This window comes from Planococcus citri, chromosome 2, assembly GCF_950023065.1.
Source record: "Planococcus citri chromosome 2, ihPlaCitr1.1, whole genome shotgun sequence".
Lineage (NCBI taxonomy): Eukaryota > Metazoa > Arthropoda > Insecta > Hemiptera > Pseudococcidae > Planococcus > Planococcus citri.
In genome coordinates this window covers 57,531,538-57,645,937 of record NC_088678.1, presented here as the reverse complement: position 1 = coordinate 57,645,937, position 114,400 = coordinate 57,531,538, and the positions used below count along the sequence as shown (strand labels likewise).

Here is a 114,400-nt window from a genome sequence, read left to right as displayed (position 1 = left end):
AAAGCGAGACAGCCAGCGAAAAAGACGGAAATGCGAGGCTGAATGCATACCCCGTAGGGGCTAAACAAGTGTGCGCGAAAACGGGAGTTCGGGGGCATATTGGAATAAGGTAGTTTTCCAACGTACGGGTAAGTTTGAGGGATGCTTTTGATGCAAGAGTCGAATACTAATAAAGAAAAACACAACCTTACAGAAAACATCCATCTTACTTTTCCTTATTTGATAATACCGCGAATTCGCTTTTATATCATATTCAAATTGGCGAGGTTTTTAGTTTTTTTTTCTCGAGCGTGGCGCGTTGAAACGGTAACGAGAAAATGAAAAATTCAGTTAGTTAAAAAAATTTACCGGTGTAAAGTTTATTTGCTACTTATTGTTATGGTTTACCTTTTACCTACCTGAAAGTGATTCGTAATTTGTTGAAGCGTTTTAAAAAGAAAATTGGCGATGGTTTATTGGAAATGCGAGTGGTTGCACGAGTGAAGGTCAAAGTTGTATGACTTTTGATTTGAAGGCTAATTTTTACATTTGTATTAGAAAAGTAAAAAGCACTAAAAAGTACTTTTCTTTCTTTTTTTTTTTTTTGAGAAAAGGATTTTTGGCGTGGCTTAAATTATTGAAGTCTTATTTTCTTGCTAAAAATAGTAAAAAGTCTCGGTTTTGGTTATTCAACAAAAATTACTAAAAAGTAGGTACCTAATTGCTAAAAAAAGCTCTTGTTTTTTTCCTAAAAATGATGAAAATTTCCAAAAATTGCCCAAAAAGTCTCGCATTTTTACCTTACGAAAAATTACTGAAAGATCGTCGATTCTTTGCAAAAATGTCAAAAAACCATTTTTTTTCAAAAATTGCTCTATAGTCTCACTTTTTTGCCAGAAAACGTTAAAATTCACGTTTGGGTCCAATAATTTCCAATCTCTCTTTTTTATTATTTTTTGTGATTTTTTTTTCTGGACTAAAATGTTTTACTGAAGTCTTGTAACTTTTTTGGGTTGCTTTTTCAAACTTTTCTGTTTGAGTGCTAAAGCCCTGATTTATGCAATCTTGAAGAATCACGGTCAAAATTTGGTCGATATTTTTGTCGAAGAATGGAAGAATAAAGAGATAAAATTTTTGTGAGTTCACTTTCTTCCTTTTGTATATTGTTTCGTTGTTACTGAATCCTAAACCCATTTAAAACGAATTGCCAATCAATATCTTATTTAAAAAATGAAAAAAGTTGAGTAGAAAATTTTTAAAATTTTATTTAAAAATAAAACAACAAAAGTACAGTTCTTACACGTACAAGAGGTCGAATCAACAATAATTGAACGTAATAATATACGTAAAAGATGAAGAAAAAAAAAATCAAATAAAAAATCGAAATAATATTATCTAGTTTGATTTTAATCGGTATAAAGATGTGCGAGTTCGTACGAAAATATGGAATCCTCACAATCAGTATTTCAACTATCTACATTATTTTTTAACATCATAATCCAAATTACGATAGTTTAGGAAGCCATTTTTTCACACATTTACCAAACATTTAAAGTGCATACTTTATTTCATATAAATTTGATTACGATGTACGTAGGTATTATACTATTTACAACAATGAATTAGGTAGGTAGATACACGTAGGTATTTTAAAATAGATTTTTTTTAAAAAACCAAAATCTTTATCATTTTAAACTCATAACTAACATCGAAATGAAACACTTTGTAGGTAATATAATTGAGCAAAATTATACATGAGTTAAGACCATAATTTTGGAGAAAAAAAAACGAGTACGTTGCTCGAAGCGTTTGTTACAATGAAAAAAAAAGATCATTTTACAACCCGAAAAATTGACTGGTTACCGCGAAAACGAATTTATTAAAAAAATAAAAACCGCTCGAAAATCTGTTTGCTTAACTTTTCTTAAATTATGTATCGTAAAAAGACGAAGAAAAGGATTTTTTAAGTGTTCAAACTTTTTTCGTGAATTTGCTATACATTTTGAATGGAAGTTTGTGAAAATTTTGCCGGAGAAAGAAAAGTAGCGTATTTTATTAGGGTGGTTTTTCTTCCCTTTCTCATCCCCCCGCCCCCCGCCCTCGGTACACCTTTCGTTTCAAATGTATATATTGAATATAGAAGTGTACAAAAAATATTTTATTTCATTTTTTATTCCGAAGTAAAGTTGTTTCGTACTTTCAGTAAGTATAAACGGTTTAATGAACGTTTGCGGGGTATTTTTTTCCCTCTATACAAGTTTCTTAATTATGTTTTAAAAAGGTGTATTTAGTTCCACGCGTTTTTTTTTTTTTTCATATTATATTTATATTTGAAGTAAAAATTACGTATAGTATAATAGTTTAGGTATAAATGCGTTTATGTAGTAAGTACGTCGACGTAGTTGAATTATCTAAGAAACTGTACAATTTTGACTTATTAACGAGATAAAACTTGAATAAAAATTCACAGCTTAATGAACGAACTATGTAGTATAGAATATACATATGAGTATTAAATTACAAAAATATAACGACGCTTTTGTACACAGTCAAGCTGAAAATTGGTATATAAGGCTATGCAAGAAACGTTTCGTAAATATTATACAATAGTATTTTCATGTTTATAAAAATTATATTTATTATGTATATTCAACAACTATATTAAATATGTACATCAACCTTTACAATAATTGGTTATAAATTATTTAAAAAAATATAACAAATATTGATTTTTTTTTTTTTGGTATAGTTTATTACGTAGGACCCATATAATATATATGATAACACGATAGCACTTTTCGTATGAATTATTATAGCCCTTTACGGTGAGCCTGATATGTTTAGTTAAATCAATATCCAGCCTGTAATTCTACAACGATATTAACTGTGCCTCCATTTCAAGCCGAATACAGTCACTGTGAGCAAAATTTGTAAAAATCCGTTGTTTTTGTTTGAACACGAATCTAGATAAATAAGAAAAATCCATTTTAGCAATCGTTCACCCTTGTAACTAATAATTTTTAACATTGCAGAATCAACTATGAAAGATGAGATCGAGCTGTAAAGTTAATATTATCTTTTGTAAGGGGTTTTGGAATTCACTCAATTCCTTGATTTTATTCATTTTCCCTGAAAGATTTATTTTGTATGTTAAGTATGGTACTTATTTCTTGTCTGCAAAATTTATTTTCAAGATTTTGGGCAAAAATTGGGTAGTTTTGCATGAAACTGTATCTAATAATCATTGAGACAATTATCGAAGAGATCAATTTCAAGGAAACAAAATTATTTTTGAATTGAATGATGTTGCTGAGTTGATTGTGTATAATCACGTGCTGTATGCTTTAATATTTTGCTTCATTTAAATGTTTTATTTTATGTTACTTTTTTGACGAAAATTTCAGTCGTGTAGGTATTCGAAGTTTGAAATCGTGTCTAGAAAGCGACATTCGATTACGAATAACATTACCTACTTCTATGAGTTTTGAAAGTGGGCAGACCTATTTGCATTTTCCGTGATTCAAGTTGTGGTGTTGTTATACGTACCTACACGAAGCAATAATAAGAGAAGAGTTGTAAAATGCAACCTGCATAATGAGGTTTCGTGAATCATGAATCAAGTGAAAAAAGTTAAAAGGAAACAATTCGTAAAAAATACCTGTAGGTATACAGATTTTTTTTTCAATTCAAGAAAGGAAAATGTATTTTAGATAAGGAATATGCTCTGTTTTCATGTTGTTTTTTTTTTCATTTTTTGATAGTTTTCATTGATTTTCATATTTATTTGTGTTTTTATAACATTTTAACACAATTGCACTTTTTCGTACAATGATAATTTTTTGATAATTTTTGTTAATTTTTTTTCTTCAAATTTTTAGATCATTTTAACTTTTTCTTAAACGCTTTTCCATGCATTTTTTTTACCAATTTCGCTGAAATTTCATTACTTTTTGGTGATTTTTATGCTCTTTATCGAGTTTTTATATCATTCAGGACTCGTACTCGGTTACTTTTCAAGCATCTTTTGGTTACTAATTGAACGTTTTTTTCCTTTTTAAAAAGAATTTTCAAATATTAAATTTTTTGTGAGTTCAGCTTGAAAAATCTCTTTTTTCGGGGGGGGGGGGACACTGGGCACGTGCGTGAAAAAAGTAATTTTCTTATATAGTTTTTTCATTTTTTTATAAGGGTGGGCAGGAGATTCTTGGACTATTTGTGAAGAAATTTCACGAGAAATTTTAGTCGATAAATGATTATTAAGGACGGATCGCGAAAAAAAGAAGCCGAAGAATTTTGACCAAACTCTGCAGAGATTTTCATTTTTAGTTGAATGTTGCTCAGATTTTTTTTTAGCTCTGGAGGTGTCGCTGGAGAGGAAATATGGTACCTCTAAGAAAACATTTTTCGAAAAAAAAAATGGTTGAATGGTCCAGCTCCAAAAGATGATATATTTGAGATTCTGCGTTGAGCTTGGTCATTATCGTCCAAATCCAAGATCACTTTTAGGACTCCAATGAGGGGTTAGAAATTGGCAAATCGCAGTTTTTTTGGCGTAAATTCGTATTTTTAAAAATGCTCTTTTCTTTTCAAGTATTTCGCATTAATTATCCCAAAATATCAAGAGATATAATTTCTGAAGCTAGGGAAATATTTTGAAAAACAATGTTGCCAATCATAGCTCTCTTTCAGGGACACCTTCGAGGCTAAATTTTTTCCGAGTCATTGTCAACGCAAAATGGAGGTCTCCGCTAAATTTGGTCAAAAATTTAAAATCCTCCCGTACAGTGAATGTCCGTATTGGGTACCTCCGTCCCCCTAAAAGTGTTAAAATTGGTCATATTGAGAGGGAAACTTTTGCAATAGTCTAATTCCTGTGTATTTTTTTTAAGTCTGTGTTTTAGTATACCGTATTATAAGAGCAGAAATGTGCATTGTGCAGATTCTACTGAGTTCAGTTTGTAGTTAAAACTGATGACTTGAATCAACTCATGTTAAAATTTTACTTTTTTTTATTGAGCTGCCCTTTTTCTTCTGAAAATAACATTGATTTCGACTTATTTTCTGTTTTTTGATAAATATTTTTGGAACTCCTAATCCTAAATACGTACCTACCTCAAAAGTTACAGTTTTTACCTATTGATGATTTTGGGTTTCGACAAAAAGAATTCAATTTCGATTAAGTAAGAAATTCAGTTAAATCCAATTTCACATTTAGTTGCTAACGAATTCATAATGTTTAATATTTTGATTCGAAGTGACAATTTTTCAATTTTAGATTTTTTGGATCATGCGGGGGAGAGAGGACGAAAGATTTATTTTGTGATAATCCTTTTCTTTCCACAAAATACTTACATTAGAAAATGAGTAGTCATCTGATAATTTTGGTGACTGTGAATTTTCAAATTTAATGATTTTGAATCCTTTCTCGAATTATTGAATTTTTACTCAAAATCTCAGAACGTATCTTTTTTTTTTTTACTTTACAGCAAAAGTATATTTTTATTGTAAAATTGAGTGGAAAATTTCCATGCAATCATTTCACCTCATAAATTATGGTATCCGCTTGTAATGCTACCATACTACTTCGAATTTCTGTTAGTGAAAGAAAAACATTCGTATGTTCTGGTATACCACGTATGTATTAGTTTAAAACAATTTTCGAATCAATTTTAACGAATTTTCTGTTCGGTAACGACTGGCGACTCATCTTGAGTAAATAAAATTGCATTTTTTTTTCAATTTCATCGTAATAAAATATTTAAGTTACGAAAGTTAGGTAAATCTATTCCATTGAAATTTTCTCCATCTTTTGGAACGTATTCATCGAGAACGATTCGAAGAAAATTTGCTTACGAGCGGTTTTTGGTTTTTCATTTGTTAGAAAAATATAATGTGCCGGAGTACAATGAACGAAAGAAATATAAGCGCCGACTATACGACTCTTTATTATTCATTCTTAAATGATTTGGTTCAACGTTGACCTTTACAGTTTGGATACAATTTTCTACCATGTTTACCGGCGAAAATTTTTCTTACTACGAGTAGAAAAAAAACGCTGGTGGGTTTTTTGCCTTACGTACGGGCGCTTTTTTCCCATACCCCTTTTCCGTTCACTTGGCGCATATATAATATTCTTATACTATATATGTAAGAATATATGTGTACTAGAATTTAATAAACAAACTCGGCCCTAAATACACACGGAGAAATTCCGGCGTTGCTTGAACAAGCTCCGGACGAAGACGAGAAACGGAGCAGGGAAAAAAGAGCTAGAATGTTTTGGAAATTCACGTCCGCACTGACGGACCTATTCATGCAGTTTAACCGCTGTTCATTGTTCAATGTAAATTGAACTTCTATTTTCATAATAAAAAGAAAAAGTTAACATTTCTATGTTATAATATTCGAATTGGATGAGTACGAAGAAGTCGTTTCGTAACGGAAGAAAAATGTACCTTGGAAATTTTTTTTCCACCACCGACCTACGGTTGTGATTTCTCTTCATTTGTGACGTGATCGGAATCGCAAACTTGGGTACATGTGAAATGGACGAGTAGACTATTCTCGCTTGTGTACTCTAAAATGTTAATTTTCCATCATCAATTATTGAACGAAAGGCTATCTCACAATGTGTTTTAACGATTCTATTCGTAGTCGTGGAAATTCTCAGTGAGATGTACGAGTAGTCGAGTACTATATAAGAATGTGTATAGGGATGAAGGTACACGTTGATACGAGCTAGTTTCCTACCTTCTAAAGGGTAGGCGATTTTTCCCATTTGGCTTTTCCAAATAGAATGTTAGCATAATTGAATTTCACCAGGGGTGGAAAACTATTCATTCGGATTTTCAGGTGGGTCGTTTTCTTTATGAATGGTCTAGTGGGTCTTGCAAAATAAAAAAAGAGTTCGGCCTCGTGTTGAAATAACGATTCCATATAAAGTTTAATAGTATAGTTTTTCATTTTTTTTCTCCGCTTTTTATTCGTTAAAGAAATATTGATTAAAATTTTCACAAAAGTATGGAATTAAATATGTAATTTTCGTATTATTCAATAATCAAAAGACAAGATGTGTTACGATTTTTTGGAATCGAGTATATTTTTGTAACTTTTTTTCATGCCGTTATGTTACTGGAAATCTTTTTTTAGGGATGAGTGCCTTTGTCGAGTGTACTACAGTGGATTAAAAATACGCTCTGGTAACTTATCGAATAAATTCGTAGCGTTAGAAAATCACAACCGACGGTATTGAAATTATGAATGAAATATAAAAAGGTTAACAAGTGCCAAATAAATGTAAAGGATAATTTTTCTAAATAAATAGAAATATGTTTCAGTCGAGCTGTTTCATTCTCTCCTCTCCTCTTCCTTTCTCGTACCTTCAAAGCACTAACGTTTCATTACTTTATTACGCATTCATTATTGATTGTTATAGTTTACTTATTAAGGAATGATTTTTTTCTGGCACCCTTTCTTTTTTTTTTTAATAATGTTTCATCGATGTGTTTTCTCTCTTTTTTTTGCCCGAAAGGAATTATGAAAATTAAATCCATCTATGTCAACAAATGTAGAACGATTGGCAGCACGAGGCGAGGCCTTTCTTATGCGTTTATATGCCGCGATATATTTATTGGCAAAATATCGTAGGTAGAAGTCGATTGGGTTTTTTGTTATCAATTTTCTTTTTTCAAATCGAAACGTTACACGATGAAAGATCTTGGTATTTTGGGGTGGTTTAAGCTGAAGTGGACGTTAGGAGTGGTTTCACGATTTACCTAAAACCAACAGGGTATATAAAGATGATTTATTGAATGAGCTTTTCACGTTTAGGTAATTCAATCTTATGTCGCAATTAAGATCGTAAGGGTGGTTATGGTTATTGATGTGTATGATGACGTTTCCTTTAATTTTACGTCTTGTTTGGGGTCGAAAATGAAACACTTTAGCGATAACCATTAACGTGCCGCAATTTATGAAGTATTTTTTAAAGAAATATGTGAAGGGTATTCTGCCCTTATGTGTAATAATTTCGGTAGTGAGTGTACATTGTACAATAACTCGAGTACTTACATAAACATGGCACCTTTCGTAAATTATGGGTGACCATGAGTATTTTTTAAAAAATTCTAATCAAAATTGGCACCTTATTTAAAAAATTTGTTTGTGGGGAAAAAAATTAAAAAGAGTCTTTGCTGTAATTTTTTCAAATTTCTAGCTTTCGTGAGTGTTGTGGGTAGCTCCGAGCAATTTTTTCGCTTTTGAATTTTGATCGCAATTCGGCGTCTCATTTTAAAAATGTGTTTGTGGAAAAAAGAATTTAAAAGAGTCGTTGCTGCAATTTTTCAAATTTTTGAATAAAAATTCCTATTTTTATACTGATTATAAGAATTGTTACTTGATTGGTTCGCCTGCATTTTACTGGTTAGATACACGTCCATTATACAAGTTGAATAAGTTGCATAATCAGTTTGCCGTGAATACGAAAGATGCGAGTTGATACGTAAAATTTCTGAAATTCATGTCTGTCACAGAGGACATCTCGTTTTCATTTTACATATTAGTTTTTTCACAAATGTGCTATAAGCTAAAGTGTTGAATTTTTTAACATTTGGATTTTTTCATCACAAGAGAAGGAAGTTATACCAACTTTCTTAGTCAAGAGCTGAAAATGCTCTTTCTTGTGAAAAGTTGGATAATTTAAACTTTTTCCTAAATAAAAATTTACAAGAGGCTAAACAAAATTTCAAACTGAAAAAGCAGGATTTCATAAGAGACTTTTGGAAGCACATTTTTCAAGTGTTGTACGATCATTTTCTCAAGGAGAAGGGAGGGGGTCAAATTTTACATGTCGAATGTTAGAGGCTGTTGAAAACATCTTCCAGGGTTAATTTTTCGTTGTTAAATTTTTTAACTTTTTTCAGAGCGTTTTAAAGTAGCTTTTTGTTTCACTTTTTCAACGTATTCTAAGAAAAAGAAAGGAAGAGGAAAGTTTCCGTTCAACCAAACCGAGGGATAACATTGGAAAACTTTCTCTTTAGAACATCAGAACAAACTGGAAGTTCTAAAGAATTTTACTATAATTTTTTTTTTCAATTCTACAAAAGAGGGATATCAATTGAAAAATTCAAGTTGGGTGGGAAAAAGCAAGACTTTTTGATAAGGAGAAGTACAAAAACAACACATGTGGATCACAAAAAAAAAAAAAAAATCAGGAGAAAATCACTTCTTGCTAGATTAGACATTTTTCTAAGTAGGTATACTTCATTTTTTTTTATTTTAAAAAAAGGTTTTGAAATTATTGATGGGAAGAGAGGGAGAGGGGGCTCAAGAGATAAATGATGAATTATAAATCGTACTCGTACTGGTGTCATACGTTCGAAATTTATTGAAAATTTTCAATTTTGATTTTTTTTTAATGGAAATTTTGAAATAAATTTTGAAGGATGATATTCAGGGCTGAGATTTTTATGTTTTTACATGTTTTTTCCCATGGACTTTTTGTATAGGCATATCAATATAATATTTGCGAATTATGCAATTCTGAATGAAACTATCCCAATTCGTCTGAACATATTTTTAAATCTTTTTTTGAGATAAAAATCCCAGCCCATGATTTATGAAAAAGTAAAGGATTTCGTGTTCAGATATCAACATTTTATTCATTTTTCAGATGTGAAGCTAGAGCTGTATAACTTGTCGTTTTTTGGCTTCGGGCAACTCTGTTTCTCCTTCTCATTTCAACAGCAAAATTCGTTAGTTTATCAGAAAATTTTTCTAATTTACCTGAAAAATGCTATCTTGAAAAAATTTTTAGTTATAGCTTTTCTGATCCCACATATGAAATACACCCCCACCATAAAAGAAAGTTTTTCTGTTGTCACGATAAATTCATTTTCATATGCTGTGAGCATCACTTTGAACTGTTCAAATTTCCGTGTGAATCTTTAAACAACTTTGGAATAAATACTGCCTTACCTATCGTCCTTCAGAAAAATAAACGAATAAAATAATTTTGTTTGGAGTTTTAAAAAAATTATTGGTATTGCTTATTATTTAAAAATGTTTCGAATGATGATGAACAAAAAAAAAATTATCCAAACATTTGTGAAAAAAACTTGAAAGACAATTTTTTTTGAAAATATGATAGCATTTTTTTTTTTGTTGAAAAGATAGAAATTTGACCATTCTTGGATGAGGATGGTATATTGCAGGAAAAATGACATCTATTGAATAATAAAATGAAAAAAAAAATCAAAGCAATCTATGTTTCTGTACAATTGTTGTGTTTTTTAAATGACGATGATAGGTGTCTGAAATGACGTAGAAGTGTGTATTTCTAATAACAATGATGCTAATAAGTAATCTACTCGTACTTACTGGATTTTTTATCATTTTTCCACGACGATCCTTTATTCTCGCCGAACTTCTGTTCTGATTTATTTATTTGATTTATATCAGATCCTCCCATGTCTGAAATACAAAATGACAGAAATTAACGACGATTTTTTTTTTTATTCTTCAAAAAAGTGTATTATTCGAAATTCTTTTCGAATACATTGTTATCAAACGAGTGCAAAAAAAGGCAGTTTTCAAATATCGCTGGTAACTGTATACATATAACTCACATTTTCTATTCTTATCTCGATTTTTGTATAAACTATTGTGCGTCTCGTTCTCGTCCAAATCTGCATTCGCATCTGTAAGTAAAAATGTTGCATACATTATTTCTCCTACGTTGATTTTTTTTATTTAGGCGCTTTTTATTACGACGTATCACATCTTGTTATTAGATTATAATGATGGAATACCACAATACGAAAGCTACACATGCTTTTGAATCAAGTACGGTGAATATAGTGCTCAAATATAGTTACAAAATGCACATTGCGGATGGATCTTTTTTTCTCGTTGGCCATCGGATAATTCAATTGCGATCTTTGTGATGCGCTAATGGGTACGAGAATTTTCGTTCGGGATTGTAACCATATTATCGAGGTGCTTTCAAAATGAAAGTACCGAGAGAAGAAGCAGGCTGGATTTTTTAAAGTGATTTTCTCTGGGGGGAAATTTTGTAAAATTTAGGGTGTGTCGTTCGTTGCCTAGCTCGTTGCATTATTTTCAACGATAGGGGCATCCTGAGTTACGTAAATGTTGATAGCTTATTATGTGTTTTTAAAGTTTTTTCGGTTTTGAGTAATGAAGATGCCTTCAGATTGATTATGTTTTTGACAAGGTTTCTATTCAAAATGAATATTTTTCAATTTAAAGAAATTTTTTAGAACAGAATCGCAAAGTAATTTTCAAACTTTTGCTCTCATTTTTCCAACTATAATATACGGACCAATAATGAATCAAAAAGTCGTATTGCTCTTTTTAGATACTTTGCCAAAGGTTTAGAAATGCAACGAAACACCCCGAATCCTTGAAAAAGAATGGTATACAAATTGTATCATTTCTGAATAAATAGAGTAGCATTACGTGCCTTCTACTGGAATAGCATTATCCCTTCGAACTTCTGCGTAGGCAAACCTACGTGTGTTGGTTTAACGTAAATAGGTAGTTTGGGTTATAGAGAAAAGTACCTTGTAGAAGGTGGTAAACTGCATTTGATTCAGTTTGTATTCTTATTGAAATTCGTCTGCTTAGAATATAATTTTTGTTTCGAAATAATGATCGATTAATTATAGCAATTTCTTGCTTCGTTGCTGTTTGCATTTATTATGCGTTCTTTTATGTACACGAAACCTCGTAGTGGGATTAAAATTGCGTTCTTCAACCGCGAGCGGTAGAGTCGAGAGGAAAGAAGAGAAGGAAAAAAAAAAGAAAAGAAGCTCTTGAAAGCTCGAAATGAATCGGTATCCGCTTCTTCATAATTTCACGTTCTTTTATAAAAAAGTTGAACTTTTTAGCTTTTGGCGTAAGGATATACTGTTCTTGATTGCGAGAAAAACCGCGCGTTTATTCAACTGTCATAATTTTACGTTTCATTTAAGAGTAATGCATGCTGCTATAGCGCGATGTTAACACGAAATCGTGGTGGGTATTAAAATTTGCGAAAAAAGATAGATAATTTGGAAGCGTAAAAAGACTAGAAATCTAATAGTAAAAGTGTTAGAAAATTTCATTATTTTGGTCCACGAAAATGTTAACTACTTGTCAACTGCACGCATCACTGGTTTGACTGAAATTGAAGCAACACGTAGAATTTCGGTAACTGCAAAGCTATTAATATCGCCTTGTCATGAGTGTGGTTGAAACGTGGTCATGTATTATGCATGAACGTTCTCCTATCACTTGGAATAATTGTCCGCTTAGTTCGATACGTATATACAATTACGTATTCGCGCTATCGAGGCGGCGTGGTGCAATTTTATAAACACCGTAAAAAGGGTAGAGGTTACAACGGTATTGGTTTCGGGCTTCCATGGAACCCAAAGTTTTCCCTTCCCTTGTGCATAACTTTCAAGGGTGATAAGTTTCAAGATCGTGTGAAATTCAAATCGCCTCCGTTTATTCTACTCATACTCAAGCAAATTAACTAAAGATACTGAATTTAGAATATTTTAAAGCCTTTGGTCATATTTTAATGTGGAAAAATATATAAGACAATCAAATAATTTCCTCTTTTTAAATTTGTTCAAGTCAAAAAAAAAACAACGAGAGGCCCCAAAAAATTCATGAGAGGGAGAAGTTGGTGCATGTGCTGTTCTCCTATTGAGGGGGAGGGTGGAACACGAGTCTACATTGTGGTTCATTGACAGTAACAGTTTTGAATGAGTGTTTTACGATTTGACTTTTAATTCAGAAAATCATGATCAGTTGAACACCTTCTCAGAAATTTATAAACAAAATCAACCGTCGAGAGGAATCAGATCCAAGCATTAGAATGCGTATTGGACACTCAACTTTTACCCGTGCCTATCTCCTAGGAAAAAGACTTCCCATTTTGTACCTTATGCTCTGTCTCAATCACATTTTAATGACTGGCCCCGAAATATTGAGAATTAAAAAATACAAAGGCCACTCAATAAGTAAGTTTCCCATGCTCGTTTTTCGGGGTTGGCTTGCACTGATCGCGCTGAAATTTTCACCACGAATCAGTGATACCGTGGTTAGTATTTAGTGAAAGTTTCGTTGGAATCGGTTGCATTTTGCGTGTTTCATAGGTGCATAATCATGACAACGACGGGAGAACCTCCGTCCAAGATGAAGCTGAAGGGTGTGATCAAGTTTTTTACCCTTTGAGCAAGTCTCCGATCGAATTTTTCCAAAAGGGACCACCATAAAATGAAGTTTTATACCCGGAAAACTTGATGAAACTCCATAGAGAAATTCGAAACAAATAACATGACCCAAAAATTAGTTCTCCATCTGGATAACGCCAAGCCTCATATTGCCAACAAAATGCAGGGCATTTTCAAAATTTTTAAATGGGAATTTGGTAAACGATTAACCACCCAACCAACAGCCCCTCTGTTTCATTGGGTGATTTTTCAATTTTTGGTCAATTGAAATTGACTTTCAAAAGAAAAAACGAAGAAATCAAACTTGTTGTGAAGAAGTAAATTGTGCAAGTTGGACGGGAAATTTTGGAACGCGCAATTTACAATCTTGTGCCACGGTCGAACAAATGCATCAATCTGTCAGGTGAATACATTGAAAGTTGCATTAAGACCTCCTCTTTCCAATGGTGTATTTAGTTTTTCATTTTGATGACATGTAGTATGTTTTGCAAGCATGGGAAACTTACTTATTGAGTGGCCTTTGTATGTTCATGTTACCAACTACATAAATTATCAGACATTCTATGAGATGATGACCCAAAGACCATAGCCAATCTATGTTTTTTAATTTCATCACTTCATCAGACTTCTAACTCAACTGTAACCTTTTTACCTCCTGTGCCTCTGGCCTTTGTTACGGTAAAGACACGTTAATGAAAAAAAGTGAATTTCAGAAACTTTTAAACAATATTTTTTCACAATTTCAAACAATTCTTTTTAGAAAAATCCTGGCAATTTTTTTAGAAAATTGTAAACCTTTGTTAGCAAACTTTTTGAAAAATTCAGAACAACATTCTGGAAATTCTTAACAAAATTTTGTACAAAACGAAGTCTTGGAAAATTCTCAACAAAAAATATTCTAAATACATTTTTTAAAAGAAAAAACTAAACAAAATTTGGAAAATTTGAAACAAAACTATTTTAGAAAATTGTTAACAAATCAATTGGAAATTTCAAACAACATTGCAGAAAATTATAATTTGAAAAAAAAATGTTTTTAGATACTTTGAAGCAAGTTTAGAAAATTTGGAACAAAATTTTAGAAAATTCCTGGGAAAATTCTTGGGAAATTTGATTAATTCATCAGGAAAATCTAAACAAAATCGGTTAAAATGCATAATTTTGAAGAAAATCTAAAAAAAAATTAGAAAGTCCAAGACGAATCATGAAACAACAATTTTTGAATTTTTCTGAAAGATTCTAAACAAATTTTCCAGAAAAATTGAAACGAAATTCGGAACGTTTTAGGTGATTTTTTTTTGAAATTTTTAAGAAATATTTTTTGTGAACTGATTCTTAGAAAATTTTAACAAAATCCTTCAGAAAATTTGACAACATTTTCAAAAAATCCTCAGAAAAGCTTCTGAAAATCTCGAAGCAGATGTTTATGAAATTCCAAATGAAGACCACTCGGAAATAACCATGACAAGTCAACAATTTTCAAAAATGAGTTTGGGGTCGAATTAAATTCACAATGAGGAGTACAAAAATGTAGTCCATTTAGATTTTGAAAAAATTTGATTTTTTTGAAGTACAAATGGTCTTAAAAATGGAGGAGGGGAGAGAAATAAGCCGAGACCAAATTTGAGGCAAAAGGAAAAAAATGTCAAGATTAATAATAGGTATTTAGAATGCGACAATTTTTTATCATGTTATCATGATAATCGATTTTCATCGAATTCAAGTTGTTGCAAAACACCAATTTTTCGGTTTTTGCTTGATTTTTTCACGAAAAGAGGGGGCTATTGCCTTCTAATTATTTTGTACAGAAAAAAGAATCCGAAATGTATATTCTGTTCTATTCTATTCTATACTTTCAACTCGTAAGTTGTGTATTTCTTCATTTTTTTTCTATTATGCCTCGAGTTGTGTTTGTGAGATATTGTGTGATATATTTCCAGTCATTACCTTTTATGAAATTCAAATCCAATACAAAATTAGAGCATTTTGATACTTCAAAATGCCATAACACAAAAGTTTAAAAAAGTGACTTGTCTGGTTCTTTCTGTGTATCTACTCTTTAAATAAATCATACAATTTTTAACAAAATTTTTGAAATACATATTTCGAACAAATTCGTAGAAAAATCTACCTGTTATTTTTTTGAATTTTTGAATCAAAATTTTTAAAGAACTCTAAACGTGTGTTGAAAAAATTCTTAATAAACAGTTGAACAAACTTTGGTTTAGAAAATTCTAAACAAATTTTCAAAAGATTCTAAGCAAATGTTCAGAACATTCTAAAATAATTTTTCAGAAAAATTTCTAACAAATTTTTGCATTTGAAAATTTCCAAACAAATTTTTGCATTTGAAAATTTCCAAACAAATTTTTGCATTTGAAAATTTCCAAACAAATTTTTAGGATACTCTAAACAAATGTTTAGAAAATTCTCGATTCCAAACAAATTTTTAGGAAACTCTATAAACAAGTGCTTGGAAGATTTTGGATAAATTTGTAGAAGTTCTAAACAAAATTTTAAAAATTCCAAACTCTTTTAATTCTGAGAAAAATTTAAGAAGTCTGAAACAAAGTTTTAAGAAAATCTCAAAAAATTTCAAAAAATTGTTTAATGTTGGTTTTGTCTTGAAAAATCATATACTTAGTCTAGGTGGAATAGTAATAACTACCAATGTGAGGTTGAGAAATCTTACAACTATTATAATTTTTTGCCAACCATGCTTTTTGAAACATTTTTTCTTTAGGTATTTGTCCATTTTTTAGCCACATTATTCTATGCACACTTATGTTACGTATAGAAGCGGAAAAAAAAATCGCAAACAACATGCCAATCAAGAATAAAAATAGAAGAAACAACAAAAAAAAAAGACAAACAAACAGAGAAAAAGAAAAAAACAAAACAAAAACGCAAACGTGTTCTTACCTAAATAATTTGGAAGTGCAGTTGTAGAAGCGGTGGTAGAGGCAACAGTAGTTGTCTTCTGCTCGGAAGCTTTACATACGAGTATAAGTATTATTATTTCAGACAAATATTGAAGAAAATTGAATTAGAAAAAAAAACGAGAAAAAAAAGAATAATAATGGTATAATATATAGTATAGAATCGGAGTCGAAAAGGAAGAAAAAAAAAGTCGAAGCGGAAGCGTGTTGCTCTACGTACGATGTAGTAAATTTCCGTTCAAAGACGTATCAATTTAACGAGCATAATTAGAGCGGGAAAAAGATGTAATATTTTCGCTCCGTGGTGTGTGTTTTTTTAAAGGAGGAAGAATTTCGTCCAATTTATCGAAAGAGCACAGCGACGCGACGCGACGACGATGGTGCGGCGTGGTGTAGGCAAAAATGCCAGATAAATTGCGAAAACGGTATCGGTGACGTATAATTATACGCGATGGTCATAGAGCATTTTATTTGACCACAAAAGTACTCCCTAGGTTTCGTTCGGATCATTACCATAAAAATGATACCGGGAAAGTTAATGGTGAAACTGGGTCCAGTGTTTCTATGACAACCGGAATGATAGTAATTGGCTATATGCAGACAGTCTAATTTATTTTGACTAGAAATTGCAACTTTAAAGTAACCAAATTATAATTAAAATGGTTATTTCATTAGCTTAGCTTTTTGCGGATTTCAATCGCATTGCAATCAATTCATATTTTGTTATTGAATTTTCCACCGATTTTACGACGCCATAAGTTCCAGATGTGGGCAGGTGATTCGTTGTTGTTTGTGACTATATAGCCTATAGTTTTTTTTTCACTCGAAAAATCTATACCTACGTCTAACAAAATGGCAAATTTTACTCCCAAAAGTTGATTTATATACGTACGAGTGCTGATTGGTAGAAGAGGAAGAAAAACAAAAAAAAAGACAGAAGAGAGTAAATAAAAATAACGCTAGAAAGGAAATTTCAACTCACCATAAATTCGAATTGTGCCGTCGGTTTCGCCTCTGGGATTTTTAGCGACGCATTTGTACGGTACGAGGTCATCGTTGTTGACGTTGAATATGGTCAGTTTCATGTGTACTTTAAAGGGCGGCGTTCCGTGTACGTTCTCGGTGTGGTATTTCTTACCATCGTGTATCATTTGCGAATCACCTCTGGTCCAGTAATTCAACGATGTCGGATGAGCTTCGGTGAAACATTCTAACGTCACGTTGAAACCATGTGGTACGCTTACCAGTTGGTGAGGTATGAGTAGCTGAGGCGGAACTGTAACAAAAAAGCCCACAAAACGTCATAAAGATAATTGTCGAAGTAGTAATTCGACGAAGCCCGAAGTCATTCAACATCCATCAAGCCCTCCGCTGCCCTCGCCATCGTCGTCACCATTCGAGTTCGCGATAGTTGACGCGCGCGAATAGAACGATGAGGCTTGGTTAGTTCAGCACCTTTTACAATGCTTATTCATTTATAATCATTAAAAGTATCATTATAAAAGATGTAAAGCGTTTAATTTCTTCTGACTTGGTTTTGCCTACAATAGGTAATTAATCTTTGTTAAATACCTTTTGGTTTTTCTCATTGCGGCGACGCCACCGTCATTCCCCCTCCTTCCCTATTCGCGTTTGCTTGTGTTTTTCTTGTCATTCTTATATATTTTTAATTCTTCGGGAATTTTTTTTCTTCTTTTTCAGCGCTGCCCGCAAAAAAAGCCCAACACTCGGTAATTATGAAAAATGATTTAAACGTTTAAGCGGCGATTTTCAAAAAAATTTCGAATACCAGCCTGTAACTTTTTTCAGCCCTCTCGTACGCGCCCCGTACCATATCGGACTATTTTGAAAATTTATCTGAGAAAATGAATTTACATTTACCAGCAATCCTTCATTATCATTTACATGGTGCACTTAGAAGTGTGACGCGCGAATTTTACTATAACAAATTATGCTAATTTATGGAGGACTTTTATACCGCTGTATAAATATTAATGAATGCTAATTGAACGTATAGCATGTAGAAATGGACACCGTATTTTTATAATTTCTTTTTCAAACTGAGCACCGCGTGTATTTCTTTTCACACACCCTCGCCTCTGGTTTCCTGCAAGTTTACCTGTGTTGCCTATATGCTGCGACATGCTGCCAAGTGTCAACTATTCGAAAACTAACGTCAAATGGTTTCCTACTACAAGTGTATGTAGAGGTCTGGGTATCGAGGATTTTGCATTTAGGTTTGTTCGTCGAACGAACGACCGTGTCGACTTGAACTTATTGGTAAGATGACTGCACTATAGGGTGTTTACCTGTAGGAAAAACTTTTTGGGCCTTTGTAATTAATGCCTTTGTATTTTTTTTTTATATAAACTGTTTGGGTGAAATGTTTATTCAGAGTAACGCCAACCCTTACTTTTTTTTTACAGGGAGATTTTTTTCTCGAAGTATGTCAAAGGAGACATTCAAAAGGGTGGCTACGGGTGCCACCGATATATATACCCCAAGAGTAAATCATTAATTGCTGTTTTTTTTTGTTTTTATTTTTTAAATACGTAAATTTTAGAAACTGGAGCTTTTTTGGATAGGTACCTAATGGGATTTTTAAAAATTATTTTTCTGGAAGTTTTATTAAGAGGGTTGAAAGTGTGTAATATCATGAATCTTAATTCATTTTATGTCAAAATATGACCACTTATAATGTATACACTAGGACAAGTCGTCTTTGTTTTATTTTTGTATGTTTGTTTTTTTTTTTTGAAAATTGTATGGGAGCTAGATTCGATAAAAAGTTGTTGTAGGACCTCAAAAGACCTCAGTGAAAATTTTGGATCCTGGCTTGAAAAATTACTTCTCTACAGAGGTTTCAAATTTCAAGTTTAGGTACTTTAAAAATGAAAAAAAAAGTTTTTTTGAAAAAAAAATTGGATGATTGATCCATATGTATTTATATCATATTTTTATTCAGAAGTGAGAACGCCGTTTTTGAATTTTTTTTTACTTTTTTAATATGTCTATTGTACACAATTTTGGAATAAATGTTCAAAATCGTATTATTTTTTCAAGTCATGCAAAACCCTTGAAAAAATGAAGAATATTATCAATCATCACTAAAAACTTTTTTATTAAAAAAAACAACCTTTGTTATCTGAGAGTTATTCAACTGGTGAGCTTTGAAAATTTGTGCAAGACAGTGTCGAATAAAAAATTGAATCGTAATTTTTTTTTTGAACTTTGCAAACCAGAACCATAAACTACATACAAGCTTTTAAAATAAATTTCGTAAAAAAATGGCCCTTCATTCACATAATTTTTTTTCAATAGATGAAACTTTTTTGAAAAATATTACAAGTACCTATGTACCTGCTTATGGTGAAATGAAAAGAACTCGTTGGTATGTGATTTCGATTTTTATAAAAAAATACATTTCAGAACTTCAAATTGAAAAGTAATGAATGATGTAGGTACCCACTTAAAAAACTTGAGATTTTTAAAAATCAACAAAATTTCTTTGTAGCTTTATCGAAAAAAAAAATTATTTTAGCTTGAATAAAAATTTGCCATACTTATTTCAGAAAATTTTGGACTTTTATTCTTATTTAACATTTAAGCTCAAATTTACACTTGACTATAATTTTTCTCTAATTTTTAAAATTAGTGCATTGAAATTATCTTTTCAGCGCCTCAATTTTGAAAAGAATAAAATAAGAAATCGATGAATTTTGAAAATATGGTATTATGAAATGTCGATTTTCATATTTTCACAAATTCGAGGCAGCAAAGTTCAACCCTTCAGTTTCGCTTTAGTCTACAATTTTGGGAAAATAGAAAGAGAGAAGTCGTATTAATGGATCAAATTTAATATATGTTGATTTTTTAAAATCAGTGACCTTGAATAATTTCCATACAAGCCGCAATTCCAAGTTCTCAAGTGAACCACTCGAAGTATCCTCTTGCGATTTGAAAGGTACTACAATTTTTTGGAATCAGCTTAGGCCTATTCGGAAACCCCCATAATCAAATTTTAGCTTCTCAAATCAAAATTTCTATACCGAATTTTTTGAAACCCGAAATTCACCATTTTCGAATATTTACTAAGGTACTTGTGTTCTATGTTTTTATTCTTTTTTTTTTTTCTTTTTCAAGGAGTAGTACTTTATATCAACTCTTTTGAACCGAAGTTCGCCATTTCAGGCCATTCTGGAGCCTTCAACGTGATTTTTGATTTCTGCAAAAAGCATGAAAATCAATTTGAACTGACGAATTAAAGTATGGCTCATTATTGACCTAATGTTTTTTCTCCTTGCATAAATATGCTGTTCCAAAAAAAATGCACTCGAGGTGCTCGCTTAGAAGTCCAATCCAGTACGAATACACTCGTCAAAAAGGTCGAGAATAAACCAAAAACTCGATTTTTTTCACGCTTTCTGGGGAAATTTGAGAATTCTGGAGAGATTGAAAATCATGCTGGTGACTGCGGAATGGCTCGAAATGGTGAAATTTGGATTCAGGGGTTTGATTGTGGACAGGACACATTCATTTGCGCTAATTTCTTGAATTTCTCTACAAATAGGGAAAATTTTGATTTTTTTGAATTTGTTTCCTTATACCTTAATGTTGGTAAAAAAAACACACACGATGTGTCTGATTGGAAATCGGCTCAAATGCAGTTCGAGAGTAAGCCACAATTCGATTTTTAGCTGCCTAAATTATTTTCCACGCTTTTTGGAAAAAATTCAAAAATTCTGCAGAAATTTAAAATTGCGCAGTTAGCTCTAGAATGGCATCAAACGAAGAAATTCGATTTAACAGAGTTTGTATCATTTTTACTCAGTAAATAGGTATGGGTAATTTTTAAAAAAATCGTCGTAAATGGTCAATTTTAGATTTTCAAAAATATCCGAAAATTGGAGAAATCAGTTTTACGCTATTCTCTTCACAAAAATCGTAGTCTCCTTCAAATCGTAGGCTGACTCGCGAGAGGTTTTCTTGTCAGTACAGAATAGCTTCATTTTCAATGGCCGAAAAGAATTAGATACCTACGGGTACATCGTGAAAGACCAATAAGTTGCATACCCAGTTTGCCGTAAATATGGAAGATGTGAGTTAATTTTGAGGACGATATTTCAATTCCAGTTCAATCATTTTTTTTTCAATCTAAAATTTGTTTTCTGTGGTAGTGGAGGAGGGGGGTCGAGGTAGAATTATTCCAACTTTTAAAGCTGAAAATTCAAAATAGGGCATATACCTTTTTGTTGAAAACACCGACTTGAAAGAAATGAAATTTTGCATTTTTTCAACTGTTACCAACTTGAAATGCGATTATTTACCTAACCCTACTAATTCTACTACCTATTAAACGATGTTTCTTTGAGGAGGAGGAGGAGAAGAAGGAGGGGGCTGATCTTATGAAATTTTGATTTATCGAATACTTCTGCGTAATACTACATAAATTCATTCAAAATTTTGACGAATCTGTGATAAAATCGATAAATATTTGAAAAGCGAACAATGATCGAGCAAATTATCGCTTTGTCATCGATAATGACGACATACATTCTTTCGAAACACCCTCCACTTCCATTTAAATACGAAACGAGGTGACTATCACGTTACTACGTATTAATCAGATGACTGATTCGATTATTAATTTTTCTTCCCTAGCGTACGTATATCTCATGTTTACACGTTTTTTTTTCTCCGCTACACCAATCAGCTTTTGTCAACAGGAAAAGAACAAGAGAACGATTTTTTGCGTTCGTTTGCGTATGCGAAGTATTATCGTGTATGAAAAGACAAGAGAGGAAAAAAAAGAGCCGGCGAATTAACGCACGTTAATATAAATATCAATGACGAGGCTGGCGTCGAAATTTAGGCGGGCGTTTTGAAAATTCGCGCACCGTTTTTGCTTTATAATTTAATTTACGCGGTGGCAAAGCGAACGGTGTTGTATGAAATTAACGGTAATTGAGCGTGCATTAGAAACAATGCATAATTCGCGAAAATGATTGATTGATAAGAGTGAATGGAATTCACATGTTATCAGTTTGGACGAGTGAGATTTTCAGTATGTGTGTGTTTTTTTTGTGGTTTTGTTTTCGGTGGGGTTATACGTTCATATATATACCTGAGCATATTTATCATCATAATGTATAGTATACGAATATGTGCTTTGAATAATGCCAATTCGTACAAATACTGCATTACAAAGAGTGGGGAGTTTGGTATTGGTAAGTGTGCGTAGATGTCAAGCTTGGAGAAATGGATTTAATAAGATACGTACTGCTTGGAAAAAATGTTTAACTTTTGATCACGTTGCCTGCGTGTAAAATTAAAAGGGCGATGGCTGCTGAAAAAAAACTGTTTTCATTTCAACCAAGGATGTGAGTAGAATACTGAAAGTTGAAAGGATTTTTTTCTGAATCATGAATGATTTTGTTTTCTGATACTAAAAGTGGAGGGCTCATGTCACATTTCACGTACTTGAATTTTTTATAAATTCATCCGTTAATTTTTTTTTCCAAGTTGAAAAAATATCTACATATCTCTCCTACTTTTAAGATCGTAAAAATGGTGCTTGATTCAAATTTTGTCTAAAGTAGCCTCGAATGTTATCATTGATTTTTTTAAACTCTTCTACCAAAATCTTCTCATGATTATTATTGAAAAGAGGGGGCATTTACCCCTTCTGTGGGCCAGTTTGGGCTCTCGACAATTCTGCTTTTCTTGGACTGCCTCCTCGACACCCTGTATACGAGGATATAATTGCCTCATGGGGTAATTACCCCTTTACACTCCGAACGAAAAAAAAATCAAGGAAAAAACCTCACGAAATGTAGATATGTAAAAAATATACGTAATTTTGTTCGCAACCCAACTTATGCTGAATGACTTTACGGTAAAAAGTTGTAATGTTCGATTGTTACGCGTTGCGATTATAATAGTAAAAAGTTGCTAGGCGCCAAAATAGTTTACACAACTGCTATTCAATGGTTCGCCAATATCCGTGAACTGTTTGCCACAAAAGATAGCGAAAAAATTGAATATAAATTGTGTAAAACGTCGTACAATAAACGTAACATATTTTCCCATATTTTTTTTTGCCCGCTATTATTTTCAAATGTATTCTGATTTTTTCCCTGATCTTTTTCTGGCTCGCGTTTAAAAAAAGTAAATTCTTACTCGAGTAACGACGAATATAGATTGCCATACAACGAATGTAGGTACCTTGAATGGTGAATTTTCATGCTCAATGTGCCTGTTTGAAAATCTATTATCGCCATACCTATTACGTACATGTTTATTAACCTAATAAATGTCGACTGGATGGTGAAATTTCGCCAAAGTCTCGGACCGTATTGTTTCTCTATGCGTATGAATGTAAAATCAACCCTCTATAGGGTTAGAATCTCATCGCCTTGTATATGCATACGCTATATTACTTTCATCGGAGTGTTTCTATAACACCATCACATGGCAAATGGTACCGTGTTCGCTGCATCTATATCTACGAGTACGATACGCATATTGTACATTTTAGACGCACGAACATCGAATAAATCCTCATCGTAACGATGATTTTAAGAAAACATTCGCAGATTACTCCATCTATGTGTATTCGTATAGTATGTTGGCAGGCATCGTGTCATAAATACGACAGACTGTATACGTCAAGTGTTTTACGAATAAAATATACTTACAATCTACGCTGACTGTAATCCTTTTACTGACGGAAGGTGGCACATTGTTCGACGCAATGCATAAGTACGCTCCCATGTCTAGACGACTGATCCTGACCAAGGACACCTGGTTTCCTTCCCATTCGGTTACTGTAAAATAACATTAACTGCCTGTTTAATGGGTATAATTGAAATATTTTAATCGGTATTTTCTTAATGCAATGTCGGTTTTCCATTGTTGCACGAGGATTTTGTCGATGGGCTTTTTTACTCTTCCTGTTTCCTCCCTCTCTTCCATTTCGCTCTCTCTATCTCACTCTTTCTGCGAGGTATTTTTTAGATGACGATGGTAGCGATTTCGATGGCGTATGTGTAGTGTACTATCTGTTTATGTAGGTGCTGCAGCGCTAAAGGTAGATACTGTACAATAGTGCTGGTATACATTATATGGTTTAAAAAGCTAGATTTTATACGTGCTTCGTACAATGCATAGTGCAAATTTATGCTTTATTTTGGTGTTTTATTCGTTGTACGGTAATCCTTTGTTTGATAAATATAGAAACGAATGCAGAATTATTGTTATTTTTACCCCTTTAAACCTCTCAGTAAATACAAGTACTATGTACGAATACGAAAATTCTCTTCTTTACACCTACGTCGAGTTCGTTATCCATTAAATTTTTTAACGTAAAATTACACCTAAATAGATTTTTTCAAGCGATATTGTCGAAAAGTTACGAAAGTAGCGAGAAACATCGCTGTTTTTAGAATGCTTAGATCATTGATGACGATGTATCGTAGATGGTTGACTATAGGTTCGTTTTGCATTGGCAATTTCCTCGTTACGTTTTTTCATCGAAGTAATTCGATCAACTGTGAAATTGATTGTTTATGAAAGATGGAATCGTAAAATAACGAAGTTTGTATTTATTCGTTTTCGAAAAAATATGTATATGGCTCAGGAAATTTTGCGAACGAGTAAAAATCTACTTCTCAATTTTTGGACAATTATATCGAGAATTTGAAGAATTTCCTTCGTAGGTTTATCACTTTGAAAATGCGAAAATTGGTTGTTAAGTTATGGTTGAAAAATTGAGCATCGGGGAGCGTTTTTTTTTGTTTACACTCCTCCAACCTATTTTGATTGGAAATTTACCTAGAAATGTATCATTCGTTGGAAATTTTCGTATATTGATTGTGTTTTTAGTTTGTTTGATTATTCCTGTAATTTTTTTTGGAGTTTCGAATTTTTTTGTCGAGAAATTTATTTCTGACTGCGGGTTGATTGGTTTTGATTCTCAAATTGAATTTTCTCATGATATGAGTCATAGTCGAATTTATCTTTAATAAATTTCAGCTGCGTACAAATGCACCTATTTAGATGAACCTTCATCAATAAATCCAGAAATCCAGAAAATATCTTTGAATTATGTACCTATAATCAAATTTTTCGCTTGAAAATACCTTTTAAAAAGGTTTGCTGAAATAAGGGTTTTAACCTCGGATGACCGGGAAAGTTGAATAGCTTTTTGTTACCTATTTTAATAAATTTTTCACCAATATTGGCCATGGTTTGAGGTAGGCATTATTTTTTTTCCAAAATTTGTTCATCTATAAAAACGATTTGCAATTTTGCGGCTAATTCCATGTTTCATCTCCAACGAAAGCACTTGATGCTTGTTTCCAATTTTTTTCGTCGTGATTTCCAACAATTTAAATGCTATTTCAGTGTTTTTCTGTCATTTTAATAGATTTTTAATCATGTTTTTTGTAATTTTTGCAAATGTTATCAAATTTCATTTGTGTTTGATAATTTTTGTATAATGTTAATTATTTTTAAAACTGTTTTGATTATTTTTGATAATTATGATTCCTCGATGTTTCGTGCAAATTTCACAAAATTTCGACTGAATTGACAGATTTTGCTGCAATTACACAAAACAATTTTCAAGTATTTTTATGGTAGATTCTCGACTTTTTTTGGATACGGGAGGGGGGGGAGGATCCGAAAAAAGTTGCGGAGTGACGTCAAAAAACTAAAAAAAATTTTTGGGATTCCAACTCGTGCTTTCACTTTTCTACTGAGTTTTCAAATTTTAAAATTTACATTGAAAATGAATGAGAAAAATGGCGTTTAAAAAAAGTTTGTTTTTTTTTGGGGGGGGGGGGCACTGTTGTATCTTTTTAAACGTATTTTAACAATATTTTATGCGATTTTTTCTAAATATTTTGTCCAAATTCAACATTTTTTGATAATTTTGTTTATTTTAATGTCTCTTTTTTAGTGTTTTTATTCCATTTTTATCACGTTTTCATTGTTGTTATAATGTTTTCAGCACATTTTGCTGGAATTATATCAGTTTTTCTAAACAATTTTCAATGATTTTAGGTGTAAGTACTAATATAAATATTTCTAACTTATTTCAATAATGTTCTATCCGGTATTGTTGCCCAATTCTCCGAATTTTTGCTCAAAATGTTATCAATTTTTGGCACTTGTTATGATTTGAATACTTCTTGAGCATTTTCATGTTATTTTCAACATGTTTTAACAACATTTTGTGCTGTTTTCGTTAAATTTTATTTTACCGCGTAAAAAATTGTAAGTTTGTTTTCATTTTTCATGACCTTTTGCTTTTAAAGTATTTTTATGTAATTTTTAACATGATGTTTAACGACGTTTTGTGTGCAATTTTGCCAAACTCGGGCATATTTTGCCAAAATACATCAGAAGTTAATCATTTGAGAAATTTTTAATAATTATTTTAGTGTTTTTTTCCCCAAACCTCAATAACGAAATGATCATAAAACGTGACCAAATTTACGAGGAAGCTCTAACCAATTTTTTGTTCTTATTTATCAATTTTTCCGGCTCATTTTGAACAAATCGACGGTGAAGTGTGATAGGTAAATAGTTAATTGAAAAGATTGTACTTGAAATAGAATTTACTTTACTTTCATTTTCAAAAATTTCATGGTACGATTAAGCAGGTTATCCGAGAAATGGAATATTTTGGTGACTTTAAAAAGGCATTGCGATAAAATGAAGATATTTTGCTACTACTTACAAGATACATAGATCTTACTCACCAGAATGCGTCTTATTCAAGGTAATATTGGAACCGTCGTCTCTCCTCCATTTAATGGTCGGCTGAGGATATCCGGACGCGTGACAGGTGAGCGTTACGTTGGCGCCTTCTCTGACAATGACATCGCTACTACTCAACGAATCGTCGATATTTGGCGGAACTGCGAGCAGCATTCCAAAAACACAACATACCAGTGTCATAAAAAGTTTACGACAATGGTAAAATGAAAATTTACATATCTGTCATAAGTTTTGAATGTCAATAGGCGAGGGAGAGCATTAAACCGTAATCTCATAGTGCTTTTGAATGTATAAAGTAAGGCAAAAGACATAATTGACGTAACAATTCGCAACATATTACGTATTAAGATAGAGAACAATCATGTGAATATTTATGAACATACTTTATACGGTGTTATGTTACATTTCAGACCATATAAATTATGCAGGTAGGTATAAAAGTGGCTTTCTCCAGTATATACGCGCGATAATGACAGATGACGAGGAGGTTGCCTATGTGTCTCGATGTAGATACGAGCATGTTGTTGTTTTGAGCAAAACTTACACATTTTGAAATTTCCATTAATAAATAAAAATAGCTATGGTACCGAATTATTTGTGACAACAAAGAAGTAATTGGCGACGTAAATGGGATGAATTTTATATTACTTTTTTTCTTTCTTTTTAAAAGACCTAATAAGTGAATTAGAAAATAGAAACTTTATATATCGGTTTATTTTACTTAAAACTCGTCTCGTTAATTTACTCGTTAAAAATTCTATCCTTCCAAAGTCCACTTTTTCAAAGTTTCCTTGCGAATTGTCACAGCTACCAGTTACTTCTCACAGATAGTTTAGAATTCGACGAAAGTTAATTTTTAATAGTGTGTTGGTTAAAAATTCTATAAGTGTGGCGACCAAAATTGCCAACATATTTTATACAGTTGATTGGTGGTATCATCTATACTTAGAATTCGTGTTCTTTTCAAGGGGTGTTTTTCAATTAATGAACGAGTTTTGTGAATCTGTTCTGGCATTCAATGAATGTCTATGTTTTTTTTTTACTTGAGTGAATTGAAAAGTCTATAAATAATGCTAATTAGGGAGTTGCAAGTGGGATTTTCAAAGCAAAGGTATATTTCTGAAATTACCTAATGCCCAATTTCACAAGTACCTACAAGTGAATTTTATCCCTTGATAATTTTTTTCTGACGAACTAGTCGATATTTTTAGAATCTGAATAAGCTATACCTATACCAATTTCTTACAAAAAATTTCCCTCGTAGGTACCTCAATACTCCAAAATGTGAGTTAACGTTCAGAAAAATAGTAACCAAGGTATTCGTGATCTTTTATAACAATAATACGATTTAATCGACCTCATCCACCGCAGCATCTAATAAAAATGTAATTCAATTTAGCGAGGGAAAAAAGCAGAACCAACTTTCTCAAAATATAAAAACTTTCCCCCTGCGGTTTATAAAAAACGTTATGTATAAATCAGAAATTAAAGTTTTAAAATGATTCGCGATGAAAAAAACAAACTGATTGTTGCAAGTTGAATTTCTACAGCGTTAGACACCTCGTGTAACTAAAAACTCGCGACTTTTCCGAATTCTGTAGACTTGTCTTTCAATTTCGTTGCCTGTTACCCTTTTTATGTTCGTATTGTCAAATCGTTACCTCAGTTACGTTTCCGCAAAAGAAAGATGTTTCAAATAAGGAAAGTAAAAGACTCTACAGGAGACATTTTCTTGGACAGTTCATCGTCGGTACACGGTAATGTAATACGTGATCGGCGTACCGATGTTTCTTATTTTATTACATGCTATCTTTTATTTCTTTATACTGTTTAGCCTTTTTTTCTCTTTTTTCTAATATTCGACTTTTTATTGACTTTTTCCCCCTCAGCTGTTCTTAGCGAGTTCTTTTTCGAAAGGTAATTAAATTTACCTATTCTTAGAATTATAGGTATGTTTTTTATACCGTCATGTTGTGTTAACGATGATGGCGAGAAGAGTGTATCTTTTGAGGAAAAAAAGAGAGAAAAAACGTGTATAGCCAATTTGTACGAATTAGGTACCTACTCGTACATAGTTATCTTTCAGACGAACCATCGCTATGTTACCTGCTGCAATACTTAATTCAGAAAACGTACCGAATTAAAATCGATCAGATGGAATAAGAAAAATAACCGATATGTGCTTTTGAAGGGTTTACTGTACTGTAGGAATTCATCGTTGCCAAAAATAACTTTAAAATGCTGTATTTTTAAAAAATTAAATAATTATTTTCAGGTGGTTTTCGACGTGGAATAAGATGTCGTGAAATGAAAACTTTCGATGTTCCAAGAAAAAGTTGTCATTGACACTACCTCACGGAATTGGAAGAAGGTAAGCGAAAATTTTTGTAATTTGTAATTTTTACAATTAATGGAAAAGGAAAATTTAAGTGTGGTTGATTTCTATTTTTTTGAAATTTAAAGAAGTCTCGCAAAAAAAATCGTGAAGCCACCTCAAAAAGATAGGAATAAAATTTAGGATTTTTTACTCAATATTTTACTGATCCTTTTCTGATTCATATTCACGTGTATCCTTTTTGAATAATTTATGAAAAATGTACCTAAGTCGCTTGCAAGTTCCGAAAGTAACACTTTGTTTGTTAGTACCTATTAAATGGTATACGTACTGGATTCCAGGGTGTCTACTGTCTAACAGTCCTTCCGATCCAGAAGGTCAGGAAACGTTTTTTTTTGCCTACGGTTCCTTCCAAAAAAGCCAGGAAAAACTTCTTCTTTTTGCCCGAAGGTCTTTCTTTTTTCCAAATTTTCAAATAATTCTGACTTTTTATCAATTTTTCAAAATTTTTCATTTTTTTAAAAGTCAAAATAATTAAATATAATAGCAAAAAATTAAATGTGTTGTTAATGAAAACCATTGATTATTTCGATTGTTTGATGTACTCGTATTTTCTTGATTATTTTTCTGTTTCTTTTAACAATTATAAATTTTGGAAGTTTTTTTTTGCAATTTTGTGAAAGTTAATGGGGGGGGGGGGATGTCGGTATATTTTCAATGTTGAAAAGGTCCTTCCAAAAAATGCTTCCTATGTCCTTTTTTTCAGTTTTCAGATTTTGTTAAACACCCTGAATTGAATTAGCAACGTGTTACGCAAAATGCAAAAAGTCTTTTGTTATCGACAAATGAAGTGATGGCTTTGTTTAAATATTACGGTATTGTTTTCGTTGAAATCTGTCTATAACCTCTTCAATTTGTTTGTTGGACCAAGAAATCATCCGATCTAATTTTGTTTACTTTTTGATGCTTTTTCCCCCTCCATAGTCGAGGATAAATGTCACTTTTTTAAATACTCAGGGGAAAATGATTAGCTGACTTCTGATCTGGTCTGATCAGATCTCTTACGAATCAAACTTAAATTTGTTGATTAAGGTTGTTTAGAGCTTCCCAATGATGTGAAAATCGAAAAAAAATGGACTTCCATCATTTTTGTTCTGGAGTAGGTACAGAATTTGAGTAGCTGAAATTATTATTTTGGCGTGTTATACGATGCTTCTTACAAAAATTACGATCCCATTCAAATCGAAGACAGATCCATCAAATTTTAAACATTTTTTTATGCCTTGTATTTTTTTCTCGTTTTTTTAAACCTTGAAAAAGTCAACTTTAATGACTTGAAGAAGTCTACTACAAATTCGACGCTGTCTGTTAATTATTTTAGAAGCAATTCATTTGGACTTTCATCGTCGTCGAATTTTTTTAACAAGATAGAATAATTCTTCTTTGTAGAATCGAAGTTGAGGGCATCGAAGGAAAAAAAACAGTTTTCGAAACGATTAGATATTCGTCGTCAATTTAGATACAGACAAGAATAAAAACAAGGTAAGACTTGTGTTTAAGAGTAAAAAAAAGCAAAAAAAAAAACTTTTAATGAGACATTTAAGTAAATTTCAGATAAAAATTAAGAACACCTTTAAACCGTTAAGAGTTGAAGATAAGTTGTAAACTTTACAAGGGGTCGGTTTGGGACAAAGAATTGTAAAAGTATAGACTTTATCTGCTCTCGGAACGATTATTTTTATGAATGAAAAGGAGAGAAAAAAGGGCAACTTGCGTTATCTCGCGAGAAAAGTGTATTTAAAGTAATTTCTTGCCAATTTTGCGAGCATTTATCAAAAAAAAATAATCGTTTGTGGAAGCAGAAGCGGCAAGAGAAAAAAAAGAACAACCACGAAGACAAACTCGCGGTAACTCGTTTAATTAAACGTATTGCTCGTTAGAAGGAGAAGAATCAGCGTGTAGACGATAGGGCTTGTTTGGCACCCTCGCTCGCCTCGCGGAGAGGTAGCCGAATTTAAACTATTCGTCGAATCTGCGAGGGTAAACTTGGATGGAACTGGAAGCAGCGTAAAAGATGCAAAGCTTGGGATGTGAGAAAAAGACGAGTGGAATGGGAGCGAATGACGTATATAAGGTAGGATATTATCTAGTCGTTTAGTCGCAATCAGTAACGGTATGCGGTCTCAGGTGGCAATGTTGTCATCACTCACCGTGATATATCATTACGACACTATTTTGACGTCTAATCAATTTCAAACCTAGCTCGAATAAAATGATGCCACAGATATGGTGACATATTATTATATTTCGTAGGCCGAGACCAGACGAGACGCGATAACGCGTTCGTGTAATACGAGCCCGAGCGCTGCATCAAATGTCCGACGCGACGCAACCCGAACGCGAACCATCAAACGCTCGTATTTACGGCGAATCGGTTATGCAATAATATTAACATCTGCCGAGAGTTCAAAGTACCAAATAAATCATGGGAATGCGAGAGGCTCGAGCTCGACTCGGCGTGTTCACGTTCGTTGTTGCTTTTTTGTATGGACGTGTTGATGTCATGGTTGTTGGCTGGCATGTCTTGGAGTTGTACGAGTATGTAGGTTGTTGTTCGAGACAGAGGTGACGGAAGAAGAGGGATTATACGAGGAAAAGGTTCCCGATGTTATGAACTTTTTATTTGTCTCGTAAGACTATTCGAAACTGCGCGCCATCGCCATTAATGTTATAAAAGATTGCAGGAAGTAATATTACAGCATGGTTTTATAATTGTTACCGGCAACATATTAGATATTTTTACCCAACTAGTCCATCTGTTTTTACTTTCTTACCCTTTTTAAGGGAAAAAGGATGAGAAAATGGACTTTCCCGTAGATTTTTACACGATTTTTCAAATCCCAGGTATTGTTTTTCGAACTGAAATAAGTTTATGTACCCGCATCTATTCAAGTACTGATGTTGTGTAAAATAATTTGTGATTCATAATTCTGGAATGGGGGTGAGTGAAATCATCAAACACAAAGTATTTCATGGATTTTAGAAAATCTTAATGCATCAGTTTAGATAATCTAGAGCTTTCATGTTTGAACCTATTTTAATTGATTTATCTCAAAAATAATTTATAGATACACAAAGTGACTGAAAAATGAGTGGCAAACTGAAAATTATTTTAAAAACTTTCGTTGTATAGGTTTTTAATTGTCTTGAAAATTGTAAGTAAAAAAAATACTCGGCGTGGAAAATTATTGGAGATCCAGACATTTCCTAGATCCAACTTGACCTGATCAGATCCAGTATAGGGTAGACCTGATTGGATCTTACCAAATCTGAACAGATATGATCCAAGGTGTTTACTGAATCGAAAAAATGAAAAAGGATGACCATGATCAAATTTTCACTTTTAGACAACTGGAAAAAAAAAAAAATATGTAGGTTCAAAATTCAACTTTGATGGATGATTTTTATACCATTTTTCGCGCAGAAAATAATGAAAAAATGCTTCCACGTTAGGATTTTCAAATTTTCAGAGTTTATCACTGAAATTTCATCAATTTTTGTCAACTATCAAATGATTTCTATGATTTTAAGTTTTTTTCATTCTTTACGTGATTTATTCACGATTTTATTTCATTTCCATTTTTGACACGAATGAAACAAAATTTTCGAACTTTTACCCATTGGGGAGGTTCTGGGGGCCATGGGATAGGTCAGTTTGAAAAATTAAGGCTACAGGGTGGCCAGAAATATCGGGTACCCCTAAAAAAGTTTTCTAACTAAATACTTCGGTTGGTCACAGTGAATGATAATAATGATAACACATGATTGGTTGTTGGACTGGAGAGATAACATTCCACCAATCATATGCATCTATTTCACGTTGCCAAACTATATTTTTAATGAAAAACTTTCTTAGGGGTACTCGATATTTCTGGCCACCCTGTATCATGTTCGGCAATATTGAAAACATACTATTCCACGTGTCACACGAATGAAACCATTTTTTTACTTTTACCCCCTTTGGGGAGGTGCTGGGGGCCGTAGATGGGTCCAATAAAAAGTCTGATGTTATATTCGTTTTCAGCGTCACCAAAAACATACCATTTCATGTGTTGCACAAACAAAACTCTTTTTTGAACTATTACCCCATTTGGGGAGGTACGGGAGGCTGTAGATGGAGTCCAATCAAAAATCTGACGAGATATTCGTGTTCAGCGTTACCAAAAACATACAATTCGATATATGTACATATCACATGCCCCAGATTTTTTTTGAAAGTTTCGCCCAAAGGGGAGGGGGTGCTTCCCTCCATTAAAAGATCTCATCTCGAAAATTAAATATTTTGAAAAAGCATCAAAATGTATGTACATCTGTGGAAATTTTTTCAGAATTTTAAATGGTATCTCCCACTTATAGCGCCATTTTGAAATTTAAACTTTCAGTTTGAAATTTTAACTTTTAATTTGAAATTTTAACTTTCAATTTGAAAGTTCAACTTTCAACTTTTTAAAATTTCAAAAATTTAAGAAATTCTAACTTCAATGCCCTTTCAAACTGTAAAATCAGTTTTGATCAAAGTATCATAGCTTTGGAGGGATGTGCTGCTGAAGTTGAGTACCTCGAGACAATGTGAAAATAATTGAAGCCCCCCCACCTTCCTCCCCCGAGGGGACTACGATCAAACTGATTGCGGGTTTATTACCTATTGAGTGAGTAGACATTGTAAAAAAAATTGAGCGAAATCGAAAGATATGGCTTTCAAAATAGTTTTTTTTAGTCGAATTAACATACAGTATGACACAAAAGTAGTGTTCGGTTGCTTTAATTTCCAAGTGGAAAGAGCTAGCGAGATGAATGAAGCGGCGGCGTTGAGTAGGGAAAAATAAGGGCTTTCAATAGCGACTTTGAAAATTTCAGGCCCAAGCACCAGGGTGCCCACAAATTGAAAAACCGGTTTGGTCAAAAAATTCAAACTGGTTTTTATTAGCGCAATGTATTCTACACACTACGGCGACAAAAATGTGATATGAATTTTTTGAAACCGGTTCATTAATTTGCAACCAGTTATCAAAAATTATCCATAAATTTTAGATAAAGGAAAAAGCTTGAAACAAAAGTTGAAGAGCGTGAAGAATTACTTAATCTTGTCTAATCACGTTTTGAAACCGGTTCATTGGTTCACATTTAGCAACCAGTTTTTGACAATCGCCTTAAAATTGGAGATGGAGAAAAAAGCTCAAAACAAAAGTTGTGGAGCGTGAAAAATTGAACCATTTTTGCTGATTAGATTTCGAAACCGGTGAAAAATTACACGATTTTGTTCGATTACATTTTGAAACCGGTTCATTGGTTCGCATTTAGCAACCAGTTTTTGACAACCACCTGAAAATTAAAGATAGAGAAAAAAACTTGGAACAAAAGTTGTAGAGAGTAAAAAATTTAACCATTTTTGCTGATCGGATTTTGAAAATGGCTAATTAATTTGCAACCAGGGAACTTTCGATGGCTTGCTGCGAATTAATGAACTGGTTTCAATACATGATCAGTGAAAATAGTTCAATTTTTTACACTCTACAAAACTTATGTTTCAAATTTTTCTCTCCATCTCCAATTTTTAGGCGATTGTCAAAAACTGGTTGCTAAATATAAAAACCAGTTTGAATTTTTTGACCAAACCGGTTTTTCAATTTGTGGGCACCCTGTGCTTGGGCCTGAATTTTCAAGGTCGCTTTTGAAAGCCCTTATTTTTTCCCTACTCAACGCCACTTCATTCATCTCGCTAGCTCTTTCCACTTGGAAATTAAAGCAACCGAGCACTCCTTTTGTGTCATACTGTAGAATGACCCTCAGATACTACATACCTAATTTAATTTTTTGTCCATTCTTATAATCTTTGATTTGTATGAAAAGTAATGAAATGTGAGATCGAAAAACACTCATGTAAGTATGTAAAAAATCGAAGAGGGTTCTATTCCGATGGGGGGGGGCTCATTCTGATCAGGGAGGCCTTACACTTTTGGCAGAAATATCAAATATACATACCTACGATAAATCCAATAGTTTTAAGAAAAAGTTCCCAGTTTTGAAGTTGATTTTTTTAAACAGCCAAGCGATATAATTCAAAAAATTTGGGTTGGGGGGTCCGTTCAGATGAAGGACGGTCTCATTTTGATTAGGGGGGCCTTACATACTTTGGCACATAGTATTAATACATAATCCAATGATTTTGAGTAAAAGTTCTGAGAATTACATTTTTTAGCAATACAATACGATTTTTTAAAAAATCGTCCCCTCCCTCCCCCTCCGAAAATCGTCAATGAAGAATCACTCGTCAAAAATACGCCCTCACCGCACTCCTGATACAGTATAATATACTCGATCAGCACGAGGAATAATGTTTCATTATCGATTCGAAAATAGAAACTGCAATTTTCAAATCAACAACAATAATTGCTCATAAATATACAGGTAAAAAATTAAAACAACAACAATAACAACAAAGAATAATTACCGACTACGTTGAGATAACCAAATTGCGTTTTAGCTGATATCGTATTCAACTGACACATGTATCGACCCCTGTCTGCTTCTTGTACGTTGTTTATATGCAAATACCAAGTTCTATGTTTGTCGTGGGTAACCGTGATTCTGGGATTTCTGGTGATCACGTGATTATTTACCGTTAAAATTGCGGATTGTTCGAAATGCATCCAAGCCACCTGCAAACATAATTTCAACCAATTTACCTTTATGTATGAAGTTTTTAGGTTTAAATTAATTTATCCTTCGCCGACGACCGGGTATACTCGTATCTACTTGCCGCAAATGTTTATGTGAAAGCTGACGACGAAATGACAACGTGATTATAAAATGCGCCCGAATTAATTCGTCGCTGTATTATATGTACCAATGTGACGAAGTGTTACCGAGATGTGTTCGCGATGAACGGATAAAATTACGAAATTATTTCATCTCTGCGTGAATTTGTCGACAAATGGGGTTATTTCGGTATTTTTATCAACGTACTCGGAATGATTGAATTGAGCGGTCGTGTGGTTCGCGTTCTAGGTACATAATACGTACGTATGTTCATAATACCGACCGTAGGTATATTATTTAGGAAACACTTCGTCGCTGTATCATTTTCTTCTCAAAATTGTATCCATGTGTGTGTGGCTTGGCTTCAAATGCGAGTAATTCTATTCGGGTACAACCCTTTTTAATGATAATCGCTTTATTATCGTGTAGTTTTACACCGAAGAAAAATCCACAGTTTTGGGGCGGATTTGTCGTTCATTCGAGGGGAAGTCGTTTAATAAGTTACTTTTTCTACGCATTTTCTCAAGTTTTAGGCACTTGCTGAGTGTTTGGATGAAATCGTTGGGCAGTTTTGTTGAACCTTTTCAGCTGTGTAGGGAGTTGAATGAATGACTAATAGATGATTTCATTAGGACTAGTTGGAATGAAACTTTTTGGAAAAGAATTCTTTGTTCTCTGATCCATTATATTGGATCGAAATTGGGGTGTAATTTTTGTTGTTAATTGATTGTTTTACGAGTCATTTATTTTGTTCAAATACCTAGCTAATTCTTACATCGCATTAAGTGATTTTCTTAAATATTTATTTCAGAAATAGAAAAGATTGATATACACCAGAATTCGAATAATTTTGCGACACAAGTCTTCAGTTCTCGAAAGCCTACAAATGCCTCTCTCCCATAGGGACTTGGCTGGCAACTCCAAGCATAATCCACGTGCTAAATATATACAGACAAGTGGGAAAACTCGAAGAAAGAATTTTTCAGATTGAAACTCGAACTACTAAATTATAATCTGCGGACGAATGGCAATCTCGCTACGTCTGCGAATAATTTATACGACGATTAATCCGTCACGTATGTCGAGTATATAGATATGTTTTCTACCCAATATAACGCGTATCTTGGGAGAATTTTCAATTCGTACCGATATTCGAACTGATGCTGTTAAAATTACCGCACGTACGAGACACGTAGGATAGGTATATCGAAGCGACGAAAGGGCGTTATAGTATTATTCGATCATTAAAAAGAAATTGATTAAAGTTGTGGAAAAAAAATTGAATAAAAGAAGCGTGTTTCTCGCGTGCCATTTATGGTATTATGGGAAACCTGCGGCGAGAAAAAACGACAATGGGTCCAAGTTGATCGTAAAAATGGCCCGGTTCGCGTATCGTGGTTTCGAATTTCGGGCATAAGCGCCGCAATCCCCGGCTAGATTTCGTATAATGTTCTATCTAATTCAAAAGAATTGCACTAAGACGCTGTTTTAAAGCTATCTTCGTAATATAGAAATTCATATAAAAATTCGTCCAGACGATGATAATACAAACGAATGGCCTATGAACTATTTTATTAGGACCTTTTACAAGGGAATTCGGTCGGACCGCAACGTTTACGGAAATAAAAGCGCCACGAGTTGAATACCTAATATTTGTGGTTTTTGCACAGACCAAAAACTCTCTACTACATTGGTACTACGTTCCACCCCGCCGCTTCCCCCTGTTTGTGCTGCGTTTTGCCGAGTGATTCCTAAATTTCGATTTGCATTCGGTTCTGATAAAGTATATACAGCTACGAGTTTAATTGCGTTTTACGATTGTAGCCGTATTGTAATGCAGAATTATACGGAAGACTTAATCAGCCATAGATCTCTGCGAAAGATGCCATTTCATATGAACAGAGAGTTTATACTGGTAGGTGAACGATGGGGTACAATTATTATTGACCGATGCGATAGTATATTTTGAGAAACATTGCATGGTGACGATCGGTTTTATCAGAGTACGAGGGAAGTTTTTGAGAAACTAGAAGAGGATACGAATATTTGCACCGGGTGCAACTAATGTTTTAAACAAGGTTATTTTAAACTCCGCAAACACCACCGACCATTATTTATATTAGTAGCATTATTAAAAGCTTCGCCGCAGACTACCGAATAAAAATACGTAAATGTAAAGCCTTTTCCCTTTGATGAAAAGGTATATTTTGCCAGAGTATTCTTCGCTATATATAGTGTTATACCTTAATAGCTGTTGCAAAAAAAAGTTTACTCTTTTTTTAACGTCTTTTCTCAACTTAATGAATTATTGCTACGTTATTAAAAGCTTATTAGATTTTAGACAATTCTAAATGTGTCGATTCTACACCTGCCATGTGATCTTGTAAACGAACTGAACTTTAACCCTCTGACTTTTGAAACAACGAAAGTTGGAGTTTTGGAAAGAAAACATTCAAAAACTTCGGAATCTAAACTGTCGAGTGTTCGAGTTGATTTTTTGATGTGTAGCAAAAACTTGTAAATTTGAATTAATACACAGCAAAGTACCCACAAAATTTCTTGAATTTATTTTCAAAAAATCCGTGAAGATTTTCAATGTGCCTACGTATTTGAAAAACTTTTTTTGTCATATTTATATCATTTTAAAACACATTGTTTCAAGAGCCAAACATATTATGCAATATTTGCTTTTGGGCAAATTTTCTCCAAGGATGGAAAGCTGAAAGATGGAACTTTTGGCTTCTAAAAAATTTACAAAACTTTAGCCTTAGCTTTTGGCTTTTCGAATTCGTAAAGCTTTCTGACGGCTTACTTTTAGCTTTCAAATCCGTTGGCTTTTGGCTGTTAGCTTTTGGCTTTCAGCTTTCGGCGTTTCAAATTTTTTTAAATGAGGCGAATTTGAAGGAAAATGAAAATTCACAACCACAACGAAAAAAAAAACGAAAAAACTGAAAAAAGGAGAAAAGTAAAATGTGAAAATTGGAAGATCACTCAAACAGAAACTGAACCAAATGAATTTGCAAAAAAGCTGAAAGAAAGCTGAATGAATAAAGCTTTTAGTTTTTCAACTATACAGCTCTGGCTAGCTTTTGGTTTTCAAAAACTCTAAACTTCTTCGGCTTTTAGCTTTCAGCTAGCTTTCCATCCCTGATTTTATCAGTTTATCGCAGTTTTCAATGCTTTTAATGCTTTTTTACTGTTTTCCTAAAATTTAAAATTTTTAAATTTTGCTCGAATTTTATCAAATTGGTGAGTTTTTATAATGATCATGGTGGATTTCAAGTGTTTTTAATCATTTAAAGTACATATAAAAAAATGTTCTTGCAATTTGTTTATTAAATTTGACTAAATTTAATTTCTAATCATTTTATTGCTTTTTTAGTATTTTTACGTGTATGGAATTTTAAATTTAATCAATTAAGCCTTTGGTAAGTTATGTATGTATATGATTTTGGTGCATGCAACTGTTAAAAAATGTATGCAATTTTTACAAAATTTGACCACATTTCATAAGATTATGATGTATATTTTAATGATTTTAATGCACTTTTTAAGTATTTATGCAATTTTCAGTACCTATGCTGTCACGATGTGTGATACACTTTTCGCTATCACCCAATTTTCAAAAACAAAATCATCGGTTTTTTGTAATTTTCAATGATTTCAATGTTTTTGAAGAATTTTAATGCAATTTTTACGTTTTGACAGTAGCCTAATGTTCAATGCAAATTTTTGTGAATTCCCAGGGGAAAAGATTACTGATCACGTGATCAGATCCAATCATTTTTCTCTGGGTTTTGCCAAATTCTTCGGAAATTTCATTAAGTTGTTTAAAAATTGTGATGAGCTATTTTAACATGTTTTAACAATGTTGTACCTGTGCAACTTTTTTTTGAAATTTCATCAGTTTTTGGCGGTTTTTAATGAATTTAATGATAGGTACCTACTTTGATCTTTTCTCATCATTTCAATATTTCACGATTCATGAACGATGTTTTATGCTATTTTCGTCAATTTTTATTATTTTTTTTTTTTCAAAATTTCAACAATTTTTGATCATTTTTCAATGATTTTAGTGCTTTTCAAGCCCTCCAATGCAAATTTCAACAGGCAACTATCACAGAATTTTGTTAAATTTTAATGAAGTTTCAACATCATTAGTTTCTGGGAGCTTTATGCATGAAACGGTTCTAAACATTATTCTTTTAACGCCATTTTACAAACATGTTTTTACGACTATATCTACGCAATTTTGTGCAAGTTTTATGTAGGTATCTTATCAGTTTTTTTGTTTTTATTTCCCAAAAATTTTAATAATATTTCTGTGTTTTTGAGTACACCATTTTTAATAAATTTTTAATTATGTTTTGTGCAATTTTCGAAGATTTTTGACGAGTTACTCTGAAATTTTAATCATTTATGGCAACATTAAATGATTTTTGGTAATTTTAAAGTATTTTTATGTCATTTTTAAAAAGTTTCAACTCCTTTTAGATAAATTTTGCTGAATGTTTCCAAGTTTTGATCGTTATTTTTTGATCGTTTTGAATGATTTTAATGCATTTAAAAAATTGTATGTCATTTTCACTTGTTTTAACGATCTTGTAGCATTTTTTTGTTGTTGAAAGTTTCAATGCTTTTTAGGTAGTTTCATGCCATTTTTTTATTATTTTAATTTTAGCCATGATGGTTGCAATTTTTGTCAAGTGTTGCCAATATATGAATAATTTTATCAATTTTTGGTAATTTTAACTTATTTTAATGCTTTCAAAAAAATTTATGTGGGATTTTTAACGTTTTGATGATGTTTTTGCTGAATTTTGTATAATTTTGCTGAAATTTAATAATTTTTCGTACCTAGCTTAAATTTTACGTAGGTATTCAACTATTGTCCATCAGAATATTCCATACCCCTAAGAAATCATGGATTAAGAACTAAAGATAAATACATGTTTCCGCTAAGCCTTGCTTAGTTTATGCATAATTTTTGCTGAAAAAAGATGTAGTGGGAGTAACATTTTTGAAAAATATTCTTCTATTTTCAACTTTGGGCCTACTGTGCAATCAGTCAGGTAATTTGCATTTTCATTTTTCAAGATGGAAAATTCTCAGTAACAGCAATGTACATTATTTTAAAGCAAAAATCTTGTGGATTTTTTTTCAAACTTCTTGATCAGAAATTTCTATCCTCAAGTTTATCATTGATTTTCATCGTACGAGTAGATAGGGAAAAAGATTCCATCTGATTTACAGATCAAGAAATTGACCGCATCTGATCAGATATTTTTTGATACATGCTTATCTGAATAGATGAAAATCATATCTACTCAGGGAAATTAATCAGATCTGATAATACCACGAGGATCCAATTTGATCTTAGCTACTGATTTAATTAGTCCTGGTTAGATTCAATCATTAATATACATTTTTTTTTTCGGTCATATCTTAATCAGATTGAATACATAGTATACTTAGCTGACGTTTGTTGAGTTTCCTTTTCTTCACTTATTTGATTGATGACTGCTCGGCCAGGTCATTTGGAACTTTTATGAATGTAATTAGGTATACCTATGTGAGTACTAAAACATGAGTCAATGTCAGGCATTTTGTTTACCACCTGTTCAGTGTTCAAATATTGAAAATTCAGCTTAGCATCAATTTAGTTTACTTATCCCAAGCTTGAGGTGAAAGTTCGTGGTTCCATTGTCAATCTAATTACTAGCTTCCTTCAAGGTAAGTACTTCGAAGAAAGAAGGAAACTCCACACTTATATGTTCTAGGAGTATGAGCAAGACGTGTACTGTATCATATCGCTCCTCAATAGTAACCACTTTGTTTGCAGAGCCAAAAAGTCATCATGTATGGGTAACACATCACCTAGGTACTTTTTTTCGAGTAACGAACGCCCCGTTGTATCGTATGTATGTGCATACATATATGAGAATAAATCATTAGACTCCTTTGATGTATACGTATTAGCGATAAAATCTACGCCTCGGGCATACAATCGCATACAAATGAATAAATTACCAAAGTCGGCAAGTGCCCGGATCCATACGCGAGTAAATAATTCGGTATTAAATTTGCTCGGTAATTCGACTAGGTATACGCGGCGCGATATAATTAAAGTAATAAAGAAACACATTGCGTGCCATTTAAGAGACAAAATATTTTTGTACTTTTTGACGCTTTAAACGGAAATTTAATATTTTTACCGCGGAATTAACAAGCGCCTCAAAGTACACGGTTAATTTTCGTCGCAGAAATTATATCCTCCGGGTTTCGAGCGTTGAATGCGACCATTACCGAAACGTTTTTAAAGCCTTTGAATAAAATTTCAACTTTCAAAGCAAACCACCATTGTTTGTAGATCTTAATTGGAATCCATTTAAATGAGGAATTATATAATGTCGTTTTTGGTTCCGTATTCATTAACTTCATGTTTAATACGATGAATGGAAATTTTAAGATAAGAACTTTTTAAACGGTTAAAAATATTGTTTATGGTTTTAATTTCGGTATGTCAACATTTTTCGAGACAATTTTATAACCGCGTTACGGTGGGTTTAATATCTTCGCGAATTTCTCCGCCGCTTGTCGCACAGATTTGTCGAATTTATTATAGATTTTTGTACTGGAAGGTTGAAATTTTGTACCACATGTTTTTGTACGTGTTTGATGTGATTCATTTGTTTGATGTTGAGCAGTCTTTAGCGAAGCTATACGAAGTGATTCGAGGAATTTTATGATTTATCAAAGAAATTATCATACTTTCCTAGTGTTTTTCGAGTATGTATTTTAAAATTTATTTTTCTAATTTACGGTTTCACTTTTATATAGCAAATTCAACAGGTTGGGCACTCATTATTTCAATTTATTTGGAATTTTTACCTTTTTTTGAGGCATTGGTGAAGAAAGTGGAGGATTTAGAGAGATCAGATTGGAATAAAACAAATTTTTGAAGATTTTTCTTGTAGGATTGAAAGAAATTTTGAGCTGAAGGCAAAGAACCCATCGAACAAAAATCGTTCATCATTCGTTACGATCATTCTTTCCAAACAAACCTCACGCGACACGTACAATATTGACAGAAACGCAAAAAAAAAACAACAAAAAAAACATGAAAACGTACAGTAGTTGCATTGCATGCAAAACTAAGTACTGGTGGAAAACAGAGAGAGCCGTTAAAACAACACACACACCATATAGCCGCGCTGTACTAAATCTCCTTTAAAAATGCACCGCACACAATTCACACCTCGTTCATAAATTCGCAGTCGCAAATGCTAACAGCATGACCATGTTCAAATTACATTTACTGTATATATAGAGTGTACTATAACCGTGCAAACCTACATAGGAACCCGAAGAATTCGTTTGGGAAAATGTTATTTAGGGTCGCAGATTACTCCTAATATTGTAAAGGCTTCTCAGATTACGTAATGGCTTAATTTTGAACTACTTTAATTGAAATTTCAAACCAACAAAACGCCTCCTATCTTTAAAAGGTCGATAGATTCAACTTCGTTTCTATGCCAGTTCAAATTTAATCGTTCTATTCTATGCCTTTAATAAAAGGATTTCTTTTGATTAATTGATTAACTAAATACGACGCAACGCGGTTAACTTTTGAATTATTCCAATCGTCGATAGGATACGAATTCCAATAGCACGCGTTATAACGATGGAATAATTTTGTTATCCTTATCTCAATTAGAATTTTAATATTTCCAAATTATGCTACTACGACCTGTAAAAGTAAATACGAGTACTTATATAGGTGAACGAATTCATAAATCGTTTACTTCCTGAGCTTGTAAAAGGCAGAATAAAAATAAGTCTGCGTTTAATTGCCAAAGTTTTTCAAAAGTTTACACTTATTAGTCGAATAATATCTTCCTGTGTACTGAGACGACATTCGTGCTGCAGAATTCTATGTTTGATGCGGATATTATGGGCGTGTGTCTGTGTGTGTTGTTATTATTTCGAACACAAAGGCGAGTAGTGTATTCGAGATTAAATGAGCGTGAAAATTGAATGTCGAGTGGTGTTATATTCATACACAGTAATTACGAAGTTACTCGATTGATTTCGGGCTTTGTGGTTTAAAGATAGGTAGACCTAACAATGGATTATCCGTACAGAAAATTTCATTATTAGAGGGTGAAATAGGTAAACTATCAATTTTAGATATTTACGCGTGCTGTATACTTAGCTGTGTTTTGTATTGTCAGTAATAATAATTATGATGATGAAAGAAAAGTTGAATAAAGAAAAATTTAAGTAGATACTCATATTTGAACAATTTTATTTATTTTCATTTTTCTTCATTTTTAAAGACGTTCATTTGTCAAAGTTTTGAAAAAAAATTCAATTTGATGTTTTTTTTTCGGAATGTGGAAAAAACAATTCAATCACATGTTTAGTCCTTATACAATTTATTCAAAAAAAGCTGCATTTTTTGTTCCATTTACATCACAAAAAAACTCAAGAGTTTTAAATTTGGCTCGTTGCGTAAAAAATTCTCATTCTCAAGTGTTTTAGAAAGAGGCGTGTTGCAGTGTTGCATCTGTCCCTTCATAAAAGATGAGAAATTTTCGCAGAATATTCAAAAGTATTCCAACAACTCAGAGGAAAATTATTCAATCTGATCGGGTTTGAACGAATTCAATCCGATTAAGACTCTAATCATAATTATATTTGACCAGATCTAATTGAATCTGAAAAATGTCTGAACCTGATTAGACCTCATCAGATCTGATCACATCTGCACATTCAAATCTGGCCTAATCTAATTAGGTCTCCTTTACTAGATCCGATCAAGTTTGAACAGATCTAATCCTGTCGAAACTTTGATGTGTCCAGATTTGATCAGATGTGGTTAAGTCAAATGTGATCCATGGAATGTTCGAATCTATCGTTTATGAATATACATTCTTATTTTATGATTTTTTTCACGATTTATGGCGTATTTTCAAAATTTTTACTGAAGTATGTTTTCCAAAAATCGAAAACCATTAAAAAAAATGATAAAAAATCCGAAGAGTTCAGCAAACAAATACATATTTTAGGACTTTCAACTGTTTTTATGCCAATTTTATTGACTTTCTGATATTGTCTATTTCATTTTTTTTGTATGTATTAGTTTTACTTCACTGTAACTTTACAAAATTCTGTCAATTTTTGCATTTATCATCAATGTTTTTTATTTTTCAACAGTTTTTCTTGCGGATATTATGTTGCTTTTTATGTTTTTGTCAATTTTAACCATTTTCTGTGTTAGTTTTTTTTTTTTAATTTGATTCTAATTTTACGAAATTTTTCTAATTTTTGCGCAGCTTTTGCAGCATTTTAGTGGCAAAATTTTGTTTCTTTTTTCATGGTTTTCATTTAAATTTTGCACAATTTTGCTGAATTTTTGTGTTTTTTTGCTCGAACTTTCTATTTTTAACAGTTTTTTTTTTTTGGAAATTTGTTGATAAAATTTATCTGCCTTTGTATTAATATTTTACTAATTTAATTCTAACTCTACAAAATGAAAATGTTATAAATTTTTGACAATTTTTGCAATACATTATTTAATTTTCATTTCATTTTCAACAATTTTCGTGTAAATAATTTATCTCTGTAATCTTGACTATCAGTAAATTCCTGATGACCTCAAGTAATACTCAATTGACAACTTTGCGAAAGGGAAAACTGGAAATTTGGGGAAATAGTTATACAATATTTTAAATCATTTCTCAAAATTTTCTTCAGTTTTTGGACTTCAGTGAATTTAAAAGTAGGTACATACATGAAATATTCATAAAATTTAAAGATTTGTTTTGGAGACACTTTTTTTCTTCTCATGCCATCATTTCATACATTTTACGTCGTAACTTTTTCCTCTCTATACAGGGTGTCCGGGAATTGGTTGTATAAACTTCAGTTTTGGATATAGGTAACAGGGTACGAGTAAAAAAACGTAAGATCAACAAGTTGCCTATTTTGAAAATTGAAGGGGCAAAATACGTTTTCAAAATCCAAGAGCCAAAATCCAATTTTGACCATATGGGGGTCGGTAGTACTTTGAAAAATGAACAAAATTACATATTTTGACTTTTTGCCTAAATTACAAAATGAAGGGGTCACAAATGATTTTTGATTTTAAAAAATCGCTATGAAAAAAATGAATGCAGAAATGAATACTACGTCAAAAAATGAACAAATTTTGTAAATTTAATAAAATGTTTAGCAAATTGAAAATTGTTGGGATTCAAAAACTTTTTTAAATTTTAGAGTAAAAAAAAAATGATCATAACAAAATTTGTTCATTTTTTGACGTACCTAGTAATCATTGTACCTACCCGGTTAGGCCCAAATCTGAAGCCCCGGACACCCTGTATAGCAAAGATTTAAAACAGAAGGAGGCCATAAATTTTTATTAATTTCTGTAAGTTTGAAAGAAAAGGAGAAAAGAAGGAAAGTGGAAAAAAGGAAAAGAAAAGAGAAGAGAGGGAGTTGTGACCTTCATTTGTAAATAGATGTCTTGACTCACTCTTGTTTATTTATCTAATTACGTAGTTGCAAATCTATCTACTAATAATTGGTTTTAATTTTGATTATGAATTAAAAATTTCACTCACCTTATACGTGCCTAAATTTCTAACCGAACAAGATAATTTCACTGTTCTACCCACTGGAACGGTGGCATTTTCAATTTGTTCGACAAATTCTGGTTCTTCACCTAACGCTGTTGAGAAAAGAAATAAAGCATTAATATCTGAGAAAATCAATACAACGTACTTATGCATATAATTCACCTGTTCTAATTATCAAAGTTTCCATTGAAAAATTAACATCTCGGTATTTACAAAAAGCGAGGTTCTAATAAAATGAAGGGATATGATAAGCATTAGCGAAATTATATTTCGTGGTAAAATCGATATAACCAAGTTGAAATAAAACGAAAGAAAGAATGAATGAAAGAAAAGAAAGCGAAACTATACAGATAATACATAGAGAATAACATACCAACGAACACGTTATCAGTTATGAGAAATAATAACGAAAAAAGTTTACACCATAAAAAATTATCGAAGTTTATATTATTATAGTATTTTTCGACAAATGTGAAATGTCACTGCTAAAAAGTTGTGCGGTGTAATTGAAAAAAATTGATTTAGATAAAAGTTTTTAATTTTTGACAGTTACGGAAAAATTTTTAGGTATCTTTGAGGAAAGGACGCGGCGCGCGGCGCGGGGAAACGTGCTTTACCGATGCTCATCCTTTCGATGGCATGTAACGTTTTTCAAAGAAAATGTTTTTAGGCTTATCAAAGAATGAAAAATTTCGACGATATAAAATAGAGCATCGAGTTAAGTAAAATAACAACTGTAACCGTTTGATATTGTAGGTTTTGCAAGGCGGCTTAGTTATGTTAATTTTGCATTGTTATTTTTATCTCGCCAGTTTCTATATGTATTCTTTCCGGTTATACGGGGGTTTTTATTTCTCATCGACGTGTATTTTTATACCGTTAGATTATTTTAATCGGGATTTGGCCATTGGATTAGTGTTAATGTCGAACGCCACTAACTGCCGAGTTTTCAAATTTGATCAGCGATATGTTTTTTGTGTACACGCATGGATCAAATTTGAGCCCAAGCGTTTTTTTTTCGTTCGACGTGCTCGTGTTTTTTTCTTTGATTTTCGTCGACGATCATTGGCTGGGATTGATTTATTAAAATTTTATAAATTTCAGCATTTTATTTGAAATGACACGTGAGAGAAAGAATAATGAAATATGTACATATTTGCACCATAAGCAGGAAGATAGCGCCATACTAGACAGATTTGGCGAATTTTTTTTCTTAGACGCCTTTCACATCTTAGAAGACTACTATTTTGGACGATTTACGAGCAAACGATTCGATTCGTCGAATTTAGATACATAGGTACTCGTTCTACATACATACTGTACGAATTTGTTAAAAATTTTACACATGTTTACCGCGGTTGTTTCAAAATAACCGTCAAGATGTTAAGAATATTTTTATGCTACGTCAAGACAGCCGTCAAAATGTCAAGATAATTTGTGGTAAATCTTTTCGCGTACGTATTAACGCTTGTAATCTTATTCGAGAAAAATACATTTGCAAAACTGCTGCGTTTTTTCCCCAGTTTGAATGTACGTGTCAAAAAGTTGGAGATTGCGAATCTAACAAAATGGATTCTACAACAAACAAACGATAAATCGCATTATGAAATTTTTCAAAATGTTCGGCTTTGCTATACACGATATCACGTAAACGCGGAATTAATTATTTTCAATGTGTGTTTCGTCGCTCGACGACATGGTCTTAGGGTGTGGCGAGGTGCGCCGGTGTACCTACGTTGTGTTTTCCTTACATTTAGATTCGTAGGTGGCGAGATGTACGCTCAAGCGTGTAGGTTAGGTACCTTATGTTTCGTCTACGTGTTTTACAATCGTGAAAATATTGCTGAAAAAAAAATCGAAGTTTCGTTGGTCAAAATTATTGCGGATGTGTCGAGTTAATTTAATGGGGTTGAAATGATGCTCCTTGTAATAATAAAATCTCCTTTGCGTTTGTCCCTAATTTAATTCAAAAGTGTGTGTGGAAATGATGTGAGAAATGAGAATACCTGTGTTAAGAGTTAGGTAGGTATCTAAAGTTCTCAATATTTTTCACTGATTGGATTGCTTTCATCTTATCTGTTTTCATTTTTTTACCCTGTTATTTTATTTTTATCGAAGGTATTGAATACGGAAAAGATGATAAGAATCGTATTTCAAGATTAATCAACAATTTTTTATACATCTTATTGAAGAAACTCTTCAAAAAATGCCGAAATGTGTTCTCTATGAGTTTGTGAAGTGAAGAATGTTTCTTAAGTGTATAAAGAAGTAAAAAAAAATCGATATGAGGAGTTTATTTTTTGATATTTGAATAATAAATCATTAGAAATAGAAGTTTTTGAAAATTTATAATTCAAGTACCAAGTAAATTATTATTTTTTTTACGAGAAGTCAATTTCGTAATTACATGTGACATTTTTAAAAGTTAGATACTTGTACCTAGGTATACCTACCTGTACTTTGAACAGATGCAGAAATGTAGAATCAGAAAAATTGTACTTAGCCCGAGCGAAGCGAGGGCAAAACGTTTTAAAAATTGCTATTCAAGTGCAAAAAAGGTCAGCAAATGAGTCTCTTTGTTGAAACCTAAAATTTCCAAAATTTATCGACTTAGTCGAATAATGGCAAGCTTGGCAAATTTCTGCAAAGTCGACAAATTCGCTGACTTTTTTTTGTAAAAGTATGCAGTAATGTAGTTTTCTGATTCAAAGTTTCACTGACTTTTTCAATTTTCCTAACTTTTTTGATTTTTTGCAAATTCATTCAATTTTTTTCAATTTATTTTGCTAATTTTTCAAATTTTTACCAACTTTTCATCTGTTTAAGCTCCACCCTCCCCCCACTACCCCTCTCCTTGTTTCGTCCCAGTAAAAACACAATGCAAAAATTGATTTTTCCTTGAAAAGTAATCTGTAAAAATGATGACATTTTCTGTAAACAGTGAGAATATTTCTGAAATGATTGAATAAGTTCTTGAAAAATAAGGGGGAATACTGAAATGTCCCCAGAGAGATTGAAGTGAAATTTCTAACTTACCAAAAAATTGAAATATGTTCAACTGATCAGAATAATTAAGAGATTTTTCAAGTGTCTATCTCGATTTGAAATCAGTGACCTCGAATTGTGAAAAATTTCTCTTCGTTCATTATTTTCATGATTTTTGTACTTTTTTTAAATTGGGAAAATGGGGAAGTATTACTGAATATTCGAACTCAGTACCTATTGTAGAAGTAAAACAATCCCATTTTCAATTTTTTGATAGTTTGAAGATGTTTAAGGGCATCATAGTGAGCGAATTAGAAAAGTTCTGTTGAAAAAATGAGCTAAACCATGATTTGATCGCATCAGATCTGTACATCATTCCATGAATGTAATTTTGACCCGGTTATCCAATCAAATCTGCTAGTCAGATCAAAGTTTTGACCGAGCCTGATTGGATCAGACTATAGATCTGCTATTCAGACCGGAACAGATCTGATTATTTTCCATTAGAAATATTTGAATTCAGTTCACCTAAATTGATAATAAATAATTAATAAGGTTACTTATTTCACTATTAAAATTATTTCTAATTTTGATAAAAACTCAAGCCTTTGTATTCCAGTGAAACAAACTTACTAGTAAATTGCTGAGAGATCTGACAAGTAGACAGCCGGGTCAATGACCTTAATAGATCAGACAGACATGTAAATGACCTTGGAAAGCCAGACAGACGAGTCAGTGACCTTTAGAGACCAGACATAAAAACATACGAACTTTAAAAGCCAGACAGCCAGGTCAATGACCCTTATAGGCCAGACAGGCAAGCAGGCAACCTTGGAAAGCCAGACAGACGAGTCCGTGACCTTTAGAGACCAGGCATGAATACAGCCGAATTTCAGAAGCCAGACAGACCGGTCAATGACCTTTGAAAGACAGAAAAGGATGGCAGACGGATAGACAGACCATACGGACGACCTTGGGAAGCCAGACAAGCATGCATACTACCTCAAGAGGACGAACGGCAGACAGTGATCATGAGGGGCCAGACGGATGAATCAATGTCCTTAAGAGGTCAGACAGGCAGACAAATGACCTTAGGAAGTCATATTGACGAGTTTAAGAGGCTAGACGGGTACGTCAGTGACCTAGAATGGCAAGACAGAGAGGTTAATGACCTGAAGAGGTCAGAAAAGAAGCCAGGTGACCTTGAGAAGCCACATAGACGGGTCAATAACCTTATCAACATAGATAGAGTGACAGACAGACAGACTAAAATACAACCTTGGGAAGCCAAACAGCACGTAGACAATCTCAAGAGGTTAAACAGACAGTTAGATAACTATGAGAAACTAGGCAGGTAGGTCAGTGACCTTAAATGGTCACACTAACAATCTACATATTTGCGTGATTTTTAAGGGAACAAAATTGGATACTCTTATGTCCCTCACAAGGGAGGTTCTAAATCGAACGAGCATGTAAAAATACACCACTATTCAACATCTTAAGTGACAATACCATTTTCTGATTTTTGATCAATTTTTGAACATTTTTGAGCCAAAATCAAAATTTTATCAAAAATTGAACAAGAAAGTTTAAATTTGGTAGGTGCTCTATTTTTGACCTTCCGAATCGATTGGAAACGATTTCGAACTGTTTTGAGTAGGTGGTTCTGAAGCCTTCGGCAGATTTTTGATTGCAGAAGTTTGATGGTTGAAAACTCCCTCTTTATGTCAATTTTAACATGTTGGGTCGATTGGAGGTGGTTTCAAGCCGTTCTGGATTCTGGAGCCTTCATTCATTTGTTCATATTTTCTTTCAAAGAAAAATTTTAAAAAATTTTGGTCATTTTCTGAATAATTATTGGCTACGTATCAAGGAAGTACTTCGATTTTTTAAAAAATAAATTAATTCAAAAATTTCAAAGAAAACAATCCGCTCATAACTTTTTACTCTGAGAAATGTAATTGGTGAAATATGGGTACGTAGTTTTTCAGATCTCCACTAAACCAACCACGTGTAGGTACAAAGATGCACTCGTGCAAAAAAAGATTAATCTCGTATTCCAAATTTATGCCAAAATTATTCTCGTATAAAATAACATAACGTAACACAGGGGTCTATAACCTTGAAATCTACGTAGGTATTCATTAAGAAGTAAAGCGAGCTAGTCACTGTAAACCTTCAACGATGTGTGCACAACTCGAGTGCTCCTAGTATGAAAAACATACACGTCGCACCACCCTCATCATCCATCGTCAACATTTTGACGCATCGGGTAACGACACAAAAGCCAAAATACTCACCCTTCAAGTACGTCTTAATTTCATTCGGCAAAAAAAAGAACGCACGCCTTTGTACCAAACAGCAGAAAAACACAAAAGTTAAAACAAGTCCGCGTCAACGGCGTACACGAAGGACGCTGATAAAAATTACGTCGAAGTGTACGGCGACGACGACGACGACGATGCGACGAGAAAAAAAAACGCGAACATGAAAAAAAAACTGTGCGGTGTGCGAGAAATATATTCAACAGTAATTGAACATATACTATATTATATAGAATGGTATAAAGAGGACGGTTAATATATGAAAACTAACAAGATAAACACAGAAGTACATTTACTGTCAACAAAGAGGGATCCTGTATACCACCTTCCATTTTCTCGCTGTTTCTTCCTCCCCTTTAACTTTTACATCCTTTAAAAGGATCTAAAAGAATAACACAAAAAAGTGGAAAGTGACTTTCTTTTTTCCTCTTTTCTCTTTTCTTTCTTTCTTTCTTTTTTTTTTGAATGTGTGCTTTTTCACTACATACCTAGTTTGCTGATTCAATAAACCAGATATAATTTAACAAGCAGTCGTACCAACTTACAACGAGAGAAAAACTAACAAGATGATTCGAAAAACGTTATTTTGCATTGTTGACGGTTTGAGGTGACCGTAGTGTTGTTAAATTAATTTTTCCTCGGGAACAGATCGTTACGGGTTGGTTTTCTCAGCGTAACGGAATCGAGTATAGTATGAGAGACGTATTATGAATGAAAAGCTTACACTATACAGTTACCTACGAGTCGAGTGAGGTTTTTAATTTTCAAGGGCATTGGTGCTCGCTCGGTGTTTTGTTAACGATGTTTCCGCGTTATGTTCCAGTTGCCTTTAACACGCTCTGTTGTGTCGATGTACGAAAAGCGAGCCGATGCGATCCACAAGGGTAGGTTCTCTTACCCTTTTGTGTGAACTACATATATACGTGTGGGGTATCCTACATACATAGTAATACATAGGTTTGGATATATGGAGCGGAGAGAGAAAGAGAGAGCTATAGCATCGATATGTCCGAAAATTGACGTACTGCGGTTTAATAGAAAACGAAAGTGCCCGAGTTGTGGACACGGAGAGACTGAGTGAGGCTTCCATTGATGATAGTTGAGATAACAGTTTGAAAATAAATTGCATTTCGTGCCGTCGCATAATATAACCCTATATAATATTTAAACGTTCTATCTTTCATCCCCCTTGCTGTTTCTCACTCTTTCTCTGTCCGCTGGTCGCGTATTCTATACGATGACACTCCTTACTTCGAACAAACAACTCTGCGAAAACGGTGCAACCGTTTCATCACCCCACCGACCGTATTGATTCACCTACAATCCGGATCAAAATCAGGAAATTAAAATTCCTGCCGTTTTCCGTGCCAAAGGGATTTCTCAAGTATTCCGGATATCTAAGTTTTATAAAATTATTTGAAATTTTCAAATAGGGTATTCCGAGTGTGTCAAGACACTTTGTACATAATAATTTAGAATATATTAAATTTAATAATAAACTAGGGATAAGGTTAAATGCCATCGAACATTACAATTAAGGAAAATTGAACGGATAAAGCCTTATACCACCGAAGCGAAGGGTTCCGAGCGATTTATATCGATATAGACAGAAAGAAAAACGGGGTAGACAGCATGGCAAATGTTTGATTTCGTTTGGTAAACATTTTGGAATATTTTTTTCTAATTTTCTTTTCAACCGTGACGTATTCAGTTAGTTTAATGTAATTGGAATAGACGGCGGTCGATCCTTTTGTTTTTTTACCAATAAAACTCTGACCGAATCGAATATTTTATGTGGGCTACTAAATCGTCAATACATGTGCTAAAGCCAATTTGATTTGAACGTATGTATGGTACATGTACATGTGATGTGGATTGTGTATCTCTTTGTATCCGCATGTGTCTTGTCTCAAGGTAAACTCCTTCTATCAGTCCCGTAAGCCACTTACCCCAAGTATATGTACATATGTTTACGTTATCTAACTCTGAACTGATGGAAAAAATGGTGCGTTTCAATAGAACAATTTTAGGGGGATGGAGGGGGGATTTTCTGCTTACACGACTCCAGTAAAAATGTGGGTACATGGCACAGAAAAGAACAAGTTCTTGAAACTTTTTGGCTAGAAAATTTATTCTGAATAAGTCAATTGTAGGTACCTAGTCCCATCAGTCAACAAAATACGTAAGTTAAGAAATAAGTACCTACTGTGAAAGATTAATATGAAACGGTCGCAGAAGTTCTCCTATCAACTCGTGTAGCTTATTTTTTTCGGAACGTTCAACTAAAGTTTTTTTCTATTTTTTTTCATTTGAGCAAACTAAAATTTTTCATTTTGTAATTTTATTAAAAATGTTAATTTTTTTCTACTATATATGTATTCTCTAAACAATTAAACATAATTATTATCGCATGTCTTGGAGAAAAATTGGAGTGTTTTCTCCAAAAAAAAAAGTGCATAGGATTTCTGTAATTGAATAATTTTTTTTTATTGCTAAAAATGCCTAATTTGGTACCTATACTTTAATTATGTTTGAAGTATAACATGCTCCAAAATATTGAAAATCAGCATTTTCATTCATTTTCAAATATTTTATTGCCACGTTGACTTTTTTTTAGCTACCTATAAAACTGCATGATAGGAGTTTGTAAAATCCTTTCAGAGCTGAAAAAATTTTCTAATTTTGAAACGTTTCAAACCCCCTTCCCTCCTTTTCAACTCATCGTGTCACTCTAACCCAAATTGTAATTCGAATCTAAAAATTTGTTCAAGTGGATTTTTAGCGCCGAAAATGGAGAATCAATAATTTTCAAAATTTCAAAAATGATGGAATTGGTATGGAAATGTGGGTTTTTGAGGTGGCTGATTTCGATTAAAATCAAGAGAAAAACTGATTTCAAAACTCAGATTTTCAAACTCACGTCACCATTTTTGAAATTTTTATGCCACTATTCAGAAAAAAAATAATTGGGTAATCTTACTTCAATTTATGCCTAGTCATAAACATTTTTGAAATGAAACAATTTGACTATTTAGAGTAATAAAATTCGAACTTTTCAACCCAACAGCATATTTTTGGATTAATTAATAAAATTCGCTGCAGATGACGTTTGAAACTAGATAGATCTGAAAAATTGGAAACATTGTTCTGGAAACCTGAGAAAGATCAGGGATAATCATTTCTTTTAAAAATTGGGAACCCTACGATTTTTTTCTCAAAAGGATGACAATCATTTTAAATTTTGGTTGTTGTTGTTGTTGTTGTTTTTTAAATACAAAAATGATTGCAGGTTTTGACAAATGTTTTTTGTTTGAGGAGGGTGGGAGGGGATGATTTGGATCTGTCAGAAACATAATTTTTGAACGTTGTTTGAGATACCTGTTTCACAAACCTCTATTCTTGCTCTTAAAGACGAAATCGCTCATGAGTTATCAGTAGAACTGGGATTTTTATGCTTTGCATATTTTTTTATGGACTAGAACAAGTGCATATTTGATAAGATGTCCACGAATCATGAAATTTCTTGACGAATGAGCCCAATACCTATCATTTTGCATATTTTGTATAATAATTATTTCAGACAAAATTGCATACCTATTTTATCATATTTTAGGGGAAAATCCTGCATATTTATGGAAATTTTGCAAAAATTGACATTTTCAAGACTTTTTTTATTCAAAAAATCACAACACCGCTAAAATGCCATACATTTTTTATTATCAGAATATTGAAGCATTTCATCATTTACTAAGTACAAATATGTACAATATGCTCCGATCATCGGTTTCGATGTTAAAAGATATTTCAATTTATTCAAAGTGGTTCTTACGTAAGTGACAAGAGGCAGAGTTTTTTTAGTGGAAAATCTCGAAATACATTTAATAATTGCATGCAATTCCTTTAGTTGAATAAGTACTTGGTTGCTAATTTTTTTAGATGCATTTCCTATTTTTTTCCTTTTAAAGAGAAGTATATTTTTTGATCACTGCGTTCATCTGTTTTGAATTAACAGTTTTCACGTTTTTCAGCTGTAAAAAATTCTTTGCAGGGGTACGTCTCTCAAACTGAAATTTTTGCATATTATTTTTTGTATATTTTGAGTGATTTTTGCATATTTTGGGTAGGAAAATTGCATAAAATATTGCAATATTTCTGCATAAAAATCCCAGGTCTGTTATCAGTTGTTTGTCTAAAATTTACTATTGAATTTACTTCTTCTCAGTGAAGAAAAACAATTTTTAAAATACCTATCTCAAACACAAACGCCAATCGTAGGTAGGTGTAGGTTATTCAAAAAAAAATGAAAATCATAATTACATATTTAAAATTAATTTTCTATTTAAAAAGAAAATTAAACTTTCCCTTCCCTCTAACTCAACAAAGAGATTATTTTTCATTCAAACTTTTAATCGCCCTTGAATTTTAGAGGTCTGGCAAATGTATCTGTACATTCAAGATGAACTAAATGGGAAAATATTACTTTGAATCAAAACAGGACTCCTGGCGTAAGTTCGACTTTTTTTTTTGGCAATATCCAAAAATCGCTCTAAATTTAACTATTCGTTGGCTAGATGCGAGGATTATCTTTATTCTCGAATAGCATTAAATTAAAGTAGATTTTTCGCTATTATGCGATTGAGAAAAATAAATCATTTATTTTTCGGTTTCGCTTCGGTTTGAAATGTGCTCAGATTTTAAAACTTTTTCCGGTCACATCGTGGCGCTGATAACGCGCGTTTTTTCGGCATTCATTGCTTTAAAAAATTGTTCCATAAATTTAAAGTTTGAAAAATTTTGGTTGCGAGATAAGGCGATATCTCGGATGAGAGAAATAAGACGAGCGACGGGACGCACGCACGCAGGCAAGCAGGCAGGCAGGCGGTTAGGACTCGAGGCGACTGATGCTCAAAGTAGTGCCTTGAATACTGATCAAAAGACTGTATTTTTCTCACACATCACCCTTTATTAACTTTAACGTTTTCGAAACGTGTTTCTCTAACCTATTTTAAAAGTTAACGTTTTTGAGACTTTTACTTTAAAAAGTAAAAGAAGCTGAAAAAGTTTTTGTAACATTTTGCCATCACAAGTAAAGTAATTTACAGTTTTTATAACAAATCTGACGTTTTATTAATGCTACAGACGTCTTGTGTCGCCTCGTCGTGTAATTTTTTTCGGCCCCTGCCGCCGAATAAACCGCGTGCTGTCCTTTTTGTTGCGGTGGTCATTCATTATATCGAAAGTGACGAATGAACATCGAAAGTACCTGTATACAGGATACCTACGGTCGTGTCGCGTCGAGGCCCATCATAATTTAAAGATGTCAGCGTATTACGTGGTTGTATTAAAATAAACACGCCGAAGACCCTTGGCTTGGCCCTGTTTTTATAATGCAAAAACGTGAGTAGAACCGTAAAACTGGAGTATATTTTTAATTACTGATTTAAGCCTAAGTTTTTAGTCTGTTTTGTGGAATTGTTGTAATGAAAGCTGCTAAGAGGTTATCGCGTTAGAAATTAATTATTAAAGGTGTGTTGATTAATTGTTGTAGGTAAAATTGACAGCATTTTTTTTTTCTTACACGTTGGTAAACCACGTAGGTTTGACCATTTTTTTTCAAGGGGTTACTGAACTATGTGTTTCGATGAGTTGAATTTTGTGCGATTTGGTTTCTCTTTTGGTAGATTTTTTGTACCAAGTCACCGGGAGCTGAAGTACTAATATTAAGACAGTGTTGATGTATTAAAAATTCTCCAGATGGAGTTATGTTTTTTCGTACAAATTTTGATCATCTGTTTACGTTCAATATTACTTATCGTTAGGTACGTAAATTTGATATCTTTTCACCGAGGAATTTCAGAATTAGTTCATATACCTACTTATTTAGTTGGATGATGATCCGTCTACGTGTGTTTTTCCACGTATCGGTTCTTTCTTCGAGGTATTTAAACCTAATACACGATCCACGTTTTGGAGATTTACCAACGATGAATTTCAGTCACGTGAGCAAAGATTTGTTTTTCTTTATTCTTCGATAATTCGAACTTTCTACGGTAATATCCGTATCTAGTGTATCGGGAAAAATAAACCCAGATTATCCTCATCGTTACGATGTAAATATCATAGAAATTAGAAGTTCGTTTTGACAAAGCTTTGTGATACTCTTGTTTCGGTGCACCTCTATGAACCACACCACGGTTCATGCAACTCCTCCGGCTACCTCATTTGCATAATTGAAATTGCTCTTCTCTTTTTGCTCATATTCGGTCTGGCAATGCTATACACATTGGAATGAGAGAAGATACGACGCGCGTACTATTCGCTGGCGAGAGTTAACCGATACGGTAAGAATATTTTACATCGAGCTTTATGTTTGAAAATATTTAATTTGTTGTAGGAAAATTGGCGAATTTAATTTATATAAGCTCGTTTATGGCTGCGTAAAAGCACGTGTGTGGATATGTTTGTGCAACGTGCCTAAATTTTGATTCAATTCATAATCACCTAAGAAATGTACCTTCGTAGAAAACACGCGTAAGAAAAAGATGAGTGGTATTTTGGCTGGTTCGACTTACAATCGCGTGGGTGTAAAATAAAATTACTGACTCGTTGCTTTTCTTCTCGTCATCGTTGCGTTAACTATTAGAAGCTGAAAGTGTAAAGTTCTTATTACAAGAGGTGGTGATAGTACCGGCGATAAAAGGAAATAAGGCAAACCGCAAAAGCCCTTTTTCGAAGACAGCTTCGACTTAGGTGATTATTCCGTAACGTCCTAGAACGCATTACCAATAAATAACTGCGTTGCTATTTATGATTCTCGTTCGTATATTTATTCCATTCCTGGTTGTTTGAAAACGAATACGAAATATTCTTATATACGATATTTTCACGATGTTAGTATTGGTAGGTAGTCATGCTGTAGGTATTCGCGCAGCCGACGAAAGTTCAACGAGCTTAATTTTTAATAAACGTCGTATTTTTAATTAGCGATAGTTAATTTCATTATAACAAGATTTTCACTTTTTTTTCTCTCTTTTCGTCGTCGTACTGTGTATGAGGTTTTTGTATACACGACGTGAACTACTCGACGAGCAGTTGAAATAATACTGCTAACTTAATTGCGAACAGAGCAACGTGGATTTTTTTTTGTTGTTGTGAGCTGACTCATTTGTAACGCTACGTAAGGACTTTGATAGCCGCAGGAAATGAAGATGAGTATCTGTGGAGTACCTTAAGTACACGAGTCTGCGGTAAAGGTCGATTATACGTATTGAATTACAAACAATTTCAAACTTTACCATTTGCCGTGCCGTTTATCAAATTTGCACTTTTTCAACGCCCCGAGCTATGGAAGTGGGAGCAATTTTCAAATGAAGGATTCGTATGTAGGTAGGTGGTTTTTGAAAGGCGAATTTTGTGCATTTTACGAGCAGGTTTTGAGATTATTTTTTGGTGTAGATTTTTCGTGTGTTTTTTATTCCAAAGTTGCCTGCTGTATAGAAATTGTTTTCGTCAAATTTTGGATCACATATTATAATTATTCAAATTGTTAGTGAAACACTCGATAGGAGTATTTTCGAAGACGCTATAAATATAATTAAGACTTGAGTAAGTTTTTTGATTGGACCTCATCTTTCTCTCAGTCATTCATTTTGGGTTAAATTTTTGAGGAAATAATTCAATCTAATACAATCAAGTACAATAATCCTTCAGAGCGTAGAATCATGTATCTATTCTAAAAATTAAAAAATATGCATTCAGGACGTCAAAAATTTGCAACAAAAAAAAGTCCTTTGAATACTCAAAATAAGGTTAGGTAAACTTTTTGTATATACTTTTGAAAAAAAAATCGAAATAAAAAACAATTTTATAGTAGAATGTTAATCCCTCAGGGAGCACAGAGGCCCTCAATTTTCATCGAAGGGCAAATGTGATCAAGATGAACAAATCAACCTCCAGCTTCGTAATGTTGGTGGCCTAGGTATGGTTCCGTCAAGATACTTTTATCCATCAAATTATAGATCTGTATCTTGAGTAATGGATTGATCACCAATCAACTCGAGAGATCGAAAATTGGGTACCTAGGTACATACAAATCGAATTTCAACTTCTTTCATTTGCGCGTTCAGGAACAATGAATGTTTATTTATTTTTTTTTAATAATCATTGGAAAAAGTTTTGGATTTGAACCAGCACGAAAAAATTTTGAAAATAAGTGACTATATCGATTGAAAAGGTCGCCAAAATCGTATAGCCTGTTTGCGTTTATATAAGTTTATAAGAGCTGAATTTCATTTTCACCCTATACAGCGTTCTCAAAATTCGCTGGAGGCTCCAGAAAGTTCAGATTTATCATCAATCGACTCGGGAGGTCGAAAATAGAGCACCAAATCAAATTTCAGCATTTTCTAGGTAATTTGGTAAAATGTTGATATTCTTCCATTTTTAGTCCAAACAATGCTCAAAAATCGAAAAATGAATGTTTGGTTCTGAAATTTTAGCTGTGCAGAGCTCGTACTTATTTTCAAAAAGTCTGCAAAAAAAAGGCGGTCTAAAACCCTCGCTTTTTCTTCATAAAATGTCAAAAAGTCTTTGTTTTTAGCTGAAAAATTGAAGAAAAAAAAAGCGAAAAATAGTGATTTCTTTGATAAGGATAAACCAAAACTAAGGAGTCCAATAATTGGAAAAGAAAAACTCTCTCCTTATGCTCTTGCCTGATGATGAAAAGTTGTACTTTTTGAAAAGATCTTTGCTATATAAAGCTTAGAATTAGAAATAAGGAGAGAGTTTTTCTTTTCCAAGTGATTTCTTTGCCGATTTAAATTCTCAAATTTTTGCTTTTCAAAATAATCCAAATTTGCTAAAGGTTTTCACATCTTTTTTTTTTCAAAAACTACTCAAAATACTTGCCTTTTTGCCATAAATTACCAAAAAGTGCCACACTTCTTTGCCAAATTGCTAAAAAGTCCTGCTTTTCGTTTTTTTCTAAAATCGTCGGTTTTTGTTATTTTTACCTGAAATTCTTGGTTTATTGCATCAATTCTATTAAGTTTTACTTTTTTCGTAAAATTATCCAAAAGTCTTGCTTTTTGGCAAAAATTGCTGAAGATTCTTGTTTTTCAATAAAATTGCTAAAAATTGTCGTTGAAAAAAATACAAAAAATCTTGCTCTTGTCAAAAATTGTCTATAAGTCTCGCTTTTTTCCCCAGAAATTGCCAAGAAGCTCTTATTTTTCTTAAAATTGCCAAAGTCTTGCTTTATTTTGCCAAAAATTGTCAAAAATTTTCGCTTTTTTATCAAAAAGTTTCAAAACAGTTCAACTTTTGAAAATTAAGAACTGGAACATTTTAATTTGTATGTTCTGCTTATAGGCTATTTTTTTGTTTTTTTTTTCGTGTGTGATTTTTTCTTCAATAAAATATTTTGCTCACATTTTATCACTTTTTTGGATGAATTTTTTTTTATTTTTCAAGCTTTTTCGGTTATTAAAGTTACTTTTTTTGGGATGGAGGGGGGTGATTGAATATGTACCTACTAGGTATGAGCCCTGCTGGGTGTATTTTGGTATCCTCTATCGATTCCCTCTTGCGTTTTGTTCGGTGCAAAAATTGTTGTACGATTGGGATACTTATTCTCTTGTATGGACAATAATGGAGTATTTTACTCAAAATTTGGATTCTGGAGTTATTTTTTTCTTTGCGAGAGTAATGATGAATTGTGGGAAAGGTGATTCAATCTGAATAGGATTCAATATTTCTTGTCAGTAAGATGGTGATTTTTTGGAAGTAGTTTTTGCGAGTAAAAATTCTTCCTGTGCTGGAGATAGTGATGGACAGTCGATCCAGGATTTAAAACAGCACTTCGAATCATATCGAAAATTACTGATTCGTTGAGTGTAATTATTGGGACGAGACAGACTGGAAGGCTTAATTTCGAAAACCTACAATTTAAAAAAATAATCCGCATTTGAGATGTCACACTCATTTCTCTTCGATCTAAATGCTCAGAAATTTTCTGGAAAAGTATTTCAACTTGAGGTATCTTGCATGGTTACAAAAACAAAGAGTATTTTTTACCCAAACTATACATTCTAATAATAATTAATGGTGTGGGGGTATTTCTCGGCCAGTTTCCTCAATCCAACCACATTTCTAATCAAACAAAATTATATTTTTTAGCGGCAGAAACCCGCCAGAATTGAAACAATCGAAATTTCCAAAGCAGCTCCAGCCTGCAGCAAAACGTACGACGAGGCGAGTTAAACGACGAACTGGACCAGCCGTAATACTTCGAATAAAAATCCACCCTTCCTAACACGCCGTAACACGGAAAAATCGTCGTACAACTGTCAACAAATTACTCGAGAAAGAGAGAAAAAAAATAATTTTAATTGTTCTACGTAAAGTATTACTTAGGTATCAGCTCACGACTCAATTTCCGATGTCATTCTCAAGTCGAGCTCTAGAATACCTACCTATATTCTACAGAGGACGTTGTTGAACATGACGCAGTGCGGGAGCGGCGGCGCGGCGGCAACCGAAAGTAAAGTCATAAATAAGCGGTTCATTGTATCATTAATTCGGTTAACCCCTTTTCTTTGGCGGATGGCTTCTTTATACTCGCTTTGATCTTTTTAGTAGTACCGCGAATTTCCGCGCTATGAAAATACACTTTGTTAGCAATTATTCGGAGACTTTGTGAATCGATTTTTGAAACGAATCGTCAGCGAAGAGGCGTTGAAAACGATGTCCCTCCAAAAATTTACAGGCATTCTTTCAAGTTGCGCGAATTAAAATTATACTGCGACCTTGAAGAGGAAAAATATTTCAAAAGTTTGAAATACCTATTCAAACTTTTTACCTCGTTTTATTAGTTTCATTTATTTTCAACTTGGTGTTTTTTTTTCACCTGGGAGAGATTTTTTTGAATATCAAGTTTCTCAAATAATTTTCGTAATTAATTGGGTACTTTTTAAGTGAAGCGTGTGTTTGTTTTTGGGGTAGCATTTTTTGTTTTCAGTTCCATTTCTATAAGTATTTTGTGAATAAATAAAATAGTTTGTGGATTTTTTTCATCCGTCTGTAGTGCATTTTGTTTAAAACAGTCTAATCAAAATCTTGTTTCAAAAAAGTTGTGTTTGGATGAACCAGACTAGCATTTCAATTTTCAAAAATTGAAACATTTATCTCCTAAATTTCAAAAATCTCGTTCGCGAGTGGGTATAGGTCTAGGTACATTCATTTCCTTCTATGAAAAGATAACGTTATACGTGTGTAGATGATATTTATTATTCTTGACGAAAACTTCGGCACGTAAAAGACGCCCTAGAACAGGGTGAGAGATTACGGCAGCTGGATAGACAATATGCCTTTTTCCTTAGGTGATGTATTAGACGACGATCTACTTCTGCCTATATACTCGTAGTACGGCGGTGACTTGAAAGTGGAGAAAAAAGTGAGAAACCGTGCCGCACAAGTTTTATCCGTGGAAGGATGCAAACTATAGTTAGAAGTTTAATGTGGCGTGGTGAGCATTTCGTGGCGACTTGAGCTACATAGATTCGATTTGAATTTTGACCCTAAGACCTGTCTTTGTCAAAATCTCCCATCATTTTGCATCGGTAGATACTTCGAACTTTGGGCAACTTTTCCAAATTATTTTCATGTATCAAAAAATTCAGGTTTTTGAAAAAAAATCTCGATAAGTCGAGACAAGAAGTGGCAATTAAAAGAACTTTTTTTTTTTTTTTTTACCTAAATATAGATTTTGTTGACTTTGGGACACGCTCTGCGTAATTGAGTCCTATTTTTTTTCATTTTTACAGAAAAATGCGTCGAGGATTTACAAAGCGGGACTTTTTGACAACTTTTAGCAAAATGATGCGAGACTCTGACAATTTTAAGAAAAATTAGGGCTATTTGGCAATTTCTAGCAAAAAAGCGAGACTTATGGACAATTTTTGACAAGAGCAAGATCATTTGGTAAAAATTTAAGCCTTATGAGATCAGTGTTCAGAACACCTTCCTGTGCCCTTTCCTTGATAAAATTCAACCAATAAGTATATTTTTTAAAAAAATCTAGTCCATTGTCAAGATATGTACGTAGTACGTACATTGGGTCATTTCGTGCCAAAATAAAGCCAAAACATGTAGATTAAATTAAGGTTTGGAGGCAATGAGATAAAAATCCTGAAAATATTCTCATTTTTTTCATTTTTTTTTATATTTTTGAGAAAATAATTCTCAAGGGTTGTGAATAAACAGGGTACTAAATTACAACAAAAAATTGCAAAAATTATTTCTTCCATATTATCGAAGTACAACATATTTTATCAGTGGGCACCTTGATTGAATTAGGAATAAAATTTCATCTTCTACAAAAAAGGAGAGTAATGTTACAAAACATCGATTTTGTGTACATATTTTCCAGCAAAATTACCATTAAAAATCTGACAAAAAAATTCCCAATATAATTTCAAATGTTTTGCCAGTAAGTATGTTAATGAAAATTGTATAAAACAACATAAATAAAACCTTAAAGTGGCTGAAAATCATCTAAAAATAATGGAAATTCTGTCAAATTTGTACAAACATTATGGAAAAGACTGAAAAATGCGAATAAAAGCTTTAAAATCACTGCATATCAACCAAAAAAAAAGGTAAAATTTTGATGAAATTAGGAAAAATTTAGCAAAAGTTGGTAAATCATCGTTAAAATGAATTCTTTTTTTTTTAGTGAAAAAACATTAAAATCGTTGTAAATTATCGAAACTGATGAAATCTTGAAATGATACAAACAGATCAATGAAAATTACCAATACCTTCAGTTTTTTCCGTAAAATTGGACAAAATGTTGGAAAAATTGAATATAATATGTAGGTATTATATAAATTATCTACATGAGGTAAAACATACGAATGAAGCATTCAAATCTTTGAAAAGTACCAAAAAGGTAGTAAAATTCGTTGAATTTGATAGAATGAAGCAAAAGTTGTATAAAGCATCGTCATCTGACTTGAAAACTTTAGAAAAGCATCAAAATAACTGTAAAATCACTGAAAATTGATGAAATTTTAGGGAAATTTGACAAAAATTTCATGAAAAAGTGCTGAAAACTTTTTTTTTTGGTGTTTATAATTACAAGATTATTACATCGGTGGGGGGGGGGGGGGTTAGATTGTTAAATGATTTCAAAACTAGAAAGAAAAACACTTAATGAAAGCGATAAAAATTACCAAAATCTGAAGATACTTCTGTGAAATCATAAGAAATGTTGCAAAAACATACTAAAAATATTATTAAAATGACTCGAAAACGTGAATATAAATAAGCATACTGAAAATTGTCAAAAAGTAATGAGAAGCAGTGAAACTTGACAAAGTAAAACAAAAATTATATAAAACATCATTAAAGTGGCTTAAAAACGTGAAAAAAGCATTATTAAAACACTGTACTTAATTCGTGAAAAATTGAAATTCCACGAAAAAGTGTTATAAGACTAGGAAAAAAAGTAATAAAGAAATGCAAAAACTGAAAATTTTTTTAGCAATTTATTTCTGGTTTCCAACCGTTTTCGCATAATTGGCGATTTTTTGTATTGTTTTTGCTACATTTTTCTAATTTTACAGACAGAGATAATCAGTTTCTTTTCTGGGGATTTCAGTGATTTAAATGCTTCTTATTGGTGTTTTTAAGAGGTTAGGGTAGTTATACCTAAGCAATGTTTTCTATACATTTTGTGCAATTGTACAAAAATTCTGTCGCATTTCGATTCACTTGAGTGATTTTTATGTTTCATTCTTGTTCTTATGTAATTTTACCAATTTTTTGGCAGAGTTTTATGCAATATTTTAGACTTACGTTTTTCCCAATTTTTTGGAATTTTTTTCAATTTTTGGTAATTTTTTTATTGCTTTTTGAGATATTTTTTTCTTGTTTTCGTACTTACCATTTTAACATGCAATCAACACTGCACAACAGTTTTTTTTCATCTTCAATTTTCAATAAATATGTAAAATGAAAATTGTAAAAATTTGAGGTTTTTGGGAAAGGAAGAGGGCGAGAAGAAAGCGTTGCATGATCTGAATCAGATATATTAAAAAAAAAAAAATTCAACCCTCCACCGCCCTACAGTACCTATAAGTATTGAAATATCTTAATACAGAGGTAATACAGTTGTTACTCACAAAAATAATACCTATGATTTCATCATGTGGTGAAAAAAAAACAGCGAATGCAATATTTCTCATTTTTCATTGGGAAAATTCCATCAATGTCAAGAATATGCAAGTAAAACAGAAGATATTATTGCATGCTCATTGCTCATTACACAAAGTTGCGAAGTAACTCTAGATGTATTCGCTTTTTGATTAATGATACTTTCGATTCTCATTAAACATTCATCTTAAAATTCGAAAGTGGTAAAAAGTTGACGAATACCGATCGTATTTCTAATAGGTTTCGCGTATCTATCTGTATACCTATACATTTTAGCGTGTAAATTCGAGCATACAAAAATAATAATGCAGTGGAAAAGAATCGTACGTACGATGGCGATAAAATATTAGAAAAACTAGTGCAATTTATCGTTAAACAATAATATTATACTACGGTGGTGCGAGTTGAATTTAGCCAACACAAATCGTTGGCGTTATGGTAACTTTAACAATGTCGTGCTGTTGAAACTTGCGGGTTATTTTTAAAAGAACAAAAGAACTCCGAACTAAAATGAATTGTAAACGAAACTCTTCAACTTTGAAGTTGATTTACAAGATTAGAATTTGTAATTCAATTTTTTTCCCTTACACTCCACGTAGTGGTATTTTTTTCTCGAGGCAACATTTTCGCAGTAGCAATAAAATATATCTAGAATGAAATTGAGAAAATTGAATACGAGTAGGTACATATATGTAGTCTTTTAAACACGTTAATGAGTTAATATCGCATGGCTTTTTCGTGAAATAAATACGAATGTGGAGTAATTTCACATGCTTCTCTCGCAGCAGGTTCGCTAACCTTGCAACATTTTACGGGCTGACTTCTTTAACTCAATTTCAAAAGGTGAATATCACCTAGTTCGGTATAACGCATTGTGCGAATAACTTCATTTCGTTCAAAGAGAAGAATTATTCAAGTGATCAGCATCCTCAAAGCCTGTGGCTTATACTTTAAAGTATAGAATTTAAGAAAATGTTATTTCTCCATCGCGCATTTACATGTGCCGAATAATACTAACAAATGAATACGAGGGAGCTTTTTAGACTTTATTTTGATAACGAACGCATTTGCTAAAAGTACACCCGACTTTTATCTTGGTACGCGATGAATATTTATGTACATGTTAAGTCAATGCCATAACCGATCGATTTTTATCACACGTATTACTTTTATTTTATTTTTAAATCGTACGAAACAATATTTTATCCACGATATGAGAGTAGTTCAATGAACTTGGAAGAATCGTACGCAGGCATGTAGGTAATTATAATGATAATTGAGGTATTTTTTTTATATCATCTTTCGGTTGAATAGGAAAGAAAAAAAATTCAAATTAATCCAAAACTTTTAAATTTTTTACAAGTTTGGCCAAGTTTTATGAATTGACGGAAATGAAAATCAAATCGCAACACTTCATTTTAATTATGCATTTTGTATTCGCCAACGTGAGGTATAAAAATCATAACCATCTCGTACACCTTTACACGCTTTTAAATTCCAAGTATTTATTTACAAACAACACGAAAGGCAAAAAACCCCACGTATAAATTATGAAAAGGGTAAAAAAAAAATACCAACGAATAATATTTCACTTAAAGAGCTTCCTTTGTAAAAGGAAATATCTCTTTCGCTGCTTTCTTAGCGAAGAATGTTACTTATATTTTATTTAAACTTTTATTTTCTCTCCCTTCGGAATCAAATACCGTAACCCCGGAATCCGCTGTTGAAAAAATTCAAATACAAAACCAAATTCTACCGTTCACCTCGCTCATAGACCAGAAGAATGTTTTTAAACAAAGTATTTTAAAAATCTCAACTTTTAATTATTTTCATAAAGTTTGTCTCCAAAGATGTAAGATTTTTTCGAACCGAATATACGACTTTATTAAATTTTACAAGTACCCAAATTACATTCGTGTGTTAAGTAAATAATCATTCTTGAGGGAATCGAACGCCGCCGTTGCAGAATTTAATTTGAAATTTGTTTGCTATAATTGCAGTCAACTGATACAGTTTTTGTTTCCAGTAATCGTCTGTGAAAGATGAATACGTTTTCTTCGATGAAATTCACCATAATATAGTGTACCTACCTACGACGAACAGAATGACTTAGTTTATCCGCGGTATTCTCCATTATACGTATTATATTCTCGTTGTAGATTATACCGCAATTTCTGATTGATATTATACGCGAAATTTCACGCGATGAGAATTCACAATGTTTAGGCTTATGAATTTATACTTCGAAGCTTATCCTATTCCGTATAATCATAAGTCAAGCGAAGAAAATTTCAGAATTTGTACGGAATTCCGTTTTACGAGAGGTTGTAGGTAGGTATAGGTACCTATATTAGATATCGTGATTCTGAAATTGTTATATAGAAACAAAAGTGAATGATAAATGATTTTCCGATATTGTCACGTCGGAAAAAAAAATTCAACGTATGTAATTTTATACATCGAAATTCCAAAGATATTCTTTCAAGGATCGTATTTGCCACTTGATATAATATCGTATATGCACGTAGACGTTGGTGGTACCTAACCTACGTTTTTAGTAAGTTCCAGCACATATAGTATGTAGGAGAATCCTTTAATGCTGTTTAATCCGGAAAGAGATTTGTTATAGGTAGTTTTATCTGCGTATTACGGTAAACTGTTTTCAATACGGTATTAATTGTTTAGCATAGGAAAGCTTCAATAATAAATGAGTCAGCTAAATCCTCTTATGGTTTATTCCACTCAATTCACGGAAACAATATTCGTACGAGGGTATTAGCCAGCACAAGGAAAGCTATTTTCTGTCAGCATCTGTATGGCGGGTTCATCTTATATACTCGTACTACGCTATGAGTATAATTTCTGTGTCTTCGGGTGTCTTGCGTGTGTATTTTTATCGTACTTGTACGTATACAATGAAGTAATTTTGACAGGTTTTATCGAAAGGGTTTCATTTGAGAGAAGTTGTCTGAATATGTGTAGTTTTTGTTGAAGGATTTTTGTTATTGTTTTTTGTGGTGGTTTGAGCATCAGAAGCGTTTTAGAAAATTCATATAAGGTTATTATTTTGTTTGAAGCTTTCAAATTTTATTTAATAAATTTTCTTCGTTTCAGAATAATTTTATTCGATTTAAAATTCTTCAAAACGGTTTCTAATTTAAGGGGAAAAAGTTGAAATTCTGAGGGAGCATTTTTACTTAAGAGTCAAGATGTACATATTTGAGAGAACCTGAGTAAACCGTAATCGCTCAGTCTGACCAGAAAAATTACCATGCCGAGGATTTCCATTTAAAATTTAATTTTTTTCAATCGTGTCTAACGATTTTTTTCCGTTTCACGGGAGAAAGGCTCGATCTAAACAAATCTGATCTGATCAAAACTTGTTATATTTAGATCCGATCAGATAAAAATCCCTGATAGACATGATTTTTGAAATTTTTTCATCAAAATTCCAAACTGATTTTAAATGGTTTTATTCTCGTTGCCTTTTTGGTCCCTTCATCTCATTTTGGAAAAAATAATCAATGGGGGGGGGGAGTGAGAAGTTGAATGAACGACATCAGAAATAATTTTAATCAAAAACCTAGAATATGACGCGTTGCTTGTCATTTTCATATTTTTAGAATTTTGATCATGTATGGGGGCTCCGTTGAGTCGGTAGGGGAACTTTGGAGGCATCTAATCGAAAAAAATGAGCCAATATTCAAACTCAGTGCATTCAAATTAAGTAATACGTAAGTCAGTATGCTGCCTCACTTGTAAATTTATTCAGAATTTTGATTACAAATGAGAGGGGGGGTTGTGCTCACAAGTTAAATTTGATATCCTAACAATGAAGATTAAAAAGCCTCTTCACTTCAATTTTTCAGATTTTTAAATGATAACTAATAACTTTAGTATACTCATCTTGAAAACTTAAGCTGTCATTTTGAGAGTTCAAATTTCAGCTTTTCAAATTTTAATCACTGATTTTGAATCTCCTACGTATCCCCTTTAAAATCCTGTTTGGTACATATTTGGCTCCGAGTTCAACCAGTCTTGAGATATGTGAATCTTCAAAGTTGGCAGCTTTGTAAGAAATCGCAAATTCGGAAAAATCGTGAACCCCTTCTCCTCTCCAGAAAGGTCAGAACAGGAATTCTGACTGACCTGATCATCGAGTACATAGAAGGGTCAAGTCGAAAGAACCGCTTTATTTTGGTTCTAGCTTTTAAAGATCTGATGGTGTTAATAGAATTGCCTACCCAGTTTGCCGTAAATACTTGCCTGCACGGAAACTCCACAAATGAATGTTACATACTTGCTTAATTGCTTATATTTGTGATTTTGAACATGAAAAGTTGTCCAAAAAACTGAAAAATATGAAAAAACAGGACAAAAGCGGGACAACTTTTCAAATTTGATTTGAATGGTTGGGCGAAGGGATTCAATTATTACTATCAGTTTTTGTTACTACTTAAGACAGCATTTCGATTTTTCTTTCAATTCAAAATTTTCTGAAGTTTAGATCTTTTGCCCCAAATTCATCATCACTTGAGAGAGAAGTTTTAGAAATTAAAACTTCCAATATAAGGAAAGAATAAGTGGGAAATTCAAAAATTATTAATTTAAAATATCAAAAAACAATACCTCAATATTTTACAGAAGGGGAGTCTCAAAATTTGTGTGTTCCATTATTGAAAAATGAAAAATATAAAAAAAGACAAAAAGAAGACAATTTCTCAAATTTTATTTGAATGGAAGGGGAAGAGGTTCAATATATGTACTATCAGTTTCTTTCACTACTTGAAAAATCATTTCGATTTTTTTTCAATTCTCAAAATTCTTGAATGTTTAGATTTTTCCCCAAAATTTATCACCACTTGAGAGAAAATTTTCAGAAATTCATCTTTTCAAAATAAGGGAAAAATAAATGGGAAATTCAAAAAATTTTGATTTAAAATACTAAAAAACAAGTCATTTTCTCAAAAATACCTCAATAATTTTCAGAAGAGAGAGTCTCGAAATTCGTCTAGAAATAATTTTCAGAAGACACATTTATCTAAAAATAAGCAAATTTTAAATGTTCAATCACTCAGTAGAACCCTAAAAGTGGTCTTGGATTCTGACGCCAATAACTCATAGATCGACCCAAAATCTCAATACTTTCATTTGAGACTGGGCTATTTTTCCTAAAACAGGTTGTGTAGCAACAGGAGCAAAAATGGGTTTTTCGAAAATGATCCCTCTTTTAATGCCCAAATCTCACTTTCAACTCAAAATGAAGGTCTCTGCTGAACTTGTCAAAATCCATTGCCTTTTTTTTTCGTCATGCACCATAATGTTCAATTCGACTTCCCTCACATCCAAATTGAATGCTAGCATTTTGGAGTTGATCTTGAGCCTCTGGCAAAAGTTGGACTTTTTTTCAGCCATCTCAAATTGCTTCAGTAGGTGTTGTAATCGTCGTTGGAAGTTTAAAATTCAATTTTATCATCTTTTCTACATTCTGTATCGATTATGGTTAGTGAATCGCAATCCAAGTTGACGGGTTGAAAATTGTTTTTTCTACAAGTTGGAAGTCAACAATTTTAAAAATCCAAATTCGTCATGTTTCTTTGCAAAAGTTATCCGAAACTTTTTTGACCCCCCCCTCCTTCATCGATTCTCCTCGAATCGTCTCTACCCATTTTCGAGTCAATGTGGATCCTCCAGCAGAAGTTGACTCTTCTCCAGCAACTTTCAACTTCCTAGGCGTTTTAATTAAATACGGTCGATGAAAAATTAATCCTGTCACAAATCGAGTATATATTAAAAGATCTTTGAAAAAAACATATGTACTTCCAATCGCCCTGCCTCTCCCAATGAACCTTCTTTCGTGTTTTTTTTAATCGATTCCTTTTGCACTCTAGACGCACGTCAAAGAATATTTAAAAAAAAAAAATTGAAATTCAAAGTCCAAAAAGTCAAAAAACGCTATAAAAATAGCGTTTCAAGTAAACGCGTTGTTACGTTGCTTCGTTGTGGGCGGAGCTACTACACCAACTGGTTTCTTTTCAGGGTTGTATATGTTAAAGCTCTTTAATACAAGTATGGAAATAGATTATACTCTTAAGAAAGTCATAGGATTTTACGTAAGTTTTACGTACTGCGCAGTGCGCGAGCAAGCATCAAATCAGCTGTTCACGTACAACGTTGCACCCCATTGGTTGCTCCACCCACCTCCACCGCGTGACGACACCAACCTGCCATGCGCAGTACATGTAAGGAACAAGCATGGCTAGAACGCCAGGGTTGCCAGATGCGGGGATTTCTCCCCTGGCAGAGAGATTTTTCGCTTCGAGTTAATCGTTTGGAGTTCTTTTTTAGGGATTTTGAAGTTTTGAATTTTCAGGAGAAATATTTTCATTTGTTTGCGGGGGTAAAAGGCGAACAGCGCGAGCCGAGTTTGTTATAAAAATTTATGGTTTTGGAACTTCTTCAGAATTTGAGATTTACAACTCCTAACAAAATACCCACATTTTTCAACCGTAGTGACCCCAAATTTGGAATTGTATTTCTCTAATTGATGGAATTCCGAACTTGAGACAGAATTGAATGTTCAGCTGTCGAAGCTGATTACAAAACCTTCTGAATAAAAGTTCACCTTGTTGAAAATTAATGCATCAGTAGGCTATTTCCATTGTTTTCAAAAATTCATCAAAAATCGAAGAAAGGGCTTCCGCAGCTCAAAATTTGGTTCTGAAATCTGTGTGACTTTTTTTTTTTTCAATGAGTTAAATTTCATCTTAATCAAAGTTGACGAGTTGTGAAGTTCCCGTGTGAGCGATTGAGCTCAAATTTCGGCTCATTTTTCGATCCAACTTCTCCATAATCTCATTCCCTCCGTTGGCTTTCTTGAACATAGCCAAAAATTTGAAAATTGTGTGTCGTTTTTTGAGGTTTTCGAAGGTGTTAAGTTCAAATATTTTGGTATTTTCTAGAAGTGGTCCCTCCGCTACCATTCACTTCTTGCTTGCTCAAGACATATTATAAAAAACGTGTCACAGAAAAAGTAAATTAAAGTATCCTAATTCTCAAATAATGATGGATTAAATGAAAATTTCAGGACATGAGGTACTTATTCTATGTAGAAAAGCTTTTCCCAATCATCTGGGTAATTGAGTAATTGAAATTGCCCAAGCAACAAATTTAAATCCGTCGCGTGCATCAGCGGCCAAAAATTGATCCACCGATACCTGTTGTTAGCAATGAAAGCCTCAAACAGCTATTTTGAAGATCGAATCAGGTAAAAATGTGGACACTGGGAAACACCGGTATCGGTATCGGCACCTTCAGCGGCCAATAAACCGCAAGGGTAGTCCTATACACGTGATATTCAGCGTGGTAGCAGCGACATGTAAAATTTCGATAAATTACAATCATTATCATTGCGTTAGTCACGTGTACATTGTTTCGGTTCTTCGTCTTTTAAACGTCGATAGATGGCATCTGGTACGCCGCTGGCTAAAATTTCAGGGTAGCCTTTTTGCGAGTGAGAGAGAGTATACTCTTACTCCAGTAAGCAGAAAACAGTTGGTCGATTGTCGTAAATCCGCGGACGTGATCATACGTTCGAGCCAAATTCGGTTTCGGTGTATACCCTGTGCAATCCCCCAAATAATAAAAGCCCCTTTCGTATAATCTGTTCTCTTATCACGTATACCGCGTTTTGCCTCGTCGCGCGTCGCTTGTCCCGGCGTCCGTCTTCGCCCTTCGCGAAAACGTTGAACACAATGACCCAACAGCCACGACGCCTCCGAACTAGAAAATATTGTTCCGCAGTATTTGTGCACATTTCAAAGGCCTGTTTGTGGATTAGTGGTGACATTAGAACGGCGCGCTATCATAGAAATAATACACTCCAGCCTCGGCAAAAGATTATTAAAAATGTCGACTGTTCGGGCTTCTTTTTTATTTTATTTCGCCATATACGAGTATGTGTATGTGCGACCTTATACATATGAATATACGTAATGTTGCAACGTTCGAATTTCGCGCGTTGCGTTACGTTGCGCTGCTCTGCTCTGCTCTGCCTCCGAGAAAACCTTATCATTTTAGCGGCGCTTATTGCGAAACGTGTGCCGAACTAATTCGACGACGACGACGATGCCTATACGACGACGACCGAGTCGCATATGTTTGTAACGTGAATTATTTCGCCGGAGCCGATATTGTTGTAGTTATATACGCAGATGGTAATGAATGAAAAATGTCGAAAACCTTATCGTTGTATTACATTTCATAGCATTCGCAGGGGCCAAGGTGATGGAGAAAATTTTTCGTCTCACGGCCTGCGTTCCAGGCACGTACGGTAACGGTGCGAAAATGTTGATTAAGTAACCAAGCAAAACGCGCGGCGTTGTACTTTGGCGTTGACCTGGCCATTTGGCCGGATTATATTGGTAAAATGAACGGCAAAAGGGTGAAAAAATTCCAAAATAAACAAGATTTTTTCATCAAAATACTCGGAACGTGATTAAAATTTAAAATCAATCACGTTTTTACGATGACAACGCTTAATTCATCTTCTAACACGTGTATACGAGTAGGTAGGCCTTGCTGGCTTGGCTTGGCTCGTAACGCAACAGACCACGACCCCCCTCGTATCTATACACGAGTATCAGACGCAGGATATACGCGTATGTTTTCGCAGCTATTATACGGCGATCATAGGATGTTACAACATACCACCGTTAATGCTTCTAAAATCCGTTAATCCCGTATAGTCTGGACGTATCGTTATAGGGACAAAGATTATCGCGACTTACAGCTCATTGTTAGTGTAGTCTCAAACCTGACCAACGAAGGATCGAGGTTTTTAATTTCTTGGCTTTTGTTATCCAGTCGTCTTGGTGAATTATTTATACCGGTACACTTGTAACCTTGAATAGAGCATTTTCGTTCGATGTAAATTTCGGTGAAGGTGAAATAATTTTATCTAGATTTTTTGGGTGGGGGGAGGGGGGATTGCGTGTAACATTGTTGGAAATGTGCAATTTTCAAAAGAACGATCTTGTCAGAAATAATTGAAAGGAAAAGAAGATGGGGGGGGGGCGTTCTGATTTAAGTGACTTAAAAGATCAGATAATGCTTTGTATACAATTTTGTTGTCATTCCAACAAGTTTAAACGATGTTTTATGCAATTTTTGTTAAATTTGGCTCAATGTTAGGTACCGAAATTCATTTTTCGCAATTTTCATACCGATTTTGTAATTTCTTAGGTACCTTTTTATAACTTTCGTAAAATTCCATTCTGTTTTAATAAAACTAATTTGATTAGTTTCCCATTATTCTCAGTAACGTTTTTCATATTTTCAAGAATTTTTTTTGCCAGAATTGGCTCGAAATTTTCTGATGTCAAGTACGTATACCGACATCTATTTTTAGTCATTTTTAACGTGAGCAATTTTCGCAACACTTTCCAGAATTTTTCTGGTTTGTCATCAATTTATGCTCGTAATTTTCAACAATCCGGAGCAAAAAATTTAGATCATGATGACGTTTTCTCAGATCTACTGGCAATTGGATCATAACTCTGATCTCATTACTTAGATCTGGTCAGATTAAATTGGATCGTTAGTGTCCAGACTTGATCAAAAAAGATGTGATCGGATGTGTTTGAATGTTACCAGATCCAATCATGTTGATTATTATTGTATGCATCTGATTATTGATTTGGGCCTAGCGAGAGTCCGGATCTGATAGGATCTGACCAGATCCAACAATTTTCCTCTGGACTGACTAAATCAGTTTCACAATTTTAATATTAAATTTCATTCAATTTTAATGATATGATTGATGTGGATCCATTTTTCATAATTATCGATAATTTGGTGAATTTTTCTCAGACTCGTCAAATTTTGAAACATTCTACGTATTTTGAACAGAATTGAGAAAAGTATTTTTTTTTCCTCTCAAAAATTTTGGTCCGTTCAACTGTTTTTGTCTGTTTTGATATGGTTTTCAAGCAGTTTGACGATCGATTTGCAACAAAGTTTTGATAATTGTCAGCCATTTTTAAACTAATTTTACAGATGTTCGCATGTAAATTTTTAAAAAATCAAAAAATTTATTTGATGATAAAAATTGTATTTAATTGATTGATTTTTAATAACCGAACAAAAATGCTTGGATCTGATCAGATCCGGCCTCCGGGCATTCCAGGATCCAATTTGACTTGTACAGATCTGACCAAATCTAATCAGATCTGTTTTGATAGGATTTAGATCTGTTAAAACCTGATCAGATCTTGATCTAATAAATGAGACCTGATTGATCAGACCAGATCAGATGTGATCATTACCGGAAACTATCCGGATTCAATTGGAACCGGCCAGATTTAATCAGAAATGAGTTTTTATCGAATTAAGTACAGGTTCAGACGTGATTGGATCCACTCATTTTCCCCTTGAAGTGTTCCCCTTTGATTCATCTATACTTACCTCTATATTTTCCTCAATTATTTGAGTTTGTTTTTAATGAATTGTTTGTAGGTTTGTGATTTTAATAAGTACCTTTTTATAATGTTTCATTCAATTTTTTCCAACTTGTGATTACATTTTTCTGCAACTTTAAAGTTTTCTTGTAATTTAGCAATAATTATGGCAAATTTATGTCAACTACCCATTTTGCTTTGTTTTCAAGTAAATAAAATTGTTCGTTTGTTCTGATTGGCGATTTATATTTGAAGTGTGGAATAAAATAACAACGATGTAAATTTGAAAATAATGTCATTTTTCAAGAAACCATGATCAATGAGGTAGGTTGGTACGTAACCTACAAAATTCGTACAATCAATTCTACGAATAATTGAACTTCTGTTTAAAAAAAATTGAATAGTATTAAAAGTTTTAATGTTTTTGAAATTTTAAACCGGAATCTGAATAAAAAAAATAGGTTTGAGTTCAGGTTGAAATTTTTTTATCTCTCCTCCTCTTCCTCTTCCTCCTCCTCCTCCTCCTATGTTTTATGGGCCTACCCAATTAATTTCGCGAAATTTTTGAATTATTGGTCGTAGCGAAAGTAGCTACTCGCAGCAAATTACCAAACATACGTAGAAATTCCAGGAAAACTTCTTGTTGAAAAAAAAATTAAAAACAATTACAACGGATCAAGTCTAAAACATGAAGTTATACGTATGTACTTTATTTGGTTTATGAATTTTCTCGTACCTAGGTAAGTTGAAAACCCATATACGAAGTATATAGCTGAAATGCTAGTTCGAACGATTATATAGAGATAATGTGAGAAGGGGGTGGGGGAATTTACTAAGGAAATCTAGAATCGAGATACATATTTTTTTACGTCAGAGATTTGTTTTACCATTCAATTTCCAGTTGCACAACTGAACCTAAAATTTTTGGATCCGATTACATCAAATCAGATCCAGACATTTCCTGTCCCGTGGAAGTGGAAAATGATCGAATCTAATCAGGTCTGAGCAGATCTAATCCAATCAAGATTTTGATTTGATCAGATGTGATCAGGTACCTAAAAATGAAACCGAGAGGAGTGTCCGGATCTGATCAAGTCTGATCTCGTCTCATCAATCAGATCTCTCCTATCGGATCTCATCAGGTTTGAACAGTTCTAATCCGACCTAAGCTTCGAACTGACCACTTAGGTTTATCAGATCAGGTCGAATCCATGAGATGTCCAGGTGTCATCAAATTCCATCATTTTCCGCGCTGGGTAGATTCAGTTCGATGTGTCCGATGTGACCAGATTTAATCAGATCCAATCAGCCAGACCAGTTTGATCAAATCATTTATGTTCATTACCTGGATCTAATTTAATCTGGCCAGAGTTACACACCACATCAGAATTTTGATCGGATTACACACACCTATTCAGAATTGTGAGCTTAACACGAAAAAAAATCGTTTTTGAAAAGTTGAATTCAGTCTCTGAAACAATTTGCATTATGAGAAAACTGGTCCAGAAAAATATATTTTGATTTCTTTGCAAAAATAATTCATCTTGTGAAATAATTTTCACCATATAAAAATAATCCCAAACGAAGGGCCGTATTCATAGACGTTACTTAGGGATCACTTAGCTAAGTGGTGAATTTTGAAGCAATTTTTCCGGGTGTGATTGAATTTTTGACATTTTGTTTTTTATTAAATTCAAAGACTGAACTCCGAAGTATTGATTTATCATTTTAAAAATATGACATTTTTATTCGTTCATGAGAAAAATTGAATCAAAAAAATGTTCCTTAAGTAACGATAACGTCTGAATTCGGCCCTAAATTGTTGTTTTAGTGAAATGCCACAACACGTCGTCTATATCTTCAGTCCGCAACAATTTATTGTACATCTACATACATACAAAACGTTCCTGCAATTCATTTCAAGTCACCTTGTAGATATTAACGCGGTGGTATCGGTTGGGCTAGACAATTGACCCGATACGATACTTATCAAACCTTCACCCAAATCTTCTCCGCTATATTAAATATGATAAACCTAATACAACGACGGTTGGAAATTTCTCTACCAATCCGTATTATAGTATTACACACCGCCGCCGACAAAACAATCATCCACGTGATGAATTTCGCCCGCCAAAACAACACGAATTGCCCTCACAAGACATTTTTTTTTGCCAACGTTTTCGAAGCGACAGACAAACGAGCGTAAAAAATATAATGTTTCTTCGGTTTAAGAACCCCTTTTATTTATTTAACATAAACGTTCAATACTTACTCATTCGACCATTAACCTTACACCCGTTTTAGGCTTCTCAAAACAACTACATAAAGTGTTCGTATGTAGTAGGTATGCTATAAGCGAAAACCGAAATCCAACTTTTCAGAAATAAAACCATTTCTACCACTTTTTGCTTTTCGACTTACATTTATTATGGAATATTTGTTTAACGGGGTAAATCTTCTACTCGCGAAAGTTTTCCTTATAAATTTTTCATGGGCCAACATTCCGATGAGTTTTTAAAGATTTCTAATGTATTCAAAAGGTTCACCGCCGCATCGTAATTTTATTTAGGTTTTGACGCGATTCGCGTGCGATGAACGAGCTTTTTTATCAATGGATTCAAAACGAATAAAAATCAACAAGCTTACCTATTAGTAAGTGTCCGAGAGTGAAACATCGTTCGTTAATTTTTTTTTCATTGTACGTGTAGATACGTGATCCTTTGCGTGGATATTTTTAGCATTCTTTTTGCAGATTTTCCCGCCAAAATGAAAAATTTTTTACAATCCCCGAGAAAAAACTGACATTTATATGTACTTTTTTTGGTTCTTTATGTACCTAATTACTCGTATTTGTGAAAATATCAAATAAAACAATCACGAAATCATTTAAAAATTTTTGTTGATCTTATGATAATCTCGGCTCTGTCGAATTTTTATTTTGTAATTTTGAAAACAATGGATTTTTATTTATTTAATTATGTCTTGTGTACCTCGATACGAAACACCTTGCACACGCTGCAACTTTTCATTTCAAACTTTGACCAATGAAAATTCGTGACAAAATATTTGAAACTTTCAAACGTCGTGTTTCAATATTAAAAACTCGAAACATTTTCTTACATTTTTCCTATCGTTTATGATCAATTTCGTTTGAGCTCAAAATTAAATTATTCCAATGGTGTAAAGGCACAGATGTTGAATGCTTGTTTTTGCTACACCGAAATTCCATTCCATGTTCTGTTACGTAATCTATGGAAATGGGATATCACTTTTATGCTAATAACGCGATGATTTGTGTATTTCTACATTTTAATTTAAATGCGAAAGAAAGTCATGTTGGATTAGGTTTTAGAACGCGTGGATACATTTTTCAAAACGTGCTTTATTTTCGTAATAATTTTATTGTTTGAAGAATTCGGTATAAGCTTTTAATTAATTACAGTTATTTTAGAAAAAAAATCGGTAAAGTTTCCTAATTTTTGATTTCTAACAACTGATTTTTTAGTACTGAAAAATTATCATCTTCATTTACTCGTATTTGAGATACCTACATAATTATAATAAAATTTGTCTCAAATCTCTGGTAAAGGCCCTAGGCAGATAAGTATGGTCGAGCGGCCCCCGGGACCTTCAGAGATGAAACTTATGTGGTGTATAGGTACCCCCAAGATAAGTATTTTCCCCAAGTTTTGGACCTCAACTCTGAGTGGTTCTTGAGTAATTCCTCAAAAATCGAAAATCGTTTTTAATTTTTTTCTCAGGATTGACTTGGCCAATTTTTTTCAAACTTGAACCAAAGTGTACGTATGCATAAGGGCTACTCCCAAAAAAATCAACAGCCCCCTCCCCCCACTTTTCCACCTCCAAAATTTAGATTCAATTTTTTGAGGCCCCCCTTACCCCCCAAGGCCTTTTGGCACACTTTTCGAAAAATGTTTTTTAGATGCAGTATTAATCCTAGAACAACATATAACTTACCCAAAACTGTACCTCGGGTGCGCCATAGTCAAATTCGACCAAAACCAACACCCCCTCACCTGTAATAAGGTTAATATGGTACCTACGCCACTGTTATTGAAGTAACTTCTGGAGTATGGCTTATAATGTTGTAATTTTTAAATGTAAATGATGTTTTTGAGAGTCGTTATTCACAAATTCCCATTTAGGGGCAGCGAAGCACCCCCTCCCCCAAATTTGGGCGAAACTTTCAGAAAGAAACCTGGGGCATGTGACATATCAAATTATATGTTTTTGGTAACGCTGAACATGAATATGACGTCAGATTTCTGATTGGACCCCACCCACGGCCCCCAACGCCTCCCCAAATGAGGTAAAAATTCAATAAAAGGGGTTTTTTTGTGCGACACATGAAATAGTATGTTTTTGGCGACGCTGAAACCGAATATGACGTCAGGTTTTTTATTGCACTCCGTCCACGGCTCCCAGCACCTTCCCAAGGGGAGTATCCCAAAAAAAATGGTTTTATTCTGGTGACACATGAAATAGGTAGTGTGTTTTCGATATCGCTGAACACGGATATAGCCTTAGTTTTTCAAATTGACGTCACCCATAGCTCCCAGAACCTCCTCCCATGGGTAATTGTCCAAAAAAATTTTTGGGGGCCATGGATGGGGTCCAATCAAAAACCTGACCTCATATTCGGTTTCAGCGTCGCCAAAAACATACTATTTCATGTGTCGCACAAAAAAACCCCTTTTATTGAATTTTTACCTCATTTGGGGAGGCGTTGGGGGCCGTGGGTGGGGTCCAATCAGAAATCTGACGTCATATTCATGTTCAGCGTTACCAAAAACATATAATTTGATATGTCACATGCCCCAGGTTTCTTTCTGAAAGTTTCGCCCAAATTTGGGGGAGGGGGTGCTTCGCTGCCCCTAAATGGGAATTTGTGAATAACGACTCTCAAAAACATCATTTACATTTAAAAATTACAACATTATAAGCCATACTCCAGAAGTTACTTCAATAACAGTGGCGTAGGTACCATATTAACCTTATTACAGGTGAGGGGGTGTTGGTTTTGGTCGAATTTGACTATGGCGCACCCGAGGTACAGTTTTGGGTAAGTTATATGTTGTTCTAGGATTAATACTGCATCTAAAAAACATTTTTCGAAAAGTGTGCCAAAAGGCCTTGGGGGGTAAGGGGGGCCTCAAAAAATTGAATCTAAATTTTGGAGGTGGAAAAGTGGGGGGAGGGGGCTGTTGATTTTTTTGGGAGTAGCCCTTATGCATACGTACACTTTGGTTCAAGTTTGAAAAAAATTGGCCAAGTCAATCCTGAGAAAAAAATTAAAAACGATTTTCGATTTTTGAGGAATTACTCAAGAACCACTCAGAGTTGAGGTCCAAAACTTGGGGAAAATACTTATCTTGGGGGTACCTATACACCACATAAGTTTCATCTCTGAAGGTCCCGGGGGCCGCTCGACCATACTTATCTGCCTAGGGCCTTTCGCGACAATATTTATCAAAAAATAATCCATCGCGAAGACCATTCATCAAACGCAAGTGACATCCAATTAATTAATTCAGCTCAGTGAATAAAATCTGAAAACATCCTAAAAACTACTTAACGACTTATTCGATTCGTTAGTTTGAAAATAAAAAATGATAATTAAAAAAAAAATAGAATTAATTAACTACCTGTTCGAAAAATCTACCTATAACCTATCTTACAATGTTGATTAAATACGCGACGAAATCATTCAAGACAAAAGGGCATCGAAGATTTATTAAAGGTGAAAAAAAGAAAAGAAACTGCGACATTGCTCCGTAGTAAAATATCGAATTTATGCAAAAAAAAAAAAAATGCTCAACTCGATAGGATATCTTCACAGGAGGGTTTTACAAGAAATTAGAAAAATGGCGATTTAATGAAATGTACAGTATGATTGATATCGCACGGATCGGGAACTTTTTAATTTCCGCCCATGTAATGGGATACATTTGTATTTTACGTTTTTCAACATGTCGATATTTTTTTCAACTCTTTTTTTTAACTTGGCGATTTCATAACCTTTCGCAGACATAACAACTGCGTTTTTTTTTACTCATGATGCGGAAATCGATTCGAAAATGTTATTGTTTTATTTCCTCGTGTAATGAAATCGATGAATTTTTTGAATCGTGGTAATAAACCGATTCGCGATATTATAATACTGAATTTTATTTAATTTAACACGTCGATGTGACCAAAGGACATGTGTCATATTGTGGCGGAAGTTCAGTTGTTTTTATATCATCGATGATTTTAATTTCGGATAAGTCCTTTGGTACAATTACTGTGGAGTGTGATTTTTGAAGATGCAATACCCAATATGAACACGATGTCATGAGAGTGAATGAGTTGACAATGAGAGGCATTTTCAGAAGTGATCACCACTGATCGTGATCAAAATTTCACCCATGACACGTGCTTATTGGAGAAATATTTATTCCATTTTTCATTTTCTGAAATTTCCTGTTGGCAGATAGGTAAATTGAAGGGGCTACAATTTCAGGATTTCCAAAATTGAAGTGAAAATTTCAAGTATGGCATTTAGAATGGATTATGAAAATCAAAAGCAAATAAGCTATTTTATCAAAGTGGTATTACACAATAATTAAAAGGGTTACAGAAAGTTGAAAAATTGGAAAAAAATTTTAAAATTCCAAGTTTTCAAAAATAATATTAAATACCTAGATTTTTTCAAAAATTGCTCATTTTCACCATTTTTCTTGAAACTCTTAAACAGGTTTCCTCTTCACGTCTTATTTTTCTCTATGCAAAAGTGTGATCTTTTTAATGATGCAACATACATTTATCCACCTTGATTGGTTGAAAAGTTACGCAAGTTTGATGTCTGAAAAATCAGCCCAGAAATAATTCAAAAAGATTCCAAACAATTTCTTCATTTCCAAAATTGCTCAAAATGTGATAAACACCAATCGAAAAAATTTCATAAGTTTTTGGCTACTTTTCTAGATTTTTTGAAATTGTCGATCATGACCAAAAAACAAAATATTTCTCCAGTTTCAGAAATGAAATCTTTCGATGTTTCTGTATGTACCTATAATTGATGCTAAGTATTTAGGAAGAAAAAAGTTTCAAAACACGAATTTATTTTTAAAAAAATGAGTGATTTGCAAATTTTCAACCGCTCAGTAAAACCCTGAAAGTGGTCTTGAATTTTGACTTAGAATCTCAAATACTTTCATTTGGGACTGGGCCATTTTTCCCAAAACAGGGGTAGTGACAGGAGCGAAAAAGCCACGATTTTTTCGAAAATTTACCCTCTTTGAAGGCTCACATCTCCTCTCTAGGGGCACCTCTGGAGCTAAAACAATTTCTGAGTAACTTTTAACTCAAAATGAAGGTCACTGCTGAATTTGGTCAAAAGCCATCGACTTCTATCTTTTTTTTTGGCGATCCACCCTATGATTCATACATAATATCTATAAAATTGAAGGTGAAAGCGTTATTTAAAGAAAAAATTGAGTGGACTTTTGATCATTGATAGGGAGAGGGCGGTGTGAAAGTTTTACTATTTATGGCATCTTCTCGTTCGGATATTCTTACCCTAAAAAACCCGAAATATGCGCTTAAATATTCCCCAAAAAATGCCAAAATATGCTCTAAAACGTATAAATATTCCCTAACAATATCTAATGGGTGTTATTTTACAGGGAAAATCTATTCCTAGACGATTTTACTAATATTATTATTGTGTATTACCAAGAATCACGAACAAAAATGCAAAATAGAGCGTTTCATGTCATAATAAAATTAAAAAATCAACAACAACTGAAAAATACATGATCAGTGTTGCATATTATGCGGTGAAAAAAATAGTGCCAGCTCTACAAATTTTACGGGGGAGGGGGGATGAAAAAATAGCCAAATTTTGTATGGTATAAAAATTTGAAATTGAGCAAAATATTCACTGAAAACGTGAAATATTCTCTAAAAAAAACGCGAAAAATTCCCTTAAAGATGCCTAAATTTGCTTTCTTATGCTTTTATATGGTGAAATATGCTAAAATATCCTCCTACGAATTAGTCTCATTTTACTGGAAATTTTATGAATCGCAGTGATGACTGAAAAATTCCCTAAAATTCGAGCTCTGCCTATAACTATTATAAGCTGTAGATAGGTAAAAACTTTTCAAATTTCAATTTCAAGCAAAAAGTCTCCATGGCAAAATTTGTTCACTTTTCTACGTACTGCCCATTTTGTTGATCATTTTATGGCTCTTTTTTTAAAATCTATACGTAGTTCCTTTAATTTGTACGTACATCAAACCCAAAATTCATCTAAATATTTCAATTTTTTCAGTTTTTCATGTACTACTCACTCCTTTGATCGAAAACTCATTTCAGTTTTTTTCCTGAATTTCTTTAGTGGCACTGAATGATATGCGATGTTTTTAGCTCGACCATTTCACTCACTGGACACCTTGTACATTGAGAAAAGTTGAACTGTTGAAAGGTGAAATGAGATTGACCGGTTTTCCGAATATTACACGAGTATAGAAATTTACCCTTGGACAAAAGGTCGATTTGTATTTGAAACACGTACAAGCGACGATCTCATTGCCTCAATTACAACTACAACTGCTGCGGTGCTACCTTGTCTTGATTTTGTATCCGAATTTATCATATGCTCGGCGTAAATGACCAGAATAATTGTAAATAAAGGGATAAATTAATGTGACGTGTACCTGAAAGCTAAAATATGTACCTTATTGGCTGGCGACGAAATACGACAACGTAGGTATACCTACCTAAGAGATGAGAAATATGTTGAAATATAAAATGATATTTAATTTTATATGTATAATTACATTAACGATTTCGAAAACTGCGTTAGAATATAAATCTCTTACACATAGTGACCTTAGGGTGGCATTTTCGGTCTTGGGAACTCGCGTATACAGTTAGATGAGATGCACGAACACGAACAATATCATATGATGATACTGCACATTCTTACCACTTCCGCGTGCATGTCGATTCGACAGCAGGAATGAGTGAATTTAAATTTTCAAATATGTACCGCATCTAATCCGTTATCTAGTTCGCCATTTATTACGTGAGACGACTACAGTACGTGTATTTTTGTTTTTTGTTTTTTTTTGTTATAATTTTTTTAACTTATTTCCTTTTCTCTCCACTTTATTTTTGTCTCTTTGTTTCACGCTTTTTTGCGCGCAGAGGGTGGAAACATCTCGAATACTTTGAATCAATACTATCATAACACGCTGACTGATTTCACGCCGAACAGCGAAAAAATTATGTTCATTTCTGCTCGACTTAATGAATTAATAGTTTTTTGTTTATTTTTTTATCTTCGTTAATAGTACACGAGACGTCGAGCAATTATAATCGCTCGATTGTTTGCAATTTCTTTCGCCCAAATTATATTTATCGAGTTTTTTGTTTGTTTAAAAAGTTACTTTCGCGTTTCCTGCCACTGGCGATTATTAAAAATGAACGAAAAAAAAAACGTAACATTTTTGATTATTAAATTCAATAGACTCGAAGTAAAAAAGTGGTCATAATGTGTTTTAAAGGTTAACTCGCCCTCCCTCGGAATGAAAATGACATTTAGAAGTATCATTTGTTTTAGTGTTTTTCACCCCGATTTGTCTGCGGAATTTCCTAATTCAATGGTCAAAGATACCTACGTATTTTTACGTTTCGGCCTGAAATAACATTCTGATAGGAAGTTAGTCGAGATTTTATTTTTTTGTTTGTTTTTTTTTTGTGAATTTTTGTTTGGTTGGTTTCAAAAAAAAAATTTCAATGAGAAATATTTAATCTTGAAAAAATTATACATTTAGTTGAATGTGATATAACGTACATATGATCACCATAGAGTTTTGAAACTTCTAGGTACTTTTATATGTATCTATGTGAGTAGTTAAGTACCTATTTTTAGTTGGTGGTATAAACTACTTCAACTTGTTCCAAAAATATAGCTATGAAATAAAAGCAATAGACGATTCCTTTCTTTTATTTCAAAATCCCTTTTTTTGGGGAGAGGGGGATTCCATCCAAGAACATTGAAAACATTTCGACGAACAAGATACCTATATCTATGAAATTAAAAGAGTAATTAATAGTCTATGAAAAGATTTCAAATCAGTTTTGATTTGAAAAGATAGATTTCAAATTCAATATGATCATTTTTTTGTACGGCTTGAAATCGTTTCCAATCAATTTTGCGGTTAAAAAATAGGCTACAATTAAATTTTCAGTTTTTTTTTTGGCTAAATTGGGTAAAATTAGGGTTTGATTTTACGAACAATTTTCATCTGTGAAAGAATAATCGTGCATGAACAGGACCTTGAAAAAATGTCGAGAACTGAATAAATTTTATATCTGACACCAAAATTGAACAGGCTACGAGTATTATGTACCTGTTTCAACGATTATTTCATAAAAAGCGAATCGTATTTGTGTGCATTAAAAATTTGTTTGATAAGTACATAATAAGCAAGTATATGTGTATGCATAATGTTTGTTTGTGAAGTAATGTTTTAAATTATTAAGTAATAATAGAGATTAAAGCACATATAGGCATTTTTCGTCACAGTTTTCTCTAAATTTTCGAGTGAACTCTTCATTTAAAAAAAAATTTTTTTATATGATCTCGAATAAAAAAGAAACTTTGATACCTACCCAATGTTATAAACAAGAAAAAAATGAAAATCAATATAAAACATTGATTTTTTTTGCATTTGTGAAGGGTAAAAGCTGGCAATTGTATTAGACATATGTACATTTTTACAGGGCATCCCCTCAAAAAAATTGTCTTACAAATGTAGCTACTCGAAAAGATGAACAGATCATTTTATCAGCATGATCAGAGTTGTTTACCTTGAGAATTTATTGTACATAGAAGTTGTTTTATCATTTACAAAATTTGTACCTAATTCATATTTTTTAGATCGTACAGAATTCTCGAAAGACTTCCATAATTTTCGACTCATCCGAAATGTGAAATTTTTATGTTTTGAATTTGATGACGTAATGTGATTCTTACAACTCTATGTGTACGCTTTTTGTTTTAGAATTAGGTACGTTTTGATTTGAAAATTGCGAGGAAAAATTAATTATGACCAAAAGTTCAAAAAGTCAGTGTAGAATAATTGTATTTGTAAAAAATTGATGAATTTTAGAATTTCGTATCAAGTACCATGTTTTATGGTTAATTACTTTCTTATACTCAAGGTTGAAATCCCTCCCTCCATTTAAAATCTTCAAGGTCCTGATAAAGGTCTACTCAAATCGCGTTAATTTTACATGATCATTTATATCCTAACAAACATATTTGACATTTTTTTCGAAAGTTTGAAAATAGGTATTCAATTGATAGGTAGGTATCAAATTTTTGATGGGTTTTCATTTTGATGGAGGCTTTCATTTTTTGTTTTGTTTTTTTTTTTCAAAAAACTTGTTTTGGATAAAATAGATCGGTACATATTGAAATTTCTCCATTATTCTCGAATCACTTGTGAATTTTGAAAATTGTGAGAATCAATTGCGATTAAAAGATACTAAAATAAGTGTTAAGTATTGATAGGTATATCAAGTTTTGATTTCAAAAAAGTTCAGCTACAATTGCTACAAACCACGTTGATGAGGGAAAAAATGCAAGGGTTTATAAAATTTCAACATAGAAAAAGGAGCGATTTCTTATTATTTTGGAAGCATTTTAAAATCTTTTTTTAAAGAAATTATCACAAAAAATTCCCGAAACTACGTAGCTATTTCTTAAATTAGAAAAAAAAATAATAATAAGCAAGGAAACACTCAAGTATTATTTCTTTGATTAAATGATTACGGTTGAGTGAAAAAGATATCCGCTAATTTAATGTATGTAAGCAATAGAAATCGGGACCCATTTTTATGACAGTTCTTCAAAAAATTACATTTTATAGGATAGGTAGGTAGGAAATTTTTAAAATGAACGAGTCGTTCAAAAGATGGTATCAAAGTGCGAGCTATATCATTATTTTTTTTTTAAATCTCCTCATTCAATTTTTTATGTAGTTTTCTTCGAAGAAGTGATCAAAAAAAATAATTTGAAAAATCTTCTCCTATACCTCGATAATGTTTTGGTTCAGCAATTCAGCTTAAAAAATCATCCTGATAAAATTCTGTCTAAAAACTGGAGAAATTTATGGTCAAGTATCCATTTAAATTACTGTTTCTGTAGAGTTTTGAGAGAAAATCGTAAGCCTAGGCTATAGCGGATTTCCTAAAGATTTTTTTTTTTAAAATTGTACTTTCCCAATTCCAGTTATTTAATTTTTGGCCATTATTGCTATCTGATTGGTGCACATTGTTGGGGAAATTTTCATAAAAAGCTTCAAGTTTCTTTAATATTTTACTAAGAAATTACCTTATATTGAATTTTATTATGTTTAACTACCTATGCAAATACCTCGAACTTACTAAATTTTCTCGATTAACTGAGATGATTATATTTTTTAGTGATAATTAAAATCTGGAATTGAAATCTCTGAAAAGTCGAAATGTCATGGTTTGCTGTTTTGAGCAGTGCTTTCAAACTTGGGAAAGCACGCTGATATTTTCAAAAAGCACGATGCCTGTTACCATTTAATCAACTGTACTTATTTTTAATAAAAAATTTCTATTTCAAGCCAACATTTAGGAAAATAATCGTTTTCATTTTTATTTTTACAGATTTGCAATTTCTTATTTCATTTGCCATCCTATGATTCCATAAAGGTGAGTAAAAATTTGAATACCTCGATTTGAAATTTAGTTCACACATCGATAGTTATAATGATGTGTACTTCATTCATAGCCTCATAGGTGTTCTTATTTCATCCATCATCGAGTAAAATTGGTACGATTTCCGATTGACTATAATAATTACGAGTCTATTTTTATTTTAAAAAACGTTCACTCGAAAGGGTGGAGCTTCATGATAAAGTTTTGTCAAACTTTATTTTTCCTCATAGGTAAATGAAATCCATGAGAGATTTTCTGATATTCGTGAATTCCTTCGAACGAGATGTGATCATTAAAACATTATTTTATTCATTATTGAAGTTTATATATTGCATTGAATTAGTCCTTAGAATTCGTTCAATTACTATTCCATTTTATCATTTTTTCGATTCTCGATTCTATTTTTTAGAAAAATAAACATTAGGTATTATAGGCCATTCCTGGTCGCTTATTTGAAGGTTTAGTTAAAAATTATTTATGCCTAGATGACAGGGTTACATGTTTAAAAAACCAAAAAGTTGCTTATAATGCACTTGATGATCGAAGTAACGTTGAAATAATTCTTTCGGGAAATCCGGGGAATTTTTGCTTAAAAAATCACTCGTAGACCGTCAAGTAGACACACGTAATTGCATTTTTCTACAATAAAAAAATTAATTGATACCCCGTAAAATGGAAAAAAATTAATAAACTTACAATTCGGATCGTCAATAGTAGCCGATATTGATATATTAACGCACCATAAAAACATAACTATTTTTATCGTAATATAAATTACGTGCATTTTTCGCGCGTATTTCATCTAAATTTTATAAAATACTCTATTAATTAGCGATATTTGAAAAATCGTTGCATTACGAAACGCGTGAGTTAAACTGCATTGCATCGTTCGTGTTGCTGAATGCACTTTTGGTTTTATACTAATGCCAATGCCGGTAATTTCCAAACTATAAGATTCTCGATGTTAAAGTGTTTGCGCTTGAAAATGACTCGAACTACCAATCGTATACTGATAACAGCTTAAACACGAACCAATGCCTTTTAAGTAGGCGGGTCTTCGGACTTGGAAAAAGGCGAAAAAAAAGTTTTTCGCGTCAAGTTTCAACTTGGGCTAAACGCTGTATGAGGTTTACGAGGTATACTGCTACGATTAAAGAATACATCATTAATCGCCTAGACGGCATTTATTACGATTATGATCATTATGAAATTGTCGTTACGCCGGTTGTGTTTTAATATTGTTTCAATCTGGGTGTGGGAAATATGGAAAAAATGTATTTTTTTGATCGAAATAGATGTGATAAAATTTGTAGTAATATTGAGAAAATTATTCGAATTGGATGAGTTGAATGAAATTTTTTAATGAAGTAAATTATACGTATCTATTATTTGATTTTTGTTTTAAAATATTCTGCATTTAAATTATAAACATTTTATTCGATTTAATAACTCCTTCAATCGCATAAGTTCTTTTTAGGAACGTAGGTATTTTTTTCAACGTCATCTTATATGCATCATTAATGATTTTATTTTAATTTTTGGAGTCTTGGTCCTTTTTTTAATACTTTAATAATAACATAGTTACTCGGCTGAGTATTTATAAAATTTCAAAAAAGAAATCTTTAGAAAATAATATGAAAATCCGTACCTATTCATATGAGTATAAGGGTTGCTTTTGTTTCATTATACCTACACTTCATTGTGCAAAACGAATTGTAATTAATTTTAATTTTTTTTTAAATTGGTAACGTTTTTAGCTTTTCATTTACCTTGAAATTAAAACGAACTCGTGGAGTAAAGTACTTGAAAACATCACGTAAAGAATATTCTCTCATATTTTTTTTCGAAGCAAATTCTGAAAGAAATATTGTCTACTCACCCGTTGAATTAAAGTTTTTTGGGTTTTTATGAACCATGAAAAATTTGGAATTTTCAAATGTTTATCAAATGAATGAGAAAAATAGGATTGAAATAGCATGATTTAAATGATTACGAATAAGTATAGGTATACCTACTACATATTTGGGTACCTACTTTTTTGTGCTTTTCGTATCATGTAGTAGGTTTATTTTGTAACTTATGATTACGTGATTTCTGAAATAACAAAATGCTTCGTCAAAGAATATTTACGACTGTATCAATTATTTTACTTGAAGCGATCTGTCGGTTGATAATATACGAAAGATTGCCTTTGTGCGAATTCGCCTTGCATTTCGAATTATCAAACGAAGTCGTGGATGTCTAATCAGACGTCGTTGATAGATTTTTGTACATTTCCATGAAATTTTGAATAATGAGAAATCAAAGAATTTTGGGAATCGTATTCTGACTACCAACCAATCGAAATCTGCGAAGTGCGAATACTTGTTGATGATTCCAGAGAGGTCTTTAAACTAAAATGATTCAACTAGGCACTTTTTTTTTCATTGCAAGTGTTTAGAATACTTTCTTATAGCCTATAGAATACGTAAACACTTCAAGATTGTGATAAAACTAATTTTTATAGATGGTATTGATTGTAATTTAAATAAATGATCAGATTGAAATTCGATAAAGTTTTTTATTTAAAAATCGTTTTAAAATGTAACAAAAAATTTCGAAAAAAATGTCTAAAAATGATCGAAAATAGGTATACGAAAACATACTGGTTCGAAACAAGTAGACTAAAACTCTGATAAACATCCTTCGTATTTTAAATAATTCTTTTAAAATTTCACGTTCATTATTCAAATCTTGAAGTATTGAAAAAAAATGTTTTGTTTTTAAAAAAGATCATGGTGATGCATATTCACTTATAGCAAATACGATTTTTTTGTGATTCATGACATGTGGAATTTTATTCCCAGATTATTGGTTTAAAAAATACGTAATTATCAAAATAAGTGCTGAAGTAGGTGTAGTCAAAATTCACGAAAATGTGCTGCTAATGCATTGTAAATGTATATTCTATACAATATTACCCATTCAAATACTTGGAAATGTTTGGGACAGTTTTTTCATTATTATTTTTTTTAATTTTTGAAATTTTATGAAGCCCAGCAATAGATTATGTTCAAATAATCTCATCAAAACGCGAGGAAAATTTCAAATTTTCAAGTCAACGAAAAATTTATTCATGGTCCAAAGGATCTCTTGATTTCTTTAGTGCTTTCTTATCATTCATCAAGTTTGGATACACAAAAGCTCATTGTTCGTTTTTCTCGAATTCAGACGATCCCAAAATATTATTTTTCATTCTTTCAAAATTTAATAATGATAATTTTGTGATTATTTTTTTGAGATGAAATATAATTAAAATGTTCAAAAGATCGCTTGCATCAAAAGATTAAATTTCAATTTTTATATCAACTTTGAGCTACTGTCGGGAAGGTTACGTTAGGCATTTACCTAAAAATTCGAAATTTTCCCTACGTGTTTTATTGAAGTCATTTTACGTATCATAATTTTTTTGCCAGGCTCCATTACATTTCAAAACAGTTGGAAAAATAACCCACCCATGTATTTTTTAGTAGGTACCTATTCCTATAATGATATTGATATTGGAAGTTGGAATAAATATAGATACCTACATAATTAGGGCAACCCAAAATATGCACTTATGGTAGGTAAAATATTTAATAATATTCGAATTCAGAATGGGTATCATTTTACTCGTCTCGTTCTGCACCACCTGAAATTTTTTTTTTTTTTTTTTGGGTGTTTGTAAATTGCTTTATTATTACACCCGTCGTGTGAGATTTAAATCGAGTTGTTAAGGTCAAGTTTTTTAATTAGGTCTAAGAATTTTTTGATTTCGGAAGGGTCGTCTGGTATGAATAGGGATCTTTCATCTATTTGTAGGGATAGTCTGTGCTGATGTAAGGAGGGACAGCGAAATACTAAGTGTTGGACAGATATAAGTTCTGACGTGCAGAACTGGCATGTGGGTTTTGGGGTCTTTTCATGGAGGTGATTGTGGGTGATTTTTGTGTGGCCAATTCTCAATCTGGTTATAATGATTTCTTCAAGTCTATTTAGTTGAGATAGGTTTTTCCAAGGCTGAGTAGTTTTTTTGTGGTGAAAGAGCTTGTTTGATGTTTGGAGGGACCAAAAGTTTTGCCATTTCTCAAGTGTGTTTTGGGTGAAGATAGATTTAAGGTCGTTAGCTGTGATAAATGTGAAAGGAGAAAGAGTAGTGGCGGATTTTGCATTTTTATCTACAATTTCATTTCCTGCGATTCCAACATGGCTGGGTACATACATAAACTGTATGGAGAAGTTTGAATTTTGTAAATCAAATAGAGTTTTATGGATATTTTGAATTAGGGGGTGGTCAGAAAATAGATTTTGGATAGCAGTTAGTGAGCTGAGGGAATCGCTTTGAATTAAGAAAGACTTATTTTCTGATTCATAAGTGAATACATCACAGAGGCAGTGGAAAATAGCTGTGAGTTCGGCAGTGTAGATTGAAGAGCAGTTATGGATTTTAAAATTTGAAATTTTATCATTAATAGAGTAGGCATACCCTGAGTTGGTATTTTTGATCCATCTGTAAAAAGCAGAGATTGAATTTTTTGTATTCTGATAAGAGTAGTTCATGATAGTTTTGTTTTATTAGGTAGATACTGGTGGAGAGTGATAAAATTTAGGGCATTTTTCCAAATGGGATAATAAACACAAAGTAAGTGAAATAAAATAACAAAAATTGAATGAAAATTATATTTCGTTTTGTTTTCTTTTCAAAAAACATGACGCGTGTTGCCATACTCAAACTGCAAAAATTTCGGAAACATTCGAAAAATTCTGAAATATTGCTTCAAAATATTCGAATTATAATGAAATATGCGAAATTATTCATTTTAGGGCAAAATATTGGAAATTATTCGAAATGAAGTTGGGCTCATTTTAAAGGAAATTGTCTGAAACGGAAAATAATTTCATTAGTTTTGTAATAGAAGTGCTGTAAAAAAAAAATATTCAAAAAAATATATTGGGTTGTCCTAGATTTTGTTTCATGGTCGAATTTTCAGATCACAAAAATTCTTTAAAAGAGCAATAGTATACGTCTCGAAAAACATTCGGACAATATGCAAAATTGCAGTAAATTTTATTTCATTTTCACATCATTTCACTTTGTTCATTCAATTAATAAAATAATCCTGGAATTGAATTTGGGAGATTTTTGAGCTGATTTCGATCAAATTACACAGAAACATTCGACCGGATTTTATTGAGTTGAATCTGAATTTCTTATGAAGAAATTTCACTTGATCTGAAAGCTTTTCAGCAGTGAATGGAATTCAAACAAAAGTTTCTGGAAAATATCTCATTGCAGCAGGTCCGCTAATTTCAACCACAATATGCAAAATTATCGTCTAAAAATTTTCAAAAGTTGAAAAAGCAATAAGTAGGTATCTAGTTTCAACATGATATCGATGGTAATTTTGCGATTAGCTGTTGAAATTGACAAACGTGCTGCCATGAGCTAAAATTTTCAATCTTCAGTATATTTATTTATGAAATTAAAAATATTCAAATATTTATTCCAAATCAATATTCTGTTTTCGACATTTTCATGAGATGAGATGAGAGGAGGCAAGAAGGTAAACATTTCAGGATCGATTTGTTCGTGAGAATTTTTAATGTATTTTATCCCAACGATTTTTAGGAATTTTTTTTTTTTTGGGGGTGTTAGAATGAAAGTCGAGTACCTAGTATGTACAATCTCATTTCTCTCTTTTAGAAGTTTTCTCTCTCCCTTCTTTCTCCAAATCAACAGGCCCCTAAAACAGATATGTTACTCTTTGAGTACCCGCCTAGGTTTTTAAAAAAATTATAAATGAACAATTTTCTCTCTTCTGCTCTTTCTATAATATTCTCATTTCAAAGCTAAGAATTGAAATTTGGGTTTGCCAAAAAGATATTCTGAGGCCAAATTTTAAAAAAAAGAATGTGAGAAGAATAAGGTTGGTATGGTATTTTTAAATTCAGTTTTAAAATTTTTCAAGAAATCACCGTTCATAATTCTCAATTTGGAGAATTTTGATCGTCAACTTTTAAGACATGATTGAAGATTTTATGTGTTGAAATGAATAAAAAATTTTTCAACTTGTGTTCCTTCGAATAACATTTATGTCATTTGAAGAAAAATTCTCAGTATTCTTCATTAAAGTATTGAGTGACCTTGAAGGTAATTTTTTGAGGTAGCTGTTCATTTTTTAAAAAATATACGTAATTCTGTAAGATTTCCTCTTGAATTTTTTTCCGAAGTGTCGTAAAAGTTTCAACTTATGTCTTGGAAAACTTTAACTTAGCGAATCGTGTTCTTTTTTTCATAGAATTTGAGCACCTGTACAATGAAATTGAGTATCTACTGAGGAAAATGAGGAAAAATTCTATGCAATCTTCATTTATTTTTCTCATTAGTACATACAAAGAAGTTTCGCTTAATTTTCTTCAAATTTTGGCAGGATTAGGACCCTATTTCTTGAGTGAAAATTTTAAATTTCGGACTAATGAAAAATAGGGTGTAAATACAAAGATGAATATAAATCATTTCAGAAAGTGTATAATATACAATAAAGTAGTTGATCAATCTGAATTACAAATAGAACTATCATACTCGAGAGTTAAGTAAGCTCTCATACGTCAGTACAGGTACACCTACTTAATTAAATAAGTTCAACGTCAGCATTAAACGCGTAATAACAGTAGTACGTATATCTCGAATTGGAGAATGCATCTGCGAAACGAAATGCCACCGTCGCGTTCGTGTAGTACATTTGGGATTCGAAAATTTGAAAATTTATAATTCATTTTGTATACATATATTAAGCTAATATATCATAGCGATGTGAAAAACGTGAAACATCATTCATTCTGAATACTGTCATAGAGTATTTCAATATTCAGATCATGCGCTCGTTATCATTCTTACGGTAGTTTCATTTCTTTCTTTTTTTTTTTGTACTACACGTTTGCCTCTCGCCGAAAAATATTAACTACTTTTTTTCTCTACCGTATGCATTCCGAATGATGGAGAGAAAAAAACGCAGCTAGAAAAAAATATAGCGAAACCTACTCTGTAAGTAAATATGTGAATGTTGTTTTGGATTTTGATAATCCTTTAATAGATGGTGGCGCTTTTTTTTTGGTCCCTCTGTAACCAAGTGTCTGACTGATGGTAGCCAACTCGTGCGTTATACATATGATGGAACTGACGTGCAGTAAGTTTTTTCTAGTCACTGATTTAGGTTGAAATTTGATACTCGGTCACGCCTACGTTTGATATTCCTGTAGGTAGGTGTAGGTAGATGTTGATTTGGCCAAAATTATGTAGGTATTATGATGGAAAAAATATTTGAGGTTTGAAGTTTGGTCAATAGTAAATCGGAATATAATTTCCATTCGCCAACCTTTTGCAGAAGTTGCGACCTTTTTCGATATAAGTAGGCAAGAGCACGATGATAGGGGTGATAGGGTGATTATATCGTAAGGTATACTAGCCAACCCGTTAATCGCGCATACTGCGCGATTCTTCAAAACCTAAATGTACATTTTAAAAATTCAGTAGCTAATATGTAGAATAATCATGATTTTTTCACTGTTAGTTATTGGAAAATTCAAAAAAATGAGCTTCGCTTTTTCAAAAAGAATTGCAAAAAGGTATAATTTTTTTGACAATTATTGTCAAAAAACCTTGTTTTTTTCCTATTAAGGGGATATTCTCAATACATAGTACCTAGTAGTAAGTATAACCAAAATGCCTTATTTTACATTGGTCTTATGGGACAAACTTTAATGTTATAATTTAGAGCCGCGGATGCATGGAATGGGCTCAAATTTGAAATACTTCCATGTTTTTTAAGACATTTTGAATAATCTTGTGCATGCATTTGTCAATACGTTGAATAGTTTTTCAATAAATCCAGTTTTAAGAAATGTTGGATTTTTTCTCAAAAAGTCCAACATTTCATCAAAATTGTATTTTTTCGAAAACTACTCAACGTATCGACAAATGCATGCACAGGATTGTTCAAAATGTTTTGAAAAACGTATTATACGCAATTTGAAGCTATTCCATGCACAAAATGGCTCTGAATTATGTGTTTGAAGTTTGGCAGACGGAGAGATATACTACCATGTATTGAGAATATCCCCTTAAGTACATATCAAAATTTTGCTTTTTGGCCAAAATTGATGAAAAATTTTGCTTTTAATGAAATTTGTAAAAAATCTGCGGCCTACCTTTTTTCCAAAAAATTGTTCAAAAATCTACCTGTTTTGCCAGAAACTGTTAATTGATAATTAGGTACTAAAAAGTTCTACTTTTTTCGCAATACATAATTATTGAAAAGTTTTGAAAGGGTCTTTCTTTGTTTATATCTTATTCTCAAAAAGTTCTGCTCTTGGCTAACATTGTAATGCTTGATGAGGCTTTTTTAAAAATTAACAGAAAAAAAATATTGTTTTATCGCAAATAATTCCAATATGTACTTATTTCAACTGTTATCACCAAAAGTGAAAATTTACCCCAAAGCGTCGCTTTCTCCCCAAATGTAAGTTATTCTAAAAACACTCAATCACTCTCATCAAAAATCAAAATAATGTCCAGTTTTTCAATAAAAGTTGCGAAAAAGTATTATCACTCTTTCCAACAATTGGCGAAAAGTCCTGGTTTCATTTCTTAAAAAATGATAACTTTTTGGCAACATTGCAAACTCTTACCAAAAATATCAAAAAAAAACTCGTTTTTTACCCTATAGTTTTACCTAATAAAAGCAACAGAAGTAATTGCAAAAAATGTAAAGGTCATATTTTTTTTTGTAGATAACTACCAAACTTGCTACTTTTTGCTAAAATTGAGAATTTCTTTTTTTTTTACCAAATCAACAATCTTGTTTCTTTTCAAATACTTGTTTCTTTTCAATTTACAAAAATGTTTTGTTTTTTAGTTGTAAAAAAATCATTTTTTATCAGAAATTACCAAAAATTTCAGTAGTTCTTTTTCTGTTTGCTAAGATTATCAAAGTCTCAACTCAAATGACTCAATCTGCTGCACCCTCTGCATAAATTGGTGAAAACTTTCAACCTTGCATATATGTATATGACTTGATCTGGTCAAATATCTCATGTCAAAAAATTTTGAGGTTTCGCTTAACTTTTACCATCAACTTTTGAAAATTTCTGAAAAAAAGCTAAGCAAAAGCTCAAAACTTCTTGACATGTGGTATTTGACCTAAAATAACAACCTCTCAGTAAAAAGGCTTTGAAATGTAGAAGTAGATGTGCAAGCTTATGTTGAAAGTACAAAAAATTTTGTAGTAAGCTGAAAAAACATTTGATGGGCAGACAAAAATACTTATGTTGTACCCTGAAAGATCTAAGTTGAAAAACAATTTTTAACAGAAAAAAACTCTCAAAAGTTTATGGTAAAAGTTCAGCGAAAGCTTTAAAGTTCATGACATGAGGTAATGTTGACGATGCACCCTGAATGTTCTTTTATTATACCTAAAATCAACTTTTTGTGGTAACTTCGTTTCACATTTCAAAATTTAGTAAATGGTTTTCAAGCTTTTTTTAGCTCATGGTGAAAATTGTTGAACTTTCAACATAAACCTGCATATCTATGTACTATTCAAAACCTTTCTATCAAGCGGCTGTTTATCAAAATTGGTTCAGCTGTTGCAGAGATCTTGCTGTGACAAAAAACCAACTCATAATGAACTTTTAAACTTTCGCTGAACTTTTGCCAACAATTTTTAAAAGCTTTTTACAGTCTAGTATGGTTTTTTCACTGTGCTTTTTCAAGGTACAATCTGTATAATTTTTTTACACATCAAATAAGATCAAGTACTGCATGACCACAACTTTCAACTTTTGAAAGTTTTTTTTGTCATAAGTTTTTTTCCGCGGAGACTTTTTGAGGTACAATGTAGGTACTTTGTGTACCCACCGAATATGGCATAATCGATTATTGAGCTTTTTTGAGCTTATAGTGTAACTGTTTGAACTTTCAACATAAACCTGCACATCTACACTTCAAAACATTTCTCGATATGTCATTTATCAAAATTGGTTCAGCAGTTGCTAAGATCTCACAGACAAAAGAATCAGGTCATAATTCAAAACTTTCAAGCATTCACTTAGCTTTGACCTGGAACTTTTTGAAACTTTTTTTCTTCAAGATTTTTGTCTTTTTGTGATGCTCTTTCAAAGTATATAATATAGTACGTACTTCTTTATATACGTTGAAGGCTTCGAGTATAGAGTTAACATCAATTATTGAGCTTTTTTGAGCTTAAGGCGCAACTTTTTTGTGAACTTTTTTCTTAAACATTTGACTACTTTTGATGCTCTTTCAAGGTATAATATACGTACTACTGTGTATACATTGAATGCACTACGTATAGGCTAAAATCAATTATTGAGCTTTTTTGAGCTTTACAGCGCAACTTTTTAAACTTTTAATTAAAACCTGCACATCTATGGGTCAAAAGCTTTTTTTTGAGACATCGTCGAGCAAAATCGGTTCAGCCGTTGCTGAGATCTTAGAGTCAAAAGAATCTGGTCATAATTGAGCTTTTATTGAGCTTTTTACAGCACAGCTTTTTTTGTAAACATTTTTCTTCAACATTCGACTTCTTTCGATGCTCTTTCAAGATATAATATACATACTTCTCTACATACGTCAAATATGCTAAATATAGGCTAAAATCAATTATTGAGCTTTTTTGAGCTTTAAGGCGCAACTTTTTTGTAAACTTTTTTCTTCGATATTAGACTTCTTTCGATGCTCTTTCAAGATATAATATACGTACTTCTCTACATACGTCAAATACGCTAAATATAGGCTAAAATCAATTATTGAGCTTTTTTGAGCTTTAAGGTGCAACTTTTTTGTAAACTTTTTTCTTCGACATTAGACTTCTTTCGATGCTCTTTCAAGGTATAATATACGTACTTCTCTGTATACATTACCTGCGCTTCGTATAGGCTAAATTCAATTATTGAGCTTTTTTAAGCTTTAAGGTGCAACTTTTTTGAAAACTTTTTTCTTCAACATTACACTTCTTTCGATGCTCTTTCAAGGTATAATATACGTACTTCTCTGTATACGTTAAATGCGCTATGTATAGGTAGGCTAAAATCAATTATTGAGCTTTTTTGAGCTTTACCGCGCAACTTTTTGAACTTTTGATAAAAACCTGCACATCTACGGGTCAAAAGCTTTTTTTTGAGACTTTGTCGATCAAAATCGGTTCAGCCGTTCCTGAGATCTCAGTATTACAAAAATCTGGTCATAATTTTAATATATAGATATACATACTTCTCTACATACATCAAATACGCTAAATATAGGCTAATATCAATTATTGAGCTTTTTTGAGCTTTAAGGTGCAACTTTTTTGTAAACTTTTTTCTTTGACATTAGACTTCTTTCGATGCTCTTTCAAGGTATAATATACGTACTTCTCTGTATACGTTAAATGCGCTACGTATAGGCTAAAATCAATTATTGAGCTTTTTTGAGCTTTATGGTGCAACTTTTTGAACTTTTGATAAAAACCTGCACATCTACGGGTCAAAAGCTTTTTTTTGAGACTTCGTTGATCAAAATCGGTTCAGCCGTTCCTGAGATCTCAGTATTACAAAAATCCGGTCATAATTTTAATATATAGATTAGAGGATAGGATTTCCTTAAACGTGTCAGCCTACGAGATGGCAATGGTATACGATAGGTGGAAAATTTAATTACCTCTTCGTCATCTAATACAAACTAACTTCTAATTCATATCGAGGTATTATTTGACATATCTTCATTCATAATAAAGGTGTGCATAACAATAATGAATGCAGGAGCTAAAATTACAAACGAACTGTTATATCTGGCTCGGACCAGACACTAGCTAGAATTTCTTATAATGAAGTTATGGTAATGAGGTACCAAAACTGTATACGCTTAGCTGTGTGTACCACCGCCGACAGTACATATACACCTCTTTCGTCGGCCTAGCCTTTGTCCACACGATCCCTTTTGCACACGGTAGCGTTATACGAGTACCAGTACATACTACCGTGGAACAGAGCAACGGCACGACCAGCCTGGCGATCCCTTTTCGATGCATTTAGAGACGAGAGCGAATACACGCATCTTCCTGTTGTGGATAGCGTTATTAAATTTTCACTAATTACGAGACCGTCTGTGTCGTCTCATTTTGTGGCCTAGAGGATTATTATTAAACTGGCGCGTTCTTCATGGACCGGATTTTAAGCATCAAACGTTATACTACGTACTCTTTCGTTTGGTCACAAGTCGCAGTCGACGTGTGATAAGTTAATAAAATGTGAACTGACGATGAAATAATGGTACCTAACTACGAGCTCGACTTTCATAGGTATTCTCGTTGGCTTTTCGGCGTTGGTGCTTCGTTTGCGTATGATGAGAACCGAAACGATTCATTGACGATCTGATGATCATAGAGTATCGAAATAGATCAAAAAATATACACGAAGATGTTCTAATGTACATATTGGAGCAATTTAACCACCTTAAACAAGAATCACAGTCACAGAATGATAAGAGAGGTTTTCCAAGTACCTAGACGAAAATTGTTCTCATTTTTTTATCACCCACAATACGTAGCTACCTACGAGTACATCTAACATCGTCGCTGCGACATTATAAGATTGAATATTTCAACACCATCAATGCGAAGCGAGAGAAAGAAAACGAAGAATTTTATAAAGAAGTGTTTAAAATAATCAAAGCAAGAAAACTCGGAATAATTCTCGAACAGATTGACACCGTAAAGAGTTTTAATCTTAGAACTCTAAATAGGAATTCTGTCGCTTCATTTCAAAATACATACAGTGCACAAAACCGTGTTGCGGTACCGTTGTTTTGGGAATTAAAATGTGACAACTGTGTGACAGCCCACATTTACATCCATTTGTTACCCAACTCGTGAATCACATCTTCAATGCTCTGCGAATACTAAACGTTTTGCACCAGAATGAAAATACAAATAACACAATACTTTCATTTTTTTCCACTCCTCGGTTTAATCAAAATGTTCCGGCGAAAAGGACTATACATATAGTACGTACGTATAAGATGTGTGATTTCTTATTACGAGTGTGTAGGTGTAATGAAATTGAACGTTGTGATGTGTGATTTCAAAAGCCTGTGAACTTGTACCTACGTAGGAAGAAAAAAAAGAAAAATAGAGGTTGAAAGTATAAAGTACCTACATATTATACGATTAAAGTCGGAATTTTCTGTTCGGAGTTTGAAAATTTGAGATATTTTTCTTTGATGAAACAATAAAACGATTTTTGACGGATATAATAAATGAATGCATAACAAGTAATGCGTGGGTAAATCGTTTGAAATATCTTGAAAATAGAAAACCGATTTAAAAGGGGTATTGAGTCAAAAAATTCTTCTTATAGTGCTAAAATTTTTCGAATTTTCCTTTTTTTCGTGTTTGAAATCACTTTTTCACGACTTTTGGGAAATAATTACCTAGTTGATTTTATTTGGAAGTAGGTACGTAGAATATATATATATTTTTTTCGAGCAATTTTTGCTGATTTGTGACCAGAGTCAATAATATTTTTAGGTATTTTATAACATTTGACAGCTTTTGCTAGAATTTAAATAAAATCAGTCGATAAAAATTGAATTTTGTATGTTTCAGTTAGGTAGTCCATGAAGCATATCCAAACCCATTTTCCTTTGTCCCAATTTTCTTTTCTTCATTTGTTCAGTAGTGAATTTATTGAACAACTACATGGGTATGAGAAAAGTATCTCAATTGGTGGAAATTTTGTAGGAATAAACAAAAAAAAATAGATATGAACACTAAAAAATGTATCTACCACCATCAAGCAAAAGTTCAGATGCTGCATTTTATTTTTCGATTCTTAATGAATTTTTGAAAATTTAAACTTGGCTTATTTTCTATGGAAAAATTGAAGTTTGATTAAATTGAGGTAGAAATCTGCGGTGTAATTTGACAATTTCTCAAGAAATCACAATTATGAGAAAATTAAGAGCCCCATTTGTCTACAACATTTCGAAACGAACAGCGAATGAGAAGACCCGACGTCCCGACTTCTAGTGCGGAATAGATCGTATTGTGCGTATTTACGGCGAACTGGTTATGCAAATCTATTAGCATATTTTTAGTGCAGGTTGCATTAGACTTGTAAATTTTAATAATGAATAGAAAATGGTCCCTTTCCCTCTTCAACACGTTGTGCAGTCTTTGTGACTTTTTCGATCGATTTATGCACGAATTTTCAAAATAGTTTTTGCTGATTTAAATCCACATTTTTAACGTTTTTCGTGTTTTTTTTCATTCTCTTCGAGAACCAAAAAATTTAGAAATTCTTTTGATGCTGCAGGTCCGTATTGAACAAATTAATTTTTTACGTACGAGTACATCTGGTTTTAATCGCAGATTTACTCGTTTCTGTTTTTCTTTCGACATTATCTTTTTTTTTATTTCATCTTTTCGTACTTGTAATTTTTTATTTTCCCACATGTTTATCTTTGACTTCAGAAACCAAAAATTTGCATAACTCAACGAAACTGTGTGAGAGCTTTATTTTAATCATCAATGTTGAAAAAATACTAACAGTCTACTCGTATATGATTGGAAAATTTTTAGCTTTGAGGTATATTTTCATTCTTACTTTAATCAAAATTTACAAAATTGATTTTCAAATTTGTGGAGAGAGGTATAAGACGACTCGACTGTCAAATATTTATTATCTATATACGTATTTTTTTTTTTTTTTTGTGGAAAATTGGGGAGAATTGTAGGCTACATAATTACCCAACTTGGAAAAATTGATGAAGTGCATCTGTCGTTGGAAAATCAAGGGTTTCACTAAAAAAAAAAAAAAATTATCAACAGATATTTATGGAGTACTTACCTAAGTTTTTTTTCATAGAGGGAGAGGGCTGATATAGTCTCCAAATAATGATATTTCAAATTAATTTTTGGAGCTTGGAGACAGGCGAGTCAATGACCTTAGTTAGGAGGCCAGACAAGAAGTCAGACGGACCTTGAGAACTCGGAAAGATGGGATGACGACAAGTAGGTCAGTGACCTGGAGAGTCCACACACATGGGTCAATGATCTTGAACAAGGTGTTTACAGGTAGTAAACGTAGTGAAAAAGTAGCGATTTTCAGCGATTTTGCTTGAAAGGCAGCGAAAAATGAAAAAAATCCTCTATCTTTCATTATTTGAAACAATTTCATTTTCGAAATAATTAAATGGTAACACTTTGATTTCAAATTGATGAAAACGTATACTCCTATGTAAAAAATTACAAAGCCAAATCAAAAAAAAAAAAAAAATGAAAAAATTGATCGGTAGGGGGTTAAAAATATTTTGAAAGGTAGTGATTCTTTTTTTGAAAAGTAGTGAAAAGTTAGTGATTTTTGGTCTGTAGACACCCTGTTAAAATGACACACAAGAAGACAGACGACCTTGTGAACCAAGACACCCACGCATACAATCTTGAGAGGCTAGAAAGGTAGGTCAGTGATCTCGAGAGGCCTAGTCGAAAAAATATGCATGGTGCTAATGTGAATGAAACATATTTTTCTTGATAAGTTAACACCAAGTAATGCAAAAATTGGACTGATCTTTTTTTTTTTTGAAAAATTGTTTCGTTTTTTGATATTTTAACATGATTTAATATCATAATGGTGTATATAGGTATTAGGTACCTTTTTTTAAAAAATATTGATGATGTCGAAGTATCATAATTTTTCTTCATTCAAATACCTAACGAGTATTTGTCAATTTCTTTTCTTTCATTCTAAGTCAGAAACAATTATTTTTAAAAAAGTATTTCTTTTTAAATTTTTATCAATCAATATTTATTTATTTCCAAAAATACAATTTCAAAATTGCAAAATATCCCTTCCCCATGCGCAATCTTGAGTAGTGTGCAATTTTTTTGCATTTAAATTCGGAGAAAATGACTAAAATCTCGAGTGAAAGACAGAGATATTGCGGTGACTAAATGCTTCGGTGTTAAAACGAATCTTTGAAATTATTATCTGAAGCTATAGTTGTTTTCTAAAAAACAGCGTAAAAGTACTTGGGTGCATTCAAAATTAATGTTGTGATTCGTCATCAACATTACATCCAAGTATTCAATAATTCTTCAATAATTATACCATTTAACATCAGTGAAATGGAGGCGTCATGTGTGATAAAAATGGTATTCAATTTTGAACGATTCTGCTCCTTCAAATTTCAAAGCTCGCAATACTATTTACGTTTGTGTAGTTCAAATCTTAGAGATCAAATAGAAGGCAGTGGGTTTCGAATGACATAAATAATACATAAATTTCCGATTAGGTACTCTACAAACATATGGAAGGTATTATCTTATCCTTTAATAATCGTTCGTATTACATTGGCCCAAAATCTCGAATTTCACAAGGACCAAAAAACATTTTCAACGTCTCACTTTTTTCAGAAGTACTCCTACATAATTTCTTCACTGAAAATGAAACCAAGTGGGCGTCCATATTACTACACATAGATCAGCTTACCTCTCGCGAGCAAAAATCTTATATTTGGTCAATCGACCATACACCTACCATGCACACGAAAAACGGAGGTTTTTTCTAGCACATCAGTGTGAATTGTGTGTCACGATACAAAAGAGCTATTGAAGCACTCTTGTTAAACAGAACTAATTACAATCACCCTTTTGTTTTGAGCGAGGGTGGAAAACGAAGGTGGATATTTTTACCCTTGTGATACTGTACGTTACGTGTCGCGTAGTACAAGGGAGTGTGATTAATACGGCGACAGGTCTCCTTCATGACCATTGCGCTATTTATCACCAGATTACTTGTCAACGTGTAACAAATACCTGTTCAATGAGTCCGACCTTTGGTATTCTTTTCTCCCTCGCCGCTGTTATGCTATATTATGTAATATTCTAGCAAGTCATCCTGACAAAATCATCTTCACCCACACGTATCGATCATACTGGGGGCCCGTCGTCGTCGTCCAAGTAATTAACATAATTTATAAAATGTTGGGTAACTTTTGCAAAAAAAAAAATCGTGTTTTTTCTAACCATTCGATCGCCGACGATGATGGTGAGCATGTTCCCAAACGAGTTGGTAATTTTTCACCTAATACAAATTGAAAACGATAACAATTTGTCAGACATGGCGGATTAGAACTATAACATATGTCACTATACACCTATAAAACTTTTTACGTAGTTAGAATTTACACCGTCGTCAGGATAATTGAAAATGGTCTCCTTTTTTCCGGTACCTGGCGAACGTGTGGAAAGCAGATCGTTCGTAATTTATTATCAAAACCAATTACAACTATTTGGCGAACTTTCCTACTAGGTGCGTTTCATCAGTTCCCCAGCCAGCAACACTCCAGAACAAGAAGGCAGAAGGAAGCGACGACAAATTTAACGGCATAACTATCGTCATTGCGGTTCAAACGAAAGTTACTAAGCCTTTTTTGGCTCCGATACTCGCTAATTTCCAACTCCACAAGCAAACTTACCCAGACGAGCTTTCTCAACGGCCAATAAAAATTAAAAATCGTTTAATTAGTTCGCTAACACGTTTCGAGAGCACGACTTAAATGCATTTCGCGACGTGGATTTTCATTATATCGAATGGAAAACTTGTTGATTGTATTTTGGCATCGTACGCTGGTGCACATTTTCCATCGTCTTTTTTCTCCTTCCTCTATCTTTACTGTTTCCTCTTGTTCGGTGTGGGCCCAATCCGCGTAAATTATTCTAACCCTATACCGGATTTAATCTCAATTTAAATGAGAAACGTTTGAAGAAAATTTTTTTAATAAATGTTTAACGAGCTTCGAATGCTTTTAAAGTAGCAATTAATTTTTCTCTCATTCGACGTAAATTTATTCAACAGTGTTCATCCCTAATCGAACGAAAAAGCGGGGATTTTACTTAATCCTTTAAACGTTTTTTTTTTTTTTTTTTGGAAAATCTCGCAGACAAAGTGATGCTTTAAAATTATACACCCTTTCCAAATCTTAAGGGCGTAATCTTTTAACATATTCATTACATTATTTACTTATTATTACGTTTTAATTTTTGTCGACGAGAAAAACAACGCGTGAGGGGAAAGTCTTGTCAAGGCTACGTGAGAAGGGCGGAAAATTAGTCGACTTATTTTCAAAATGAATTTGATTTCCTGCAGATGAATAGATTTAAATGACCACAATCACCCTTAGAAACATCCGCTTCGGTTAATCTTGGGGTAAAAACATCGCTATATACAAGTCCCCACACGAGAATACCGAAGAAATCTGGTAGGTAATCTGAACATAGAAATATATTTTCATTTGTAGGCCTCGGATGACGTGCGGTCGTGGTTGTTCACTAATTAAACGGCGATAATTCTTTATGCTTTGTCTGTAACCGTAAATTAAATCAAATTCGACCTTAATTCGATTTATTCGCGAATTTAAACGTTTTGTCGTTAAGTAGACAAACAGTAGAGATTGCTTTAGGAAGGTGTACACATCGTAGTATATATAACTGACCATTCGATGGTTAGGTATGTAGAATAAGATCAAACCAACAAAATAAAGCAACTTCATAAAAACTTAACTGTATGAAAATCTAGGGTTAGGTTTTAGACGCGGCGGCAGGTCCATTTATCAAAGTTTATGGAGAGCTAGTTTTGTTTGATATGTGCTTCGAAGTTTAAAACAATGTTTGTTCGTTAGTTTCAGTGTCTGCATCATCAGGTTTAAAGTGAATGTTAGCTTACCATACCTTTTGGAAATTGATTTAGTATCCGAGCCACGTATAGATTCTAGAACACGATGAATCTTTAGCTCATTTATAGAGGTCGTTTCCTGATTGGCGGAATGTGGCGACATTACTTTATCGGAATTTTCACTCATTTCGTATACGCGACATGTAGCACAACTTTAAAAACACCTCTCTCCTCTATGTATTCTAAAACAGTGTTGAAATTTCGCCGAAAAAATTACCCCTTGTTTGAGACTCTCGAGGCTTGATGCAGATAGCTAAAGGTATAGGGTATTTAACGTCTTTATAACATTAATTTTTCTTCAACTATGGCCAATTTATACGCAACTTTCACGCTTTAGGTTTCGATAACGCGTGTAATTTCGTTATACGAGTTGTATAAATTTACTATAAACGAGGTAAACTTCAAGTCGAGTAAACCTTTTCACGACCGTTGACACTTTACCTTGCAAATTTTACACGACACTATGGTACAATTTTTACAGCTTCAATTTCGCGAGAAAAAAATTCCACATCATTTTCAGAAAATCGTCTCAATGCGAAAGAGAGAGAGAAAAAAAAGGGAATTTCGCGACGCTGAATAAATCAACAATGCGACGCAATAAACAGTGGCATATTTTCACATATATAAATTGAAAGATCTTTTTTCTCTTTCTTTTTTTCCCTTACATGATGGCTCAATTTCCGTCTTGGAAAAGATTCAAAGATCAAACTTAAAGCAGGAAAATCGTAATTGTTAACACCATCTTCGTTAGCCTGTGAATTTACGTTCGTGCCAGTATTTCAGAAACGTTGTTAGAATTTTAACAAACTTTTCTTATGTAGGTGTCGCAAGGATAAATAAAATAAAGAATGCGGCGAATGGTTGCAAGAAATGGCGAATTTTCCATAAATAATACCGAATATTTCCTAAAATAGAAAAACATTACTTATGAAATTTATTATCGAGCTTATATTACCTACGAGTAAACAATCTGGGGTGAAAAAGTAAACGAATAAGTCTATTAAATCGGCTAAAAGTGTTGAAAAGAAGGGACTTTTTTTCTTGGAATATTTCTTAATCATCGGAAATGAGATGCGCTTAAACAAGGGAGATTTGTAATTTATACGAAGAGTTTTAAAAAAATGAAGATTAGAAATATGAACGTTGGGTTAAACAAAAATAATCATAGCATTTTAAACGATAGAACCCTAAAAATAATTTACTCAATAGCGTTTGGAAATTCGATCTTCTGCTGTAGGTATGATAGATGTATTGGTATTGGTGGTTTTTTGAAAATTTAATTAACTACGAGTAGGACTCATTATGATAGTTCAACCTTTAGTGGGTACATATTTATAGATTTCCTGCCTACATTACAATACATCTAGCTACATATGTGAGATTATGAACAAAAATAAGTGAAAACAAAATGGGGAAATGATCAATGGAAGTGTAAGATCGTAGAAGTCAAATTTTGTTCAAGCGAAAATAAAAATAGGAAGAAAAGAATTTTCCTCGCAAAAAGAGGTATTTCTACGAGCAGAATTTTTTTTTGACCGAAAGAGTATCCAAATTAGGTAAGATTTCAAGTAGGTACTGATGATTTTCATTTTTAGATTTTTGGCAAATTTTCAAGAAATTCATGCATTTGTTTTTTATTTGAAAAATATTGACATGCAGTATCTGATAGGTAAATTCAATGACAAGCAAATCAAAAAATATTTTTCTTTTCATCTACATACGATACATTCTTTGAACTTTGAAGGTTTCATAAAACTAAATTTTTTGTGCTGTGTTTTTGTTGTTTTTCTGCAGTTTCGTCGTAAAGAAAAACAATTTTACTTTTATTTTCTTTTTTCAATGATTTTTGTTTTGTAAAAACTCATAAATAAACCGGCCAAGGTGAACGAATTGGAACATATACATGTACGTTGATACTGTTTACCATGAATGGAAACACTCCAACTCGTAGATAAAAATTGTTAGGAAGTTTTCCACTACCTACCTCTAGCTTGTTTTCATTTTTAATACGTAATTTGACCAATGCCAAATTTTTATGTTGATTTAGGTATCCGTTTAAAAAAAACACACACACACAAGCTTGTTCCACTTTTATTCTTTCTAGAATTATTTTTCAACTACTGAAAATTTCTCTATAATTATTTTTAAAAATTTTATCTGTGGTAAGTGCTAAAAAGCATAAGAGTTTTGTATTTTTTTTTTCATTAAAAATTAAATCTGCAGTGGAACAAAAAAATATATTATCTGCCTAAAGGTCTAAACCCTGAAAGGATTTTAGCCTTCTAAATCAACCATTTCCCTTGCCCGTTGAAAAAAATTTTTGTTTCAATCTTCAACTTGAAATTTATTCAGCATAGGCTTCTATTTTCTTAACTTTACTCCTTCAAAATTATGTTAGCCTAGATAATACACGCAAGTATTAAATATTTTACCAATAACAGGGTATCTAACAGGTAGGTAGGTACCTAGTGAAAGTAGTGATTTTAAAAATGGGTAGTGAAAGTAGTGAGTTAAGTCAAAAAGGTGGGAAAAATGAAAAAATTCAGTAGGTACAGCATTCATTTGTATTGTGTTTTTTATATAATTTTGATTGAAATTAAAAAATCTTTGTATGCAAATTTTTTTCCAATTTTTATTTTTTGTAAATTTTCATTTGAAAAATTTGACTTTGTTGAATTTTTTTGTGTGTGAGAAGGAGGATAAGGAGGTGTTAAGTGAAGAGCTTTTTTACATGGTTAAAAAAAAGTAGTGAACAGTAGTGATTTTTTCAAAAAAAAAAAAAAAAATCCGTTAGATTCCTAACTTGGGTTTGAACACACCCACTGTTTGAAATAGTGTCTGTCTCAACCACAGGTTGTTTCAATTCTGATTGCTTGATTTTGGCCAGAAAGTAGACTACATTTCTTGGTAGTTTTTTGAAATTTTTGAAAAGATGAAAAGACAAAAAGACAAAAAGACGAAAAGACGAAACAGGTCCTTACATGGGTTTGTACACACCCACTGTTCGAAACAGTGTCAGTCTTAACCACTGCTTTTCTCAATATTCTTATTGCTTGATTTTAGCTATGTAGAAAGTGGACGAAGCTTTTAGTTCGTTTTTTGAAATTTTTGGAAATATCGAATTTGGAACTCCCAATGTGTTTGTCTCAACCACAGGTCCTAACTTGGGTTTGAACACACTCACTGTTTGAAACAGTGTCTGTCTCACCCACAGGTTCTAAGTTGGATAGGTATAAATTATTACTGGTGATAATTTTTGATTATTATTGCTCATCCTGACACTTTTTTTTTGAAAGCTCAAGTAAGTATTACCTTTTTTTTGTTTTTTATTTTATTGAAGAGACCTCTGCGAAATCATTCCTGACGATTATTTGGAGTAGAATTATTCACATTCTGTGATTTTAATAATCAAATGTCGAGTTCTAGTTTCTTCAGGACTAGTTTTCAATTTTATTGGCTTGCAAACATGAATTATAATTTTTGAAAAATTATGAGGATTATTTTCTCGTGAAAACTATAAATTTGTTCTTGAAGAACCTGAAAGTGCGGGAGCCAATTGATATCATTTTGAGAAAAATTCTGTTGAAAATCGTAATTTAAGCCTAAAAACACAAATGATATAAAGTAAGTAAAAAATAGGAACCAATTTTTGGCTTATATTAGGGGATTCTACCATACACAAGACTCTTTGATTAGAACGAAACTCGCATAGACTAAAAGCAGCGCATTCAAGAACCTTTGTTCCATAATTTTCAGCTGCTGAAGTTGATTTTTCAATTTTTGGCGAGTTTTTTACTTTTCTTGATACAACAAAAACAATCGAATTTCCCTGTGGCATGAATTCGAGCATCTGCAAATTGAACCAAAGGCCAAGAGGTATAATACCTGAACCATCTAATACTATGACTCACCAAATCAAATTTGAAATTGAAAACATTTTTCAAACATTTAAAATTTGCTCTTCCTATATTTTTTTGTTTGACTATATTTGGAATAGGTATACCTACATCATTACATGGTGCCCATTTTTTATCCATTGTTACCAATTTCAAAATCTATAAAAAAAATTAATATTATTTTTAGCTTTTTTTTGCGAGAAAAACGTGATTTTTTTGAAAATTCCTTCTTTTTGAGGATCCATGTCTGCTTTATAGGAATACAGTAGCGTAACTTGACATCCCTTCTGAGGCCGTTCTGGGGGGGGAGGGGGTTGAAATCAAGATACAAGATATCACACAAAAAAAGTGTATTTTTGCGAGCGAAAAATTCATTTTTTCAGGGCTGGGGGGACCTGTAGGAATACAACTGGAGCTTAAAAATTTTGTGGATTACTATCAACTTAAAATAAAGGTCTCTATCAAATTTTATCAAAATTTTCGCGATCTACTCTTATATTTATACTTTTGCTTTTTTAACAATTTTCCTTTGGTTCGTGTCTGATTATTCGTTGTACTTATCTATTTAGTCTAATTGAATATTTCAAAGGATCCTTAGGTATAGGTACCTATCTCAAACCACAAAAAACATCATTCGCTCCCTAGTAACGTCGTCGGTAGACTGTTCGCAGTTGTGCATTTGAACAAACGAATCTCATTTTTTCACTAAACACATCGAAAAACTTATCCAAAATGTTATCTTTTGTTCAGTACGACTTCACGTTCAACCACAACACAAGCTCGCGAGTCTACTTGAAAAACAAGGGAAAAACAAAAGCCATACCGAAAAGTTATATAACCTTGAACGCCGAAAGCCATATAGGCACTTGCATTGCACCAAGTTGTTTCTTTTCTTCGACAATTGGTTCGTATTAATTTGCACCCGAGCGGCCCACAACAAAAACAGGAAAAAAGAATCCCCCCTTAGCTTTAGCTGAGAACGGTTGAGAGATTTTCATCGAGGATGTTAGGTGAACCAGCTCGACGAAAATATACGACTATTATCTCGGTGCGACGCTCTCGTTCTTGGTACTCGGCAATTTTGTGTGTACGTTCTTTAGACGCTCGTTTTCCAATAGTTAGTTGGTTGGTTGGTAGAAGATACAATAAAACTATCTGGTAATTTATGTTCGAACTCCATATAAATGTTAATATCTTAATAAGCGGCTCTTACAAAAGCTTCGAAATAACCCCTTAAAGTAAAAATTAATATTCAAATAGTTAAGATTATAGTAATAACGCCAGTTTCAGAATTACCGTTTATATACTATGTATAGTGCTGCTTGCAAAATATCGTTTATGCGATATCATTATGGTAATTCCGATAAAGTTGCATTTAATCGTCGGAGTATTTACGATTAAACAAAACAGAAAAAAAATCATCGGCGCGGGATATACATACTAGGTGCACACGTCGTAGAGATTGGGAAGATATGGGGGGGGGAGGGGGTAGTATTTTTTTATCCTCTCGATGATAGGATGTTTTCGAGTGAAAATTCGTTTAGTTTATTTAATGGAAAGTTCTAACGAAGAGGCGGAAAAAGGTTAACGACGAAATTAGGTCAATTTCAACAAAATTCCAACATCAAACAATGCCCTTAGGCTGGACAAATAATAAAATTAAAAGCCGGTTTGAAATTCTGTAACTTGCTTTCGGTGTATGGTACAGAGAGAGGCTAACAAATTGAATTTTCTAAAAATGGACACTACGGCTGTTCGTCTAGCGAAATTAATTCGATAAAAGGAAAGACAGACGTGTTACTTTATTAGATGGATCAGTGGCCGAGCTACATAGTTATTGATATTAATGATTTCATTACGGCTAATTAAATTTACATAATTATATTTAATTATCGGATCGTAGCGGTTTTTGTTACTCGTTGCGAGAAAAGTTTTTTGTAATCGGCTTTGCCAGGATTCGGGGTAATTTTACATCTCACTTCGGCGTCGCAGCAGCAGCGTGCAGCGTTCTAATCAAATTCGAATAAAGTATGCAAATGAACGGCTACGCGGAACAAGGACAAGAAACCATGGCAAAGTCTTGCGAGCATTTGTCGCATCACGATTTCTAAATGATAAAGAGTAGCCTCTCTCTGATTCTTGAGTCGTGTTTTTTTTTTTTTTTTTTCAAAAAAATACATACCCGAAGATGATGCCAAA

General features: G+C 32.8%; 1 protein-coding gene across 2 annotated transcripts; it reads right to left on the bottom strand.

The window, feature by feature from the left end:
* Positions 1-1,228: 1,228 nt before the first annotated feature.
* LOC135836648 (neurotrimin-like) lies at positions 1,229-90,427 on the bottom strand. 2 transcript variants are annotated; one of them, XM_065351608.1, is made up of 10 exons: positions 90,192-90,426; positions 46,730-46,836; positions 35,794-36,001; positions 26,929-27,087; positions 23,860-23,988; positions 17,145-17,438; positions 16,146-16,214; positions 10,605-10,676; positions 10,357-10,449; positions 1,229-2,942 (listed from the first exon to the last, which is right to left on the bottom strand). In XM_065351608.1, exons 1-10 carry the CDS (start codon positions 90,295-90,297, stop codon positions 2,860-2,862), a joined length of 1,320 nt encoding a protein of 439 aa, XP_065207680.1. In that variant the 5' UTR covers positions 90,298-90,426; the 3' UTR covers positions 1,229-2,859. The 2 variants fall into 2 exon arrangements, with proteins under 2 accessions (XP_065207680.1, XP_065207681.1); XM_065351609.1 differs by lacking the exon at positions 16,146-16,214 and having other exon boundaries at positions 90,192-90,427.
* Positions 90,428-114,400: the final 23,973 nt, after the last annotated feature.

Bases quoted from the DNA above. Each gene is read 5' to 3' on its own strand.
- LOC135836648 (XM_065351608.1), bottom strand. From the start codon at position 90,297: ATGAAATACGCGCGAAAAATGCACGTAATTTATATTACGATAAAAATA. The intron at 16,215-17,144 runs GTGAGTTGAAAT...TCGTATGTAAAG, and splicing joins CGGCACAATTCGAATTTATG to CTTCCGAGCAGAAGACAACT. The intron at 2,943-10,356 runs GTAAGTACGAGT...TTATTTATCTAG, and splicing joins GAAAAATGATAAAAAATCCA to ATTCGTGTTCAAACAAAAAC.